General features: G+C 35.7%; 1 protein-coding gene across 2 annotated transcripts; it reads left to right on the top strand.

Annotated features, from left to right (window-relative positions):
• The first annotated feature begins 30,345 nt into the window (after window positions 1–30,345).
• GABRG2 (gamma-aminobutyric acid type A receptor subunit gamma2) lies at window positions 30,346–126,856 on the top strand. Of its 2 annotated transcripts, XM_033180374.1 has the most exons (10): window positions 30,346–30,985; window positions 56,774–56,925; window positions 58,439–58,506; window positions 60,588–60,808; window positions 64,315–64,397; window positions 66,989–67,126; window positions 113,462–113,614; window positions 120,434–120,639; window positions 123,071–123,094; window positions 124,432–126,856. In XM_033180374.1, the coding sequence occupies exons 1-10, from the start codon at window positions 30,879–30,881 to the stop codon at window positions 124,705–124,707; spliced, it is 1,428 nt and encodes a 475-aa protein (XP_033036265.1). In that variant the 5' UTR covers window positions 30,346–30,878; the 3' UTR covers window positions 124,708–126,856. The 2 variants fall into 2 exon arrangements, with proteins under 2 accessions (XP_033036265.1, XP_033036266.1); XM_033180375.1 differs by lacking the exon at window positions 123,071–123,094.
• Window positions 126,857–144,179: the final 17,323 nt, after the last annotated feature.

Here is a 144,179-nt window from a genome sequence, read left to right as displayed (position 1 = left end):
TAACTCCTGGAATATCAATTGGGAAAGATTGATAACTTCGTAGAACTGGAAAATTAACACTCAAAATTGCTCCTTGCCACTTATCCACCATCAGACCAAACATGTGCTGTAAAGTCTTTAGTAAATGAAGTTTGATGGTAATGTTAGGCACCTGTTAACCTCAGTTGGCATGGATATTTGATAATGTCTATTGCAATTTCTGCTTGAATTGTCTGTACAGAAGAGCACCAGATAATCAAATGCCAAGATGAGAAAAGTATAAAAAATATAAGGCACTGGTGTGTCTCCATTCCTTAGCTTGTTCAGAAACTGCTCTGCGGAGTGAAAACTGGAATTAAGTCTTTGGTTACAAAGTGCATTTCTTAAAAAGATTGGGTGGATTTTGCCAAAATAAAAATAGAGGATAATACATTTCAGTATTTTCATATGTTTATGTTTCTTAGACCTTTAAAACAGTTCTAAGCTATTATTCCCATTGTGTAGTACAGGAAGCCAAATCTGAGACAGGTTAAGTAACCTAGCCGAGATTTACAAACCAAAAATGGCATATCCAGAATTCTAATTCAAATATTTCTTACTACAAGACCCACTACCTTTTTAAAAAATTTTGTGTGGGTACATAGTAGGTATATATATTTATGGGATACATGAAACGTTTTGATGTGGACATTCACAGTGAAATAAGCACATCATGAAGAATGAGGTATCCATCCCCTCAAGCATTTATCCTTTGAGTTACAAACAATCCAATCACACTCTTTTAGTTATTTTTAAATGCACAAGTAAGTTATTATTGATTATAGTTACCATGTTGTGTGATTAAACAGTAGGTCTTATTCATTCTTTCTAGCTACTTCTTGTACCCATTAACTATACCTACCTCTCCCGCACCTCCTACTACCCTCCCTAGTAACCATCCTGTTACTCTCTATCTTCATGAGTTGAATTGTTTTGAATTTTCAATCCCACAAATAAATGAAAATATGTGATGTTTGTCTTTCTGTTCCTGGTTTATTTCACTTAACGTAAGCTCTCCAGTTCCATTCATGTTGTTGCAGATGACTGGATCTTATTCTTTTTTATGGCTGAATAGTACTCTATTGTGTATAAGTACTACGTTTTCTTTATTCATTTGTCTGCTGATGGATGTTGCTTTCAAATTTTGAGTATTGTGAACACTGCTGTAACCTCAGTGTCTTAAATGCTAAGGTTATTGCCACTAAATAAATAAGAAGCCTCACATAATGTAGAGGAGGACTTTTCTGAAACTCTGAAATTATGTTATTCTCATCTGTACTAAGTGAAAAGACAGTTGTGTGTCACTCCCATTTTATCTCACATACCTCACCATGCGGAGCAACTTATCAATATATAGATGTAAAATTCAGAATGTTTGATTCTTTTCTACCTGTGAGAACTGATCAAGTCACATACCCTTTTCAGAACTCAGTTTCTACCTTAATAAAATAAAAGGGTAGGAACTATGATCTTTAAGATCCCTTTTATATTAGGCACTGTTCAAAATTCCATCATCATTTTTCCTTTATGCTTAAGAATATGATTTTAGAACTCTTCTATTACATAATTCTTTGGTAAAATGGGATCAATGGGATCATACTATGAATAAATAAATAAATAAATTTGAATTGACATTAAAATAAGTCTTTCCAAGTTATATATTATAGATCTGTCTTATGTACTTTAAACATGTCATAGTGGTTCATATAATTTTATGGTATTCCACAGTGCCTCAAGTTTATTTATATATACTTCCATGTAGGGGTATTTATATTATTATTTCCAGTGTTTTATTTCTGTTTTGTTTTATTTTTGCTTTTACAAGTAAGGCTGATGTGTGCATGTGTTGTGTGAAATTAGATCATATATGCAATATATATACACACATATATATCAAATATATGACATAGATATATTCATCTATCTATTTATATGCACTATTTAATTTGGATAGATTCCTAAGATTCCTAGTATTAGTAGCTGGATCAAAAGAGATGAACACTTTAATTTGCTTACATTTATTTGTTGATAATTATCCAAAAATGTTGCAATAATTTACATTACCATCCAGTGTTTGAGGTATTGTATCAGGTTACTTTGGGTTGCAAATAAAAGCAAATGTCCATTTAAGTGTATTTAAATGAGAAAATTCACTTTGTCATATAACAGAAAGTTCAGAGGATGAAGAGGGCTGTGCTGTGGCCTACTTTTCCACCTGTTATTCTATTCTCATAGAGCTCTCCAAGGTGATTTCAAGAGGACAGCTGCAGCTCTTCCTGGTGTCCATGCTAGGTCTGACACCATTTAGAGGCAGAAATGGACTTCTTGACCTATTTTTTAAGAGTGTGCAAATCTTCTGCAGATTTTTTTTAGCAGATTTCTCCTCCCTCATTTCCCTGAATTATGTCAAAAATCCATGCTTAAACCAATTACTGGGAAAGAGAATGACTCATGAGGATTTAACCCAGATTCAGATCTATGGCCAGCATATTTTAAAGTGTGTGGGTATGCAAAGAGGAGAAAAAAACTGAACAAAATTGGTTGTTTTTGGAAACAATTGTGTAGTTGGTTGTGGTTAGGCAAACAACAATGTCTGCAACAGATTTTTTGGTCTTGAGGAGAGGATTTATAACTACATGATGGGCATAATGTTATGATGTTTTAATATGCATATCCCTCGTTACTAATGTAGTTAAGCCTTTTTTCATATATTTATTGACCTTTATCAATTTCTCTCAGTTAAAAGTCTTTTTGCATCCCTTTATCATTATATTAAAAAGAAACACTTGTCAATTAATAAGAGACCTTTGAAGAATAATATTTTAAACTTTTTGTGTCAAATATTTTACAAAAAATTCATCATCTGTAGTTAGACTTTGATTTCTTTTACATCTTTTTTTCGTGAAGAAGATTTCTATCTCATCACTTTCCTTTATGAATTTCGGACTTGCGTCTTGCTTAAGAAGCCATAAGTTATAAAAACATTTTCCTGTGATTGGGCAAGTAAAACCTAAGCTATCCATTATTTGATCTTCATTTCTTTTGACATAAAAGTATTATGATAAATTTGAGGGAAGTTGCATTAGGCAATTTTTTTTTTTTTTTTTTTTGAGACGGAGTCTCGCTCTGTCGCCCAGGCTGGAGTGCAGTGGCCGAATCTCAGCTCACTGCAAGCTCCGCCTCCCGGGTTTACGCCATTCTCCTGCCTCAGCCTCCCGAGTAACTGGGACTACAGGCGCCCACCACCTTGCCCGGCTAGTTTTTTGTATTTTTTTAGTAGAGACGGGGTTTCACCATGTTAGCCAGGATGGTCTCGATCTCCTGACCTCGTGATCCACCCTTCTCGGCCTCCCAAAGTGCTGGGATTACAGGCTTGAGCCACCGTGCCCGGCCGCATTAGGCAATTATTTATCAGGATATAGAAAGGATTAGAAAGTGGGATTTGTTCAGGATTTAATAAGGCCTTCCCTGAGCCCAACCTCCATGTAAACATGTGTCCTACCATGTTACTAGTTTTCACTACAACTTAGTTTATTTACAGTACTTATAATAATTCATTAGTTCATATTTATTTACTAGTGTATGTTTTTCTATTTAATATCTATCTCCCAAACTAGAAAATTAGCCCAAAGAAGAAAAGGACCACCTTGCTTTATTCATTGCTCAGTCTTCAGGATACCTAGGGATTGTTGCCTAGTGCATAGTAAATGTTCAATAGTGTGATGAAATGAATTAATTGAAACAAAATTAAGTAAGGAAAGGAAAGAAAGGACAGTGAACCCTGCATGTCAAGCAAATGCAAGAATGGAGATATTACTGTAAAGAGGCCTTTTCTAAGACATAGTTGCCAAGTTGTTGCAATTTGACAGTACAGTTTAAACACGGATAATTTTAAAAATGCTTTTGTCCTTTGACTCAATAATTTGGTAACAGTAAATTATCCTATGAAAATTAGTAGAGTGACAATCAATGGTTTGCACATAATAAAAAGTTTTAATTTTATTTTCCTTATGTTTGCCAAATATTCCATCTGGATCATGGGTTCCTTTTGTAATCAGTAAAAAGTAAATATTATAAAATATATGAGGACACATTTCTCAGAAATAACACTGGCATAGCCAGGTTTTTCTAAAGCAGGGAATTATGTGTAATTGTTTTCCACTCCTGCCCACACACTCAACTAAATCCAGTTTACTCGAATCTCCCTAATCCCCTACCAGTGAGTGACATTGTTTCTCACCTTCTGATTGATATTTAATATAGATTTCTTATCACCCTACTTTCAATAACTGTATTTAATAAAGGAAAGGGAGACAGAAAGAGACAGATGAAGACCTCTGTCTAAATGCAGGCAAAGGAAGCAAGTAGAATATTTCACTCAATTCATTTTCTTCAAGATATTCCACATAGTTCTGGGAAATTAAAATATGTATTATATTTGTGTCTCCATTTTTTCTCACCTTTGTTTGCATAAAATAAAGATAAGAAGCAATTAGTTAGATTTTAAAAGGTTTGTGAATATTAGACCAAACCCAAAGGAAGGCCCTCATAGGGGTAAGTCTCTAATCAGAACTGTACCAACTTCCTTTTATTTTCATTTCTGAAATGTATCTTTCTAGTACTTATTTCTATTCTCTAACAACGTAAAGCAGCAATGATATTTGCCACTTGTTAATCTTTATATAAAGATAAACGTTCTGAGACATTGTGAAGGTAGTTATACAAATATAGACCTTATGTTTTTAATTGAAAAGGACACAAAGTCAAAGAGTAATGATATATACAATTTTATGAAAACAAATGTAATTCAAAATGTAAAAGATCTTAAGTGTACCAGTCTTTCTGTTATATGGATTGGAGCGTTAAAATATAATACCCTATTAAAATGTGTGGTACCCCTTAAGTATCAAACTGTTTAAAAGCTTTTCTATGTATCTTTCTAAAGAGTGTTTATAGAATTTCTAGCTAAGTATCTAAAGTACTAAATATACTTAGCAGCAAAAAAATACCTTGGTAAGGTGGGGCACGGTGGCTCACGCCTGTACAGCACTTTGGGAGGCTGAGGCAGGTGGATCACGAGGTCAGGAGTTCAAGGCCAGCCTGGCCAAGATGGTGAAACCCTGTCTCTACTAAAAATACAAAAAATTTAGCTGGGCGTGGTGGTGGGCACCTGTAGTCCCATCTACTCAGAAGCCTGAGGCAGAGAATTTCTTGAATCCGGGAGGTGGAGGTTTCAGTGAGCCGAGATCGTGCCACTGCACTCCAGCCTGGGAGACAGAGTGAGACTCTGTCTCTAAATAAATAAATAAATAAATAATAAAATAAAACAAAAAACACCTTGATGATTTCACTTAATCTTACAACTTTTGTTTATTTAATGCATAGACAGTGTGAATAGATTAAATTAGAAATGCAGGAAGCTTTTTGACTAGCGTTTTTTCTTCAGGATCTTGCCCTAGAAACAACTCAAAGGGCAGAAGAGGGAGAGAGGGAAAGGAGTGAATAGCATGTGTGACAAAGGATCTGAAAGAATTTCTTCTAACAGTATGGAGTAGTGGTGAGGGACACAGTCTGACATGAAGATTTAGTTTCTCGACCAATCTCTACTACTGTCTCGGCAATATAATCTCTCTAAACCTCAGTTTTCTATTCACTATTAAATTAAGTATAACGCTATTCCCTACTTCAGTGAGTTGTGATGCTTAAATGAAATAGTGCGTGTGAATCAGCTAACCGAGTGATTGGCACAAAGCACTCTCCAATTCCTTCTCTGAGGCAGGTGATATTAAAAGTCTACGCCTGTGACTATTTCAGTGCCCTATGACCCAGTCATTTGGTCAAATGCCTTGATTTCACAAGGACATATATATTAGACATAGTGTCTTCTGTATTTCGCTTTTCAGAAATTTGATTTTTAGAATAGAAAAACAGCGACATGGAGTCACAGAAAGAATCACATTAAAGAGGGATCTAGCAAGCATTATGAGGTTTCCAGAACTGGTCTGTTTTCCTTTCTTTCTAGCTGTAAGTTACTCAAGTCTTTATATCTATAAGATGCATTAAGAGTCTTCTGCTGAGCATGGTGGCTCACTCTTGTAACCCCAGCACTTCTGCAGGCTGAGGTGGGAGGACTGCTTAAGGCAAGAGTTCAATAATAGCCTGGGGAAAATAACAAGATCCCCATCTCTACAAAAATAAAATATAAAAAGTAAAAATTATCAGCCAGGTGTGGTGGCGTGTACCTGTAGTGCCAGTTGTTCAGGAGGCTGAGGTGGGAGGATCACTTGAGCTCAGAAGTTTCAGGCTGTAGTGAGCTATTATCACATTATTGCACACCAGTCTGCGCAACAGATAGAGACCCCAACTCTTAAAAAAATAAAAGTCTTCTAATATTTTGTTTTAAGTAAGATAACAAGAGTTTGTAACTCAAAGAGGGTCAACTATTAATTGTATAAAACTGCTGTACATGCTAGTTACTGTAGCTTGTATCTAAAAGAACCTTAACTAGTAGTACAAGACTAAGAAAATGTTCCAGTACTCATGCGCATATTCAAATTTCTATTTTTGTCTAGAGTGGCAAACAAAATTAATATTTCAAAGAACATGATATTGAGAAGTGAGACACGAGAAAGAAAGGGGATGAAAGTAAAATTCAGGAAGAACAACATCTCAGAAGTTGGGGAATTGACTAAATGCATCCCCCAGCTAATTCCCTATTGCATGTTTTTCCTTCACTTTTCTTTCCTTTGTAAAGAATAAATAATAAATAACATACAAGATGGCTATTTGTTAACTTTTATTCCTTTCGCCTTAGAGGATTTATAACAAATTGGTAGCTACAGGAAAAAAAATGATTTTTTAAATAAGGGTTTAAATGTTCTTTAACTTTATAGCTTAGAAAAATTATTTGAGAATTACTGCACTATTATTAACCTACTAATTCCTCTTTTTAAATGTATTTTAATTTCTTTATTCCTTGTCTCTGATTATAGAAAAAAAATACCTTTTGGAAATATTGCAAATAACAACTACTTGCAATTTTTTTCTTTGCATATTTATGTGACAACACTCAAATATCCATGTTTTGGAGGTTTACTACAGTGAAAAGCAGAAAACAACCTAGGGGAAGAGGAGTTAAATAAATTATGATAAATCCATTCCTTGGGATATTAGTCTGCACTTACCTAGAATAAGATAAATCTATATTTTGTCATGAAGCAATAGTGCTTTTAAGGCAAAAAAATTAAAAAATTATAAAAAAGGTATAATATAATCTAAATTTTATATAAAAAAATTTAAAAAGCTTTCCACCTCCTAATACCATTACATTGGGTGTCAAACTTGTCATATGAATTTTGAGAGGACACATGCATTTGGTCTATCACATTTTCTAAGGCCCTTATAAACCCTCTCCTTCTCACATGCAAAATACCCTCATTTCATCTCAAGAATCCTAAAAGTCTGAACTCATTTTACCACTGGACCTTATAAACCCTCTCCTTCTCACATGCAAAATACCCTCATTTCATCTCAACAATCCCAAAAGTCTGAACTTATTTTGGCATCAACTCTAAAGTCTAAAGTCTCTTGTAAACAATATCTAAATCAGATATAGGTGAGACTCCGAGTATAATTCATACAATTCTTCCAGAGACAAAGATCCTCTCTACCTTTGAACCTGTGAAACCAGATTAGTTACATTTTTCCAAAACCCCAAGGGCATGCACAGCAATTTGCCTCAAATGGCCTGCCAAAAAAACAGCCTCCCTATCACCATTGACACTTGAAGCATTACTGGATTTGCTAGATCATAAGGTTGAAGCAGTAACACGTCTTTCACAGCAGCCTGAACCTCTTGCAAAGCCTTTTCTTGTTCTGGGTTCCACTCATAACTAGCACCTTTTGGATTACTTAGTAAATTGACCGGAATAACACACCCAAATATAGAATATGTTCAAAAATTCAAAGAGGTCCCTAGGCATTGTTCCTTTTTTTTTTTTTTTTTTAAATCTCAGCATGCCCTACATCATTGGACCCCTAGAAATTTTACTGATGTAGAAGACCCCTGCATTTTTTCTGATTTTCTACTCTTTACAGGCAGGTGTCTTGCCAATAAGTCCAGAATACTTGCTACTTCTTGCACTCTAGGTCCAATCAGCATAATGTTATCAATATAAGGCACCAGTGTGATATCTTGTGGAAGGAAAAGGTGACTCACATCTCTGTGAAATAATTGGGACATAGGGATGGAGGGTTAGTAGATTCTGAAGAGTTGTAACTGTGCCAGCCACAGTATGAGATGCTACATGCGATTTTCAGTCATCTCAGGCTTGAGGCTATAGAAGATGAGGATCTCCTCTAGAGCACTCAGAATTTTTCAGGTTAGTTACGTGGCACTCAAGCTGGGAAATTGAATCCCTGAGCTCATCTCTTTCTGTGATCATTTTGTCCAGCAGCACCAGGAGCAACCCATTTCATAATATTCATTTTTTTCCAAAAATATGTGGAAGTGTAGTATATAGTCATTCTGATTCTTGCTTTTTATAAGTAGTGGTTGACTAGGAGTATCATTATCTATATTTATTACTTTTATTTAATTACAATTTTTAGGTTTTTTTTGTTTTGCTTTGTTTTTTGCCTTAATATTCTTAAGTAAAAGGCAACAATTGCTTGCGAATAGTTGAGGTCACAAACAATGTATCATATTGAACTATTTGCTCATAACTGGCAATGTGGCCACCTCAGATAAAATATATTGAATACAGGAAGGAGAATTCTATTCTTATCACAATGAAAAATTGTTAAAAACTATAAGGTACAATCCCCATTTTTAATGAGCTTAAAGTTTCCTTAGTAAGATGAGAAACTATATTGATGCAGTATTATTTCTTAAAAAAAAATTTTAACAGTGTATTCAGGTTTCACACACATGCACATGTGTACACAGATGTACACACACACACAACTCTCTAGTTGCAGAAACACATTATTATTATTATTATTGTTGTTGTTGTTGCTGTTGTTATTTGAGACAAAGTTTCATTCTTGTTGCCCAGGCTGGAGTGCAATGGCACAATCTCAGCTCACTGAAACCTCCACCCTCTGGGTTCAAGTCATTCTTCTGCCCCAGCCTCCCAAGTAGCTGGAATTACAGGCATGTGCCATCACATCTGGCTAATTTTGTATTTTTAGTAGAGATAGGGTTTCACCATGTTGGTCAGGCTGGTCTTGAACTCCTAACCTCAGGTGATTTCCCCCACCTCGGCCTCTCAAAGTCCTGGGATGACAGGTGTGAACCACGGCGCCCAGCACATTATTTTTTAATATTACTAACATTTTAAGGTTATCTTCGATATTACTGCTTGAAGATTTACAGATTGAGGTATTTAAATATGCATAAAATATAATTTTCTGTAGGGTCCAGAGATATTTATTTTTCGCTTCCATGTATAGGTTAATATGAGAGAGACAGACAGACAAAGGAATTTGAATGATATCTGCCATGAGGCAGTATAGTCCCAGAAGAGGGAAAATTTAAAATTATGACAAGAAAGTAGGCATGACTTCAAAGAAGAGGTACTCAAAGCATGGTATTAGAGAAAAATCAGAAGGCAGTTGCTTGCTTCTATCACGCTTTTATTGTGTAGTCTTTGGCAAATCATTTAGCATTTTCAGAATTCAAGTTGTTTCTTAGTAAAATAAAAAAGATTGAATTGAATTATCTGTCACTAGGGTTCCTTCAACAAACAATCATATATGGCTGTATTTGAGAAAAAAGTAGACATTTTGCAATTCATTTCATTTAATTGTGGGGATAATAAGTTTTCAATTTTGCATGTAAGTTAAAATTTAAGAATGGTTAAAATAACCTTAAAAATACCAACATTGCCTATGAAATTTAAATATATATGCTGACATTAAACCAGGTAGAATGCTGACATTGTGAGCAGCATGTGGGAAATGAAGATAAATAAGGCAGGAAACAATTCACTTAATTCATTCTCTGCTTCCTCTTGGAATCAATGGCAGAGATTAAGTGAAACATCTCCTGGAATCTACCTTCTCTTCTTTGATCTTTCACTATCTAGCTCTTGAATTTGTACTCACCCTCTCTGGTTTGCACTTTTCATACACTGTAATTAAACTTGCCTTCCTCTGTAAATTTATAAGTGTCACAATACATGCAGATGTCTGTATCTCTCTCACAAACCTACACATAGTTGGGGATTAATAAATGTTTATTGAAGCAACCATCAAATTTAAAATTTTAAATTTTATGTTTACAATGAGACTCAATTAAATATGTAATACAAAATACATATATAAACCATATTAAATATAATGTCTATACAAGTATACATACAGATGGTAATAATAACACACAAGTGAACACTTACTGCTATGATATGGCTAGTTATGTACCTGCCAGTATGCTAAGCACTTGACTAGAATTACCTTATTTTTTCATAATGGCCTATGAACTAGTAATTGGTATTACTTACATTTTACAAATGGGAAAAATAAGGCTCAGAGAGACTTTATGTAATTATAATACACAATTAACCTAGAACTAGTAAATTTTCAGCCAATATTCAAACAATCAGTGTAATTCTAGCAGCTACAATTTATTCTAAGTATCAGTCTGTCTACCATCTATCCATCTATCCATCCACTCATCCATCCGTTCTCTATGTCTCCATCAGTCCATCTATCTATAATCTGTAACTTAATTAAAATCATATAAGGTATATCTTCTAAATCCTGCTTACTTATTTAGCAATATACCACCAACATATTTTTCATCATTAAGTATTTTAATATTGTCTTAATGATGCATATATTTCCCTCTGTTTTTAACACTATCTACCTCCTTCTTTAAAAGGGGATTTTTATTTCCTTGCTACTTAATCTATATCTTAACACAACTTAAGCTTTTAGCTTCCTAAAAATACCCTAGAAAAATGGCATTTTACTCAAGAATATTTCATAAAATAAGTCAAATGTGTCCCTGAATTTAATTATGTACTCATGAGTTAATTATTATTTTAAAAGTCTCTTCAATTAGCTACATACCACATTGGAGTTTGAATTCTCCAGCAATTTTTTATTCATTTAAAGTCTGAAGCCAAAAGTCTAAAATAAAATGCTAAATGACTAAATGGGTTCTCCCTAAGGCAGCTGGAGATGACAAGGCTAATATGGTCTAAATAAAAATGAAAAATGTTTGGAAAAATGAATTTTTATGTTAAAAGGGAATATTTTGTTTTTCCTTCTTTCTTTTTGTTGTTTTGCTCATACTAAATGCTTTATGCCAGCCTAGTTGAAACAAGCATATTTTTCTCAAAAGAGGATAAAATTTATAATCACCACTTATATTTTTATGCACTTCAGGTATATAAAGTACTGTTTAAAATGTGGCTAAAATAAAACGGTTGTCACTTGAGCAAGATTCCAAGAAATGCAACCAACATTCCAAGAAAGGAAAACAAAATGAAGAGTATCTTTCTGAAGAGATTAGTAAAAGAATGACACCAGCTCAATGGTTCAAACCAATTCCATCATTAAACTTAATTCTTAGCCAAGCAAAACTCCCTAACTGGAAGCCCCACCCTATGCATTGCACTAATAAGCAATCCTTTGTTCTTCATCCCCAATACTGTAAAATGATAAATGAAATATTATCTTGAATAATTAAATTTCATGACTTAACTAAAAGCAAATCATCCTTTAAAGACTGAATTAAATGAACAAAAAACAATTTTATGTATTTCAGAGTATTTAATAAGAAGAATTGAATCACAAATACTTTATGACCATAATATTCACCTTTGTCTTAAACTATAAATTGAAGTCATTTACATGGATGGGAAGATAAGATGAGGCGTGGTAGTGAATTTGCACTTCCTATCTTAATTCTGTTATTAGTCATCTGGGTAACTTTCATTCAGTCATTTAACCTCTCTGGGCCAAATTTATATATTTTTGATACACAGAGAAACTTTGGTCAGGCATTTTCCTAAGGTCACATTCAGGTCTGGAATTATATTTGATAACTTTCACACTGAGTAATCCATTTGATACTGATTAAGGAAAATGGGTGGAAAGTAAGAAAGTTGATAAACTATCAAATTCTGTAGAAATTACATCATTGGACTCCAGCAATTTTTTAAAAAAGTTCTAGTTGCAATTCTATTTAATAGCTAATATGCCAATCTGCCATGAATAATCTCTTAGAATGCCAACAAATATTTCATCTTCTTAAATCATTTTTTATAAAAGGCAGTACCTTAAAAAAGTTGTCACCACACTGCTTTTCTCATGTATTTATAAGGGACTAAAATTTGTCACCACACTGCTTTTCTCCTGTATTTATAAGGGACTTGAGGGCAAATATCATGACTTACTCACCTCTGCATTCTCCAGCACCTGGCAGTGTCTGACACCCTAATGACAATTAACAGTATTTGTTAAATGAATGAATGAATGATTTAATGAATGAAGGAATGATAACTTGACTTAAAAGCATACTAGTCTGCCCAGGTTTTTGGAGAACTAGGTTTGAAAAGTTTTTCTATTAGAAATTGAATATAAAAATAGTTTTTACTATTTTGTTACAAAACTTTTAATAACGCTATGATATATAATGTTCCTTGGTTTAAAATGTTTCATGTTTTAAGATTATTTTGTGTAACTACACATAGATCATATAATATTTTGTCATTATATTTTAAATGCAATCAACTCGAAACTTATTTAATGTGCAAATAAGAGCAGAAAATCAAGAAACTGGGGAAAACACAAGCAGTGGGACTTGGACAGGAGTCACCCAGTCATTTAACTATTAGGCCACCAGACAAACAGTCCTAGACCATCTTTTGCAGAATGTATCATTTAATTGGAGAGACAAGAATTAAATAATCATTTAATTAAGTACGGAATTACAATCATTTATATTTGAAATGATGATAAATCCAGGATGATATGAAACATGTTTAATGGAGACTTTACCTAATTTGTGAGTGAGGGAAGGCTTCACTGAAAAAAATATGTTAAGATGACATCTGCATAGTGTGTAGGAGATAACCAGGCAAATAGGAAGACATTATAATGCAGAGACAATAGCATGAGTCCAGGGGCTAGAAAAGCCTTTTGTACTGTAAAGTATCAGTGTGGAAAGCCAATACACAAGTGGTCTGAGAAAGCCATTACAAAAGAGTTCTAAAGATAGACAGATGGGTAGGGTTAGCTCATTCGGAACTTGGGCATGTTAAGAGCCCTTAATTTTATCTTACTATGGCAGAGGAGATGTATTAAATTAGTTTAGCAAAGAATGTGATTTCATACAATTTGTGTTTTTACAAGATCACACTAAGTATTCTAAGGGCAGCAATGGATATGTGGTCAATATATATGGGTATTGAACAATAATAGGTGAAAAAATGATGAGGATCCATAGTAGGGGATTTGCAGAGGGAAGGAGAGTAGTATGGATTAAAGTTAAATTTAAAATCAATAATTGAGAGGACTGTGGTTGAATGTGAAGGATGAGGGAAAGTGTTATCAAAGATGACTCCAGGTTTACGCCTTGATTTGCTAGTTAATATTATGTGAGCAATCATCTGCTTTGAAACTGGCTGAGGTCCCAAAGCTGATAAAATACCAAGAGTTTCAGACCTCCTATGCAGAATATACTGAAAAAAAAAGAAGTAAAACTAATATTATAATCCTCAGTGAGTATTTTCCAAAGGAGGAATTTTGGAAATGTGTGTGATGATTCTGGCTATTATAACCATTTGAATGCCTCTACATATGCTGCTGTGTGCTAAATGATACAACCTTATGAAGAGTCATTCTTCATCCCACAAAACTTTCCAACGTTCTATTAGACTAAAACTACTATAGATATTGATAAAAGAAAAACTTCAGCCGAATCAAGTTTAAAGGAGTTTAAAGGAGCAATGAATGATTCATGAATCCGGCAGCTCCCGGAATCACAGGAGATTCACAGAGACTCCAGGGGTGCCTTGTGGTCAGAACATATTTATAGACAAAAAAGGTAAAGGGACGTACAGGAATCAACGTGAGGTACAGAAACAGCGAGATAGGTTGCAGCTCGGCATTTGCCATATTTGAATGCAGGATGAACGCTCAGAAGACTGAGTGGTTGAAGCATGGCTGCTGGGATTGCCCAACACTCGGCTATTGTTATAGGTGCATACTATTAAGTTAGGTTTTCAATTTTATCTGACTATTAAACCAGCTTACACAGTTCATCCACAAGGACTCAAATATAGAAGTATGGAGTCCTTCTCAGGCCATGTTTACTTTGCTTCAACAATATAAATCATATTTCTTAATATTAATACCAGAATCTCATCTGGGCTTAGTGGCTCATGCTTGTGATCCTAGAACATTGGGAGGGCAAGATGAGAGGATTACTTGAGCCTAGAAGTTTGATAACAGCCTGGGAAACATAGGGAAACCTCCTCTCCAGAAAAAAACTTAAAAATTAGCACAGAGTGGTGACACAGGCCTGTAGTCCTAGCTACTTGGGAGGTCAGGAGGGAGGATTGCTTGAGCCCGGGATGTCAAGGCTGCAGTGAGTCATGATCGCACCACTGCATTCCAGCCACAGCCTGGGCAACAGTGTGAGACCTTGTATCTAAAAAAGGGAAAAACTACAATCTTTTAGGTTACGTGAAAAGCTAGCTATTAAACAAACAAACAACAAAAAAATTATTGAGATGGAAACAATGGAAAGAAGATATGATGTAGAAAATTTGTTCATGGGGCATATTCTTGATGCTGAAGACAATTTACAATATAACATTTCTAACTCCATATTTACTTGGCAATATTACAGCACAAGAGTACAATAACTGAAAAAGAAAACTAACTGCATCGTTGCAAATATGATATAGATCCCCTAAAAGAAAATTACATCAAATTATTAAATCAGTAGTGACAAATACAATATTTCAATCTTATTAGATTTCAGCAATATTTTTTGTCTCAAAATTGTTTTATACTTTCTCACACAGTTAATTCTTGTGGATCCCCCAAAAACAAGATACGTATCACTACAGTCACATGCTAAAATTCTATTTAAATATAATTTTGTTGTTGGTTTTTGCTTACTTTTAGTCTTACCTGCTCCTATCCCTGGTGCCACACAATTCTTATATAGCGTCTTAAGTTCTTTTCTTGTCAGTCTTGTCTTTTTTGTTCTTTTCCTTTCTCTTTTCCTTTCTTTTCAATCAGACTTAAAAAAATGGGCAAAAAATCTTAACAGACACCTTACCAGTGAAGGTGTACACATTCCAAGTAAGCATTTAAAAAGATGCTCATTACCATTAGGAATGTGCAAACTAAAAACACAACGAGATACTATCACTCCTATTAGAATGGTGAAAATCCAAATCCAAAATGCTGACAACACAAAGAAAGGCTGGTAAGGACATGGAGCTGCAAGAGTTCATGTTCTTTGCTGGTGGGAATGAAAACTGGCACAGACACTTTGGAAGAGAGTTTGACAGATTCTTACACAACAAAACATACTGTTAGTATAACATCCAGAAACTGTGCTCCTCAGCATTTACCCAAATGAGTTGAAATTTATGTCCACACAAACCTGCACACCATTTTAAAAATAACTTTATTCATAATTGCCAAAACTTGGATAAACCAAAATACTCTTCAGTAAGTGAACGGATGAGTAACCTGCAGTACATCCATATGATGAAATAGTATTCAGTGCTAAAAAGAAATGAGCTATCAAGCAGCAAAAAGGCATGGAGGAAACACATTTTACTAAGAAAAAGAAGCCCATCTGTAAGATTCCAACTATATGACATTCCGGAAAAGACAGAACTATGGAGACAGTGAAAGATCAGGGACTGCAGGAGTTTTGGGGGGAGAAAGGAATGAGTAAGTAGAGCACAAGGGATTTTTATGACAGTGAAACACCTCTTATGATACTGTAATAGTGACTATATGCCGTTATACATTTGTCAAAATCCATAGAACATACAACACAAAGAGTGAACCCCAATGTAAACTATGGACTTTGATTAATAATTAAATGGGCTGGGCACAGTGGCTCACACCTGTAATCCCAGCACTTTGGGAGGCCGAGGCAGGCAGATTACCTGAGGCCAAAAGTTCAAGACCAACCTGGACAACATGGTGAAACCCCATGTCTACTAAAAATATAAAAATTAGCCTGATGGCAGAGGTTGCAGTGAGCCGATTTCAGCCACTGCACTCCAGCCTAGACAACAGAGAGAGACTCAGTCTCAAATAATAATAATAACAATAATAATAATAATAATGTGTTGGCTAGGTGCGGTGGCTCACGCCTGTAATCCCAACACTTTGGAAGGCTGAGGGGGGCAAATCACTTGAGGTCAGGAGCTCGAGACCAGCCTGGACAACATGGTGAAACTCTGTCTCTCTAAAAATACAAAAATTTGTCAGATGTGGTGGCAGGCACCTGTAATCCTAGCTACTTGGGAGGCCGAGGCAGGAGAATTGCTCAAACCCAGGAAGTAGAGGTTGTAGTGAGCAGAAATTGCACCACTGCCCTCCAACCTGGGTGGCAGAAAGTGACTCTGTCTCCAAATAAATAAATAAATAAATAAATAAAGATATGTCAATGTTGGTTCCTCAGTTGTAACAAATGTATCACACAGGTGCAGACTCTTGATGGCAGAAGATGCTACCTGTGAAAGAGAAAGAAAGAAAAAGGGATATGTGGGAACTATGTACTTGCTGGTCAATTTCACAGTGAACAAAAGACTGCTGTAAAGCATAAACCTATTAATTTTAAAATATATTGACTTCTTTGTATATTTTATGATAGTCATGCCTTGGTGTTTACAGGTTGGAAATATATTTGTATTATATATTACTTTACTTTTGTTTTACATTATATTACTGTTAGGAAAGTATTTTTAAATTATTGGCTAGGTAGGGGTGGTTTTGAATTGTATTATCAGATAGTCCATGGATGAATAAAAAAAATTAGTTAACAAAAAAGGTGATTAGGTTTGATACAGTTGAGAACCATATTCATATTGATCACCTAACCCCAGGGCATGAAAATGAAAATGATAAATTCATTAACAAACATTAAACAGCAAGCAGAGAGAATTTCACTGGGGAATTTTCAGTGTGCGGTTAGGTCTGTTTAGAAAACTGTATCTATGGGAAGGAAGCCAGGAAGGGGACTGCTTCTCATTTTAAGCTGTGTTTGGAGTTCAGAGGAGTAATCTGTTCCTTGGAGAGTTTGCAGGACATATGATATGTGCATGATTCAGAATTGGAACAGTCCGAAGGCAAGAGACTAGGACTAGAGTTTTCTGGTAAGAGAGGAAGATACAGCGTATGGGAGATATCCTGGGCTTTCACAGATTGGCAACATAGTTATGTGTTTTCCAAGTTAGATGTGATTTCCAAAAAGGAAGTTGGCTGTGGGTCACTGTAAAGGACTTCTGATCAGTGCAGAGACTGAGATCTCAAACTGAGAGAGATCATCATCACCACCCAGATACACTCTTGGCAACAGAAATCTTTTAATGGTTCTTAGTGGGGATAGCCGATGAACTCTCACAAGTGTTTTATAAAAGAGACAGCAATTGTGTATCCCAGGTCCTGACACCAGATTATAATGTATTTATTGAGTGAAATCTTTTCTGCTCTCTTGTTAGAAAGCAACTTCAGGGCGTGCACGTGTGTGCTTGCACGTGTGGGGTGTGTGTACTTCTCAGGGATGGAATGGAGGAAGATATACCAAGACAAAGCAGAAGTGTTAATTAATTCTCCCTCCTCTGCTCAGCTTTCTTCTCCTGATGTAAACCTTTCCATTGCAGCAAGACATGTTTTCAACTGGGAAGCATTTGGAGTTTTGTGGTAAATTGAATTGCACTTCTTAATGCCTCCTAAATACCCATTCATTAATTAGCTGACAGGGCCAGAAAAACTGTGAGAGATATGGCCAGGATTTCTTGTGGACACAGGAAGAATTAGTTCACAGAGAACGTGGAAATGAAGTTTTTTCAGAAAGATTTTATAAGAAGCTAAGTTTTAGATGTACCAGTTTATTGCTCTGGGAGACTCCCAAGAGAATAGATCTATGAGGGAGAGGTTGTTTGTTTACAAAGCACAGAAGAAGAAAGTGCTTACTTAGTGTTCCAGTAGGAGTGAGAATGGTAGAAAATAATAATCACTAAACTATAATCTCCTTAAGGGCAAGAAATTTGTTTAATGCAACTTTGCTTAAATAATGACTAGATTAATGCCTGGTAATTAGTAGGTACTAATAAATTTTGACACATGTTGTAGAATAATAAGAAAAGTCATAATGATTTTAAAAGATAGTATTTATTGAATATATAATATAGGCCAAGAATTGTACAAATTGTTTACACGTGTTCATCTTTTAATGCATGCACTGCCATGACATTAGTATTATTATGGACTCCTATGCAGAAAAGACAAATGTAAAAATTCTTAATCAGTTGTAACCTAGAAAAGATACTAACATTTCTAATAAGACTTAAAATATATATTAATTCTCCTTGCTGAAACCTTTCATTTTTTGACAGTAGCATTTATATTTGGCTGTTAATATTTTAAGATATTTTCTCTAAGTTTAAAGGAGCCATGCTTTCGTTTAAATATTAATTTGAGGGGATAAAATTAGTTTCCTTAATAAAACAGTCTGATGTTCTTAAGCTGAAAGTCTCCCTACAATTTGGTATATTCATATTGTATTTTCTAAGTTTTCATGCTTGTTTTCTACTGATGCAAACTGTATCAAATAAACTGTGATAGTTGCAATAATGCTTTTATTTATAATCATGTTTTTACAAAAACTAGACGTTTTAAATTAAATCCATAATTTAAGAAATGATTCACGTTTCCAATGTAAATCATAACCACAATGAGATATAATTTCACCCCAGGAACAGCTATGATCAAAAAGACAAAAATAAGGTTATTTTCGCCTTTAGAATAAAGGTTATTGTAGCCATTCTATGTGAGGCTAGCCAATGACTAGATTGTAGCCATTCTCGTGAAGATGCCGAGAAAAGAGAACTCACACACTGTTAGTGGGAATGTAAATTAGTACAGCCACTATGAAAAACAGTATGGAGGTTTCTCAAAACACTAAAAATAGAACTACCATGTGATCCAGCAATTTCACTGCTGTATTTACCCAAAGGAAAGGGAATTAGTATATCAAAGCCATATTTGCACCCCCATTGTTTATTGCAGCACTATTCACAGTAGCCAAGAGTGGAATCAACCTAAATGTTCATCAACAGATGAATAGATAAAGAAAATGTGTTATATACATGCAAATGAAATACTACTTCAGCCGTTTAAAAAATGAAATCTTATCATTCATGGCAACAGGGATGAGCCTGGACAAAGTTATGTTAAGTGAAGTAAGTCAACCATAGAAACACACATAGTGCACGTTCTTAGTCACATGTGAAAGCTAAAAAAGTTGTACTCAGCAGTAAACGGTAGAATTATGGTTATTAGAGGCTGGGAAGGGTAGAGAAGAAAGGAAGACCGAGAGAGGTTGGTGAAGGAATGCAAACCCACAACTAGATAGGAGGGATACATTCTAGTGCTCAATAGCACAATATGGTGACTATAATTAGCAATAATTTATTGTATATTTTAAAATAACTAGAAGAGAAGATTTGAAATGTTCTCAAAACAAAAAGTAACAAGTGTCCAAGATGTTGGATATTGTAAATACTCTGCTTGATTATTACATGTTGTATGAATGTATCAAAATATCACACATGAGCCATAAACATACATAAAATGTTAGGTATTTTTTAAAAAAATTCACCTTTTGTCTGAAAAAAAGAAAGGAAATTAATTAAAGTATATTCCAAGAATGCCATAAATGATCACTATGATTGTGTACTGTCATTTCTACTTGCCCCTTATTTGTCCCTGCAGTTTAAAATCCTCTTGGAGGGATACCTGTGGAGATTGGGAAGCCATTAGAAAGGTAATTCACACTACAGTTGCAGGCCTGTCTGTCCCACAGGCACTCCTGTGACTCATGTCTACAAGGAACTCCTTGGGAGGAATATCATTAGCAATAAGATGATAGCCTGGGAAAAATTTGCTTAACTATGTCATGATTGTCCAAAATATCTTAGAATCATTACAGGGTAATTCACAGCATTGATCAAGTTTTACACTGTGTGCCATACCAAGTAAAATATTGAGAATGGCTAGGAGTTTTCAGACTATATTTTTGGCATTTAAAAAAATGATAAACCTACTGATTTCAAAAGAATGGTCAAATTGGACTTCACACATTTGTTTCTGGGCCTCCAAGGCCCAGACTTCAGAACTTACATATCTGTATATTCTCTTGAACAAAGCAAGTCATGAGGACAGCCCAAGTTCAAAGCATGGAAAAAATGAGTCAACCTCTTAATCTGACTCATCTAGTATTCTCCTGAACCACGGGGTAAGTACTTTGACTCTCCTGTGAAATTTAAGAACACTAAACTTAAGATGACTAAACAAAACATTTTTTCCAGTTTTTCTTTTAGTGAAGTAACGTGGACATCGACCCCATTAATGTCATGGGCTAATTAAAGGAGCTAATTTATCTGGAGGAGTTATAGATATTTTGTCTCATGGTCAGTGAATGCTATAACTTTAAGATTTGTGTCTATCTCCTATACCATCCCGTCATTGTATTGATGAGAAACTCATATATGAAAAATGCAGTAATTTTTTCAACGTCACAGAGTTAATGACAGAATCAAGATTCCTGACTCTGAATTACGTACTTTCTGTATCAGAGCATGTTGTCACTAAAGTTTTGTTACAGCTAATGATTAGATAAGTGAATTGATAAAAATACTGTTTATTACAATCATATTATTAAAACACTGTATACATTTATGCTTAAGTGTGCAAATTTTAAAACCAGTTTATCTGGGTTTAAAACTTGCTCTACCATGGACTATATGAACTCTATGGGCAAGCAATGTAACCTTCGTAAACTTTAATCTTCTCTATAGTAAACTTTAATAATAATAGTATCTGCTTTGTAGGAATTTTTAAATAAGGGTTAAATAAGGTCTGTCACCTAGCACTCAGCCTGGCATAGGAAAAATGCTTAATCATTAACATAATATTTATTCATCAAATTTTTATTTAAGACTAAATTGATACCTAGTGAAAATACTTAGATCTTAAGTGTATGATTCAATGAGTTTATAAGCATTTAAGCCTATTTATAACTTCCCATAAAAATGTGGAATATTACTTCACTCAAGAAATTTCGGCCGGGCGCCGTGGCTCAAGCCTGTAATCCCAGTACTTTGGGAGGCCGAGACCGGCGGATCACAAGGTCAGGAGATTGAGACCATCCTGGCTAATACGGTGAAACCCTGTCTCTACTTAAAAATACAAAAAACTAGCCGGGCGACGAGGCGGGCGCCTGTAGTCCCAGCTACTCGGGAGGCTGAGGCAACGCGGGAGGCGGAGCTAGCAGTGAGCTGAGATCCGGCCACTGCACTCCAGCCTGGGTTGCAGAGCAAGACTCCGTCTCAAAAAAAAAAAAGAAATTTCTCCTGTGTCTCAACCAGTGAGTTGCTACCTATTATAGGCAACTTCTGTACTGATTTTAATCACATAGACTTATTTTGCTACTCTTGAAGATTCTATAAATGGAATTAGGCAATATGTACTGTTTTTGTTCTTTGTTTAATATACTACTTTTGATATTGAACAATGTGATTGAATGTGTAATATTAATGAGTTTTTCATAAGATTGTTGCTGAATGGTATTCCATTGTATATGTATACTAAAATCTGATCATTTGGTTTCCTGTTGATGACATTTGGACTGTTTCCAGTTTGAATATATCTATACAATTCTTTATTAGAAGGGCTTTATTAGAGATATATATTTTGACTTAAAAAATAAATATCTTGAAGTAGAATCACTTAGTTTTATGATAAATGAGTGATTAACATTGCTAGAAGCTCCAAAATATTTTGCAAGTTGTTGAACCATTTTACATTTTCACCAGAAATGTTTCAGTTTTTGTTACTCTATACCCTCAAAATAAAATTAATAAAATTGGTATTACCAGTTTTGTTCATTGTGATTATTACAGTGAGTATAAAAAGCACAAATTGAAAGCATTTCCTTTGAAAACCGGCAAAAACAAGGATGCCTTCTCTCACCACTCCTATTCAACATAGTATCGGAAGTTCTGGCCAGGGCAATCAGGCAAGAGAAAGAAAGAAATCGTATTCAAATAGGAAGAGAGGAAGTCAAATTGTCTCTGTTTGCTGATGACATGATTGTATATTTGAAAAACCCCATCGTCTCAGCCCAAAATCTCCTTAAGCTGATAAGCAACTTCAGCAAAGTCTCAGGATACAAAATCAATGTGCAAAAATCACTAGCATTATTATATACCAATAACAGGCAAAAAGAGAGCCAAATCATGAGGCTTATTTTGTGAGAACTTGAAAAAAAATGCACATTTTATAGTTTATTCTGCAATTATTGGATGTAGTATTCTATACACGTCAAGTCAGAAAGCTTCTGTTAATATTTCCAAGTATGATTATGGGATTTGTCTATTACTCCTGCTCTCTCTGCTTTTACTACATTTACTGTGAAACTCTATGATCAGACATATAATTTCTTATAATTTGTATGTCTCCTTGGTGAGTTAATCTTTTTATCATTGTAATAAACCTCTCATTATCTTTTATAATACTCCTTGGATTCACATCTACTTTCAGCCACAGTTTTGCTATTTGGATTTTGTTTGTCCCATTATTTGCCTTTTCTGCTCTGTACTTTCTGCCTTCTTTTTCATATATTAAATTATTTTTTAGTTTTTTTATTTTAATTTCTATGTTTTTAAATATATCTTTTTTGTATTATTTTTGTTGATATTTCAGGATTGCCATTTTCATATTTAAAGTACAGAAGTCTATTTATAGTTACTATTATATCACTTCATGAGATAAGCAAGAAACTTATAACAGTAGAATTTTATTTATCTTCAACTCCAGAAAATGTTAAGCACAAATTATAGGAGGCTATTATTTTGGACTAAGCTCTTACACTAGGCCCTAAAAGACCAGACTAAAAATCAAATGGGAGTAATTTATGCTAAAGTTCCAGATTACCAAACCTAAACTAAGTTGTTATCTGACCTTCACAGAAATGAGAAAAGACAGATAACAGCCAACTTCTCAAAGAGGCCAGTTGAAATCTTCAGGTGACAGGATAATGAAATTTTCTCTACTTTAATCCTTACACACACAAAAAAGGCAACCAAGGCAGGGTGTACAGGCTCATGTCTGTAATTCCAACACTTTGGGAGGCTCAGGCGAAAGAATTACTTGAGGCCAGGAGTATGACACCAGCCTGAGCAGCATAGTGAGGCTGCATCTCCTCAAAAAAAAAAAAAAAAAAAAAATTAAAAATTAGCCAGGTGTGGTGGTGCATACCTGTAGTCCCAGCTACTTGGGAGGCTGAAGTGGGAGGATCACCTGAGCCAAGGAGTTCTAGGCTGCAGTGAGCTGATTATACCACCATACTGCAGCCTGGACAATAAAGTTAGAACTTGTCTCTAAAAAATAAAACAAAACAAAAGAGTTAGCTTCAAGTAACCTGATGTTAAATAATGTTATTTTTCTATTGTTTTTCCCCCGTCCCCACTTTGCAAGAAAAGTAAACTTTGAAAGGACTACTGACTAATTGTTCACTTCTGCTTCCTTCAGCCCCTCTCTATGAAATCAATCTCTTCTGCTCAGCTCATTGGAACAGATTCTACTTCAGGAAATGAAGCATTGCCTAATTCTAGAATCACAATAAAGCCAATTGAGGTCTTTAAATTCGTTGTAATTTCATCCCGTGAAACTACTTTGTGCTATTGTTAACATATATTTTATATGTGCTATAAACTAAAAAATGCACTGTTACGGTTTTTTCGTTAAAAAGTCAGGTGCCTTTTAAAGATATCAAGATAAAATATATCCTCTTTTTCTGTTTTCTCACATATTAACCATTTTCAGTGCTCCTCACTCCTTTTTCTAGATCTGGGTTTCCATCTGGTCTCACTTTCAGCATAAAGAATTTCTGTAGCATTATTTTTAGTTCAGTTTCACTGGTGACAAATTCTCTCAGCCTTCATTTATTTGAAAATGTCTTTATTTTGCTTTTATTTTTGAAGGATTTATTTACTAGATATAGAATTCTGTGTATACATTTTATTTCAGCACTTTAAAGATGTTGTCATCCAAAAAGCCAGCATGGTGGAGCTTGCCTGTCATCACTACTACTCGGGAAGCTGAGGCACGATCGCTTGAGCCCAGGAGTTCCAAGCTGTAGTGTGCAATGATTTTGAATAGCCACTGTGCTCCAGCCTGGAAAACATAGCAAGACAAAAAAAAAAGAAAGAGAAAGAAAGAAAAAAAAAAAGAAAGAAGAAAGAAAGGAAAGGAAAGGAAAGGAAAGGAAAAAAAGAAAGGAAAAGAAAAGAAAAGAAAAGGAAAAGAAGTTGTCATCCACTATTTCCTGGGCTCACTTGTTTTGGTAAGTCACTATATTATTGGCCTCTCTAGAGACTGTAATGGTTCATCTTTCTCTGGGTACTTTCCAAAATTTCAATGTATCTTTAGTTTCTGGATGTGTGACTATAAAGTCCCTACAAGTCGATTTTACAGTGTTTACTCTGCTTTGTCTACTAAGCTTCTTGGATCTATATGTTAATATTGTCCAGCAATTTTGGGAGAATTTTGCCCATTATTACTTTGAATATTTTTCTGCTTAATTCTTCCTTTCTTCTCCCTCTACACAACTTTATTAGGATGTTTGATGTTATCTCACAGTTAGCCAGTGCGTCTTTTATTTTTGTTTTTAATATATTTCATTTTTTAATATTGGATAATTTTTATTAATCTGTCTTCAAGTTTTGTTGATCATTTCTTCAACTGCTATTCTGTAATTGACAACCTGCTATGAAAACTTATGCAGTGACTTGTTCCTTTCAGGCCCTATACATTTCAGTTCTACAGTTTCTATTTTGCTTTTTAAGAAAATAAAATCATTCCAGCCAGTCACAGTGGCTCGCTCCTGTAATCCCAGCACTTTGGGAGGCTAAGGCCAGAAGATCACATGAGGTCAGGGGTTCGAGGCCAGCTTGGCCAAGATGATGAAATCCCGTCTCCACTAAAAATACAAAAATTAGTTGGACGTGGTGGCACGCACTAGTGGTCCCAGATACTCGGGAGGCAGAGACAGGAGAATCACTTGAACTTGGAAGAAGAAGGTTACAGTGAGCCAAGATCACTGCACTCCAGTTTGGGTGACACAGCAAGACTCTGTAATAGTAATAATAATAATAATAATAGTAATAATAATAATAATTTCCATTTATTTGCTGTGATTCACTACTGCTAACTTATTTGACCATAAATACTTTATTATCAAATTTTTCTTTAAGTTCTTTAACAACTTTATAGTGGTTGCTTGAATATCCTGATCTGCCAACTGCAGCATCTGGAGCATCTCAGGTTTTGCCTGTTTCTACTGACTGTATTAAAAAATGTATACATATCCACACATACAAATACATATATATGTATATATATTTATCCTATTGTCTATACTGTTTTGTGACCTTTTTTAAACAATGTACAAGACATTTTGTATATTAATGACATTCTGATTTGTTATATTCCTCTGATTGATTCCCGTTGATTGTTATTATCAATATTTTGAGTTAAATTACTGATAAATTAATCTTGTGGAGGATTCATTCTATACTTTTTGCAGTTTGATCAATCTCCGTTTCGTCCTTAGAGTAAATCCATTGTTTAAAAACAGAGGAAAGTTATGGTCCTTCTGGGGTTTTGAAGGAATGTCAGAGAGGTTTATGAAGACCCCCTCACTTACTGGAATTCAAACTTCAAACTCTGTGTCTCCTGCAGTTAGTGGCAGCTGAAATATTTGCTCAACTTTTTAAGTCTCTCAATTTTTGCTTTTTTCTGGGCTACTTGATGTCTTTTCTTCTTTTTCACACAAAAGCAAACAAAATTTAAGGCAAGTTTACATACAGATGTAGAGTCTTATATTTCTGTCTGTGATTTCCCCGCTCATGTGAGCTGCTCTGTTAGTCCCCAAGTTTCCTCTTAAACATCAAGTCAATAAGATTGCTGCTGTCTGCTGATTCTAACCTTCCTACATTTTTGGAATGGAAGGGCTTCCTGGATGTTGGACTTTCTGTGCTAAAAACCAGGAAGTTTCCACAGGGGAAAAGCCACAAAAATCTTAGATCTTATCCAATTCAATTTTTTTAAATTAATTAATTAATTAATTTATTTATTTATTTATTGAGATGGAGTTTTGCTATTGTCGCCCAGGCTGGAGTGCAGTGGTATAATCTCGGCTCACTGCAACCTCTCCCTCCCAGGTTCAAGCGATGCTCCTGCCTCAACCTCCCAAGTAGCTGGGACAACAGGCACGCACCACTATGCCCAGCTAATTTTTTGTATTTTTACGAGAGATGGGGTTTCACCATGTTGACCTGGCTTGTCTTGAACTTCAGGTAGTTCCCCCTCCTGGGCCTCCCAAAGTGCTGGGATTACAGATGTGAGCCACCTCCCCCGGCCTCAATTTCCTCTCTTATTGGCCATATCTTCACACTTTCTGCCTCCTTTCAGTAGCATCCCACTACTTCACATATTTGCTTATTTAATATTTTGTCTAATAGTAATAATTATTTCCTACAGAATAGTCTACTTTGTCACTATCAGAAGCAGAATAAAAATAATATATTTTACTTTTCCAAGTAATGAGAGATTTGATATCAACAACCAAACTTGTCCAACTTATAACCTCATAATTCACTTCTGGGTGTAGTAACTATCACAAGAATAGTAGTAATAATACAATGTCAAATTATAAGCAAAAATAAAAAAACTTTATTCATAGAGAATTAACTTGTAAAACAATTTTCCAACATATTGGCAAGGCTTGTTTGGATAAGTGGATTTGGGTGGTAGTTTTCTTCTTTTACTTTCCAATGTTTTTCAAACGTTAATATAATTAAATAAATACACACACATATACACATATATGCGGCAACTTGGTATACTGAGGATTTTAAACTGAAGGAAATTGAGAAGACCACAGAAGCAAGAAGGTCTTTCTGACCTTCTTCTGCACCCCTTCTCTCCTGAATCAGGCCGTAGAAACTATAGAGAATTTCCTTCGCTCCTTTTCCCCAGCAGTGGGCCATAAAACCTAGTTGACCTTCCCCTGAAAATAGGTCATAAGGCCCTCATCCAAGGGATGTCCTCCCCGTGCCTCAAGTAAGGCAAAGTCTTTATCTCTGAAGACGCAGAGACATGGAGAACAATCTGAACCAGCAAGTGTCTCTGAGTTCCCCCGTTTATGCCCTTTAGATAATATCTGTTTTCATCCAATAATGTTTCTGCACAACTATCCACTTCTTTATATGATTTAGCATAAAATATACAATTTTCCCTGTTTCTTTTGACCTTTCATTTCTAAAGGCTCCCATGTCACATAAAATTTGTATGAAATAAATATTTATGCCTTTCTATTATTAATCTGTCGTTTGTTGTAGGGGTCTCAGACATAAAATTTGTATCAGATAGGAAAATATATTATATATTTCCCCTAAAATATATACATATATACTATGTACAACTAGAAGATAACCATCGTGTTTATCAAATAATGATTACTTTATTGATTGTAAGTGTAATCTTAAAAATGGGCAAGAGTATACCTCAAAGTTGATAACAAGAGAAATTACTAGGTCTCTTATAAACACCATTGAATATAACACATATTGTAAAATCTTAGAAAATATATTAAAATACTTTTTTTAAAGACAGCAGTCAGCAGACAAGAAAGATCCACAGAGGCACACTGATGCCTACTAGCTATGAATGGCACAGTTAAATTTGTACTCAGATACTGTAAATATTAAAATTACTTCTATGGTTTCTCTTAATATGCTGGGCAAAATTCCATCATTCAATAGCTTCTCATTTACAGGGGCCATTCACATACTGATAAGGGATTAGTATATGAATGGCTGATCCCATCATATACTGATAAGGGATCAGTATATGAATCACTTCTTTGTGAATGTGGCAGCATTCATTTTCACAACTTCATTATGTTTGACAATAAATCAACTCGTTTGAGAAACTTACAGAAAAAATTGGAAATGTCATGCATGGTAGATTTTTATATAGTCCATAAAAATTACAACCTTGTGGCCTGGATGCCTACTTGGTTTGGCCTCCTTTGCCTTTTAAAAATTAGAACATTTTACTCTGCAATTCTTATTTCCATTTCTTCTGGCAATTTTGACTGGAACTGAACAGTGTGGTAGCTCCATTTGGATGGAGTATTGGCACTTGAGTGTGCATAGTTTTCACCACTTTACTGATTCATAACCTGCCAATGTCTTCCATTTATCTCACTTGCTTGGGTTCTGTAGGCACTTAAGTAAATACCCCCCCCACACACACACACACAAATCTTAGCCTACAAAAGTGTGATTCAATAATTTCACTAAGAAAATATATACAGCTATAAACAAACTAGGCTATTTGGAAGAAAAATTGTGAACACAAGAAGGGGCATGACATTAGCCAGGCATACTGATGTAGCCCTGTAGTCCCAGCTACTTAGGAGGTTGAAGTAGGAGGATTGCTTCAGCCCACGAGTTTGAGGCTGCAGTGAGCTGTGACGGTCCCACTGCACACCAGGCTGGGTGACAGAGCAAGACCTTGTCTCTAAATAAATAAATTAAATAATTAAAGAAAGGAAAAAGGCTTTCACAGTGTGGCAAAGAACAAGAGGATTATATAAAAAGGGGATTTATGTTTGCTCTGCCAATATTTTAGTCACAATGGAAAAAAGTCAAAATTGCATTTTAATATGGTTTTCATTGGATTTTTGTCTAAATGCCTTAAGAACGAGTTAATGGGTGCAGCACACCAACATGGCACAGGTATACATATGTAACAAACCTGCACATTGTGCACATGTACCCTAGAACTTAAAGTATAACAAAAAAATTTAAAAAAAGAATAACTCTGCCTAAGGCAGAGTTATAAAGCCTTGCAAGATTCCAGGTGGGTCTGTCAGGCCTTTTTTTGCTTCATTGTCAGAATGCATCTCCTCAACCCATGTGTTGGGCAACAGTTACTGGTAATTCTTTCTGCTTTCCTTGGGTACACTTTAGTGTTAGTGATGGAGTGTGGACCTGATTTTCTCATGTTCTATTCCTATGTCTCCTGGACTCCTTACTCAAATTCCATTCCTGGAAGACTTTTTTCTTGCAGAAAAGACACTTATTTTGAAACAACTTGTTTTCACTTTCCACAGAGGGCTAAGATTGGTCCTCATCACTAGTACTGCTTCCTGCATACCTTTGTGGTGGTATCTTGACTTCAAAGAACCATGAAACACTCCCGCACTTTATTTTTCATGATTAATGAAAGGGATTTCCTCTGTGGTGGATGAGCTAGTTTGGTATAAAGGGGGTATCTTCTATATATTAGTATCTATAGTAACATTCTAGGCAAGAAAGAAGCATGCTAATACCACTTATCCAACCTAAAAACTTTCAGGATTATTACCAAGAAGAACAAAAAAATCAACCCCCCAATTAACAAACAGAAAACCCTTTGCATTGTTAAATGACCTCGTGATTATACCCCTCTGCCCACCCTTCCTTCAAAAAACGGCCCACCTATTTTGTGGTGTGTAATCTTTACTCAAGCAGCTATCCCTGTGCAATTACATTTGTCAAACTTCAAGCAGTTTTGTGTCTGGCATTTTCGCTGGGGTTGGAGAACTGACAAGGGAGGAATGAATCCTGAGTAGCATAGAATTTCTCCATGTCCTTTAATTCTATCAATGTTTTCTTCTCTCATTCAAATTGAATTCACCAAATCTGTCTGCCTACAGGATGACTTACTGAGACACTCACACCTCCCCCACTGTCTGCTCCCCCAGCTCTAACAATGCAACCATGATTTCTAAGACTGTACGAGTTTAAAATAAGGATTCTTGGCAGATCTGACGACCACAAACCTTCTGTCATTGATGATGTAGTTTCTGGGCTTGCTAAAGCATCTCTTGTCCCCATGAATGCCAGTCCTTGCGTGCTTGTGTGTGCAGTAAAGGGTTAAAAAGCTTTGGAAAGACACCACGCATGTGTTAATTCGTGCTGCAGCAGCGTGCATCACTTCCACTTTGACCTCATAGTTAATCTGCGTGATAGTTAATCACGCAGAGTCGCTAGTGATTTTTTTCCTATTTATTTTAAATTCATATACACGCACAGGGCGCTGCCCCCTGTAAAAGAAAAAAAATCAAAACAAACAAATAAATAACCCCAAAGAGATGGACCCGGGGGAGAACGCGTAAGTGTGAGGGGCATGAGTATACACGAGTGTGCGCGTCTTTCCCTCTCCCTTATTTGTCTCCGTGTGAGTCTCTCCTTGTACCCTCCCCCTGCCTCGATGATATTACTCCCCCAGACTTGGAAGCCGCTGCCAGAGTGACGCTTTGATGGTATCTGCAAGCGTTTGTGCTGATCTTATCTCTGCCCCCTGAATATTAATTCCCAAATCTGGTAGCAATCCATCTCCCCAGTAACGGGACCTACTAGAGGCAGGTGGGGGGAGCCACCACCAGATCATAAGCATAAGAATAATACAAAGGGGAGGGATTCTTCTGCAACCAAGAGGCAAGAGGCGAGAGGAGGAAAAAAAAAAAAAAAGCGATGAGTTCGCCAAATATATGGAGCACAGGAAGCTCAGTCTACTCGACTCCTGTATTTCCACAGAAAATGACGGTGTGGATTCTGCTCCTGCTGTCGCTCTACCCTGGGTAAGATGTGCCCTTTTTGGCGTCGTTTTGTTCTGAAGAGGTGGGGAGAAGGTGTGGGGAAGGGGAACTCTGGAGACCACCCAGATTTAAAACACTCTCCTAGGATGGGAGGTTTTATAATTTAGGGGAGAGTGAATATGTGGGGCGGGGACTGGAAGAAGAAAAGTGGAAGGTCACTTTCATTAATGTATTCATTTATTGGATTTTATTTTATTTATTTTTTTGGTTTTAGAGTGGAAAAGGTAACCTCATAAAGACTAAATATTTGGGGAGTAGCATTTTGACATTACTGCAGTCTGATGTCGGAGTGGGCTGTGCTGATAGACGCCAGCATTTGAGGCCATGTTGCAAGCGTTTTGGGTGGGGGTCTGATGAAGAAATTTACAAATGGGTCCTGGCGCACACCGGAGAGATATGTGTGAGGGAGCTGGGGGGAGGGGCGGCGGGCGGCCCTGTTCCTGTGTACTAAGGCATCGCTTGCCTCTGCACCTGGCATTCTTAAGGTCAGTCAGCCAGGTTTTGCATCCAGTCCCATTGACCCAACAACCAACTCCCCGTGTGCAAACATGGTTCAGCACCAGGGACAGCAGTCCTGGTTAGGGCCAAAGGGATAGAGAGGCTTGTCTAACCGGATAGAACGTCTCTAAATATACTCAGGGCATCCATAAAATCAGACAGAAGGCCAATGAAGCCACGGGACACTAATGAAATATAGAGATCCTGATCTGATTACCTCTACTCCCTCCTTGATATAGGAAGAGGACTATTGGGCATAGGGTGGAGAATGTAGTTAAATTATTGCATAGGGGAATATGTGTCTGGAAAAAGAGTTGGCCTTGCTGCAGTGTTGGAAAATATGCTGAACCAGGTGATTGTGATGCCAAAATCGTGAAGTATGCATTAATGCTTTAAAACCTTGCTGCACTGAATAGAAACAAAAAGGACAGGCTGGAGACTGGACTCCTGAAAACCCTGAGAATGTATATGCTCTGAAGTGCCTGGCATTTAAATTTACTTGAACTTCCTTGAGCTAAGAGCATTAGAGGAGTAACCATCCATGCAGCTTAGCTGACTCCTCGTCTACCTACCTAAGTACCTCCCCGACTCTCCAAGCTTTCTAGCTAGGACCAAAGGCATGTTAGAGGTCCACTATTTACATTACTTGCATTCTTCTATACTTTCATTTTGAAATAAAGTTCTATAAATACACCTCTCATATCCTACCAATGTAAAGAAAGAAACAAATGAAAACTGGCTATAGAAAATATCAACACAGTGCCCTAACATTTTTTTTTGTGAGTTGACAATCTTACATGGTAGTTGTAACAAAAGCAGCTGAAAGGGATGGAGGTTAAACTCGCTTTTATTTTTAAAAAATATTGAAACCAGGCAACTTTTCTGGGCCCTTCTTATCTAAGATGGGTAATAAGACAGATAGATTTATGATGAAGTTCAGGCAAAATAAAGAGAGAAAAATCTCACTTTGGAGTTTCTAAACAGAGAGGGGGTCTCCTGAACTCTTCCAGCACTTTTTGTACTTTCCTTATTTACTATAAAAATAGAATGTATTTGCACTAGGATTATAAGATTTCAGTAGCTTTCTCAGAATAGGAGAGGGCCTTTTACTGGAAACAGTCTTGTATGTAAGATAATTTAGTGAAATCCTGAAAAAAAACAATTTTTTGATTCAAAATTTGAACTCATTTTTATACTTAAGGTTGTGGATAGCTGTTAATTTGTTTCAGAAATTAGAAAATAGATAGTTACTTACTAATAGAAAATATCTTTCCCCTATTTCTATCATTAATGAAACCTGTGGATTAAAATCTAGACAAGACACAGGGAATGTCTTTATTTTTGACTTGTCTCCATCCTAGTAAACAATTGTCTAACTTAATAGATAAGAATATTATGTATTTTATCTTCAGTAACCCTATTTTAACCTAAACATGTTTAACTTTACTGTAGTTCATAATAAAATAGTATTTAAGGTGTCTTCTTGTTACCACAGCCCCACTTTTTCCATTTTAATGTCATATAAAAAGTAAATTTGATGATACATTTTAATTTTCAATTTGTACCAGACTACCTTAGATGAGTTTTTTAAAAGAGCTCTAAAAACATGAGCTATCTGTAATGGAAACTCCCCAAAGTGGTAATTTTTGCATTCTCTCATAGTGACAGAGAATGGAGTCATTGCTGTTTGGTGCAGAGAATGTGATCAGAGTTTCAGTCTGCTGCAATCCCATAAAAAAAGTCATTTGAATCGTTTAGTAGGACTGGAGGTAAATAGAAGCTTTGATCTCTAAAGCTGATCCTAAGGAAGGACAATAAATAACTAGGAAATAGTTGAGACACGAGGAGCCCATAGGAAATGGTATTTATGAAATAATACTTCTGTGGTAAACAGGAGTAGCAAAACCACCTGGAAAGTTAAAGAGAAATCAAAATTAATAATTGGTTTTTTATTTATATAACTCAAAAGATTGTTTTTGCCCTCATTAAATGACAAAGTTTATTAGTCTGTGTCTTTACAAAAGTAAAACAAGGAGATAAATAAAGCATCGAAGTGAGAATATTAATAACTAATATCTCTTCTTATAAGTGAAATAGTTAATTTCTGAAACTCAAAATTTTTAAACATTCACATATCTTGTGCTGTCATAAAAAATAACCTGTGGAACTTACTAAAATGGAGATTCCTACACTATACACTGAATGCTTTTGAATCATTATGTCTGGGGTGGAGAACAGGATTATTCAACAGGAATATTTTCAACAAGTACCCTAGACCTTACTTTGAAGAAAAGTGGTCTATACTTTGCTGATTTCCAAAAGTTTATTTATTGTTATATTTAATATTTAAAAGTGTTTTGATAATTCATACTTTATTATTCAGCTGGGCAGGATGAATCAATTTAACATCAATGATCTTTTATTTGTATGTCAATCATTGAGAATATTATACATATAATAAAGTATGAGGAATAGTACAAAGAACACACCCACATTAGTTATGAGGAGATATTGGTTCCAAAAAAAATAAAACATATATACATATATAATGTGTATGTGATTATATTGAAAAACTATATATATACCACATATATGTGCATAGAGATTTTAAAACAAATCTTATACTTTCATAAACTTTTTTGGTGTAATTTTATTCCATCTCAGAGTAAAAATACACTAAAGGGAAGAAAAAATATAGAAAAACATAAAAAATAATTTAGAGTAAACAAGAATAAGTGAAACATAAAGTGTTTTCATTTTATTAGAATAAAATAAGATTTTATAATATGCTTAGAGTGACAAACAATTATTTTTCAAGGATAGACTGAGCAGAAATAAATTGGACTGAATTTTTGATGATATGTCCAAACTTTACTTTTAAGTGCTCATTCTGAATTTTTAAAAAGAAAATACAGTTAAAGGTTTATACATATTTTCTACTTTTAGCTGTTACCTAAACTAAGATGCTTTCCACGATGTTTCTTATGAGCTGCTAAAGTGTTTTTATTCTATAATTTTATTTTACATATTTCTTTAACAGACTAGGACAAAATTTTTTTTTTCAAGAAAAAAGTATTTTGATTCTTCAATATAACCTTATTTGTTTACAGAATTAATCTCTACAGACAAGCTTTTTATTCCTTATCTTTCTAAATGCTCCATCTGGTATCCTCCAGAAAAAAATTTATCTCCTCAGCATCCTAAATTGCTTTACTTGTAGACAAAACATTTCGAATAGTCTATCCTGAGGTAGACTGGGTAGACTATTTGAATGGTTGGGTTATTCTACTTTCCAAATTTGAAAGATTATCCTGAAGCCACCATTAACCTGAAAGAAAAAATAAAGAAGAACAGAAAGAAAGTAAATACTCATCACCCAGTATTTCCCAGAACCCAGTTGCCCACTACTATCTAAACAAAACACCTGAATTGCAGGCAGAAGTTGAAAATAATTTAAATAATGGGTTATATAAATGCCTGTTTCATGTCCTAGATTCATTTAGAGCAGCTAATTTCCTCAAAATAACTAATTTAAGGCATATATATTTTAATGATAGAGGTCTCTGTTCTATACTTTAAAAAATTGTTTCATGCCAAGGATTTCCACTCAAATTGGAAGGAAGTTAAGACTAATTTTAGATACTGTATTTCTTTGCTATAAATATTATGCTACTAGGGTCCTGGCTACCTCTCTACTACAATTTCCCAGCCATTTCAAGACAGACTTTTCAGTTTAAGTACAAGTAGGTTTTACTGGAATTATACACACTTGTTGTTCTCCAAATACTTCTGCCAAATTGACTGATTATAGAAGACTGAATTATAATTAAAAGTTATAATCAGAGTAGTTTGGAGATGGTTTGATCACTACGGGTGTCAGCACTATTCAAATGCTTAAAGATTCAGGATTTCAGTTGAGATGAATATTCCAGATGTGATACTTTATTCAGGTAGTCATGCAGAAGACAATGCATCTTTCTGCTGCCGGGGTATCAGACACCTGTGTGACCTCTTCAAAGTCAGAAATCAAATAGTCATAAGATAATATCAATTTTATGCCCCACTTGTGTCATGTTATACATACACACTGAATCAAATAAGACACACGCACACACACACACATACACACACACTTAATCCTCACTGTGACTCCACAAAGTATTTATCATCAACCATATTTGAAAGACTAGGAAACCAAGATTATAGGCAGATTAAATAATTTGCTTAAACACAATAGATAATTAGAAGCAACATAATATAATAAGTATGAATGTGGATATAAGTAAACATGTATACATATATAATGTTTATATATGTGTATACATATGAATCATAGTAACTTGGTTTTTTAGATCTGTCAATATTATGTTCTGTATTTTTTTAGTCAGTTTGGAGTCTCAATCCATCAATAGTGTTCCTAGAAGTGTAACAGGTGGACTGGATTATCTACAAGTTATTTACTAGTTTTAATATTCATGATTCTCACATTCTGTCTTCAGATGATAGAATACACAACATACTTTACATCCATTCAGTCCACTGAATAAATCAAAATGTCTAATCTATATAGAGACATGGTTTAAGATACTCAGTCTCCAACAATGACATCATTATTACATTTTCATTGTTTTGATTGAAATGTCTAGACAGAAATGCCTAGTAACAATCTAAAATTCAGTTTTTCTTAATTTAAGAGCATATTAAATGGAATTATTTAGAGCTGAACCAAAATTATGTTTAGAATATATATTTCCTCATTGGTTGTGTCTATGTAAGTAAAGCATAGTTTAATCTGCACTTAATTATTCATCCAGAACATCCAGAAACTTAACTGTAGCATGTCATTCCATTTTTAAAGTGGAGACCTTGCCTTCTATTGAGCAAATCTATAGGAAACTTGCTCAATGTTGTCCTCCAGTTTTCTTACACAAATTCTTAGAAAAGTGGAAAACAAAATTGAGTCAACTATACTCAATATTAAAGTAGAAATAGTATTACAACTTCATATATGGATATGTATAATTTTAATATGTAGATATTGAATGATGACATATTTTTAATCACCCCAATTATACTAGCAACCAGTTAATTAACATTACTATGTGGTAACAACATAAAAGCTCTTACATTTTAATTTCTAGAGTAATAAGAAGTTATAATTTCTAGAAAGTAATAGGGATTTTACATTTTTACAGGAATGTTTGCATTCACAGTTTTATTCTCTCAGTAGACTCATGAGTTAGATGAAAAAGATAATATTTTCTTCTGACAACTGTAGAAAATGAGATATTGAGAGATTAGGGGACTCCTTCAAGGATCCTTTACTATTAGCTGTAGAACAGAATTAAGATCCCCTCCTTGAATTCATAGTGCAATACATCACATTGAACAAGTATAGTCACCCCACCCCCCCGCTTTTTTTTTCTAAATGTAAGAAAATACTTTAGTTGTTTAGAGATGTAAAAGTCCTCTCTAACTTGCGTTACTGGGGAAGGTTATTTTCTATTCATTTGTTCCCCATACTAGAGAAAAAATATCCTTTTAAAAAGGAAATAAAAAGCTCCTTTAAAGTTACACATAAAATAAAACTTAACTTCAAATCATATTAATCCCTACAGTATTATGATATAAGAGCACAAACTATGGTAATAATTCTATATTATTATAAAAATCATTGTATAACTCTGCATAGATAAAATACCATGTAAATGCTAAATAAGTGGCACTGATACTACACTCTCTACCCATTCATAAAGAAAACTACATAAGTACCAAATAACATAATCGTGGAGAAAACAAGGGATGTTTTAAAGCAAAGATCCTTTGTTATAATTGAAACCCTGCCATGAACCCAAGTGTTGCTGTAAAGCCAAAGTCTACCTAGTAAGACAAATATACAGTGTGTATTTGCTTAAATACACCTAAAGAAATAGCAGAACTTACTGTATATTTGTATCAGTAAACTAACTAAAACAAACTGAATATAATATGTCATTAAAATCTTGATAGGAAAAAACAAATGACTGATGTTTTCACGTGTTCTTTTTTTGTTGGTTATCAATTCTTTTTATAAATTGCTTTTGAAAACACACTTGAGGTACATAATTGAGGAAAGCAACTCCAAACATAAAAAGAGAAATAAATGTATAATTTATTAATTAATTTATGAAATGAATTGTATTTGAGTCAATTCTGGGATTTTTGCATTATAGAGAATACAAGCCAAATTTCCCTAAAGAATTTTCTAACCACTTGTTTAGAGCATGCTGAGAGGTTGTAAGAGTTTTTATGTTTGCAGTAGAGATAACAATTGGCCTCTTAGTCTTTTTTTATGGTGGACATTTATGAGTGAATTACTTGATTTCCGTAGGCAGAAGTGGAGCTACTTCCCACTATGGTAGGAGATAAGAAATTGAACAGTTCCTTCTACTCCTAAGTGAATAACCTTCTTCCACAAGTACTCCTCTACCATTTAATCCTTAAACTTCTACACATAGATGCGAGGACGGGGAAAGAAAAGGCACCGAGGGCTGTTTTACTAATCTTTTATAGAAAACTCTGTTCTTTCTTAGCAGTGTACCGTCTACACTAAATGAGAATATGATGTTTGTCTTCTTCTTTACTCAGTATCAGAAAATTAGTCATGGTAACATAGGGAAAATTTTGTATAATATTGTGCTCCCTGTGCAATGTGTTTCTCTCACATATCCACTGATTAACTCACCTTTTTGAAGATTTTGCTCAAACCTCACCTTCTCAATAAAGCCTGCACCTACCACTCAAGGTAAAATTGCAAACTTCACTCCACCCTGTACTTCCAAGTCCTCTAATCCTCTCTACTTTACTTTGCCTTAGAACTCACTTATAGCCTTTAGTAATTAATCAGAAAAAATTACGTTATTTATTGGTTTACTACTTTTACTTTTTAATTTTCTATCTCTCTCAGCTAAAAGCTAGGACCCACAAAGGAAGAGATGCCATTGATACAACTCACCTTTCTTAGCACGCCTAGTCTCTAACAGATGTTCAATAATTGTATGCTTAATTAAGTAATACAAATTGCACTCATTTTCCCCCAAATTTTTATTCTTTTCAAAAAAGGAAATATTTTCAACTTGTTTTACGGTATCTCACTCTAGGTTAGCATATATGGCTACCAGGAAAAAAAAAAATAAAAGAAAATAAGCAAAAAAACAGTTTCCACAGCATAGTATACTTGTTAATAGCATAAGCTACGGAGACACACTTGATCAGGGTTCAGTTTGATAACCCTCAGTCAACCAGTTTCACTCTGTCTTTTCATATATACAAAAAAAATGAAGATTTGGAAAGCTGAGGCAGGAAGATCGCTTGTGCCCAGGAGTTCCAAACTGGCCTGGGCAACATGGTGAGACCCTATTTCAAGAAAAAAAAAAAAAAATTAGCTGGATATGGTAGTGCATGCCTGTGGTCCTAGCTTCTTGGGAGGCTAAGTCAGGAGGATCACTTCAGCACAGGATTTCAAGGCTGCATTGAGCCATGTTTGCACCACTGTACTCAAGTCTGCGTGACAGAGTGAGATCCCGTCTCAAATAAAAAGGAAGATAATAATTTTTCATAAGTTTATTTTGAGTAGGAATTGATACAATACATGTTAAGGGGCACATAGTAAGTGACCTTTACAGAGTGTTATTTTTGCCACTGTTATTGTTATTGTTGTTTTTGTTATTAATACAGGACATTATTTATCCCCTGATATATCCCTGGAGGCACAAGTAGTCTCCCCATCCCTGCTAAATTCTGAACTTTGTGGGAATGTAGAAGAGGGATTTTTTTAAAATACAACTTTTCTAATTCTTCAGTTTGTTGCTTTGACTTGTATGAAATAAGCAAATTAGGTAGAAGTCCCTAAATTTTGAGAATGCCTATTTAAACATTGAACTTAATAATACCTCTAACAGTGTGGAATAGCTTCTATTTAAATGAGAAAGGATATCCTGTCATACAAGACTCCTTCCTGAAGATAATTTTGTCACTATATGCAAAGAAGGATATTTTCCCAAAGATATTGTAAAACATTATCACTGAGTTGCTAGGCAAATTTATTCAACTCATTATTCAGAGCAAACTCAGGTTGCTACTCTTGATGGTCAAGTTTATATTGGACAGCATGAAGTGGAAGCAGTTGTTGCAGAATCTGGAAAGTAATGAGAAAAGAAATAATCTAAGCTGGTATTTTGCTATTCAGGGTCATGACTAACTTTTCAGTTTTCTTTGTGCCTCATACATCTGATCATATAACAAAATTAGACATCATCTGTCACTTGGGTTACTTCAACACTGCCCAAAATACTTTTCTGAATATGTTTTTGCTACCTTCCAATTCACTCACCACATAATAGACTTTTCCCCCACAACTATTTTTTTAAATAAAGACATAATATAGATTCAATAAATTATTCAGAATTTAATATACAGTTAGATGTAGTTTTTTTCCAAATGTATGCAGCATTATAACCACCACCCCTGTGTTTGTGTGTGTGTGAGAATGTGTGTGTGTGTATGATTTTTCTATCACATCACATGTTTTATTGTGCTTCTTTAATAGTCATCATTCTTCCTCTCTCTAATCCCTGCTTGCCCCTGGTAGCCTCTTTTCTGATTTCTTTAATCATAGATTATATTTTTCTGTTGCACAACTTCATAATAACGAAATTAACAATATGCTTACTTTTTTGTGCCCAGCTTCTTTTGCTCAACATAATATTTTTGAGATATAATACTTTTGCACATATCATGAGTTCTTTTTCATTATTATGAATTTCATGGTATGAATTACAATACATTTACACAGTATCCCCTTGATGCTTCTAGTTTGAAGTTAATTGAAAACAAACTGTCATGGATGTTATTGTACAAGTGATGGTGAAGGCATCTGTTATTACTCTTGATGAAATGTCTAGGATGTAGCATGGATGTATTTTATTGTAAGAAATTTAGCAAAACACTATTTCAGTGTATGACAGTTTAAGTTACTTTAAGTCATTACAACTTTAGATATCATCTGTCTTTGCATTAGTTATCTATCTCTACATCCCCAGTTATTCAAAAGTTAGCAGTTGAAAATTAGAAATACTTCTATTTTGCAGTGTTTGAGGAGCAGGAATCCAAGAATGGGTAGTTTGGTGATTGCAACTCAGGATCTCCCATAAGATGGCAGTCAAATTGTTGAACAGGGTCCTGGCCATCTTAAGGTGCTAGAAAATCAATTTTTAGGCTCACTCCAATGTGGCTATTAAAAGGAAGTTCCAGTTTCTTGTCTTATGAGCTCTACATGGTGTTGGAGAGTTGGAGAGAGGAGACAGAGTGGATTGGGGGAGGAAAGAAGGAGGGAGGAAGGGAGTGGGAGAGAGGGTTTTCAAGATGAAAGCCATGGTCTTTACAATAAAGTGTCAAAAATTATACACCATCTCTTCTGTCATATGCTGTTGAGGATACAGACCTATCCTGATGCCTAATGGGAGGGATCTACATGAAGTTGATTCCTTCGTCTTCTTCTGCTACTAAAACAAAACACCATAGATTACGTGGCCTATAAACAACAGATATGTGTTTCTCAGTTCTGGAGACTGGAAGTCTGAGATCAGGATGCCAACATGGCTGGATTCTGGTGAGGGCCTTCTTCTGGATTGCAAACTGCTCTTCTCATTGTATCCTCACAAATAGTGTTATGCCACATTAAACTTAATCAGATCCCTTTAAACACTGGGCTTATTTTCCTATCACCTTTCACAGGCTTTGCTTTCAGAGCAGCTTACCATGTGTGTGTGTGTGTGTGTGTGTGTGTGTATTTTTTATTTTATTTTATATTATTTTATTTTATTTATTTATTTATTTTGAGATGGAGTCTCGCTCTGTCGCCCAGGCTGGAGTGCAGCGGTGGAATCTCGGCTCATTGCAAGCTCCGCCTCCCGGGTTCACGCCATTCTCCTGCCTCAGCCTCCGGAGTAGCTGGGACTACAGATGCCTGTCACCACGCCCAGCTAACTTTTTGTATTTTTAGTAGAGAAGGGGTTTCGCCGTGTTGGCCAGGATGGTCTCGATCTGCTGACCTCGTGATCTGCCCGCCTCGGCCTCCCAAAATGCTGGGATTAGAGGTGTGAGCCACCGTGCCCGGCCACCTCTTATCTTTTTTTTTTAATCATGTCATCTTTCTTCAATACAGAATTTTCATCAAAGTGATGGCTCAGTGTTTGAGATGTAATTTTGTCATAGATATTTTCTATTTAAAGTTTAAAAAGTGAGATCATACATGGAACGATATTTAGCTAAGCGAATTATTGTATTTTAAAGCCTGAAATAATAAAAGTGACTTTGTCTAGATAAACAAAAATCTACAACCTTTCAGTCACATTGCATGTCACCTCATAAAAATCTTTTATATATTAATAATTAAATTTATTTGTTTCAATTAAATACATTAATATTATATAATTAATAATTTTTAAAATGCAAATAAAATGAACTCAGTGTCATAAAAACAAAAATATGTGAGTGCTCACATACTCCTCAAAACATCTATGACAGTTGATTGTAATTTTCCAGGTACTCTTGTGCTCAACAGGCCATTTACACAGTTTCCATGGTCCATGATGGAAGTCCTCTTGAGAGATCGACTTCCCTTTGCATGTGCAGCTTAATTTCTCTGATGACCAAGCATCACAGTAAATTCTAGAAAGTCATATTAGGATGGAGAGATTTCTTGACTCAATTTTAGTCTCCTTTACTTCAGATTGTAAGTGATTTACCAAGCAGATTCTTAACAGTTGTTTAAGTTTTAATAAAATATATCAGAAAAGTGCAAATGCACATAAAGCACAAAATTAGAGATTGTAGTTGTATACTCTGATTAGGTTACCCGTACTATACCCTCCTGGATTACTATTTATTTTGTTAATCACGTTTTATTAATTCCTATCCACGATGTTGCTATCACCATGCCAGCTGCTGAGATATAGTGCTGAACAAGGCAAACATAATCCTTGCTCTAGTAAAGTCTACATTCTAGAAGAAGGACATAGTTTTAAATATATATATTTTATATACAATGTAATAATATATAACACTGCTTTTATAAATTTACTTATAGACAATGTCATACCTATATATTGATTTACTTCACTTATTGATTCTGATACAAGGTAATTGTATACCCAGAGATACATCTTACACTCGAACATTATTTTTTATTTTTATTTTATTTACTTATTTTTATTGAGACAGGGTCTCACTCTGTCGCCCAGGTTGGAGTGCAGTGATGTGATAGCTCACTGCAGCCTCCGCCTCCCAGGTTCCAGCAATTCTCCCACCTCAGCCTCCTGAGTAGCTGAGATTACAGGGGTGCACCACCATGCCCGGCTAATTTTTGCAGTTTTTAACCTATAAATCCACATGATTCTGTTCATTTTTCCCCTGAAATAAGCTAACATAAGATACCTTTTGGCCCCTGTTGAGCTCTAAGGTAATGTGTTAAATACAGAATGAATATAAATGCAAGGTAGACAAATTCCTTCCTGCCTGTTTCCTACCTTCCTGTCTTCAATAAATGTTGATTGAGTTTCTAATACTTGCATGGCACTGTACTAGGAAATAGACCTTGCTGTCTGGGGGAAAGCAGACAGTTAACAAACAAATTAAATAAACTTCAAATTGTGATAGCGTTGAGGAAATAACAAGTGTGGTGTGATGAAGATAATCCAGGAAATTTTGCTTTGCATATACTGGCCAGGAAAGGCAATTATGAATAATGGATAAGAAGTTGAGACTATGAGAGGAGGAAAGGAACCCAGCAATGAAAAGATTGAAGGGAAGACCATTATCATCATAAGTAGCAGCAGGTACAAGAATCCCCAAAGAAATAAGCGCTTGGTATAATTTAAGTATGAAAAGAAGGTCCAGGTGGCTGGAAGATAGATTGAGAATGAAAAAGTCAGGGGGAAGAACTTGGGAGGCAGAAAACTATTTCCTAATGTATGGTCTCAAAATCATGGTAAGTAATTTGAATTATATTCTAGGGAAGGAGTTTGGATTGGGGTAAGACTTCATATACTAATACCAACAGTTTCATTCTTAGGGAAAAGTGTACCTATATAATCTGGGGAATGGTGAGGGTTGCATTTTACCTACCAGTTTTCAGTTGCTTGACAATTAACTCAAGTGCTGACTTTTAGCTTCATCAGAGTTATATAACGTGTTGTTCTACATCCTACTGCAAAATCTTAGCGAGACCAAGAGCCAGTTATTGATTTTACTATTATGTCAATGATTTAAAACATACTTATTTTATGGCATTGTAATGAAATTATCGCATTACATTTAACTAATGTGTGTAAATGTGTAAATAGGTTTGTTTTTATAGAGCTAAATACTTTACATCTAATAAATGGCAAAGACTATTGCTAAATTCCAAGTTAATTATTATGATTTGGACATTAATTGAATATTTAAAATTTTAAGGGATTCTCATAGAGACCACTGACAAAAGTATACTTATTTCCTATCCATGAAATTTGTTATTGAACTTAATCTGTGTATAAATCCAGGCAAATAGTAAAACAGAGATTAAAAATTCTATACAAAATTAATAAGAAACCAGAGTACTAGTTCATTAATGAAATTTTATTTCTCCCCACAAAATTTTTAAACCTCATACTTTATTATTAGAAAATTTCCACAAATATCTAATGGCAGAGAATATTTTTTAAAGTTTAATGATGATTACAGAATAATAGTTGTATTTTTAAGTTATCATACAGCATAATTGACTTCTTAGTGTATACTTACATACATTTTGACACATATATTAGTTCTCTCAAGTACCATAAGCACCATCCAAATCAGTATTCTTGGTTTGAGTGGTACTTATGGTACTCACAAGAACAAAACAAAAGCAAACAACAACAACAACAACAACAAATCCTTTACTCCTTGAAACTGATCTGTTATTCATCATTAAAGATTTTTCTTTCAAGAATATAATTAGAGACACATACAGTTCATTTAGCATAATACTTTTGAGATTCATCCAAGTTGTTGAGGTGTCAAATAAGCACAGGAAAAGAGGTTCAACATCATTAGCCTTTACCCATTAGACAAATGCAAATTAAAATCATAATATGATATCACTACACATCTATTAGAATGGGCAAAATAAAAACCACTCTGGCAAGACCAAGTGTGGTGAGGATGTCAAGCAACATGAACTACATAGCTAGTGTGAATGAAAATGGTATAGCTACTTAGGAAAACAGTTTAGAAATTTCTTATAAGGTTAAACACACACTTAACATATTACAGAGTAATTCCACTCCTAAATATTTACATGGGATAATTAAAAACTTATCTTACAGAATACCAGATTTTAAAATACAGTGATTGTCTAGTTAAGTTTTTTTTTTCCAGAAATGCTTACATAAAAATGATCACATTCAGTTTTCTAGACAAAATGGAATTTTTTTTCCCTTGAGAGTACATTCTTGATTGAATTAATTATGAACTTTTCAATGGTTATGTGTTCTGCTTTGATGCTACTGGTGATTATGTACCCGATGATATTAGAAAGACTAGAGAAAGTAATAGTAGGGAAGATGGGGGAAGAAGTATGGATTCTATAAAAGCCTAATATTACAAAATGCACATTAGTGTTGCAGCTGTTTGTAAGAGATGGTAATATACTGCCAGCAAAGACGGTAAGTTATCTTGTTATTTCATTAAGGCACTCTCATTTTCTAATATGAATTCATAATAATTTAAGGCTTTTAGCCTTATTGTGTGTTAAAAGATTCAAACTTGTAAATTTGTAAATTACACAAACAGCCCTCTTCTATTATATAAACCTTTCTGACTTAACACATGCTTAAAATTGGGGTGAAGTTAGGATGTTTTCAAATTTCATTGGGGTTTTTTTTTGTATTGTTCCAGAATTCCAGGAACAAATGTAATTTTGGACTTTCCAAAATGGGTTCATGAAGAACTAATTTGTTTTCTCTGAATATGGAACTTTTAAAAAAAGTAATAATTCCAAGTGCTAAGAATAGTGCTTAGCTCATAAGAGATGTCTGTGAATAAACACAAACGAGTGAATGAACACAAATTTCTATAATCTGGAGTATTCATAATTCCTAGTTATGTAAATTCATATTATATAGAGATAAAAATAAGCTATTTATATAACGAGAGTAGGAGGAAGGAGGAACAAGAACAGTACTAACAACAAGACTAAAAGATAAGGATAAGAAATGACTTGATTAACTTTTAAAGTGAACAATAAAACCTTGATTTTGAGAAAATATTTTATCTATAAAGAGTCAATGAAAACTTAGTAGTAGTCTTCTAGAATTGGCCCTGACCACGAGGACAGATTTGGCATTTGTTTACCTTGAATCTGAAAATAAAGTTTTAGCACAATTTTAGAAAAGAAAGAAACAAACAGAAAAGTATAAGAAAGACGAATAAGAAAAATTTCGAGAATTATGGTCATTCAGATGTATGTACATATGTTGTTAAAACTAGTGTATGAAAATGAAAATTCAATCAGTTATCTGAAAAATTTTGCTTCATAGTTTCCAACATCTAAACATGAAAATAAAATTGGAATATTTCATTTCCTGTCACCATAGAACAATATGAATTTTCAAATACATTTGATACATTTCAATATCTGCCTAAATATGGAACCAGCCTTCATTTTCATACACTTGTTCTCAGTGACCTTTAAATGATTCTAAATCTGAGACAGTTTAATCTTTTGTTCATGTATCACGTGAAAGTGCACAGAAAATCTCCTATCCGTCTGTGGACTCCTTGCAAATATTTAAAAAATTATTCATGTTTATATATATGAACATTTTTGCTAGAGGAAGAATCAAAAGTTTTATCAGTTCCTCAAAATATTTTGTATTCTAGAAGAAAATTTTCTTCTTACCCACATAAATTGAGATTTGAAAGTGAATGCAAAAAACATTGATAGAAATAACCTCAATATCAAGTTGGAGGTGCTGACAGACACAGCTAAGTCATGTTCTACAATGTGAGAAAGTTTTTGGTATTGTCTTGCATTGTTATTTAAGCGTTGCTGTTTTTCTAGCTGTTCAGGTGTTTGTCTCCTTAAATAGATGAGGAGTGTTTTGATATCAGCATTATACTTTGAACTTCTTTCCATCTACAACTGTTTTCAAAAAAGAGTCTCAAATATAAGCCATTTAATGAAGGATCAAGAAATCTAAATCTGTAAGTCACTGTTTCCCAAATTCAATGTTTTCTGCCACATCTAAGTAATACATGATCATTTATGACTGAACTTTTTTCATAAAACAAAGTAGTTTTTAGTAAGATTATTTTATTTAATGCATTTAATAAAACAATACAAACTGGAAATCGTGTCACTTTTCATATTAGAAGACAACAGCAAAGTAAATTCAATGATACCAGGACAATGTTATCAAATTTTAATTATGTATTTGGTCTCCAAGATATGCCAAGCTTGCTCTTGGTCTCTTTAGAAGGCAGATTAGCAAATTGAAAAGAGTGGCTAAAGATAAATTAGAAATAAACCGAGACTTTGCCCTCAATATAATTAGATATGCTGAAAGAAAATTTAAAAGGGAAAAATTTTCTAATTATATGTTTCAATATCTTTTAATACCATACCGATGTGACACTTAATTAAAATTGTCTGTGTACTAGAGCAGGTGTCCCAAGCTTTAGGAAATGTTAATACAGGGCTATCTTAATAGCCCAAAAATATTGAGGATGATGCTGTTTTGAATTTTCAGTTTACCATGAAACACTAAAGCAAGTGACATCTGACTTAACTAAAAGCAGCTACCAAAGTAATTATTTACTCTAAGAAAAGAAAGTCCAGGTTGTTCTGTCATACTATCTTGCAGTAGCTCTTAATTACGGCTGCACCTTAGAATTAGTTGAATACCAAAGTCTTGGTCTCATGGAGACCAATTAAATCATTATAAGAGGTAGGAGTTCAACACTGGCATTTCTTTAAACCCTCCACTTAATATTAACACACAGCCAGGGTTAAGATGACTAACCTATGTCCTATTTTGAAAATTCAGTATTTGCCACACCTTGCATATTTATGATATATTAGTCATCATATAAATGAAGAAATACAAAATATTTCCAGCTTGATATATTTCTTGAGGGTAAATAATTATGTCCTTCTCTTTTATGGTTTGCATATCTTCTCTGATTAAAACTGGTCTTGGATTTTCATAGAATATGGCAAGAAATGCAATCTATGTGTGTTTCTGAAGTGAAGTAGTGGAAGCCTTCTTTATTATATTGATTTTGTCACCATGTTGTCATCATAGACCAATAACAAGACAAGTATAGTGTGTAAGTTCTACCAACTGATAAAAAAAAATGCTGCATGATACCAACATATTTATGAACCCGCTTCAGGTTACTGCCTTTAAAATCTTCCATGTTAGTATGTAGTGTACAAGAAAAGCTGTACCAGTTTTTCCAAGGTCATGCAGGTTATGAGGCTGTCAATATTTTTGTATGTAGTGATATTTCACAAATTTGCATTGTTGTACAGTATTTCATTATATGGACAAGCCATATTTTATTTACCCATTTTACTGCTGATTTGAGTTTTATTTATTTCTGTATGTGACAAATAATGCAACCGTGAGCTTCCTTGTACATATATTAAGTAGAACAAAGTCATCGTAGCTTTTATTCTGTAGCAAGGTATACACAATTGAGAAAGTGAAAATACTATTTTTAACATGTTGTAAATAATTCTACTGAATGCTTTATAAAGAGATAAATGAGAAATATTCCAGTTTAATAAACATTTGTCAACATTCCTTTCTAACCACAATTTAGCATGTGCATTTTTCTTTCTGTCCTACACAGCAGCCATGGACAGTTGACGTGACTTTAGGATTTGTTCTTGTGTTAACTTTGACTTTGTTTCATTTTTTTTTTTAGTACTTTTTTCTTTTTCTTTTTTTTTAACTTTTTAAAAAACTTTTATTTTGAGTTCAGCGGTACAAGTGCAGGTTTCTTACGTAGGTAAACTTGTGGTATCAGAGTTTGTGGTACAGATTATTTCATCACGCAGGTAATAAGCCTAGTGCCCATCAGTTATTTTTCCTGATCCTCTCCCTCCTCCTAGCCTTTACACTCTGAGAGGCCCCAGTGCATGTTGCTCCTCTCTATTTGTTCATGTGTCCTCATTGTTCAGCTTCCACTTATAAGTAAGAATGTGCGGTATTTGCTTTTCTGCTACCGTGTTAGTTTGATAAGGATCATGGCCTCCAGCTCCATTCATGTCCCTGCGAAGGACATGATCTCATTGTTTTTTTATGGCTGCATACTATTCCATCGTGTAGATGTACCACATTTTTTTTTATCCAGTCTATCACTGATGGACATTTAGGTTGATTCCATGTCTTTGCCATTGTGAATAGTGCTGCAATAAACATACTCGTGCATGCTTTGTTTCATTACAGTTTTAAAAATGTTTTAAACATATGTCATTCAAGTTTTCCCATGCAGACAATCATCAGCACTTGATGAAGAGAGCAATGGCAACCATACAATAACGACTTATATTGGCAGCTCCTTTTAGTATTAACTCTAATTGTTACATGGGCACATATATAAAGAGAGTGAGCTACATACTAAGTTGATTTCCACAAATACTGAATCTTCTTTTAAAAAATTAATACTCATGTTTTGAAAACTATTCATTGGGTGCCTTGCCAAAAGCCAGACACTTAAAAAGTTTTAGAAAACAACACCTTTGAAGACAGAAGCAGTTCTTGTCCTTAGGTGCTTAATGCTCTGCTTTTAACCTCCATAGCTAAACTTGATTGGTTTGTTTTCTTAAGAAGTATTAATGTGCAAAAAGCATGGAAGATTAAAATATAACTCAATGCATTAACAAAAACTGAAATAAAAACCCATGTAATTACCAACTATGTCTGAAAATAAAATATTGCCAATGCCCCAGAAAACGTCTTCTTTGCTTCCTAATTTCTGTCCTATTTCTCTTACCTCAAATAACTGCTGTCCTGACTTTGAGCACTACAGGTAATTTTTCTTGTCATTAAATTTTATGTAACAGAAGTATTACATATTTGTCGGTGTATATAAATGTCCAGACATCCTTCTCTCAGATTTTCATTTTTCAAATTTACTTTGCTGCATGTAGCAATGTTTCACAAATTTGAACTGTTATACAATATTTCATTATGTGTATAAGCCATATTTTATTTATCAATTTTACTGTTGATTTGAGTTCTATTTTTTCCTGTATGTGACAAATAATGCAACTGTGTACTTTCTTGTACATGTCTTTAAATAGATGTGGTAATGCATTTCCTTTTGGAAATAATCAAGAGATTAAATTTCTGAGTTATAGAATCCACAAAATGTTCATTATTAGCGGATAATGCCAAAACATTTTCCCTCCAGCAGTATAGAGTCCTATTTACTCTACATCTTTTCCCTTTTATTTAAGAAGGGTTGAAGCAAAGAATAAAAACAGTAAACTATGATAGGGAGATGTAATCCATAGAAAACAAACTATAATGATAATTTCAGAATGTAACCTGACATTGATTATTTATTTTTGTTCTACTCCCCACAATGAGCATAGTAACTGCCTCTCCACATTTTCCCTCCTCACCTTCTGAACTACCACAGTTTTAATTCGGTATCTGTGAAACTCATGTGCTTTTGGGGAAGCTGTTTTCATATTTTATGCTAGTGGTAGGTTTATATAATGAAGGTTAAATATCTATCATTTTCTCGTTCTCTAGCCACTGATATCAGTGTAATGTGTCTGATCTCATTTAGGCTAGTGATATTAAAAAACAGGAGGCTTTTGGGGGGACTTTTAGAAAAGTGACTCTTTTCCTCTTTTAGAGAGAGCGTTTGGAAAGGTTTATCTCTCTGTTTTTGTGGATACATACAAAGAAGCATAGAGGTGAAAAGTTGTTGCCAGAATCCTGTGACCACATAGATACTTCTTCTGGTTGAAGTTGACACCATGGACGATAGAGGAGAGAGATAGAAAAAAAATTTAAGGTTTTGAATACATAGTTAAGGAACTGAGTCGAAACTCCCAGAAGCTCATCTTACCTCAGGATTTAAAATTATACCTGTTAGTGTCTCCCAATTTAGTTTGAATGTTGTGATACTTACAATCAAATTCATCTTAGCTAATAAAATCCCACAGACATGTATTTGATATGCATCATTTGTGGCTGTTAATAAAGTAAACAATTTGCATTTTATATATTGCAAACTAAGTGTCTCATAATTGATTCAGCCAAACACACCAACAGCTGTTAGCCTAATATCAAAAAAATTAAACAGGATATGAGGTGAGAAAGACATTTTAAGTAGGACAATTTGTTAGCCGAATGGTTTACTTTCCTGCCCTAATTCTACCCTCTTTGCATGTACACACTCACATGTACCCACTTATGCATAGAGCACCCTCTGAACAGGTTTTGTACAGGGAATTTGCATGTCCTCACTGGGAGGAATAAAATCCCACAGGCCATTGAAAGACCTGTATGAAGAAGCAACTAGCGCCCCAATAGCCCTGTCCATTGAACACTACTATGTCTCTAAAGAGCAGCCAGTCCTCCCGGATAGTACTGCGTGGAGTCCCCCTAACCATGATCATATACTGAGTTCCCTTTGCCTTCTGATGATGTACACTCACCTACTCTGCCTGTTCCTATACTGTTTTCCAAACTCCACCTTTTGCAGTGGCTGAAGGACATCCTTTAAACTGAACTAGTTTATATGTGTGTCTTGTCTCTGTTATATACATTGCTTTCCAAACAGAGGAAAGAGTTTAAATGAGGCAGATGATCACATCCATTATGTTAAATTGCAAACTTTGCTTTTATTCCTTAATGTGGTGAGATCAAATCAGTGGTATCTGCAGTGGCAAGTTTATGAAATCTGAACGTTATTAACTTTGTGCTAAAGGCATTATGTCTTTTATTGGACTCAGGCATCAACTAATGTATTGTCCTAAGGGAAAATGACCTGGAACAATCATTTATTTTGGATGATCTTATTGTTTAACGAATGCATAGCTGTAGATTATTTGGTCTTAATTTCTTTCTCAAAGTCATGAAGAATAATGGTTCAATGTTTAGTTTTGGCCAACTAAAGTGGCAATTGTGATTGTAACAGTGCTTCTTTATCTGTAAAACAGGAATAAATATCAGTGTTTTGAGGATTAAGTGAGAGAATGTATGTGAAATCTTTATTAAAGTTATACCTAGAACATAGTGAATATTTTTAATACTATTACTTCTCCAAGGAAAACTGGTAAGCAAAAAAATCATTTCCAAAAATCTTCATTGAGCATACACTCATGAAATTTATAGTTTAGTAATGAAGGCAGACAATAGACAAGTCAATAAATGCACATTGTGATAAATTCTATGAAACAATCTCCTGGTAGAACAGATGATGGGTGGGTGGGCAAGAAATGTAGATAAGATAGTCAGAAATGGTCTCTATGATTAGATGCTTTTATTGAAACATGCTAAGTAGTTGATTGAGGAGTGGAGCAAAGGAAAGGTTGAAGGCAGAAAAGACAGTTACATGCAAATATTCTGGAGTTTGGCCTGATTTTCAGAACTCAGTTAACTCTCAGGTAACATGATGATGTAGGGAACAAGAGATTCCTGTATTAATGACACTTTTGGGGCATGGGCTTCCCAGTGGAATCTACAGTCTCATGGGAATCGGGAGTAGCAGTGAGTCCCTGTGCATGTGGTAAAGGAAGGAATAGAGATTTATGAGATATAAGTAGTGGATATTCACAATTTAGAGGTGACAATGGAGCAGAAAATCCAATGCATGGGAATTTTTATTAGAAAAGGTCAAAGGTATCATTTTCCTGTGTATGTCTTGAGAGATTTATTTTGACCTATAAAATACTTTGCATATGAACTCATTGCACTTATAAAAAAGTAAACCAAAAATTGTACCAAGAAAATATTAGTGAAACCAACGTTATGAAAGAAGGAAACACTAAAAACATAAAATTTTTTTAAGAAAACAAATAATCAATTTTTAAAAATTCAACTACTTACCTGCATTAGAGAAGGATAAATATATATTCAGTCTTTATTATGTCAAACACTAATAGATTTAAAGGCATCTGAACAAGCAGACAAATGCCTTTATTTCTCATCCAAATATTTGTTGTTCTACTATCCTGGGCAATGACTAGATTTTCCTCCTCCACCCCTAAACTTAGACCTTTATTAAATATATAGAAATCTGAAATACCTAGGTAGAAATTTAAAATTCCAGAAACTGCATGACTAATCTTCACAATGGCAAACATCCAGAATATGTACCAAAATTAAAATGTCTAGAATCTTGTTGAAATTGTGAGCAACCTCTCATTGAACAATCTCTATGCAGTATTTGTTGTGTTTTATAAGCCACTTTTGTTCTTCTAAATAGGATTGATTTTTACTTCTAATTACAAGTATGAATTCATGTTTGTAATCATGGCTAAATTCAAATTATGCATAAAACTGCAATGATGAGAATAAAAATGAATAATCTAATATACAACATGGAGATTCAGATTTAGATCTAAAGCAGGAACCTGAGAATTTTTATTTGAAAAAATCCCACCCCAACACATACACGTACATGTACACATACAAGTACATATACACATATACATACACACAGAGCCAGGGATATGTGCCACTGATATAACCACTCTATAACTGAGATCCTCAAATATTAATATGCATATGAATCATTTGTGAAACTTGTTAAAATAGCAATTCTGATTTCAGGGTCTGAGTGGGTCCCAGAGCTCTGCATTTCTGGCAAGCTCCCAGGCGATGTTGCTGCTGTGGCCCCAAGCTCTCAATAAGGTGATTTTCTAACCATTTTTTTGAATGTTTTCAAAGATGAAAACTTCACATTCTTTTCTGACACTATCACTCAGAAACTATCACTCAGATGACAAAAATGTTTTTATTATGGTTAGCTAATTGAAGGATAAGTTTAATTTCAGTTATTTTACTATATAAGAATATATTTTTAATTATGTGGCACCTGGAGGAGTAATAACTTCTAAAGGCCGTTACATGTAGGTAAGTACCTTTAGCCAGAAGTTCAAATATGTTTGCTCTCTACCCACTCAACTGTTGAGTGAATTCCTCAAATCATTATCAATCTGTTTCTGCCCAGACATTCTTATGGAGCCTACAATTCCACAGAATGTCTCATCTGATGGTAGGACTTCATTATTCCTAGATAGCCTACCTGTGAATGCAGAGATTTTTATGTCCAAAGCACTCGAGAGAAAGAAAAAGCATAATTTTAATAAAAGAAATTCCTTTCTTAAAGACAAATCTGGAAACAATCCCAGATTATGCATCAGCTCCTTTAATTTAGACCTCAGCTGGAAAAACTGTGGAAAAGAATAACTTTATTTATTTATAATGTAGACACCATTATTTTTCTTCCTGACAAACATTTGTTTTTAGTTCTCCTCAGCCCATATTGTATTAAAAATCTTGAAGCAGCATATGTAGATGTAGGGTTTTGGTACATGTTTGGAACTAGTGTTATAAATCTATCAGTGCCCACTTTATAAAATGATTAGTATAATATTTATAATAATATTTGTTCCATTATTAATGAATTATGCTACTGATTCATTAATAATATAGTAATTGTCATGGACTTATTTTCAGTACTGTGTGTCAGGCACTGTGCTAAGCACTTAAGCATTGTCTTAACCTTACACAAGAATGTAATATGAGAACTAATATTAAACCTATTTTAAAGATGAAAACTTTGAGGCTTAGCAAGGTTGAATAACTTCCCCAAAGTCATTAACAGTAAGTGTCAGGCAAGACAAGAATCCAGAAAGCAGAACTAGCATTTCCTGATTCCCAAATACATACTCTTAAGTACTCTATTTTACCTCTCAATGGCTAAGTAGACATCCTGAAGTGTGAAAAAAACTAGGTGATGAATCTGAGGAAATTGTTGGAGCAATTCTGGAAATAGTCTTACTTCTAAAAAAGTATCCCTTATCTTTTCACTTTACGTGTTTTCCCTCCTGGTCTACCAGATAATAGTAATGATGGTAACACAGCACCATTATATTTGACTCATTTATTTGTTGGCATGGGAAGTGTCATAAACAAACAAATCAAACAATTTAGTACATATCCCCTTTTCTTGAAGAAAAATTAATAAGATGTATACGTCTTATAGACCTGAGAGAGAGACAGAGAGAGAGAGGAGAGAGAGAGAGAGACTGAGACAGATTTTTTGAAAAGGCAGTTTTGCATGAACAATTTAAACTGTAATAAATTCTATTATGGTATCTGACGAACCAACCATATTCTTTTTTCAAGAGTTATTGGAGGGATTTGAAAATTACTTTGCCAGAGAGCCTTTTTTTTCTTTCCCTAAACCAGTAAGATTTGGGTCAGAGGATTAAAGTTTTATTAGGCAGAGTTCAGCGGTGCTCTGGAGAAATGATGAATTGAGGCCCAAGAGGGATTTTTTTTTTTTTTTTCTAGCAGCACACTGGCCTCTGCTTGCATGGAGGCTTTTCTCTCTGAGAGCTGACGGAAGCATTGCCCAGCCCATTATACCCACTATGGGCACTGTGTGAAATTAATGCTCCTTTAAATTTCCTATGCTCACTAAAGTGCAAGATGTAAGACACAGTATGCTAGGCCTTTTGCAGATATATTTTCGTGATGTTTCCTAGTCATAAAACTTTAAAGGAATGAAAAAAAGAGGTTACTGTAATCACTAAGTTGACCCATGACAGTAATTACTCTTAAGACTTCATCCTCTATCCTTACTTTCAAACGAGATTAATCACATAATCATCTTCTGCAATATTTAGTCATCAAGATCTATATATATGAAGTACATAAAACATATATGTGCATTCATGTGTACACGCATACATACACACATAGGTATGTATATTTAACTACCTTGTGCATGTATATATACTTGATGACTGAGTACGATTGAAGAAAGGTGATAAATCTGGCTTGAGAATATATGAATGTATACATTTATTTATTCAAGGTAAATGTGGCAATTATGTCATAGCTGACAAAATTCATTCAATACTATATGCTTAGTAAAATAAGGTAAAGATGGGGGCAGGGGTGGGAAATGTATTTTAAGTTTGTATTTTTTTTTTAAATTTTACTCTAAACTACAAAAGTAACCAATATTCATTCGGTGCTGATAAAAATGAAAATGGCAGATTTTGCAAGGGTGTGCATTGCCCCTGGATCTGGAAAATATCATCATCTTGGCGGGGTTGCCCTGGGACTTGGGTTAGGGGGATTGGTAAGCTATAGGAATTCCAGTCCCCTTCCAGAATCATTCTCAGGTGGCTTCCAGCCCAGTTGCTGAAGGGGTTTCTGACAGGTTTGGGTATAGCGAATACAATCAAAGAACATTATGTAGCCTTTTGATCAGTTATAACAGGTCACTTCATTTCTATGACTGTAGTATATTAACCATTGGTATGAGTTTCCAGCTTAAAAATATTTGCCATCATAAAGGGTGTAACCACATTTTTCTTCATAGTACCCGGTTCTTGACAACCAAAGACAAAAGAACCGCCCTTGCCTTCAGTGCTAGTGAGGGGAAAAAATACACGTAAACACACCCTGGGGGAAGCAAAGGCAGAGAGACTGAGCTGTCTCCTTAGCGTTCAAGTTAGTGGGGAGCGGCATGTCTGGCAGTTTGTGGGAGGGAATCTAATTATCAGTCTCTTACTTTCATTAATAAGTTGAGGCAAGTGAACTCTTCAAAGGAGGAAAGAGGAGACATTATACCTGAATTCTTAGACTACATATGGTCATTTAACCATCACTTTCCCACAAATAGTTTCCTTATAATTCCTTCAGGAGACTGGGAAGTAGACAGAAAGAATATCAAATATGGGAAAAGTAAAAGAAACTGGCAAAACATGGTTTATTTGTACATGGGAGGGCAAAGAATTCTGAAAACCTGAAGTGTGAAGTAGTTGAATACATTTAGTCTCCATCTATGCAGTTTAATTAGAATAACCCTCAAGTGAGACTTTTCAGTTTAAACGTTGCTTTAATCCTGTTTTATTTCTTCTTTTCCACTGGTGGTCTGTGGATAAAAGTCAACTTGAGTATACTCTATATGTTTTTGACCAATATGTTTTTTTCTTAGCTTCACTAGCCAAAAATCTGATGATGACTATGAAGATTATGCTTCTAACAAAACGTGGGTCTTGACTCCAAAAGTTCCTGAGGGTGATGTCACTGTCATCTTAAACAATCTGCTGGAAGGATATGACAATAAACTTCGGCCTGATATAGGAGGTTTGTTAAAGTATTTTGTGTTGTGCTATAGATAGGAGCACATAAACATGTCTACTTTATTAGAAAAAAACCATCAGTGTAGTTCAAGAGCAAGGAAGATTTAAATTATACTTTGTTATATGTTGTAAAAGTAGTGATTAAATAGCATTCTGTCCTAGGAGTGAGAGGAGTGTCAATAAGTTCAAAATGAAGAAATATTATTTTCAAGTGAAGCTTGAGAGCTAGAGTTAGAAATTCAAATATTCCTAGATATCTCAGACAGAAGCTGTAGAAGAAAAAAGCAATGTCCCCTTTATGAAGCCACATAAACAAGTCAAACAAGACAATAATAGTAAAGAGTGGATATGTTGTTTACCTGTTGTTGTGTAACAAGCAACCAGAAAATCTCAATGACATATGACAACAAACATTTATGAAATACCCCCCTGAGAAATATACTAATCTAGGCTAAAGCAAGCTGGAACTGCTTATTTAGGTGAACTGTACTGTGCATGTTCCTCGTTCTACTCCTGGGACCAGCGCCTAGCTAGGATAACCCTTCTTATAGTAGTAGAAAACAGCCAGAGTAAGTAGAATCTCATGAGGCTGAATGTTTAGGCCTAGCACTGGTACACTCACTTTTGTATATATATTATTAGCCAAAGCCAATCAGATGATCCAGCCCAAAGTCGAGAGGTGGAGGAATAGCCTCACCCAGGAGAAGGCAAGAATGTGAATGCTGGTTATAGGCAATTCAGTCCACCACGGTGAGTTAGGACATGACACTTTCAAGGAAAAAAATAAAGAAGAGACTAACGCTCCTGTTTTTCATTAAATGTTAAATAAAAATGGGGACCATGCATTTAGTCATGGATATTATACTACAGATTTTTAATATCAGTCTTCTCTGACAAATAGGTGTGTAATGGGTTTCCATATGGTTTTCTCATATTATCTGTGGTATCACAGTGTACAATAAATCATCAAGGAAGATTAATTTTGTGTTGGTGAGAAGTGTGTGAGGATAATGTGGTAATTAAAGGAATCAACAGGGAACTGTGATCCAAAACCAATTTATATTACCAGTTTGCTCTTTATGTCCATTTCATGTTCTGAATGCATATTTTTTCTGAGTTATTAAGCAATTATTTTTCTATATGGGTCAAGTCAGGGACATGCTCAAGTCAGTTTCAGAGCTTGAAGGAAACATGGTAAAATTCACGATATCTGAGAGAAAGATGGAGAAAAGCCAAGAGAAGCATTTTCTAATTTATTCATTTTTATGTTAGTTTTAAAAGGATAATAGGTTTCAAAACTCTACTATGCGTGCTTATTGCATGTGCATGCTTAAAAAAGATATTTCTTTGAAAACAAAATAGTTATTCAAATGTGGTGAATTAGTAACTGGTACCAAATTAGTTGTGAATAAATTACTTCTAATGTAGCTAAATAAATCTATTCTAGAAAACAAAGATTAAAACATTAAAATCTTGCACCTGTCTACGTGCACACATTTCTATGTTTCTCTTTACAGTGAAACCAACATTAATTCACACAGACATGTATGTGAATAGCATTGGTCCAGTGAATGCTATCAATATGGTGAGTTTCCAAGTAAAATTCTTTGTCTATTTTATTATCGTGTTTGAGAGAAAATGTGATGTCATGGAAATAGCAAGAAACATGTCAGCAAGTTTAAGTTTAAAACTTTAGAAGTGAAAGACAGTCATCCAGATCCTTTTTTTCTTGTGATATGAAGATAATTAAATGTTAACTATTTTTGTTATGAGAATTAAGTAGGATTATATATATAATTAATTTGTGTAAATACGCTATGCTGTTGAAATTCATCAATCGGTGTTTACTTGCCAAGTGCTACTGACTACAAAATAGGATATAATACTCAAATACTTATTAGAATATTGATAGTTTGGTTCAAATCAGAAATGTTTCTCAGATAAAATAGTGTGTCAGATGTAATAATAAAAGTAATTCTGTTCTTATGTAACACTTTCTACCCAAATGTGAAATACAAAACTAGACTGGAGTCCAAAATATCATATAATAGAGAACATAAAATAGAGTAGAGCAGAATGAAGTACAACATAACATAATGTAATATAATATTCTATATTATACAATATTATATTTGATATAATATAGTGATACTATAACTTTAAAACCTTTTTTACCAAACTAGCAATAAAGATGCTCTGCTAAGTCAGAGAGATTGATATGCCACTTGAGGTGATATACCATCACCTGCATACTCCAAGCTAATAAGTTTGCTTGTTTAATCATTAAACAAATTCTAACTTCTTTATAGCCATAATTCTCAGAATATTCAGAGTTCTGAAATAAATTATAAATATCTAAGAAGTAGAAGCTATATAGATACAGTTTATTTAAATGCAGAACTTTCTTGTTTTAGGAATAACAGTCCCCAGAACTGTTCTAGGATCAAAGATTGTGAAATATTAGTTTTAAGACTCAAAGTTTTTTATTCATGGCTTTTCTTGCCAAAATGTAGAATCTAAATTAATTAATTATTCTTTCTACTACCACATGACTAATTGGTTGACAAAGGATTTCATAAAACAGGTTCTTTCCTCATTACTTGTAGACTGTAAAAAGGAAACTAAATGGTGAACAAGGGTAGAATGGCTTTCCGGGGTAGAAATGTAGCTAATCACAACGACACCCAGTGGGAGGTGGTGCAAGGAAAGAAAACAGAACAATGTGAATGAGACAAAAGACTCAGGACTAATGATCTGAATTTCACACCATATCTGCTTTGTTTTTTACTGAAGTAAAGCACTCTCCAGTTTAGTGATATGTATACTTGATGGAAATAATTACAGTAATTTGTCAGTATAGCATTTAAGAATGCATTTTGTAATAGAGATTAGCACAGTATTAGAAATTATTTTTAATTGCTAATTTCATCTTGTTTAGAGAAAAGAACATTACAAGTAAATAGTGAAAAAAAAAACCCTCTTCTTGGGTGTGTGCTCTCTGCTAGGCGTGATGCAAAGCACCTTTTGTTGATTCCCTTTTTCTATCCTAACACAGCCTACCCAGTTAGGTTCTTTATGATCCCCATTTTAATATAGGCCAACTGAGTTTCCAGATCTCCTGCTTAGGACTTTTTTGCATATTCTGTACTTTGTTTCACTCTATAGCCATGGTTCTGAATCTGGACTTTTTTTTTCCCCTTTCAGGGGATGTTTGACTGTGTGTGAAGGCAATTTTAGCTGTCATTACTTGGCAACATTGAGTGTGGGTTTGTGGTTTGCTACTGTCATCTAAGGAGTAGAGGCTAGGAATACTTCTAAACATCCTACAATGCACGAGACAGCTCTCACAGCAAGGAACTAGCTAGCTCAAAACAACACAACGCTCTGCTCTATAGACATGGAAAGTAAAGGATTGTATCAAAGCTATGCTCTTTTGCCAGAACTCACTTAGACAGGTCTACTTTTTCATAAAGGTATCGAACATATCTATAAAAGATGGGTGAAATGGTAATCTCCTCAGCAAAACTCTAGCTTTCTTTTGGATTATTCAAAGCCAAGATAGCTTTGCTTCGGATTGGCAAAGAGAACACGAATGAAATATACAAATATTCAACAACATAATCTTACTGTGTACAAATTTTCTGTTTTATCATTTTATTAACACAGGAATACACTATTGATATATTTTTTGCGCAAACATGGTATGATCGACGTTTGAAATTTAACAGCACCATTAAAGTCCTCCGATTGAACAGCAACATGGTGGGGAAAATCTGGATTCCAGACACTTTCTTCAGAAACTCCAAAAAGGCTGATGCACACTGGATCACCACCCCCAACAGGATGCTGAGAATTTGGAATGATGGTCGAGTGCTCTATACCCTAAGGTATTCTTTTGCAAAAGGAAAGGAGTAATTGTTAGGAAGAAAACAAACAAACAAACAAACACAAAATGCAGTCACAAGTCAAGAAAGAAAGAAAAAGAAAGAAAGAAAGAAGAAAGAAAGAAAGAAAGAAAGAAAGAAAGAAAGAAAGAAAGAAATGCCAAGACTATGTCTTGGTTGGCATGTTATCAAATAGTATATGACATCACAACATTAGTTTTTTTCTTTCTGCTATCAATGAGCTTTATCAAAGCACTAATTATAGGCAAAGCTTATTTTTCCACAGCTGTTGTGTAAACCTTTTTTTTTCTCACAACTGACCTGAAATTTCTTTTGTCTTGCAAGATCATCTGACCTTTGCACCTGTCTTGGCTTTTTGTGTGTTTGCGTGTTCTGGTACTTTAGAACACAAAAATTAAAACATAACTGGTCATCCCTGGAACTGCCACCTCTTATGCTTGGAAATATGTTCATTTCCAAAGAAATAGTTGCTAAAAGAGAATTTTCGATGTGTATGTCTCCACACATTCTTCTCTTTTTAGCTTCACAATAGCAAGCACCTAGAATCTATTATCTTTCATCTCCTGGCACCCCACTTCCCATTATGTTAATAGGCTGTTTAACTTAATTTATTGTCTATCTTGGGAATAGACATACTTGGGAGAAAGTTGAAGGAGCTATCTTTCAGCCTCTAAATTAAATTTTGAAATTAGAGTAAAATGCTACTTTAATAAAATAATCATTTTATGCCATTATCTTAGCACTTCATACTTTGCATTTAAAACATTTTTCACATTGAAGTTTCTCATTGGAGGGAGTACATTATTAGATAAAATAATAGGTGAGTACATAGTCTTAGGAATCAGACATCTGACTTTGGTTCTTAGCTCTCTGTCTTACTATCTGCAGGAACTAGGGCAACTCTCCAGCATTTCTATATAAAGGGACTTAGGGGAAGCTATCTGGTAGGAGGACTTTTGGTGTTAGGAGCTTTGTTTGCATAGTAAGCATGATGTTTTTACATGGTTACATTTTTATTTAGGAAAATTAAGTGAGAACTGATGGAAATTATTGGGAAAGAAAGCACAACCACACTGTCCCACCCTGTACCGCCTCTCCCCCACACTTGGCAGCACAACTGAGCACTCTTTTACCTTCATTTCTTTAATTTCTATAAAACAGAGATACTTATTCTGACCTTATGGAGTTGCTACAAGGACAAAATAGGGTGATAAGTAAAGTGATCAACATAGAGCCTGATACATAGTAAATATAGAAAAATTAAAATTATTTATACATTTTAATCAAAATAAGAATAATGCAATTCTAAATCTTCGTATCTGAGAACTTCTGGCTTCAAATGATTCATGTTAAATGTGCTTGCTCAACATACAAAATATAATACTTGAAAGTGGCTCCAAAATCTTTATCAATTATATCAGTTATTAGAAAGAGCCACAATTCCAAAATAAATTCATTCCAGGCATTTTATATTCACCATGGCTTTCGTAAACTTAGAGATATAGTAATAACTGAATTTTTATTTATTTAGAGACAGGGTCTCACTCTGTCACCCAGGCTGGAGTGCAGTGGCGTGATCTGGGTTCACTGCAACCTCTGCCTCCCAGAGGTTCAAGTGATCTTCCCACCTCGGCTTCCCGAGTGGCTATGACCACAGTCACGTGCCACTACACCCTGCTAAGAATTCTTTGTATTTTTTTGCAGAGATGGTCTCACTATGTTGCCCATGTAGTCTTGAACTCCTGGGTTCAAGCAGTCCGCAACTCAGTCTCCCAAAGTCTGGGGATTATAAGTGTCAGCCATGTCATCTGGCTAATGCCTGAATTTAGAATCTGGTGGGTACAAAATTACCCTGATACATCAGAGCTCAGTCCAGCTTTCGAAATATGAAGTCAATCATACTATCTTAAGTGTCTTTATTGTTCTTATAACATTGTAGTCATTTTTGGACTTAATTTGTGGAATCACTACATTAGCTAATTATGAAAGCCACCTCAAAAGTGTCACTAATGGAGATTCAATCAAAGCTTGAATGGTTACCAGTCTATATAGAGAGACAATTTTGTTCTGGCTATCTAAAAAGAGCTATGAGTGTGTTTGTGTTTTTGTGCATGCCCAAAGACATTTAGATCTGTATCTATGTTTGTATCTGCAATTATATCATTTTCAATTTTAATAATTCCAGTTTAATTTGGAGTAGTAACACTAATAAAATGTCAAATTTAATTGTAGCTTCCTTTATGACTAAAACTATTCTTCCCTTTGAAGAGCATATAAATATATAGTAACAATGATTAAAGCCTCCAGTTTTGAAGGTAGATGATCCTGGGCCCAAATTTCAACTGTGCCTCTAGTTATGTTACTTTGGACAAGTTCAGGTACAATAAATTCATGATAATACTTGTTAAATGAGGAAACAATTCACTCTACCCAGTGCTTCATAGTTAATTAAGGGCTCAATAATTATTAAATATATTTTAACATCAGTAATTGCTCCATTATATCATAGAATGATAGATTCTTAATTCTTTTCAATTAAAAGTTATACTAACTGGAAAATCTCTTAAAAACAAATTTTCCTAAAATAATACTTTTATTATATCAACAATAATATCTATACAATGTAAGAAATATAGCTAAAAATATGAAATTTAAAAACTCATCAACCCATCACCATTACAATTTGAGACTATATTCATACTTACCCAAAGGTGATAAAGACATCTGACTTTCAAATCTTCTCCCTCCTGGAGTTCCAGCCCAGGACTTGAGACTGAGAAAATCTCTGTGCTTTAACAAGCACTAACTAATAAGACTTAAACTAATTAAGATTTATTGGCAAACATTTTTCAAATATGTCTGTGTATGTGCATTTAACATTTATTGTATTCCATTAGATATTCTTCTACTCTATAATACCTATTTAATGACATCCTCTAGAATATCCTATTTAGTGACAGTGTAGTGTAGAATGAATGCCACACCATTGAGCAACACAGGTATTTTTAAACTCACCTTTAGCAATTTAAGCTAACAGCGAAAAAGTTCTTACAAACAGAAGGTCCTGCTTTAATTATCAGATAAGATCTTAGAATTATCAACATTCATTTACATGCAAACAGTAAATGAGCTTAAGTTCTTAAAACAGTTGGTTCTGTTAAATATATTCACTGAGCAGTTTCACGTGAGCAATTAATTTGCAAAGAGAAAAACCAAAACCAAAAACTTAAGTGATCATAAATTTTCAATAAATATAGTTGAGGTAAGTGAGGTGCCATTATTTGGTCTGTGAAAATGAACAGACTACATTAAGTCTTATGTAATATTTTCCTGGACTTGGTGGATATCTTCATTGGGGATTACTTTGTGTTTTCAATCAAAATGTGAGATATTCTCTACAAAAAAAAAAAAAAAATTTAAAATTGTGCAAATTTACAATTTAAAATTATGTCTAAAATCCATCTTATGTTTAATATCTTCCTACTTAGGTTGACAATTGATGCCGAGTGCCAATTGCAACTGCACAACTTCCCAATGGATGAACACTCCTGCCCCTTGGAGTTCTCCAGTTGTAAGTAATATTCCTTTTCCATTTGTATCCTCCCTCACTTACAGTCTTTCTGATTTCCATGTTAATTAATTGAAAGAAACATAACAAATTTCAAAGTTGTATTAAGTTATGTTACTGACTTCAATGATTTTGACCATCTCTTTCATCCTAATCTCAGCTTGCTCCGATTAGGGTGATTCCTGCAAAAGAAGGACTTATTTTATTAAGAATTACAAATAGGTTTCATTGAGTTGCATACTTTTAATATATTGGTTGCCTAGAGCTTTTGTGTGTGTGTGTGTGTGGTGTGTGTGTGTGTGTGTGTGTAATGGATTGTAAGGCCACCGCTGGACTCAATAGAAAGGGTGCAATCTTTAATTATATATCCTCTTCCTTTTTCTCCTATGGGCCTAGGAAAGGACTATAGCAGCACATTGCTAGTTAAGGTCTGCCCCACAGCAAAATTATTTCATTGATAAAATATATGTGAACTACTATTTGACACACAATAAGATCAAATATAAAACCATTATTTTTCTATTTATGATTTTTATCAGATAGATAATAGAATGTAGCAAGAGGATCCATGATGATCTAACGCAGATTATGCTTTAGTAACCTTTACAGATATTTTCTGCCTGAACCAAAGTCAAGCAAACTTAAATTTCCCAAAACATTTTCCTTACTATTTGTTCAGCATCCATGAAAGGTCAATCACTTCTTTTACAATTTTTGTCTGCCAGTTGTGCATATTGGACAGAATAAAAATCTGATTATAGATTTTAAAATTATGTTTGTAGAAAGGTAATTTCTCAACCAGGGGGGCCACTAAGTCATAGTAATCACAGTTTGAAAAAAGTTGATGATCAGAGAAGTAATCACGTGTTTATCACTTCATCAATACCAGAGAAAAACAGAGGAAAAAATCACTGTACATCATATTTATCTAGAAAAATTCTCATTATAAAACTTATTTCATGTTTTACTGAATCAAAGAATAAAATATATTTAATTATAAAGTTAAGGTTTCCCTGAGTTTTAGAGAGATTAGCTTTCCTTGCTTTTAATTTTCCAAGTGGGTCTACTTCTTTCTTGTGTCAGCTAAAACTCAAGAACTATTGATTTCTGTGCCATCAGGTGGCCAGTTGAAAATGGTCCTCTGAACCCAAACACAATTTAACATTACTTATTGCTATCTGAACAATTCAGTTACCGGCACATTCTCTGCACAAAGTTGCCTCATATCATCATTGTTTGTTGTTTTGTTTTGTTGTTTTTGACAGGATCTCATTCTGTTGCCCAGGCTGGAGTGTGCAGTGGTATGATTTTGTCTCGCTGCAGCCTTTGCTTCTGGGGCTCGAGTGATCCTTCCACCTCGGCCTCCAGAGTAGCTGGGATTTTAGGAATGCACCACCATACCCAGCTAATGTTTTTATTTTTTGTAGAGATGGGGCTTCGCCATGTTGCCCAGGCTGGATATTACCACTGTTTTCCTCTATTTTCATCACATCCTATCATACCCCTCTCCATCCCCTGCAATAGTTCTCTACAGACTCTTTTTTTCTCCCTCTTTAATTAATATAAACATATAATAGATAAGACTGCATCAAAGGGAACAGACAGGAGGAACTATGTGGGATTTTATTCCAAGTACTCAATCAGTGTTCATAATCAAAGTAATCTTTATATGCCGTTATTATTTATTATCACATAATAATTAGCATTATTAGTACACAAACTGTTAAAATGGTTTCTGGTTTTCATTTATGTTCTTGAAAAAGTTAATTCTGCAGTTGACTTCATAATAATATTTGTCCATTCAACAAATATACATTGGCCATCAATTCCATGAGATAAGTACTATTATCCTCCCTATAAGGGAACAAACAATTTAAGAGGAAAAATATACACTTATCCAAGGTAGAATGGCTGGGAAATGGTACTCATAACCACTACTTTATCTCACCTGCCAGTGTGATGTTTTCAACGAATACTTTCTGTTCTATTAGTACAAGCTCATTGATATCGTCCTCTTAGCATTTATACTTACTACTACTTTTAATTGTGTATTTCTGTGTATATTAAAATTGAGTCCTGACAAATTGAGAAAGAAAGATAATAAATAGTTTAGTTTATTTTTTCCAACTATCATCCACCTCAAATGCATTCTTTGGAGAAGTTTTGAGTCTGTTCTGTCTTACTATTTTCTGTTTCTATGTGACTCAAAATCTTACTCTGTTAACTGTCTTTCGCTGTGATACAAGACTTTGTATTTCTACCATTTATTATGGACTGGTCCGTTGGTATGCACTATTCCAGATGATGGAAAGCATGCATATGGCATATATAAAACCACATGTAGTATACCTTCTATGTCATTTAAATTATTTTCAAGAGTAAATTTGACCTTTGGAGTTTTGAATCTTACTTCCCATTAGGATGCAATGTCATTGTAATTTATGTCCTCACTTTGGTCCAAGATCCTCATCTAGCTTGTAACTATCTTTCTCAGTCTTTACCTCAGTGTCATGTTCGTAGAAGATTGTTGCTATATATTGCTACATATGCTAATTATAATCATTTTTAATGTGAGCTTTCCTATCTCATGGCAGATGGCTATCCACGTGAAGAAATTGTTTATCAATGGAAGCGAAGTTCTGTTGAAGTGGGTGACACAAGATCCTGGAGGCTTTATCAATTCTCATTTGTTGGTCTAAGAAATACCACTGAAGTAGTGAAGACAACTTCTGGTAAGATGCATTTGCAAAGAATTCCAAGTGACCTTTCCAGAGTTGAAATTTTGGTATATATGATTTAGAAGGTTTTCCAGTACCTCTCTATGAATGATAATCAGAAAATTAAATGAAGTGTTTTAATTTTCTAGAGAAAATTATAATGGAAATTCAAGTAGAATAGATAAATATAAATATATTCTACCAATTTGGGCAAATTGGATTCAAATTGGATTAGTAAATTATTCCCTAATTTATTTAAGGAAAAATGAATACCAATTATGAAAAAAGAAAATATTTATTAGGAGTACTGTTTTTAGAAAGTATGTTTCATAATGTACTGAAATCGCCACATTTCACACAGGAATAGTGAATTTTTTACAACTGCAGAAAAGTGAGCATAGTGGATATGGACCCATTCTCCATTCAGTACTTTAATATTTTAAACTTATCCATCAGTGGATAACAGAATAATTCTTGAGTATCAGAGAGGATTGGGTTCAAATCCCAGTTGCATCAGTTATAAGCTATAGACATCGGGCAAATGTATTGAATCTCTGAGATCAGCTTTTCCAGATGCCTAATGTGCATTTAAAAAATTGCATCACAGGGAGACAGTGTTTATGCAAAATATAAATAAAATGAAATGCTTAGAATGATAGCTGGCACTTAGTGAACGCTTGGTCAATAGTAGGTCTTACTAATATTAATTATGATTATCAGATGTGCATGATAATATGGTCAGGAATTGAGACTTATTTTAAGACAAGCTAAAAGTAACTATTTTTATATTAAATCTCATGACTTCTAATAGTATCAATTATTAATTTAAAACTCTATGTCGGGCAACTTAGATACATTTCCAGACCAGATCTATCTCATGAGTGGCCAGTTTCAACTCTCAACAATGCTGCTTACATCCTCTATGTAGATTAATCCAACTACTCCTTTTAAAATTATGTTAATTTATATATGTTTAAATTTCAAATACAAACATTGTGTTCTCAGCTTACCATCTATTAAGATGTTATTTGAAACATATTTCCAAGAGTTGAGCTGTTTTATGTCGATTTAGTCACAAACACCTGATCATTTTCTAGAATTCATAGGAAATATTTTTTGCATGTGGAATAATTTGGAATCAGGTCTTCATCTACTTTACAGAGAGAAGCAAATAAAGGACCTCCACAAAGATGGAAATTTATGATTCTACTTTCAAAAGTACCATCCTCCAAATCAAAGAATTATCTGATTGTAACATTGTTTTGAGCATTTGCAAATGTCTCATAAAGGCTCTTTTATTTGGAAAAAAGAATCTGAAAGAAGGTCATAGTAATGCTTGAGTATACTATTTTAAAATGGCCTTCTGTTCCCTTATGCACAAGAAACCTGACCATCAAGTATTAGAACAATTTTTTTTTTTTTTTTTTTTTTTTAGAAGGAGCCTCGGTCTGTCTCCAAGGCTGGAGTGCAGTGGCGCGATCTCGGCTCACTGCAAGCTCCGCCTCCCAGGTTCACGCAATTCTCCTGCCTCAGCTTCCCCAGTAGCTGGGACTTTAGGCGCCCGGTACCACGCCCGGCTAATTTTTTGTATTTTTTAGTAGAGAGGGTGTTTCACCGTGTTAGCCAGGATGGTCTCGATCTCCCGACCTCTTGATCCGCCCGCCTCGGCCTCCAAAAGTGCTGGAATTACAGGCTTGAGCCATCGCGCTCGGCCTAAAACAATCTTTCATTTGATTCAAAAAGGAAAAGTTAAGGATTGCCTTAGAACTGAAGTCTTCCATCTACGAAAGAAAACACACACACACACACACACACACACACACACACACCACGTAAAATTAATCTCCAGTTCTTCATGCTTCCAGAATGAGAAATTGGCCATTAAGTTCTGTTGTATATTCATATTTCTATAATTATTCCAGCACTCTAAAACAGAACCCACAAACTCATGACTAGAAGGTTTCTTGTTTAGTTGTTTTGAGCCCAAGAGTGGTATGAAGGCCTAATGGTGGGGACAGAAGGGTTGATTTTACATCACAGAGCCTGACATTACCAACTCCCCAATGTCTCATGTGGAGAATGATCTAGGGAATTTACTATCTGTTAAGAGACACTTGTGGGAGAAAATTATCTACTTGCTTTAAGCATAGCAAAAAGAATTAACAAGGTCCCACAAGGCTATTAATCTTCCTAAGGAAATCACAGCAAAACAATATTGAAAGATACTATGTTTCACACTGAGTACCATCATGTAACTGATCTCATTAACTTCTTTGTGTGTCCTAATATTGTGGATAGCCTCCATAGTTGGCCTTCTCTCCCACTCCTCACCTGGCTGGTTTGTATTTTGTGTGTAGTACTATTTCAATGGGCTCCGTGAAGAGAAAGGGCTAAATTGAACATTAATGTTGATAATGAAAGGCAGCCTGATTTCTGTGACAGTTGATTTTTTAATGATTGGAAGTTTTTGCTCAATATTTGCTTGATTTTTGATGCTATTCTTATCTTCAAAGCATAGCTCTGTAACTAATGAATGTCTACAAGGAAGTTATGTTTACAACTTTCTTGAGATATTATCAGGAGCTCAATCTTAGCCAATTATAACGTGACTTTCTTTTACACTTGTGATAAATGTATCTCCCTTTAAAATGCCTCTTTTTAATTTGGCAAGAATATTGCCAAATTGTGACATAGCTTAGTGAAGGATTTTCCAACCCTTATTCATTCAAGCTTTGTTATATCCAAGTAGTGACTGTGCTTCTGATTCCTATTTTTTTCTTTAATTGATTTGTGTGTGTGTGTGTGTGTGTGTGTGTGTTTTGAATGCACAATGAATTTTATTATTTGTTTTAACTTTTAGGTTCAGGGGTACATGTACAAGTTTTTATATAGGCAAACTTGTGTCATGAGGGTTTGTTGTATGGATTACTTCATCACCCAGGTATTAAGCCTAGTACCTATTAGTTATTTTTCCTGATCCTCTCCCTTCTCCCAACCTCTACCTTCCCAAAGGCCCCAGTGTCTGTTGTTCCCTTCTATGTGTCCATGTGTTATCATCATTTAGCCCCCACTTACAAGTGAGAACATGCTGTATTTGGTTTTCTTTTCCTGTGTTAGCTTGATAAGGATAGTGGCTTCCAACTCCATCTATGTTCTTGCAAAGAACATGTTCTCATTTTGTATGACTGCATAGTATTCCTTGATACATGGTTTTTTAATGAAATTAATTTTTCAAAGGACAGTTAGTACAAGGACCGTAATTGGAAAACCAGAACATTTAACAAAAATATAAGTGATATAAAAATATGATTTAAAAACAAGCGAATACTCTTACACTTTAGGTGCACATATTTGTGTTCCCTAGACTTTGAATATGTTGAAAATGAGAGAAAGACAGAGAAAAGGATATTAGAGCTTGAGTAAACAGCAATTAGCACCAAATCAAAACATTCTCTTTGATATAAACAGAATAATAGAAGAAGAATTTCACAGGAGAGAATTTACTCACCAGGAAATTTAATGCTATGTGAGAGTCCTTGCATCCACCACCTGAATCATCTCTTTTAATACTAGTTTTATCTGTACTACAGTTGAGAAAAATATTTCCCCTGAGGTAGGTCGATAAGATTTGAATAATATTTTTTTTTTTTTTTTTTTTGAGACGGAGTCTCACTCTGTCACCGGGGCTGGAGTGCAGTGGCCGGATCTCAGCTCACTGCAAGCTCCGCCTCCCGGGTTCACGCCATTCTCCTGCCTCAGCCTCCCGAGTAGCTGGGACTACAGGCGCCCGCCACCTCGCCCGGCTAGTTTTTTTGTATTTTTTTAGTAGAGACGGGGTTTCACAGTGTTCGCCAGGATGGTCTCGATCTCCTGACCTCGTGATCCGCCCGTCTCGGCCTCCCAAAGTGCTGGGATTACAGGCTTGAGCCACCGCGCCCGGCCAATATTTTTAATTCATTGTCAATATGCTAGAACAGATTCTGGATCCATGATTTCTTCTTCAAACTATAATTCCTTCCTGGTTGTTCTATATCTGGGAGAGAACAACCATTGCCCCAGTGAGCCAAGCGTGAACACTCAGAGTCATGTCTCTGCCTCCCACATCTAATGAATCATGAAGGCACTTATGCTTCTGAAATATCTTGTGTAACTGTCCTCTTTTCAGTTGCCATTGCCACTGTCCTAGTTCATGATTTTGTCTGCTCTCATCTGGAATGTGTCAGTAGCTTATTAAGTTATGTGCCTGCTGTCAATTTCTCTCTCATCTCCAGTGTATGCTTTTCACCTTAATTGCAAAAGCTAGCACTTACTAAGCACTAACTACATGCACCACAGCAAGCACCATGTGTAAATGATCTGCTTTCTCATAACCATAGTTACATTGACTGTTAACACTGACGGTATCACAGCAGATGAGAAAATTGAGACTTTGAGGGTTTCATTTACCTGCAGGGATCAAGTTCAAGTACTGGGACAGAAACTCAAAGTCGTCTGCTCTGAGATTCATGCTCTTAATCACAACACTATTTGACTCCCATCATGGCCCAGTGAGCCCCTGATATATCCCTTCCTCATGTCTCAATAATTCGGTAGGTTCAGTTGAGCGCAAGCTATTGTTTCTAGTATGTAAGAATCTGGTCGCAGGAACTTTCCAGCCTTGTTTTCTATAATTTCCCGACTTGTGAAAGAACCAATCTGTGAATATTTTTCTGTGTTTAACCAGTCTTACACTCACATTGAATCTCAATCTCTTTCTGTTTCGAATGGCTTCTTAATGCATCACTACCATCTCATCTCTATGACTTTAAGGCTTAAATCAATGGCATCTCTTCAACAGTGCCTTCACTGATCTTAATACCAAAACAACTTGAAGCAGTTTTTAAGAATGTTCACCACTGGAATCAGACAGCTCAGGTTTCAACACCAGCTTTGCCACTTACTAGTGGTGTGACTTTATATAAATCATTTAATACATCCGAGCCCAATATCACCAGTATCCACAGGGTTGCTCCAAGGATTAAGAAACATACTGCATTAAAAATGTGCCCGACAAATGGGAAGAGCTTGGCAAATGGAAGGCAACAATATTACTATTATCACTATCATTATTATTCCATTAACTCCTCCAAGAGCATTGTCACCCACCTTAAGAAAACATGATTTCTGCCTTGTGTTGCTTGGGCACTTGTTTTACTCCTCAGTCTCTGACCCCTTCCTCCACTACATAAGCTTCACAAGAGAAACCTTTTTTTAATCATCTCTAAGCCAGTCACCGGAGTGGTAGTCACCATGGACTATTAACCTGGTGGCTGACTTAGAGGTGATTATAGATAATGGTTGTATTAATCACTTGTGACAATTACATTGATACAACAGTATATCATTCATCAATGAAATACATAATGCAGAATGCTATTATCTATGTTTTCCATTGCTCATTGTGTACTCTGAACTAGAAGAGCTTACTCTTTTTGTCATGTTGCCACGGCCAGCTCATCAAATTCTATCCATAATTTTTGACTCTTTTTTCTTCACTGTTGTCATCCTGAGATGTGGGCTAGAAAAGTGGACAAATGGGTTTCTTACAGGAAACCTACATTGGTGGGATCCTTGTGCCATCATAATGAATTACAAAGAAATATACCACATTTCTCCCAAGTCAGAATACCACTAAATCATATTGTCTTTAGCAGTGCATCCGAAACATCAGGGTTTCATGAAACATGTTCATAACTATTTTTGGCATAACCATGTAAATTATTTTCTGTTTTTGTTGTTTTTAATCCCACTTTCTTCTTAGATTCCATGTTCTAGTTATATTTTCCTGATTTTTATCACAAGGAATATATAACTGGGAAAATGAAAAATCTGTATACCACTGAATTTATCTTCCTTTCTGCCAGTGACATGCAGATCACAATCTCGAAACACCAGCTCCATGGATGAAGTTCATGCTTGTTGCCTGATTTCTAAAATATCCATATTCTGTATCTTTAAATGCTATGCATCATTCTCCCATCATACTGTTCCCTTCCCTGAGGTTTTCTTGCTGTGTTACACCTATCCCAAAGTCTCTGTTCCTATTTATTTTATTATTTAATACCAAGCTCAAGTCCAACCTTCTCTGCCTACATCAATATTTATATATGAATAAAATGCTTCCTCAAATCAAGAACAATAGCTTCCACCTTTTAGGCTGTTTTAATTTAAATGTCCTTAGTAAACTAAGGAGACATGCGTAAAACTTGACTCATCATTTAGATGATCTAGTTTGGCAGAAAAAAAGGTAGGTAAAAAAAAAATACAAGTTAATGGTACTTTTTAAATTGAAGAGGTTGGAAGGGAAAAGCAACAACAACAACAAAAACTAAATGAAAAAACAAACTAAATGAAAAAAGAGAAATAAACAACTACAGCACCAATCCCACAATCTCTTGTTACTCTTGAGTCTCAGTGAGTTGTGAGCCTATTTTAGTCAATACTAAATTTTTCAAGCTACTTGAAGCAGCGTAATGTCTTAAAATAAACCAGTGGATGATTGCACAGTAATAGATTTTAATTTTATTTTTAAGCTTCAATTTAGAAAGTTAGCTTTGGTCTCAGGAGAGAAAAGCATATGAATTATATAAACAGAGCTGGGCCTAGAGCAGCCATGGGGAAGTCACTTTCCCTCCCTGGGATGAAAGTTACTTATCTATAAAAGGAATGCATTTGATTAGATGCTTCTTTAAAGTCCTTGTCCTCAGCATTTATTCATAATCCCTGATATAACCAAGGTTACACTGTCAATGTCCTAATGTAAGAGCCACGTTCTTTATAAATGAATATTTTTCTAGAACGTTTTTCCTTGATCAAGTTTTCAATAAAATTTCAAAACAAATAAAGAAGCAAACTCCTTGGGATTTTTAATTTAGAGGAAGCAGTTCTCCCCCTCTATTTTGTTCTTAGTGATATGTTATTACACACATTAAACAAAAATGTTAAGCAAAAATGATAGCCTATTTTCTTTCCATTGTGATCCTGGAATATTCGTATGTTATGTTAAAAATCACACATTTGGATTTTAAATTCCATGGTTGTGTTCACACTATCTAGCAAGGAGATAGTTTTTAAGGGGTGGAGGCAGATGGCACAGAGAAGTTCTGTGAAATCAAAGGAAAATTGTCTGGTTTCAAGGTGACACATGTCATTTCTGCTTATGTTCTATTGGCAAGAACTAGTTGCATATTTCTATAGAGATAAAATGGGGGTGGAAAATGTAGCTCAGTTTTAAGTTAGGAAGGGACAATGGATTTTATGACTTTCTAGTATCTATGCAGTACACACAATGGTATTTTATTTCTCACAAAAGCTTCTGAGAAAGATATTATTTTTCCATTTGATAGATGAGGAGACTAAAGTTTAGATGGGCTAAGTTATTTGTTCAAGGATATTCAATGGATAGAGTTATTTATTCAGATCCAGAATTTTTACTCCATAAAGAGATGAATTAAAATAAAAACTATTCCTAAGCTTGATAACAGCTACTTTTACAGAGACATGCAACAATGAAGTATTAGCACTTAATATGGTAGCCATGTATATGAATCAACAGTATGTTAACCTGTAGGAATAGCAATTATGTTTAGATATAACAAAAGTATCAAGTGAGAAACTTAATTTAGCAATTATATCCTTTCATTTTTCATTAAAGTTATTTACTGCTTAGACGATAGTATTATTTACTAGTTAAGTGGTCAGTACTAGTCACTAGTTAATTGGATCTGCACATGACCATTCAAATCTGGCTTTAACTAAAAAATTATTGAATCCAGTGTATTTGTGAAAACTTGTTCTTTGAAAAAAAATCCATTTGAGAGAATATATAATAAATGGTTTACATGACTACTATTTATAATAAATTTAAAAATTAATATTTTGTCAGTCTATCAGAAGCAACCAGATCAAAAAATCAATTTTTTAATCCAAGTTGTTGGTATTTTGTAACTCAACTGAAAATCCTATTTTGCTACATTTAAGAGAAATTTACATCAGTGTGACTGATATAACTAACACATCTCTCCTAAACAGCTACTGCCCCAAAATAAATTTGAAAGAAATTTTTTTGAAAATGCAAAAATGTGAGAGAATGAAGACTGAGCCTTTAGAGATGATACTCTACATGTAAACTAATTGAAGATTGCTTTTACCCTATTTGACGTAAGCGAATGATTTCTTCATCTTAGTCTTGCAGTTTCAGAAAATAATGCTATTCAGCATTGCAGATATGCACTTTTAAGCATATCACAGACTGGAAATGGGCAGCAAATAGCAATGAGGAAAATAATGTATTCTTTTTAAAATATTTAGCCTTCTTTTCTTTAAAAGGAAATTTTTATGAAGGCCACAACATTGTGTTGCACAACATTCTAGAAAAGAATTTGCTGGGCATACAGACTAGGGGCTGACCAGAGTTTATTTGCCATTTTCATCTGCCACTCATGTAATATATTTCATTTAAGAGATCAAGAACATCTAATTTTAGTAGTACATCCAGCAAAACAGAAACAGATAGTGAAACCCAAGGAAAAAGGATTGACCGTTATGTTAAACATGGTTTACAATGTCACTTTTTTGTTTGCTTTTATTTTATTTTAATAATTTTTTTTTTTTTTTGAGACAGAGTCTCTCTGTCACCCAGCCTGGAGTGCAGTGGTGAGACCATGGCTTATGCAACCTCCACCTCCCAGGTTCGCGCCTCAGCCTCCCAAGTAGCTGGGATTACAGGTGCACGCCACTACACCTGGCTAATTTTTGTATTTTTAGCAGAGACGGGGTTTTGCCATGTTGGCCAAGTTGCTCTCGAGCTCCCAGTTGCAAGCGATTTACCTGCCTAGGCCTCCCAAAGTGCTGGGATTACAGGCGTGAGCCACCTTGCCCAGCCTGGTTTGTTTTTATATATGGATATCTCTGCTGTTCAAGAAATTGACAGTGCTTTACAGTTAACATAGAAAAAACATCATAGATGTCTAATTTTTCACATTTCTCTGTTTTCCAATTTATCCACTCCAAAATTAACTACTCTTTGCAGTACACCATGTTCCACAATGATGACAAGAAGATATACTAAAAAGTTCTATTCTCTTAAAATTAGTTCTTCTTTCATGCCCACTATAAACCTAATTGTTTTGCCCATAAGCACTTCACTAGCAGCTTTATAAGATTTCTTTCTTTAGAAACACTGGAGTACAATAAATAAGTTATATTGCTGACAAGACTCAAAGATGAAAGCTTCAGTTTAGACAAGTGAGTTTACTGGATTAGTTTCCAAACATAATTTGTAATCTGCCTATACTCACATGACTAATAGCACCATGTACCAATGATGTACTTTCATCATTACATCTACTGTTCATTGCTAAGTGGTGAAGAGCTATGTACTATAAAAGACAATGTGCAATTCAGGAACTGTGTAATGGTTCCTTGTTAAAGAGGTAATGCAATCATGGACACCAATTGTAATCGCCTCATGATCACTTTTCCTTATGGGTGGTTTCCTGTTACCAGTATTAGTGACTAAGAGTGAAGTAGGATTGGTACAAAAATAAAATTTTAGGGCTGAATCTTAAAGACCAAGCCCAGGTGTAATTTCACTTACAGGGAAATCACTCCAAAGAGGTAAAGTCAGAGCTTCCGAATTGGCAGCCAATTATTTGACTCCTGCCTGTGGCATGGGGCTTTAGGATGGGCAGAGTTAAATTTTGTTTTATTTCTCAGCTAATATTAAACAACTGAGAATTTTCATGGGAAATTTAAAGATTTTTATATCTTAAACATCTGCGAAAGCCCTCATTCCCATGTAAAAACATTTATGTAGAGCTGAATTGTCACCTGTCTCAACATGTGGGTGATACAATCTCCAGTTTACCAAAGTCTCTACTACTCCCTGTCCTATTTCCTATTTTTGGAGTTATGTTTTCTTCTTGAGTTACTGTTTTCATATTCTGTAAAGCAATGTGTATGTGTATCACTATGAAAATGAGGAAAGTTAAAGATAATTAATCTCAAAATGAGATCACATATGTATCTGTAGAGATGAAGAATATCATTTTATCTTTTAAAATAAAAGATAACAGGAGGCTGAGGTGGGAGAATCCCTTGAACCCAGGAGGCAGAGGTTGTGGTGAGCTGAGATTGGGTCATTTGCACCCCAGCCTAGGCAACAAGAGCATAATTCAGTCTCAAAAATAAATAAATAAATAAATAAGATAAATAAAGGGCAAAGAGGATTTTTCTATCACAAAATGACACTCTAAAAAATGAATGCTAAAAGCATGACTCAACCAAAGTTTGCCTGAATATAAATATTAGGTGAATTGCAAAGAAGTACCAGAATCTTGTCAATCTAGGTCTCACCTCCTTTTGACATTCTGCAACTGGGCTTATGTATCATAAATATCTAACATAAGCAATTTTAAGTTCATTCAGTTTATCTCTACTTCCACTTTCATGGAAGATGGATTCTGAATAAAAATAAAATTGGGAGGTTCTATATATGGACATCTGTGCCTGTAGTCTTTACTGTCATTTAGTTTCTTTTTCAACTCACATGTAAGTAGCTAAAAGCTTTGTTGCCGTTTTTTGCTTTGTTGCCATTTTCTTGCACATTAGCAGTCTTGCATTGTCAATCAAATTGATACTGTGTCCTTTTGTAGTTTTCTGAAGATCTAAGTAGTTAATGTTCTGCAATAAAATCCTATTCTTTACTTACTTGATAAAATGAGGCAGCTGCGTATAGAACTTTACATACCCTAAGATTCCTATTTAAAGGTTTCCATTGTTGTTGTGGTATCCGTAGCTGAATGACCTTAAGGAAGTCATTTTCTCTTTGAACCTGCAATTTCTTCACCTCAAAACAAATAAAAATCAGACTAGACTGATTTTGAAGGTCTGCTTCACTCATAAAACACTGACATATTTCCTGGTATTTAGCATCTCTGTTATGAAGCAAACATCTGGTGGGTATTTGCGTTCTCTCTGTCCCCCAGAATTCCTAACAAAACTTTTGTCATGTTTTCTTATTATGTCCCATTCAGAAATTAACAGATCTACTTTGTCTGTCACATGTGGAGATCTTAGGTGAGGGAAGGGGACCAGGGTGTTGCCATAGAGATGGTTGATAAGTTAGCTAAGGTCTGATAAAGTGAATTCAGCATGAAAACATAGACCTGCTGTGAGTGGGAGGAGCAAGGGTGGATGCTAACTGAATTTATGTGAATGAGAAATTGGGGATGGGGTGAAGGTAGGACAGTGGCTGTGACATGGCTTTCAGAGAGGAAGGAATGGACACTCAGGTCTTCAAACAGGAAGAAGACTTGCAATCAAGAGTGCATAAAAGGACCTTAATTTATTAGCTTATTATTTTGTTTTTAATATCTTAATTGTATAAATTGGCTGAACTTGTATAGTCCTGTGAATCAGCACTCAAAATAATAATGATACTTCTACAATAATAGTAATAATGATAATAATAATAATATGTGCCAACATTGTGAAGCACTTCGTATACATCAGCTCATTCATTTTTCACAGCCATTCTATAATGTGATGTTCATTTTCCAGAAGAAATTACCAGGTACAACCAATCTTGTAGAAAAATTGACAGAGAGGGTGAGAGCTTTGTGCAACATCATGGTGTAAGTTACTGAACAGGCACTCATCTTTCCTGACAGTCTGATTCCAATTATGAATTAAACACCAAGTTGTGTGTGTGTGTGTGTGTGTGTTTCCAGAAAGACTTACTTTTGGCCCTATTTATTTATCTAGTGTGTAATTTATGATTTATGTTCCTGTTATTGTTTTGGCATCTATCCATGTATCTATCTATCTAAACTATCCTTCATCTATTTATCTTAAGCTGATTGCATGTAAGTACGGTAGAATCAGTCTGTATTGGTCAGTTTAATCTAGACAATGCTATGGTAGCAAATAACCCTCAAAATCTCAGTGGTTTAAAGTAAGAACAATCTCAATTGTTCTCCCTCCTGTGTTTCTTTATTCTGTGGTATATCATTCTCATAAGCCAAAGGGGAAATAATAGAAGAGTAAAATGATCCTTAAAGCCTCTGCTTTGCGAGTCTTAAGTAATTTTGACTCATAATCTACTGACCAAAGCAAATCCCATGAAAAAGTCTGATGTCCATGGAATATGATGCACAATGCTTTCACACACAGGGACACCAGGGAAGGCCTCTATAGGGATGCACTTTGTAGAAAGAGGAAGCAAATATCTGGACTACAAAACTATCACCAACAATTAACAATAGTATAATCCTTTATACTACACATGACTCGCCTACCTGGCCATGTCAGAGGGGCCCAGTCACCAGCTCTAATGAAGTCTTCTCTAGAAGCAGTGGGGCAGGCAATACTCTGTGACATTTAATTCTGCAGTATGAGACCATAACTTTGACAAAGATCCCATCTTCTTAAAGAGGTTGAAAGGAATTCCTAATCATGTGAATGGGGAACAGAGTCCCAGGCTTGTGATTTGCCAGTTTTGGTTTCTGTTGGTTTTCCGATTTCAAGATCATGTGTCAGGATAAGTTACTTTTAATAAGAGAAAGGGATACCATGCTCACAGAGAAAATATAGCCCAAGCATGAAAATATCTGTCTGAGAATTATCCTCTCAAAAAGAGACTGTTTTGGGTCAAGCCTGTCTCACTCTGTCAGTGACCTATAGCATGATTTCTAATTTATGTAAAATTGGTTTCAGAAGAGCAGGTGAGAACACAGGATATTAACACGAAAATGATTGTAGGGTGATGGGAACTGTCACATTTTATAAACATAAGCAAAATTTTCTTTGTTGTACTGCTGGAACAGCTTTATTAATTACAAGTCCAAAATATTGGTCCTGTACTAAATTCAATGTTACAGTTATTAGTCAGTGGTAACTTCTAAGAAACAATAAACCAGAATCATCCCCTTGTCAGTAGGAGGAAGTAATTGAACATGATTTAATAAAGAATGGCCACAAAATAATGTAAAGGTCAGATTGTCTTGATTGTTATTATTTTTTGCATGGAAAAATATCCTTAATGTCCCTAACAGTCCTGTGTAAGAGGAAGATATTGTCAAAAAGAGCAGTTTCCAGCAACTTTTAAAATGTTTTCCTGTATTTAATCTTAACAATTGAGCTATGATTTAACCTTTTCTTTTATGAAGCATTCTTAAATTAATTATGTTCCTCTACTTTATAGATAAAGTACATGAAGCATAGTGCTAACAATAATTTAAAACATTGCCATATTTCTGGTTATTAGTAGAACTAAAGCTAATTAACAAGCATAGAGAACCCCAAGCAACTGTTCTCTCCTCTACCCAAGACTGAATTAGTACAAAACAGAATTGCCATTTCATTGGTTGACATTGAATAATTGAGTACTAAGAGATATTTTGGTCCTAAAAATCTGCCACTGTTAATATATGCACAGATAAGTAGTGCTGGTAATGATATGATGATGATAATGATGATGATCATGATGCAGATGCTAAAGCCAACTTTTGCTGGGCATTTCACATATGAAAGACACCATGCTAAGCATTTCACTAAAACTGTAAACCTGCGACAAATTTTTGCAGGTTTTTGAATTATAGATTCAAATCCTGAGCCAGTAGTTGATTTGAGAAGTCAGCCCCAGAATTGTTGTCAAGTCTTATTTGTAGATAGTGGTGATTTGGTATAGCAGTTTTGTGTATTTTTTTCTCCTCAAATCTTTTTCTGCTATCCATAGTAGTTTTATCAAGGAAAAAAAAGAAAAACAACTATTGATATTCACAGAGGTTCCAATGCTGTGTGTGTGTGTGTGTGTGTGTGTGTGTGTGTGCATGTGTATCTGTAATAAATATGATAAAAACATGTATTTTCAAGGTACTCATGCCAATTATATACCGTAACAGCCTGATAAGTTTTATTGACTGCAATTAATAGCCATAGAGTTTTGGTAATTAACTCTAACCTAATATACCTAATTTTCTTTTTATAAAAACAAGAATGAGGCAGTAACAGGTGTAACTTGATCAAGGACATTTAAAATGCTTCCCATAACTGGACATATTATCTATGTCTCAAAGGAAAACTCTGGATATAATTACATAGGTGCTATAATAGCAAAACTAGGCTAGAGGTGAGAAGATCTGGCTTTAAGTCACAGGTAAACTTATGAACATGTGAATATATTTGAGCAAAACTCTTTCTCTTTCTCTCTCTCTCTCTATATATATATGCATGCATGTATGTATATACATGCATATATGTGCGTATATATATGCGTGTGTGTGTGTGTGTGTGTGTGTATATATATATGCCAGTAAGCAAATTGACACATGAAATAAATGAATCTTTTCTCCCAAATCCACAAGAAGCAAGACTGAGATTGTGAGTCAAGTTCCTGCTTCTCACTCCTGGGTTCCTGTGATCAGATTTTGTCATCGGCACTTAAGAAGGATGACAAGCTGATAACAATCAACGGTGTTATTAAAGCAACACAAAAGGCAAAATTCTGACTTTTCTGTCACTTTGGTGGAAAATTGCTATTAAAAGATGAAGCTTAAATGTGGAAATAAAAGGATAAAGAATGCCTCACTCAGAGGAAACCAGAGGAAGATGGTATTGGGATGGTCCCTAGGATTAATGCACTTTAACCTAAAGTGAAAAAGGGACCTGTAGCATTGGACCGTTTTGAAGTCCCCAGGGGCATTTGAGAATGCTGGACCCAGTTAAATACAGTCCTTTAACTCGTTTGAGAATTGAAAATTAATCTTTCAGATAAGAAATATAGGATGAAAAACAATTTGAAATTAGACTCCACAGAGAGATGCAGAGAAATATTTAAGAGACTTATCCTTTCATATTAAAACATTCAATGCGTTCTCTTGCCTGTATGTAGGGACGCAAGGAGAATTACAAAACTCTGCATTAGCGCTAGTCTCTGTTCTGTCTGGGCCTGAAAGAAACAAATGCTTATTTCCTCCTGAAAACTGAGAACCTATTTTCAACTTTCCAAATTTCTCTCCAGATAATTGCTGTTTACTTCAAGATTCCATAGTTACCCAATGTTGTAATAAGTTGGGAGCATATTTTATTTGTTGAAAAGTACTGTGTGCAGCAAACTGCCCATAGCACTTTATTTATAGTATATCATAATTCTCTTTAGAACTTTGAAGTAGATATACGACCACTACCTCCTTTTAGAGGTAAGTTTCTTGATTATTTATTCTGGGCCTCCCATGTTCCCAAATAGGGTTCAAGAAGGTAAATTTTCCTTGAGCAGTCCACAGTCCAATGAAATGACAATGAGCCAGATGTAACTGAATATTAAATAATTTTTATATGAATCTCTCTATGCTAAGACTGATGAAGCACCTACCCTTACACTGAAATCTGTGCTTTTTACTACAACCGAGCACATCAATGCCTACATGCTTCAATAGCATGTCATTCTCATTTTTATTTTTTCTGAATGAAGAAATCATTATCCCAAATATACCTTAACTTCTTAAAATACCTTAGGATGTGTTTGGAATATAATTTGAAGGTATTGGTACAGTCATAATGCTGTTTAAGAGCTATTGTAGTTCTTAATTGTGATGACTCCAGGGGCTTATTTTAGCAAGTTGCCTACTTCCACCCACTCCTCTTCCTGGCATTTGGAATGATCGCCCCCATGCTTGCCATGCCTAGTGCCTCTCAGACAGAGGCTGGTGGGAGAAATGTATCTGCAGCGTCCATCTGCCAGCCCTGCGCTGAAATAACTGGGGTTTACTTGAGGAGCCTTTGCTGAAACCTCAAAAAGTGGCAAAAGTGGTGTTTCCATAGCTGTGCCAAGTTAACATTAATTCAGATGCTATATGGTTTATACTTGCCTTTTCCTGTCTTCTACATTCAATTTTTGGCCATGGAAGTACCAGGCACAACCTTTGCACCCGTACATATGTCATCTGTCTGTAATTCTAGATATGATAGTCATTTGATGTTGTGTCCAATGCTTCCATCTTACCTCATTCCCTCAGGGGTTCTTTCTGAGGCCTAGGAAAATATAATATAATAGATCACATTCAAAGGGAATATTAAACTCTTTTTGCAATTATTACTCTAGCACTGAAGTTTCATGCCTGAACCTGAGGTTATGCCTACTTGAATTCTCTGTACAGTGGAGATATTAGAGAGTTGCAGTTACGACTCAAGAACTATAACTTTTGCTTGACTATTCATCCTTCAACATAAGATATAGACTTGGGAGGATTTGGGATGAAGTATCAGATAATAGAGATGGCATGTGAGCTCTCATGACACATCTGCAAGCTACATGAACTTAGGCGGTTTCTAATCTACCTTAGCCACAGTTTACGTGCCTATAAATAGAAAATAAATATTCAATTTATCTGACCATATAGGATCCTTGCAATTATTCAATGAGATTAAAGTATATGAAAATGACTCTGCAATTGCAAAGCACTATATAACTTTACAGGACCATTTAAACTGCATTATACAAGAAGAGAACTAGTCAGTTTAGATTAAGAATTCTCTTTAAAACCTGGTAGTAAAAGCCAGCATTGCTCTCTTTAACCAAGATATTACTCAATTAGAAATATTGTTCATTATTTGTTTCGTATTTGCTGAGCACGTATTGTATATAAAACACTGTATCGAGGGATATCAGGTTCAAAGTTAAACAAGGCAAGGATTCCCTTGTTAATAAGTGTAAAGTCTTACCTATTCATGTGAATCATTATAAAACTGTAGAAGCACTATGTTTTTTACTGAAACCTCCCTCTGTCAAAAGTATGGATGAATGACTGTGGCAATTTGAACACTAAATGCTCATGAGTCATTCCATTGCATGTCCACATACTTCTGCTGAGTTTAATATTTATCCAGTCAGTTGTGTTTCTGCCCAAACCTGTTAATGAATGTTAAACTATTATTGCAATGATACAATTTAAATATTACATAACGCCATATAATTAGGTGTTAGCTAATTATTTGCAAATGCTTATAAAACAGTGCATATTAGAAAGAATTTTTACACTTGATCTTTTTAAAATTGATGAATTTGAATTTGATTTGTATATGAATGATGACACCTTGATAACCAGTTGGCAGACTCTAGCTCAAAGCAAAAGAGCTTTGGATCTATTTTTTTTTAATGGTGGACAAAGTGTACATTTTATAGATTTTTATTTAAAATGCATTTTGAAATATTCTATAAATTATATTCATTAATAACTTATAAAAGATTCCTTTTCACCAACTGATCTAGTACAAGCTCTTTTTGTATTTGATAAGAGGGCTTCTCCTTTATAAGAACGACTCTAGATACAATGCCACGAATATCCCATTTTATTGTTATCTCCTTAGCAACTAGCTTAGTGCCTGGCACACAGTAGGTGCTTTTTAAAGACACGCTGGAATTGAAGGAGGTAACTAGAAGAAAGATCATGAAATGGAAGCATTTGAAATGAATCTTTCAAATAGGGAGAAATTGGGTTTGATAGTGAAGTGGACAGAACAGAAAGAGCATCAATGTGTCCTCTTAAGATCACAGGATTATCGTTTAATGTAACTTAAGGCATTTGAATTTCTATATCTATAAACTGTAGAATAGCTAGTAGTCACAGGGTCATATAGAAAGTGTGCATGCATAAATAAATTAGTGCTATCATTAACTTTCCAATGTCTTAGTGTCACTGAAGGCAGAAGTCAGGTTTAAAAACAACCTTAACTTTAAATTATGTAAGAAGCATAAGAAAATTTGTGAAATTGGAAGAGTTTCAGATATATATTTCTTAATTCCTCTAGAATACACACAAACACATAAAAATAAATGCTTACTTTAAAATTTGACAAGATATATATTTATGTAACTTGAACTAATTTTAAATTATTTAGAACCAAAACAAGAGTTGAGTTGGCTAAACTTAGGGAGGAAGTTGACTACTTAAATGCAATTCATAGAACCTATATCCTAATAACTATGAGTTAGGCCTCTGCTGCAGTGTTGCACCTATTAAAAGCAAATCAAAACAAACCAAAAATAAACAAACTAGACAAATGAAAACACACATACACAAATTTTAAAACAGACAAAAATAAGTGAAGCCATTTAAAAAATTAAATGATTATAGAATTTACTTCCACTGAGTATATTAAAAGAGAGAACAGATAATCTATATAATCCGTTTGCCACATGTATTATTGAAGGCTTTCATCACTAGTGTAGAGACATTCAGGGATAGTCTGTTTTATACTTCAGATTATTTAATGCTTGTTTACGTTCATGACAGACAATCCAGTATATTTCGGTTGTCTTGAACTGTCATTTTAAAAAGAGAGAAAAAATAAAAGATCAATGAAAGCCAAAAAGAAAGACTTTCACAAAGACATCTCTAGATAAATGGCTTCATCAGTAAATATATTTAAACATTAAAATAAAATATTATTCTTGTACAAACTATTTGAGAATGGAAAAGATAGAGCACGAATTTTGAGCCCATTAAAACCTGACATAATAGTAAAAGACTTTGCCAGGCAAATAAGAAAATAAAAAAGGAAGGAAGGAAAGGAAAGAAAAGAAAACATTAAAATTACCTTATTTTGTTGATTTTAAAGTTTACGTTTATTTTTCATTTTAATACCTCTAAAATTTAGACATTTAAAAATCAATGCTATAATATCTTGCAGCATATACTGGGAAGTAACTTCTGGCACAGTCAAGAAAGTACCAGAGTGAAAATACCTTAGAACATATTCAACATGAAAATTATTGTGTACTTGAAAACAAAGTGCTTAATCACAATTAAAAGATGACTAATTAAATGTTTTAATATTCTACAAAGAGTTAACTAATCATATTTGAGAAAAAAGAAGAAATAGAAGAAATAAATACTATTTGTTTTCTATCAATAAAATCTGAAAATCATCCTCCTGATATTATTTTTTTTCTAATTTCTGTTTCTTCACACTTCTAACATTAAAAGTCAAAGATGCATTCATTTGGAATTAGTCATGGGTAAGATATAATCATCTTCATTGGACTCTAATAATGTTCTACGCATATGAAACTTTTCTTTATCTAATGATTATTATTTATCTAATTATTTTTGTATGATGATGGTATTGTCATACCACACATCTATAATTTAAACAAATTTTCCTGTGGAACTTGATGGGCATTAACCAAAAAAAATAATTATGCATTCTCAAAACAAAAAAGTTTAGTTGAGCTCAACCTGTCTTGGGAGTTATAGCAAAAAGAAAAAGTAACATACTTATGTAAGTGTGTGTCTGTTTACATATAAACACATGTATATTTATAAAGACTGATGGTAGCTTCTTTTCACTGCGTATTTGCTATGTGTCAGGAGCTGAGCAAAGTGTTTTATGGCATTACTCAATTGATCATTGTAATAGCTATGAGGACTTGTATTATTGTTATTCTACAGGAGAGAAACAGATTTAGAGAAGTTAAGAAATTTACCAGTGGGTCACGTAGTGTGTAGCAAAGTCAAGATTTGTAAATGGGCCTGTCTAGCTCCAAAGGATATATCCGTAACCACTGTGTTAATGCTTTTGTATGTGTGTGAAACATTGAAAATAATTATAACTATAGATGCAATATCTTCAAATGATTGGTCATCAGGAAATCTGGGAGAAAAAGTGATTCTCTTTTATCCATATAAGCAAAATGCAGCAACGAATGATGAATCAAGGTGAGGAATAACTAGGGTTAAAGCAATGATCAGGAGAGGGCCTGAGAGGCAATGAATGATGAATCAAGGTGAGGAAACAAAGAACTTTCCTCAAAGACAAAGTGGTTGAGCTGTGTCTTATTGTGAAATTTCAATTAGCTAAAGAGAAAAAGGGGGAATTTAGGCCAATATAATAGTATAAATAAAGGCTAATATGGCAGAATGACCAAGGATTTTCAAGTGATTGTGAATGTTTTTGTTTAAGAGTTCAACTGACAACACCATCTTCTTGCCTCCCATGTTCTAAAACAATAGAAAAATACACCAATAAAGTGAGTAGAAAGTGACCAAAGCATCATCTTTGTTATTGATATTCTCAATACTGAAACATTTTGTATATACCTATGAGAGAAATTGATTTATAATATTAAATCCCAGAATTAGAATTACCTATCTAGCAGAATCGGTGTTACTCACCCCTGGAAAAACAGCATAGAATAGGTATGCCCTTTAGAGAGCCCTCCCAAGAAAAAGGAACAGGAAGCAATGGGGCGATGCACATCCAGTTTTTTTTTTTCCCCCTCCAGGGTAGAGTTAAAGGACAGACAGAGAGAGGCTGGTAGTGTTATTCTAATGGAATTCCTTCAAGGGAAGGAAACATGAGGAGTGAAGAAAAAGCATCCCTCCACCTAGGCAAGACTTGAAAATCTGCATTTCTCAAAAAAGTGCTATTTCTTAATCTGCTGCATGACACACAGTGCTAGACATCTGGTCTGTTATTCCTAGCCCTTTCTAAATATTCCTAATAGCTAATAAATGGAATAATTGAAATATGCTTCTGCAAAATGATGCAAGGAATCTCATAAGTCACCATCAAAGGGCATTACCTACACATCAGAGCAGTCTCAAAATAAATAAGAAAATAAAACCCTGGGACAAATATGCCATATTCCAAGAAAACAGAAACTTTCACTTTCTGGTAGAGAAGCAACTAGAGAAATCTATTGCCTATTTTTTTCTCTTAATTTCCAACATTTATATTTATTTATTCCCAGTTGAATCATTGAACAAACTCTCTTTGGTGCAAGCATTCTTTTTAATCTTCTGGATATTCATTTTTACTCTGTTGTTTGCTCATCTATCCTTTCTGTTGTTAGTGTCTGATTTTAAAATATGTTTTCATGAAATATAATCAAAGAGTGTCTGGCTTCTAGCGACTAAGTTACTTCCCACCAAGATTTTGGGTGATATAATCATTGAGGTCTCAAGGCAAATGTAGATAGCAGCTTCACTTTAAGGCATGATGCATAAGGTTTGAGGTCCTGTGCCATTTTTGATAGTTAGGATTCCCAGTTTTTAAACACTGCTTGTTAACTACTAAAAAGTTATTAAGGCAAGAATACACGTCAATTGTCCAGAGAACAGCAAGAAGTTCAGGTTGGTTGAGAGTAGGAATCAAGCAGAAGAAAACTTTTGTTTAATCAAAGTGATGGTTTTGCCAGATGAACATAATGCAAAACAAGAGAATTGAGGGAGTGGTTATAATGATCAACCAAAGAATTCACGCAGGATAAGGAAGGAGTGACCACTGAGGGGATCAGGGAGGGTTGCAAGGTCATAGAATCAAGAGACTAAAGGTCTCCATAAAGTAAAAGGATTTGGAATGCTAGAGTATAAGAGCATAAGAGAGATTTAATCAGAAACAAATAAGAGATGTTGTTCCACAGTAAGATTCACGAAATAGACATTATGGAAAGGTTATAGTTATGAATTTAAAAATAGTAATTTCTTGAGTATCCCATTGAAGAGGGTGAATGAAATAGTATCGAGGTCAATCTCATACACTATCGATCTAGAGAAATGTAAGAAACTTAGAAGACAGAGATTTGTGGGTCATATTTTTGAAACCTCAAGAATTAATACAAAAGATGTGTAGTATGTGATAGTGCCAATAGTTAAAATCTTCAAGAAATGAGGGGGTAATGACATTTCATACTAAGATTAGACATAATAGATACAAGTCAGCTAGTGTTGGTGCAGCTATTGAGAGTATGACTGAAGAAGTCATACTTGTGGTTTCATCTTCACCCCTACAGATAAGGAAAGACATTCCAGAGGATTGGATGTTTATCACAGTGTGCAATCCAGTGCTCCACCCACAAGTGGGTCTCTGATAAATGGAAAAGCCTATGGAAATCATTGTCCTAGAACAGTGTGTGAACTCACTTTTGACCTCTATTATGGGGGGATGGAATTATATGAAGTGTGAGACTCCACTTGACATCTTCAGATAGAGTTAAAACTTTGGGAAAGGCAGATGTTATCCTAGCGTGAGGTTTCCCTCTGCACACCAATGGTGGTAGATGGCCTAAGAAATGCTTCACATTGTCCCCAGGAGTAATTTCAAATACCTTAGCATGACATATATGAAACTTCATACTCAATTCTTCGATCCCATCTTTCTCCACCTTCCCCTTCACCTAATTCTAGCAGTCAACGTTATAGCCACAAGAACTGTTTGTAGTTTTTCAAATAAGTCCAGTTTCCACATGCCCGAGGGATTTTTCACTTGTTTCCTCTGCCTGAAATGTTCTTCACTTGAAAACTCCTGTTTGTCCTTTATCATTACGTTGTGATGTGGCAATTTCTGAAAATATGCTTATTGTCCTTGTTCATGGCAGTTATAGCCATGCTTTGAATTGCTTGTTTACCTGAAGTCTCTCATTGTACACACAAGGCACTTTTCAGTCTGGAACTCTCTTGTTTATCCTGTATCTACATTTCCTACCACTGGGAGTGGCTTATAGCAGTCAATATAAGCCAACAGTCAACAAACTCTGATTGTTATAAGTTCATTTAATTTCCCATAGTAATTAATCATCCTGAACATTTTAAAATTTACAGTTAGAAAATTCCAGAGGTAATTTCCAGGCACCATTACCTCTGCAAACCTACCATCATTAGAATTCAACCGTAGCACTCTTAAGGATGAAAAGAAAGATAAAAAAAAGTCTTAAGTATAGACACATAAGTAATGGAGATGAAGATAGCAGGATTGCCAGAAGCTCATAACTCTTGTTAAGAATTTTTAAAGCAAAGTTATTAAATCTCTGCACACTGGAAAACCTTTGTGTTTTGAATATAAATGTAGCTTTTTTCATGAAAATAATCTTGTCACTAGTGCCTGTACTTTAGATATTTGTGGCTGATGGCTTTTCCCCAAAATTAAAAGTATGCTAGAAAAAAAAACCTAAGATCATTATAAGTTTATTTGTTCTAGTTTGTTTTCTTCATCTAATCACCTATATGATATGCTCTAGTATATGACTAAATCTAAGATTTTTGTAAGATTATAAAATTTGGGGTATCTTTACTTATAACATAGTTCAAACATCACTGGAAGCTCATATCTCCATATGTGAGCATCATTGAGATTGGGTCTTTAGGGCAGATTAGAGATTCTGTTTTTTCAATGAATGAATGAATGACAATGAATTTGAGGGCTATGGATATGATCCCATCCTCCTATGCACCATGATACCAAAACCCCATTATTAAATATGTTGTCTCCTGAATTCACAGCATTCTATCTTCAGGAATCCCCTAAAAATGCAAATGCCCAAGAAAGGCAATCATTAGACACCTAGTATATTATGCTTTCTATCAGATCAGTCAAAGGGAGGGAATGCAACACAAAAAGGTTTGAGCATAGACATGAAGAAACTGACGATCCAAGGGTTTCAGTAACTTAAAGTCATACACTTAGTAAGAACCAGAATCAGAGTGTGAATCCAGATTTGTTCTGAAAGTCACACGGATGCAGTGAGAGCACAGAGTGCTGCTCAGGGTAAATGGTCTGGCAAGTGCCCTGTGTGAAGTTATGCAGGAAGTGGAAAGCAGATCTTTAGTCACATGGGACAGAGAGTATCAAGAGACCATTTCCCAGAGAAATGCGAAGTATGCGTGATATATAAATTCAGTATTGATCATGCTTTTACTTCAAATTATTCAGAAGAAGGGAAACTCCTCTTTTCTTTTACCTGCTGACCCAGTTTCCTGAATACCCTCCCTTTCCTGGAGATCACAGAAGGTGGCTACATGCCAAGCTGAATGTCTCTTCTGCTTAAGTTTTCCCCAGTTCTCTTTTCTGGCTGAGATACAGTGAGGAGGTGTATTGATTTCAGCTCAGATTCTCATCTGGGTCATTCAACCCACATTCCGCAAGTGGCATTCTTTCACTGCTGGAGGCAGAAAGACACTGTCAGTCTTTCCCTGGAGGACAGTTGAACAAGTGTGGTAAGATTGTTTGCTGGCATCCCTTCCATTGTCTGGGTTTGTTTTATGTAACAGCATGCCACAGCTCTTCAAAGAACAATGTTGGAAATGGCCCTGGCTTCCCTTCTCCTGACATATAGGAGGGAAACATAAGCATTTGCAAAATGCTGTTGCTCCAAACTCAGCTTTCAGCAGGCAGATAATAAGTATTCCTCTGTGCTGAGCTCCTTCCTCTCCTCTCCTCTCCTTCTTCTATCACATGGTTTTCTATGACAGTGAAGCTCTGATACTGTACTTCGACTTCTTGAGGAGGCAGGATGAAAAGCAAGGGGCTTCAGTTTCATCATTTCTAAGATGGAAGGATTGAAGGAGTTGATGTCTAAATGTGCATAATTCTCTGGTCATGGTTATCCTGTTATTATTTCAGTAGCATGGACTGAAATCTCTGTGCATGTTTTAATGGAATGCCATTGTGAGAAATTTTTAAATTAAGAATCAAACAACTAAAATTCTACATCTAGATCTGGTACTAATTATGTGACCCTGGGTATATAATTTCAACTCTCTGAGTCGCAGTTATAGCTGGATTAGGTGATCCTGGATATTCTTTCTAATTGCAAATAATCTATTATATACTTTCTTTTTTCCAGTTGGTTTCTCTTTTACTTACTTTAAAGTGATAATATTTTAAAGAAATAATTTTAGAACTAAAAACACAGGAAGCCTGTTCATATTTTATTAGTTGTTGATCAGCATATTTTCTTAATGATAACAATAGCCAAACTGGCATAGGAAAGCAAGAAAGTTTGTGAGCAATGTCTATGTCACCAGAATTTTCTTTGCCTTTCTACAGAAGATAAGCTGCATGAAATCTTGGTGAATTTGACATAAGGTTACAGATTTTACACAAAAGTTGATACATGGAAAACAAGAAAAGGACGTGTTTGTTTTTCTCCTTGTTCAGAACACAAGTCTTAAAACATCACTAAGGGTATCTTTCCTAACATGAAAAAGACTAAAAACAGTTACGTTTAACTCAAAGCAATTATTTTCCATTCTATAATTCCTATAGTTAGCAAACCAGTTTTCACAAATTATTCCTGTTACCTTTTTACCAACAAATTCTGTATGTTGTTAAGGAACTGGTTGGAGTGAAAGAGCTATATGGTAATGTGAATAAATTCTACAAATTGTACATCCTATGGAAACTGCATAAAAAGAAAGAGTTTTTGTTTTTGTTTTCTTTTCCCTCACTGCAGGCAAGGCTACAGAGGGCAAGAAAGTGACTATTATTTAAACACCAGAGGCCGGGCGCGGTGGCTCAAGCCTGTAATCCCAGCACTTTGGGAGGCCGAGATGGGCGGATCACGAGGTCAGAAGATGGAGACCAGTCTGGCTAACACGGTGAAACCCCGTCTCTACTAAAAAATACAAAAAACTAGCTGGGCGAGTTGGCGGGCGCCTGTAGTCCCAGCTACTCGGGAGGCTGAGGCAGGAGAATGGCGTAAACCCGGGAGGCGGAGCTTGCAGTGAGCTGAGATCCGGCCACTGCACTCCAGCTCGGGCGACCGAGCAAGACTCCGTCTCAAAAAAATAAAAATAAAAAATAAAACCAGATTCAAAGTAGGCTACAAATTCATTAATGCCATCATCAAATCCTCCTTGAAAATCTCTCTATATCATTTGGGCTGAGAAGTTGTTTCCTCAATGCTGAGAGAACAGTAGAGCCTTAGCAATAATATAGCTCTTTAAAATTAAGGACTATATTTTTCTCTTATTATTATTTGCAAATTATTAAAGCAGTTACTCCACAAGGCTAGGTTAACTCTGCAGTTTATTCAGGAACTCAAGCATGAAAAAGGAGACGGACAAATATATTAAATATTTTATGCTTAAACTATAGTTCAGATTTACAACTTACACTTTAGTTGTTAAAATGACAGTATTGATTAAAATATTAAAAGCAGCTAGTGTAAACTGAGGGACCTGGCTTCACGTGCAGGTTCTAGATGTGAGCAGTGACCTATGACATGCTCCTGTACCTTTCAGGGCTCCTCTTGCTCACTTGAAGAAACTGGTCTAATCTATAAATTCTCTTTCAGCTCTGACACTGCATGATCAAATGCAGAGTCTTTTTTTTTTTTTTTTTGAGACAAGAGTCTCGCTCTGCTGCCCAGGCTGGAGTGCAGTGGCCGGATCTCAGCTCATTGCAAGCTCCACCTCCCTGTTTCACGCCATTCTCCTGCCTCAGCCTCCGGAGTAGCTGGGACTACACGTGCCCACCACCACGCCCGGCTAATTTTTGTATTTTTTTTAGTAGAGACGGGGTTTCACCATGTTAGTCAGGATGGTCTCGATCTCCTGACCTCGTGATCTGCCCTCCTCGGCCTCCCAAAGTGCTGGGATTACAGGAGTGAGCCACCGCGCCCGGCCATTAAATGCAAACACTAAATCAGCAATGAAAGCACTGTCACTGAAAACTGTCCATAATGAGGCCAGAGAAAGTTTGAGTTTTGGTGAGCAGAGCGACGTAGTATAGTTTTTGATGCTGATTAGTCATGGGATACTACTTGTGAAAATAAAGCAAGTATCAACTCAAAGGAATGAAATTGGAGAGCCTTTGGTAATCCCCTATATTAATCCTGTGGTAGCAGAAGCCAGATATAGGGCAGATGCCTACATACTTTGATTCACAGGATTCTTCTCTCAGAGCAGTGGCTCCTAGAAGTCTATTCTGCTCAAGAGTACAACCAAAATCTTCCCTGTGGACAGAAAATGCTTGACACTAACCTCCCCCCAACCCCTAGTTTGTCTTTTATAAAATGAAAGAGACATAATGCCTTATATGGCAAACAGATTGAGGCCAGAGTTCATTGTTTGAATACAAAATTAGCTGGGTGTGGTGGCAGGCACCTGTAATTCCAGCTACTAGGGAGGCTGGCGCAAGAGAATAACTGAAACCCGGGAGGCAGAGGCTGCAGTGAGCCAAGAACACGCCACTGCACTCCAACCTGGGCGAGACTCCATCTCAAAAATAAGTAAATAAATAAATAAATAGGATTCATCCTTTGGCATGTAAACTGAAAACCAAGACAAACTTGGCTCTGAATTCCAAATATAATCTGAAAATGCATACGGTTATCTGCTTTTTCCAAAGTCGTCATGTTCTTTTACTTAGTGACACGATCAAGTCACAACAAAGGATTTTGATATACAGAGGTGATTATGCATAACAGTGGAGTAGAGGTAAGATGGCCCTGAAGGGAACCCTTTAATCCGCAGAGTTTCATGTAGAGTACAAGGCCTGCTACCCTCTACTAGGAGTATTCTTATATCATGGCTAGGCTGTTGCCTTCTCATATTTCTATGGCTGTAGTAGAGTCTTGCCAGGGAAAGAAGAAGGGTGGATTGTCCTTCTTTCTTGACTTTGACTCCAAGTAGGCATTACAATGCATGATAAAAGATCTTGTTAGAGGTACAGGTATAGGATTTTTAGATTTAAAACAGGAAGAAGAAAGAATGAGACTAAGCATGTGATTTCCTGACAGGTACAGAAAAACATAAAGGCATTTTTTTTTTTTTTGTAAATGTAAACCCAAACAACAACTGTGATATACAACTAGTTTCTCAAGATTATAAGACCCTATGAGTTATGTGAAAACATTTAAAAAGTGAAAAAAAAAATAGTAGTAACATTCAACAACATTCGTTAAGCACCTGATCTGAGTCCTTGTGCTAAAACACCACAGGAATCATTTATTTAATCCATTCAACAAATCTATGAGGTATAGATGATAATTTTTTCCTTTTCCATCTGCGAAAAAAACAGACCAGACAAGCAAGGTAACATTTCTTGCTCAACATTATAAAGCAAATAAAGGTCAAACTAAGAAATAACAGGGTTTTTAAAATTTTTTCATCAAATGTTGTATTCCTTAATTTTTCAAAAATAAATTTTAGAACTTTCATTGTTAGAATTTGACATATATGTTATGTATGTAAATTTAAATAACACTATGACTTTTTAAATATTAAAATTAAATTTAACGTTTACATAGAGTTTTCACTGATCTATTATTTAATTGAATTTGTTATAATTTATAGGGAAGAGAAAGAAAATTAGAGAAGAGATGGGATTCACCCAAGATCACACAAGGTCACATGTAGGCAGGAATTAGAAGCCAGGTCTACCAACTTTGAATCCAGAGCTTTGCCCACCAACACAGAAAGTTTCCTTATTCAGAGAAGTTGAGCTTTTTCGAACCAACTCTATGTAGTATGGTAAAATGTACAGAGGTTTTAAAATATATATTGGCAATGATTTTTAACAGATATCTTAAAATATCCTTGAATTTCACAAAATGAAAAACTTCCTGGGTGAAAGAATTCCATGGGGGCAGGGGTGTGGTAGTTTAAAGTCGAGTGCTTAGAAATAAAGAGCAAGTAAGGTCAAGTTTTTAAACCTGTAATTTTGCAGAGTATCCCCAGGAGTGATTCGACATCTTGGGGAACATTTTGTGATTTGACCTTTTGCAACCACTGCCTGCAGTTGCCTGAATTTGAACATTTTTTTTTTTTTTTTTTTTCTTTTCTAGCTGCTTTCAAAGCCATTTTAGAAAGCTCGGTATTCTGATAACATTAGGTTTCTCTACCTCTGTGAAGCCTTTTCTTTAAGAAAATGTCAGTGCCTGGGTTACGTTAATCAGGTCTGGCTTCAAATGCAAAGTTACCCAGGCTCATCAAAAAGGTGAAAATGACAAGAAAAATAAAGCGTTACTACTAATAAGCTTATTTCTCCAAAAGAGGTTTCTGGGTTTGGGGTTATATTTGTTAATAACATTTCTCTCTGTATCTCTTGATTTTGACCCATTTGTGAGATAGAGTTGTAAATTGAAGAGATAGGATTCAAATATCATCTCGATTGCAGGTAGCCTTGGTTTGTATGATTCATTTTTATTTACAGCTGGGATTCTTACTTTTTCTCCTCCAAGACTAATATTTGGTATTAACCAACTCAAGAGAGATGTGGGTGTGGGAGATCATACACTTGCTTGGAATAGCTGGCTGACACTCACTGAGTCTCCATAGTAGGCGTGGAGAGAGACCACGAGGTCATCATCTAAACAGTAATCCATGCCTTGATTCAAGAGAGATTATCAAATGAAGGACAAAAGCAAGGAATTGTGAGATCCGTTGAGTAAGAAAACACCTAAGTGGTGAAGTATCTTAATTTCACCAATTAGAAACCAAAATGAATAAAGTGAGAGGAGAAACAGTGGAATCTTTTCTTTCCAATACTTCTAAAAGGGCCTGTATTTCTTTTCACAGGTCAGGAAAAAATGAAGGAAGACAAAGGACATTATGACTCCTAAAGAGCAGTGTCCCCCACAGCAAGTCCAGCTGAATATGTGTACTGTAGGCTATAGTAAATGTTTCCTAAAAACCTAGTTTTGTGATAATATAGCTTTAGAAAATGCTAAGTTAAAGGCAAACATCTTCTAGTGCAGAAGCACCCATGTGCTAATGTGCATGGTGAACCGCCAGTGGTATCACATGCTGTTCCACAAAAATCAAATGTTCCTGATTGAAGAAGTCATTATTTTTAGCACATTATGAAACCAATGTTCAATAAAAAATATTATTTGGAAACATCACTTTAAGAGTATTCCCGACTATTCTCTTCTTCTTTCTCCTCCACTGTATTCTCTTCCTACTTCCTTCTTTTTTTTTAAATATATTAAATTCTAGTAGTTCTCAATCTTTGGTAGGAATATTAAGCAATGAAATAAACTATAAGCTGAAAGAAAGAATAAAAATTTGTAATATTTATAATTATTAAAGAATATAAATTATTGATAGATTAAATTTATATAGAATAAATATTTACAAAGACTTTTAGCATGCATACTTTCAAATCCACAAGATAGCATCCATTTAAATATAATCTGAATTCATATGCCATGATTCAAATGTCCCCCAATGTTCATACTGCCCTTCTAAACTTTGCAGCTGTTACCTTATTAGAATTATTGAAAAATAATTGGTAAGCCTTGGATTTAGGGTCAAAACTTGGTGAGATACTTACTCCAATATTAGTAGCTATAAGGAAGTTACCACAAATTTGAAATCTGTGTATATTAGTCAGTGAAATATTTCTAATAGTAAAGCATATGTTTTGGGTGGCATTCAGAGTTCTACTAGAGCCTTCGGCACCAAGGGGAGGATCAAAAATGGTGGTAATTATACCAACTATTGATTAATTACAACCAGTTATTGCAACAGATATTGCAAGAACTCTGTGAGGTTGCTATGGAGAAATTTGTCATCTCTATTTTACAAAATAGGAAACTGAGTCTCAGATTAGTTAGTTAACATAACCTCCTAATATCACAAATTAGTTTTTGACCAATTTGGGACAAAAACTTGGTTCTTACCAAAGATACTGTCCTGTTTTTATAAATTTATGGATACCAAGTAATTTTTCAGGAGAACAAGATTCTATCTGCAGAGTAGATGGAAAAAGTCATTCCCCATGGATAAGGCATCTGTTTTACAGGATAGACCTGCGGACCAGGCATTTTTCTGTTGAGAATTCTTTGTTCTTCTCACACATCACAAATAGAATTTCTAATCATTTTCTCTGTGAAATGCAGTCTCATCACTTCTATGTCAGAAGGGCAAAATGTAACATATCAACTCCACCTCTGTGGCTCTGGGATTACAACTCTGACAAATCAATTATAATCTCTCACTCAAAGGAACATATCTAGCACTTACCTAACTATGTATGGTTGAGTAGAAGTAAATGACTGCAACATTACTCAGAATTTATCAGATCTTCACTGATGCCTCTGTAGATCCCACTTTCTCTATTAAAGCTAATTTTATCATCAAAGTTAATAGATGCAACTAGACTATTGTATCTGCTTCTTATTGGCATCTCTCTTCTGAAGTGCTGAAACTATTTCCATTGAACCATGAGAGCTAACAATAGAATATGAATTCACATTTTAAAATTTCTCCTGAAATGGGACTTCTGCAGAAGGTAAATTAGATCTGTTAGTGTCACAATCATACTCTATACAAACATTAACTACATATAAAAGAATATTTTGTTACCTTCTGACAAAACCTGTTGGTATGTAATTAGTCTGTTTCTCGAAATCTGAGTTGAACAGAAGAGCATAATTTTACTAATGCAAATATGTGAGCACTAATAATGTATTACTGATTCTAATAGTGTATGACTCTAATAGTATATTACTGGCTTTCATGGATGCATTAATATTAGTAGAAACAAGATTAAGATTCGCTGCTTTACTACTACTCCTGAAGGCTGAAGGCAGCCTTTTAACAAAGGCTAAAAAAAAAATTACTCAACAGGAAAATTATCTACCAATGTCACAGAAGTTATTTTGCAAATCAACTGTCCTCAAAAAGCTCTATGTACCACTTTATCTATACTCTGTGTTCGAAAGATGACAAAACACTTTCCCTACCATTAGCAAATGTGTTTCTCCCAATAGCCTTAGCAATAAGTTTGTTTATTCCTACTTTAGTGGGAGAATTTAAACAACTTACCCGCATTTCTGTACCTTATTATCATGATCGCATGTACTTGAATCCTGGGACTAGATCTGCTACTGTGAATTGCCCTGCGTTTATGTAAAACATGTTGTAATATCTAGTTAGATGTTTGCGGGAGTTACAGTTAATTATACTGGGATATTGCTGTCTCTTTTGATGGATCAAAGTAGCAAATGTATTCATTTGTAGCTGTAGTTTTAGATTTCTGAGCTGGAGTTGTTTTATTTATGTGTATCCCAAGGTGAACATATTTGCTGCATTTTTTGGAATTTGATTTTGGACTCAGACAAATGAATTGCATTACAAAATTCCACATTGGGCTAGGCATCTGTGGCAGCTTTTTTGGGGGTTGAGAAAGAGAACCTCTTGCATAAAGAGAATTTTCTAGTAAAGGATGGCAAAAAACTGGGATATTAGCAAAGACCTCGCTCTGTGAACCTAGAGAAAACCACTACATTTGGAGGCTTTGCAAATACTGAGCTTTCTTTCATGTAAAGCTATCTGCCAAGAGAAAATTTCTGCTATTGTTGAGTCAGGCGCAGGCTGGTATTCCAGACAAAAGAGTTTTCAACTTCCTAAAGCTAATATGTGCATTATATAAGATTCAAGAGTAAATGAAGGCTCTGTTTGAGTTTGAGGGCCCCAGTTACCCAAACCAGCTTTCTATATTAACCACGTTCTTGACATTCAACAATTAGTCAGCGTTCCACATTGTTTTTGTTTGTTTTTTGGATTTATCGTCGTCATAGTCCAAACCACTGATTTAGAATGCAGAGGCTGTTTTCTACAGAAGGAGTATGGGTTTATAAGGCAGGAGTCTTCGGCCTGCCACTTGGTAGCTCTGTCTCTTTGGATAAAGCATCCTTCTTTGATGAATGTCAACTGCTTAATCTTTAAGAGGATAGAATTGGTTGGTATAGATTTATTCTAAGACCCTTTCTAACTCTAACTCTCTTTTAAATATTTGTTAAGTTTCTCCTATGTTTATTACAGGTCAGAACAGTGTTCAATCATATTTCATAGATACTCTGCCTTGTCATAACTGACATTATCATACCATAATGTGCCAGGAATTGTACCAAGAATGGCATGTATATTCATTCTTTTTATGTTCACAATATTACTGTGAAGTGGATTCCATTATTATTCTTACTTTACAGATAAAGAAGTTGAGACTCAGAGACATAGGAAAGTTGCCTGAAATCGCATAACCAGTTAGTAACACGATTCGAATTTTGAACCCAGTTAATCTCATATTTGCCCTTGCAGTGGACACTGTTGATGCCCCTGCCACCCTATCACCTTCCTTGAACTCACACACCCATCTCTCAGATGTTCAGGAGTTGGCTGCTGACAGCTCACTACTTGCCACTTTTTCTAGAGAAACACCATTGGCCAAAATAAAGCCATCTCAGCTACGAGACTGAGACCATCCCTCCTCGGCAGCCTGGAGGGAACAAATTACTGCTCTCCTTCTAGGAAAATGATTCAAAGCAGTTCCCTTTCTTCACTATAGTTCTCCACCCCTGTCCTCGGTGGATATTCAGATGGAGTTTTTAAAGGATAAATTTAAACCAGAAAAGTTATGTTAATGCACTTTTTAAAATTATATTTTCCTCAATTGCTATTTTGTTCTTCATGAACTTAATAGATGAAATGAGAACGGCAAAGTTTTTAAACGAAAACACACCTAGTAGACTTGGCAGACTGTGACGCTTGTGTTTTAGCAGCCAAACCCCTTTGTTCTCTTCTTTCACTAATTGGATCTGGCTGAGAAGCTCAAATCACTGAATAATACTTTACTAAACATAATGCAGCCACTCTGATAAAGCTGATTTCCCTTCTCTCTTTTTTCTTTTCTTGGCAAGCAGTTAGGATCGCTAACAGCTCACTGTGACCTTATATCCATTGACATTAAGTTCAGCAAAAATTTTTCCAGATGCAATAATTTGTAATGAGAAAGTTTAATATCTTAAAAACCCATGTTAATCTCCACCTTGGTCTTAAAGACTTTTGATGTATAGCTCATCTAGAATTTTCTTCTTGTCATTCTGAGCTAAAGCATTTATTTATGTAACAAATAATTGTGGAATTCCCTCTATGTCCTAGACACTGTGATAAATGCTCAAAATAAAATAGTGAGCAAAATAGCTAGAGCTGCATGCCTTATAGAGTTCATAAAATATTAATAATCTAGAATATAATTCAGTATTCACCATCATATATTTTTATTGTGATCTTACTGAGCTCTTACTATGATGTCTTACTGAGGACATTTGATGTAATAATAACTTCTTTCATGATGAGGTACATTAATTGACATTTGAAAAATAAATGGAGTTAATTGAGTAAAGAAAGATGGGATATTAGAGTTGAGGCCAGAGGAGGCAGCAGGTGAAAGAACCCTGTGGGAAGAGGAAGCAGGGTGAGGAAGGCATGTAAAGAACTACAGGAACCCCAGTCAATGAAGAATCACTATTTAATATGAGACTGAGAATATAGTGAAGGAAAAACAAAACAAAACAAAACAAAACAACATATGAAGCCCTAGAGAACAAGTTAAAGAATTGTATTGTGTCCTGATATCAATGGGCAATTATTGAAGAGTCTGGAGGTATTTATATGTATATGGCATGATCAGAGGGGTAGAGAACATTTCGGAAGTTGAGAGCAACATATTGCAAACAAGGTCAAAATAATGAGAAGTTTCCCCTTGGAAAAGCAGAAAATAAATCATATGGCTGAGCTCAAAGTGGGGAGATTATAAAGCTGGAGCGGTTCAGGATGGATCGAAGCAAACTGGGCCAGAATCACATGCTAAACAGTGTAAATTTCATACTGAGATGCTCAAGGGGAATGACCTGAACAAATATGTATTCTAGAAAAAAAAAAAACTTGGTTTAGCACTGTCCAGCTGAACGTTCCATGATGAAGGAACTGCTCTGTAATCTGGACTGTCCAATATGCTAGTCACTAGCTACAGGTAGCTCTCACACACTTGAAATGTGGCTTGTGCAACTAAGACAGTAAATTTAATTTTTTAAAGTATGTTTAATATGTCTACCATTTTAGATAGCACAGGTATAGTTGCATTGTGGAATATGTGTGGGGTGGTGGTGCTAGTGGCATAAGTGGTCAGAAAGTTGGAATGAAGAAAAGGAGTAAAGAGATTATTTAGCAATCTAGGAGAGAGATGATGGCAGGAAGAATAAAGACAGAAAAATCATAGAGGCATGAAATAAAAATATTTAATTTATTTGTCTAGGGCTCAGAGGACACAAATAGAATAATAAGAAAGAAAGACCTAGGTTAAATTTAGATTACAGACAGCCTCAATACCAGGTTTAGAAGCCTGGACTTTCTCTGAAGAGGAGCATAGACCTATTTAAGTTTGGTGAAAATAGATTTATTTACTCAGAATTTTCAAAAATGTGCCTGTCAGAAAGTTTAATTGTGGTGTGTAAGATAAATTAGCATGTATCTGTTATATTAGAGCTCTTGTGCCATTATGAAGTGATAATATATTGATATGACTTTCTTGGCCTGACAACTCCTTGATGGCAAAAGCTAGAGCTTAGCTATGTATTTTTTCCCTCTCTTGACCTCACAGGACCTGGTTGGCAGGAGATATTGAAAGTACTCCAGAAGAGTTATTGAGAGAATAAACAATCCCGAGAATGGAGGGCAAGTGAGGAATGCAGAAACTGCTTGGGAGTAGCATTTATAGAAGTTAGCAACTGATTAATTTGGAAATATTTATACACAACAATGTCCTGGATTGCGTAAGCTCAGGGATTGGGCTTCTGCCCAAAGATTGGGTATTCTACCTAGACTTCTAAGCACGTAACAAACCATGAGAACATTTTGGTGCCAATTGAGTGGCAATATTTGAAAACTTTTTGTTTCTGTCATGTTTATCTAAGAAATTTAAGAATAAAATGTTTTTATATACTTCCAGGCTATCTTCCTAAAAGTTCACTTCATTGTATATCCCCACCAAGAGTGTGTACCTCTGATCCCTGTCCACATCTTTTCAGGACCAAACATTACCAAGGAATTTATTTTTTCCTCAATCTGCCAGGCTGAAAATGAAATACTATTATTAGATGTTGGATTTCACTGATCCCCTCTGAAGTTGAGGTTTCAAATATTTTGTATTTATAAGTTCTTCATTCATTTTTTAGCTTAGTTAAAAATTTAGGTTTTTTTTTTTCTCCTCAATGACAAATGGGAATTCTTTATGTATTGGTGATATTAGCCTTTTGAATTCTTATTTATTTTGGAAATATGTCACCACACGCAAATGTGATGTTTTGCCTTTTTTTTTTTAATCACATAGAAATGTATTTTATTCTGTTTTTATGAATCCTAGCACAACTTACAAAAACCATCTACAACATGCTTATACTTTCTATTTTGTTGTAAATATCCATCTGCCTTAAATAACTAGTCATTTAAGTTAGGACAAAAATTTATTATACAAAATTATTCTGTTTTTAAGGTTTCTTGTCAAAAATACCTCTTCATAGCTGTAGTTTCTTCACATCTTTCTTTCTTACTTACTGGTTTCTTTTGCATTTGTTTCATAAATGACATGGAAATGAACTTTGAATTAGATAAAAATTATTTTTCTTTTAAAAGGAGCACATTTTCATGTCTGATAATTTTTTTATTATTATAATTATACTTTAAGTTATAGGGTACATGTGCATAACGTGCAGGTTTGTTATATATGTATACTTGTGCCATGTTGGTGTGCTGCACCCATCAACTCGTCAGCACCCATCAACTCGTCATTTACATCAGGTATAACTCCCAGTGCAATCCCTCCCTCCTCTCCGCTCCCCATGATAGGCCCCGGTGTGTGATGTTCCCCTTCCCGAGTCCAAGTGATCTCATTGTTCAGTTCCAACCTATGAGTGAGAACATGCGGTGTTTGGTTTTCTCTTCTTGTGATAGTTTGCTAAGAATGATGGTTTCCAGCTGCATCCATGTCCCTACAAAGGACACGAGCTCATCCTTTTTTAATGGCTGCATAGTATTCCATGGTGTATATGTGCCACATTTTCTTAATCCAGTCTGTTACTGATGGACATTTGGGTTGATTCCAAGTCTTTGCTATTGTGAATAGTGCCGCAATAAACATACGTGTGCATGTGTCTTTATAGCAGCATGATTTATGATCCTTTGGGTATATACCCAGTAATGGGATGGCTGGGTCATATGGTACATCTAGTTCTAGATCCTTGAGGGTTTGCCATACTGTTTTCCATAATGGTTGAACTAGTTTACAATCCCACCAACAGTGTAAAAGTGTTCCTATTTCTCCACATCCTCTCCAGCACCTCTTGTTTCCTGACTTTTTAATGATTGCCATTCTAACTGGTGTGAGATGGTATCTCATTGTGGTTTTGATTTGCATTTCTCTGATGACCAGTGACGATGAGCATTTTTTCATGTGTCTGTTGGCTGTATGAATGTCTTCTTTTGAGAAATGTCTGTTCATATCCTTTCCCCACTTTTTGATGGGGTTGTTTGTTTTTTTCTTGTAAATTTGCTTGAGTTATTTGTAGGTTCTGGATATTAGCCCTTTGTCAGATGAGTAGATTGCAAAAATTTTCTCCCTTTCTGTAGGTTGCCTGTTCACTCTGATGGTAGTTTCTTTTGCTGTGCAGAAGCTCTTTAGTTTAATTAGATCCCATTTGTCAGTTTTGGCTTTTGCTGTCGTTGTTTTTGGTGTTTTAGACCTGAAGTCCTTGCCTATGTCCTGAATGGTATTACCTAGGTTTTCTTCTAGGGTTTTTATGGTATTAGGTCTAACATTTAAGTCTCTAATCCATCTTGAATTAATTTTCGTATAAGGAATAAGGAAAGGATCCAGTTTCAGCTTTCTACTTATGGCTAGCCAATTTTCCCAGCACCATTTATTAAATAGGGAATCCTTTCCCCATTTCTTGTTTCTCGCAGGTTTGGCAAAGATCAGATGGCTGTAGATGTCTGGTATTATTTCTGAGGTCTCTGTTCTGTTCCATTGGTCTATATCTCTGTTTTGGTACCAGTACCATGCTGTTTTGGTTACTGTAGCCTTGTAGTATAGTTTGAAGTCAGGTAGCGTGACGCCTCCAGCTTTGTCCTTTTGACTTAGGATTGTCTTGGCAATGTGGGCTCTTTTTTGGTTCCATATGAACTTTAAAGCAGTTTTTTCCAATTCTGTGAAGAAACTCATTGGTAGCTTGATGGGGATGGCATTGAATCTATATATAACCTTGGGCAGTATGGCCATTTTCATGATATTGATTCTTCCTATCCATGAGCATGGAATATTCTTCCATTTGTTTGTGTCCTCTTTTATTTCACTGAGCAGTGGTTTGTAGTTCTCCTTGAAGAGGTCCTTTACATCCCTTGTAAGTTGGATTCCTAGGTATTTTATTCTCTTTGAAGCAATTGTGAGTGGAAGTTCATTCCTGATTTGGCTCTCTGTTTGTCTGTTATTGGTGTATAAGAATGCTGGTGTTTTTTGTACATTAATTTTGTATCCTGAGACTTTGCTGAAGTTGCTTATCAGCTTAAGGAGATTTTGGGCTGAGACGATGGGGTTTTCTAAATATACAATCATGTCATCTGCAAACAGGGACAATTTGACTTCTTCTTTTCCTAACTGGATACCCTTGATTTCTTTCTCTTGCCTGATTGCCCTACCAGAACTTCCAACACTATGTTGAATAGGAGTGGTGAGAGAGGGCATCCCTGTCTTGTGCCAGATTTCAAAGGGAATTTTTCCAGTTTTTGCCCATTCAGTATGATATTGGCTGTGGGTTTGTCATAAATAGCTCTTATTATTTTGAGGTACGTTCCATAAATACCAAATTTATTGAGCGTTTTTAGCATGAAGGGCTGTTGAATTTTGTCAAAGGCCTTTTCTGCATCTATTGAGATAATCATGTGGTTCTTGTCTTTGGTTCTGTTTATATGCTGGATTACATTTATTGATTTGCAAATGTTGAACCAGCCTTGCATCCCAGGGATGAAGCCCACTTGATCATGGTGGATAAGCTTTTTGATGTGCTGCTGAATCCAGTTTGCCAGTATTTTATTGAGGATTTTTGCATCGATGTTCATCAGGGATATTGGTCTAAAATTCTCTCTTTTTGTTGTGTCTCTGCCAGGCTTTGGTATCAGGATGATGTTGGCCTCATAAAATGAGTTAGGGAGGATTCCCTCTTTTTCTATTGATTGGAATAGTTTCAGAAGGAATGGTACCAGCTCCTCCTTGTACCTCTGGTAGATTCAGCTGTGAATCCATCTGGTCCTGGACTTTTTTTGGTTGGTGGGCTATTAATTATTGCCTCAATTTCAGAGCCTGCTATTGGTCTATTCAGGGATTCAACTTCTTCCTGGTTTAGTCTTGGAAGAGTGTAAGTGTCCAGGAAATTATCCATTTCTTCTAGATTTTCTAGTTTATTTGTGTAGAGGTGTTTATAGTATTCTCTGATGGTAGTTTGTATTTCTGTGGGGTCGGTGGTGATATCCCCTTTATCATTTTTTATTGCATCTGTTTGATTCTTCTCTCTTTTCTTCTTTATTAGTCTTGCTAGCGGTCTGTCAATTTTGTTGATCTTTTCAAAAAGCCAACTCCTGGATTCATTGATTTTTTTGGAGGGTTTTTTGTGTCTCTTATCTCCTTCAGTTCAGCTCTGATCTTAGTTATTTCTTGCCTTCTGCTAGCTTTTGAATGTGTTTGCTCTTGTTTCTCTAGTTCTTTTTGTTGTGATATTAGAGTGTCGATTTTAGATCTTTCCAGTTTCTCTTCTGGGCATTTAGTGCTATAAATTTCCCTCTACACACTGCTTTAAAAGTGTCCCAGAGATTCTGGTATGTTGTATCTTTGTTCTCATTGGTTTCAAAGAACATCTTTATTTCTGCCTTCATTTCGTTATGTACCCAGTAGTCATTCAGGAGCAGGTTGTTCAGTTTCCATGTAGTTGAGCGGTTTTGATTGAGTTTCTTAGTCCTGAGTTCTAGTTTGATTGCACTGTGGTCTGAGAGACAGTTTGTTATAATTTCTGTTCTTGTACATTTGCTGAGGAGTGCTTTACTTCCAATTATGTGGTCAATTTTGGAATAAGTGCGATGTGGTGCTGAGAAGAATGTATATTCTGTTGATTTGGGGTGGAGAGTTCTATAGATGTCTATTCGGTCTGCTTGCTGCAGAGATGAGTTCAATTCCTGGATATCTTTCTGTTAACTTTCTGTCTCGTTGATCTGTCTAATGTTGACAGTGGAGTGTTGAAGTCTCCCATTATTATTGTATGGGAGTCTAAGTCTCTTTGTAAGTCTCTAAGGACTTGCTTTATGAATCTGGGTGCTCCTGTATTGGGTGCATATATATTTAGGAGAGTTAGCTCTTCCTGTTGAATTGATCCCTTTACCATTATGTAATGGCCTTCTTTGTCTCTTTTGATCTTTGATGGTTTAAAGTCTGTTTTATCAGAGACTAGGATTGCAACCCCTGCTTTTTCGTTGTTCTCCATTTGCTTGGTACATCTTTCTCCATCCCTTTATTTTGATGCTATGTATGTCTCTGCATGTGAGATGGGTCTCCTGAATACAGCAGACTGATGGGTCTTGACTCTTTATGCAGTTTGCCAGTCTGTGTCTTTTAATTGGAGCATTTAGTCCATTAACATTTAAGGTTAATATTGTTATGTGTGAACTTGATCCTGCCATTATGATATTAATTGGTTATTTTGCTCGTTAGTTGATGCAGTTTCTTCCTAGCCTCGATGATCTTTACATTTTGGCATGTTTTTGCAATGGCTGGTACCGGTTGTTCCTTTCCATGTTTAGGGCTTCCTTCAGGGTCTCTTGTAAGGCAGGCCTGGTGGTGACAAAATCTCTAAGCATTTGCTTATCTGTAAAGGATTTTATTTCTCCCTCACTGATGAAACTTAGTTTGGCTGGATATGAAATTCCAGGTTTAAAATTCTTTTCTTTAAGAATGTTGAATATTGGCCCCCACTCTCTTCTGGCTTGTAGAGTTTCTGCCAAGGGATCTGCTGTTAGTCTGATGGGCTTCCCTTTGTGGGTAACCCGACCTTTCTCTCTGGCTGCCCTTAAGATTTTTTCCTTCATTTCAACTTTGGTGAATCTGGCAATTATGTGTCTTGGAGTTGCTCTTCTCAAGGAGTATCTTTGTGGCATTCTCTGTATTTCCTGAATTTGAATGTTGGCCTGCCCTACTAGGTTGGGGAAGTTCTCCTGGATGATATCCTGAAGATTGTTTTCCAACTTGGTTCCATTTTCCCCCTCACTTTCAGGCACCCCAATCAGATGTAGATTTGATCTTTTTACATAATCTCATACTTCTTGCAGGCTTTGTTCATTTCTTTTTCTTCTTTTTTCTTTTGATTTCTCTTCTCGCTTCATTTCATTCATTTGATCCTCAATCGCTGATACTCTTTCTTCCTGTTGATCGAGTCGGTTACTGAAGCTTGTGCATTTGTCACATATTTCTTGTGTCATGGTTTTCATCTCTGTCATTTCGTTTATGACCTTCTCTGCATTAATTAGTCTAGCTATCAATTCTTCCACTCTTTTTTCAAGATTTTTAGTTTCTTTGCACTGGGTACATAATTCCTCCTTTAGCTCTGAGAAGTTTGATGGACTGAAGCCTTCTTCTCTTATCTCGTCAACGTCATTCTCCGTCCAGCTTTGATCTGTTGCTGGCGAGAGCTGCGCTCCTTTGCAGGGGGAGATGCGCTCTTATTTTTTGAATTTCCAGGTTTTCTGCCCTGCTTTTTCCCCATCTTTGTGGTTTTATCTGTCTCTGGTCTTTGATGACAGTGACGTACTGATGGGGTTTTGGTGTAGGTGTCCTTCCTGTTTGATAGTTTTCCTTCTAACCCTCAGGACCCTCAGCTGTAGGTCTGTTGGAGATTGCTTGAGGTCCACTCCAGACCCAGTATTGGGGTGGGAGTCACCCGATTTTCCAGGTGTTGTGTGTCTCAGTTCCCCTGGCTAGGAAAAGGGATTCCCTACCCCCTTGTGCTTCCCAGGTGAGGCGATGCCTCACCCTGCTTCCGCTCTCGCTGGTCGGGCTGCAGCGGCTTACCAGAACTGATTGTCCAGCACTCCCTAGTGAGATGACCCCAGTACCTCAGTTGAAAATGCAGAAATCACCGGTCTTCTGTGTCGCTCGCACTGGGAGTTGGAGACTGGAGCTGTTCCTATTCGGCCATCTTGCTCCGCCCCCTCTGATGTTTTGCCTTTTAAAACTGGTTATTGCAGTCATTCTTTTTCTTTTCTTTTCTTCTTTCTTTTCTTTTCTTTTCTTTTTTTTTTTTTTTTTTAACAAAGTCTCACTCTGTCACCCATGCTGGAGTGCAGGAGTCTGAGGTGTGGTAGAAGGATGTCCTTCCACTCACTGCAACCTGCAACCTCCACCTCCCAGGCTCAAGGGATCCTCCTACCTCGGTCCCTGGAGTAGCTGGGACTACAGGTGCATGTCGCCACGCCTGGCTAATTTTTGGTATTTTTTTTTTTTTTTGTAGTGATGGGTTTTCACTATGTTGCCCAGGCTGGTATTGAACTCCTGGACTCAAGCAATCCATGTGCCTTGTGCTCCCCAAGTGAGGGGATTACAGGTATGAGCCACCATGCCCAGATAGCAGTCTTGATAACACAGAAGTCTTACATTTTACACAGTAAACTCATAACTTTTTTCCTTTATGCCTTTTAAATTTTATGTTATACTTGACAAAGCTTTTTTCACACTAAGATTATATAGATATTCTATAGTTTTCATTCTGTAGTATTTATATCGCTCATAAATTTAGATCTTTGTTCCATCTTAAATTTATTTTGTGTGTTAGAGTGAGGTACAGATCTAATTTCAGAAAACAATTTTCCCAAATGAAAACTCAATCAGCTCTCCTGCATGCCTTTGGTCAAAATCAGCCTCATGGATTTATGCCCCCAATTCAAGTGTTTAATGAGGGATGCTAAAGCTAGATCGAATGCATTGTCTCAGAACAATGGGTTGTAGAAAAAGAATAATCTTATGTCCTTTTAACACACTTAATTTAGAATCAGTTATGAGGTCCCCTATGTCCTAATCTCCACATTACCTAATACACTGCTCTATGCATAGCAGTGATTAAACATATCTGTGGGCTTTAAAAAGGAGCTAGAGAAAGGAATGTAAAGAAGAGTACAACACTATTTATGCCCTCAAAGTTAACCTAGTAGAATAAGATATATTTTATTCAACTATGTTTTAGTTGAGTAAGAATGATGAGAGAGGAATAAAGTGAAGATACATTTGATACTTCGTTTTTTTACCATCCTGACAAAGCATTTAGGATATTTACAGATAATATATGCAAACCATTCAGCCCAGTGTCTACACATAGTAGGCTTTCATGACTGGCAACTTGAAAATTATTTTCTATTATGTCAGGGGTTCAATAGAGGCAAAGACTTCTTTACCATGGAATCTTCAAGTTTTTAAGATAAGATAGTTTCATGTAGAAAATAAGAACCTAAACACTCCACTAAATATTACATTTTAAAACTATCGTATGGTTATTTACCACTACAACTTAAAAAAAAACCCTGCATTGATACTCTCTTCCTAAAACTAGACATAAGAATTCCACACAAAAAAAGATAAACATTAATGAGTGTTGTTTGAAATTATATGTCTCGGCTCTTCAATCATAGCCTTCATCCATAAACTCTAAACTAAGACCAAAGCAGGAATGAAACTAATACATAAAATACTATAACTTTAATGTCATATGTTAGGATAAATCAATAGGAGGAATAAATCTGAAGTGGCAGAAATAACCACCTTTGACTTGCTTGGCATTTAAACCTTTCGGGCTTGGGGAATCACTGATGCGGTACTTTAAGGGGATTTGATTTTATAGGCTCTTTAGCCCAAGAGGTTTTAGGCATCCAGAAAACGACGTGGCCTTGGAGATATGACAGGCATCAGGCTGTCACCGTGAAGCTGCCTGGCTTTTAAATGGCTTGTTCCCAAGTTTGAATCCATAATCCACTGGTAGAAAAGCTGCAGAGTTGCTGGCAAAGGTGAGAGATGCTCAGAAGCCATTACCTTATAATAGAAATTGATAGATAAGTGGACCATGGAAGTTTAGACTCTGACCTAAAGGGAAGTGGAGAATTGAATTGAGGTAATTATCTTGTTAACTTTGGACAAAATTAAAGTTCACCTTTAAATATGCCAGATCATTAATACCAAAGTACAGATCCTCATTCACTTACATGATAGGGTGAAAAGAAGTTACTACAATTGTCTAGTTTTATTTAAAACATTATAATTCATAATTTTTTATTTAAACACATTTAAAATATGTGGAAAGCTCAAGGACTGGGAAAATAGGAGAAAAGATACCCCTGAATATTATTATTTAAATGGGAAACCTTCTTTTATTACTTTGCTTTTCCTATCTGGAATAAGAGAGGATGTATTTGCCTTTAGTATTCTGATCAAAGAAATGAGAAAGAAAAAGATGGATGTTAATAGAGGTCATCTCAAATTAAATCTTTTTACTCTTCAATCATAGCCTGTGTCTATTATATTCTAAATTAGGACAAAAGCAGAGACCAAACTAATTTATGAAATTCTATGGCTTTAAATAGCTTATGTTCAATAAATTAACATAGAGAAGCATATGCTGTGGGAATTAGCTAAAATCTATTATCACTGATAAAAAATTTCTACCTTCGAGTCTTTAGGCACAGTTGCTAAATAATTGCTACTTATTGATCTCTGGGAGGAAACTGGTGTCCCATTGGAAGCCGAATTCCCTGATCAGTGCTAGCTCATGATCACTACATCAACCAGGTCTGACTTAAACAAGTAACTGTATGCCAGTCTACCAAAAGGCAGTGTTAAGAGGCATTCAAAACCCCACTTAGGAAGCAATGCAACGTTAGGCGACAGTCTACTCCCTCAGAGAGCATCCAGTAAAGGTCTTTCTATTTCAGCAGCTTTGCAGGGTATGGGGTAAAGCTTGAGAGTGGGAAAGAAAAACTAGACTGAGTAGTAATAACTCACCCCTCTAAGTCAATCTTCTCTGCATGAGGCTTCTAGGGCATCTTATTTTCAAATCAGATTAAATCAGGCATGTAAGTAGGGAAACGTAGGCACAAAGCCAACTAATCAAGCTGAAAGATATGATTTGAATTTAATTATCTATGCATTTTAGAGCAAAATATAATTTAGCAAAGAAAAAAGAAGCAACATTTGAAAAGCTATCTCATTTATTCATCCCACATTGTGAGTGCAGATACAATATTTGAAACTGATATTCTCTAAGAGTATTTTAAAAAGGTGTAGTAACTGGGATGTGTTTCTGTAGTATATTCTCTGATTTTAAAAATTAAAATGCTTTAAAATTTTACTTGGGATAATTCAAAATGAACGACGTGGAATTTTAACAGCAATTTAGGCATCATGACTTTAAAAAGTCAGAGACTTCAAACTGTGTCACAATAAATTGTTCTCATGCACGGCTACATGGTTATTCCTTTATTCTTTTAAGAGTTTTTCTAAATATATTCTCTGGATTATTTACATAAATTTTGCTTTTTTTTTTTTTTTTTTTGAGGAGGAGTCTTGCTCTGTTGCCCAGGCTGGAGTGCAGTGGCACAGTCTCGGCTCACTGCAATCACCACCTCCCGGGTTCACGCCATTCTCCTGCCTCAGCCTCCCAAGTAGCTGGGACTACAGGCACCCACCACCACATCTGGCTCATTTTTGTATTTTTAGTAGAGATGGAGTTTCACCTTTTTAGCCAGGATTGTCTCAATCTCCTGACCTTGTGATCCGCCCACCTCAGCTTCCCAAAGTGCTGGGATTACAGGCGTGAGCCACCGTGCCAGGCCAAATTTTGCTTTTTAATTCAAATGTTCCATAATGTATCTTCTTGATTTTTAGAGAATTTTATCTGTAGAATTTATAAAGGCATGAATTCATTTGCACAATTACTTGACAAATGTTACTGAATGCCTGTTTGGAGTCATGCAGAATGCTAAGTACTAGCATTTGCAATGGTGGGCTTACATGGGCACTGTTTGTGGACTCATGCAGTTAAAGTCCAGTAGGGGGAAAGATACTGCAAAAATCACTGCACAAATGAATGAAGATTTAAAATTTAAAGTAACTGCTATGAAGGAAACCCATATGATTCAATTAACATGTGAAAAAATGTCTCATCATGGGAATTTAGTTATAAATTCTGAGTAAAATGTTCATTTATTAGTGTCAAGCACCACGATATTCCTGTCTGGTTTTTATAGATAAAGATTTTGTCCTAAGAAATAAGAGGAAATTGTTACAAAACCTAGAATGAATTGCAGACAAGATATGCACAATGTAGAAATACTGTTCCCTGCCCTCCTCACCAAACAAACATTTTTATAATGTTTGTGAAGTAGGAAGAGAGGACGTCAGAAAGCACAGAAAGAAGAAAATATATCAGTATGCTAAAAATATTTCCTTCCATCTAGTAGACAAATTGCTTCTAAAAGAGTCAGGATTCAGTTCAGGTTGTGTTTCGTTTTTGTTTTTTAATCCAAGTGGGCAAAAATAGTTTTCAACATAGCACTTGTAGAAAACGCTTAATTTAAACGTGTGTGCATGACCATTGAATATATGCTTATTTTAAAATGCTTTCCAGTGATTGATAACGGGTTGTATGGTGCTATCTTTGTTCTGTTCCAGGAGATTATGTGGTTATGTCTGTCTACTTTGATCTGAGCAGAAGAATGGGATACTTTACCATCCAGACCTATATCCCCTGCACACTCATTGTCGTCCTATCCTGGGTGTCTTTCTGGATCAATAAGGATGCTGTTCCAGCCAGAACATCTTTAGGTGAGACACCTTTGTTTAGGTTGCAGTTTCTCAAGACAAGTGGCAAATACAAGTAATTTTTACTTCCATTTCTATGTTGATCTGCTTTAAATTTAGCCTGCAATTGCATAGAAATACCATTAGTTTCATGTTCAAGAGAATTGGCGTTTTTAAAAATAGTGTTTAAGGTTTTCTACTTCTGCAGTTTGGTTCTCCTTAGTTACCTGGATAGGTTTTCTTGAGTAACTTTTCTTAAGAAATTTTAGTTAACTAGCTTTTAAAAACTGTTTTAATATTAACAGATGGGTTTGTTTAGGTCTCTGGGTCATATGCTGAAGCTGCTTGCACCAGCTCGTGAAAGCTGATTGTGTTTCTCTCTTCCCAACTTGGTATTCGATGATGTCACACTGATAATGTGAAATCAGCCAAGGAGGACATATTAAGAACATGGAAAAAATAAAAATCAGGGCCTTCTATTTTCTAGAGTTAATTGTTACACATTTATCAGCACGCCATTGACTTTTGGCTATTTGCCACATGAGTAATTATTGGGATAACATTTGAAGTAATTGGCTCTTTACAGAAGAGCCATGGAAAAAAATATTTTTGAGAAAACATATTTACCTGTGAAATTTTTGGGGGGAAAGCGACTCTTAAGATTATTTGCAATTTGCTCAATCTAATATATATGGCAATCTTTGTCTTGAATTTTCACATCTTTTTCTTCACATGGGGAAGAAGGCTCACACAGACCTAAACAAAGCCCAACACGTGAAACTTTTTAAAACCTGAACTAAAACTAAAGCTTGTGAGAGGTGAATAAAATTCAACACCCTTTCATCAGCTATGTAAAACCTAGAACCACATCTCTTGCTGACTGTCTAAAGAGTCAGTAGGGTGTAATACCTAGGAAATTGGGTTTTGAAGTCCCACAAATATGGGTTTGACATCCCACATTTAGTATAACATTAGAATGTCATTTAATCTCTAATTCACAGTTTCCTCATATATAAAACATGTATAATTTCCTGCACCTAACTTATTGGGTTCTACTAGGGTTAAATAAAGTATTTGATGCAAATTGCACATAACAAAGTAAAGCCTCAGAAATGTTGGCTACTATAATCATTTTCTGACAAAATGGTCTGTACTAAGTTATTAAGCTGAGGGCAGAAGTGATTAGTGGGGGAAAAAGACATCATTTGCATATCTGTCCTCTTCCAAACCTAATTTAGTTTCCCATCTGTTTCAAAAGAAAGTTATTTTGATTTTTCCTGTTATATGTGGTACTTTGTGTTACAAGTACTTCTCAAAAATTAAAATATCTTGTCTAATGCTACATGCTGAAACAAACCCCAAATATGTTGAGCCTATTACTTTAGGACTCTTACTCGTCACTGTGAATGGATATATACTGCATTACATGCTTCTATGTCTCTTGTCAGAATGTCAGTCAGTCTTGTACATCTCTAGTACAGTGCCTGAAACATGACTGGTACCTTAAATAATTGTTCAATTAATGTATACACTTATGAATGGATGGAGCAAATACATTGACGTATTCCAATGCACCCACTTCCCAAAAACATTTTAAGGATGAGATTTCCAATCAGTCTCTCCTCTTGAACCCTGGATTCTTGCTGGCCAAAATCTCTCTCATGACTCTTTGGTAGCTCATTTAACCCACTCAGTAAATGAGTATTCACTGGCAAAGGGTTATGGTGGAAGAAAGGATCAAAGTGAGTGAGTTTTGGAATGAGTGAGAGGCCCTTTAGCAAACAGCAGACAAGTGCTTCTATTTGTTTATAATTTGTAAGTCAGGAATGCTCAATATTGTCTCTATGTCTTTTCTATTCTTCACAACACCTGCACATAGAAGTTGCTGTAGTGATCATTATTATCACAATTTTTAGAGCTGAGCTAAGGAAGCAGAGTTGTTGCAAGGTTTGATGACATACACAAAGTCACAACATAAGGAAACAGTAGATCTGCACCTCAGCTGATGAGACACAGGTTTGCTCTGGGTAGGAGGTCTTGTTGAAGGCCAATTGTAGGTACAGATGAGAAGCAGAGCTGAGCCAGTTTCTCTATTTTAACTTTGCTGTCTCACTTTTCTAAATCAGTGCTCCTTAAATTTAATTGCACATTTAAGTCACTAGAGGACTTTTTGAAGTGCAGATGGCTTAGTTCAATCCCAAGAAATGCTTATCTAATGTGTTTAGAACATGACTTAGGTGTTAGGATTGAAAACCAAGCAAACAAAACATCCCCAGGTGATTCAAATGTGCAGTCACCTTTTACAACCCTGCTCTAGATTTCATTGAGTCCCATTACTTTTTCCAATGTTTACAATCCAGAGTTAAATGAGATGACCTTAAGCACATGCAGACCTTAAGCTTCTTGCCACAGAACAGTTAGGCCATGTTGTTTGATGAGCAAGATAAATTTATCCACGTGGCTCAGAGATAGTGGCTGTTTTCTGAGCACAGAGTCCTAGAATATGGGTAGCCATCATCTTGGAGCATATAAAAGTGAATGTAGTTTGGTTCCCAGGTGGTAGTTGGTGAGGTGTATTTCTGGTGTAGTGACAATCAATGAAATGAAAATACCATTTGGTATTTTTCACCCAACTGATTTGAGGTGAGGTAACATCCCTGAAGAGCTTACTTCATGGCAAGACTGGAGGAACTGGTAAAAGCTGTGGATATATTTCATCTACCCCAGGTAAGAGAAGTCTAATTTATTTACTTATCAAAATGGAAGCTGTCTTATTGTTGGTTGAGGAGCCAATATAAACCATCCCTGCTCTGCCTCTCACTATTGATGTCACTGTAGTCTCTTTCCTGTGGCTCCAGGCAGAGCCCTGAAAATATCCTAAGGAATTTGTTCAAGAGTCTACTTCTACATGGCTGTGATGAATGTCTATGTAGCCTAAATAACATTTTCCCAATTTGCTGGATCAGTATTTAACTTGCATGTCAGAATTTGTTTCTTCCAAATTTTCAGATGCCACATTTAAAAAAAATTAGCTCATCTATAGTACCTACCATAAATACTGACATTTTCACTGGTCAAGGGTCAAGTATGGCCTCAGGCCTGATTGTAAAATGAAGGCCACAGTGCCAATATAGTTTTTCAGTCCTCTGCAAAAATATCAGTTGTGATTAGGTACAACGAGGAATTTACATGAATTAATGCATAGCCAACATAATTAAATGTTTTGTAGTTTAAGAAATAGAACTTTCTTTTCTAAAATAAATACTATCAATACCTAATATTTATTGGGATTTTACTAGGTATTGGTACTTTACACACATTTTTAAATATAATCTTCACAAGAGACTTATAAGGTTCCCCATCATTATCACCACCACTTCCAGTTTGTAGATGAGGATCTCAAACCTCCCTAAGGTTCTACCATGACAACATGGAAGATGCCAGACCCATATTACCTCCCTAGTCAGGAATCTACAATAGGTCCCATCTGTCTGGCATTTCATTCTACATATTTTTCATGTATTTATGGAGCTAAAATACTGTGGTTCAGAGTACAGCATTTGAAGTCAGGCTGCCTAGGTTTGTATCTCATCTCTACCACTTTCTATCTTGAACAAATTTTTATTCTTCCAATGCTCAGTGTTTGTTACCTGTAATAATAATAATAATAATAATAATAATACTTACATTATAGAATCATTATGAGAATCTTGTGAGATAATAGAGAGAAAGTGCTTGACACAGTACCTGGCCAAAGGAAAAGATCATTAAATCTTAACTACTATTCTTTGCAATAAAAAATATCTCCCAAAAGTCATAATTATGGATTCCTATTATCAAATGTAGATTGAGCATCTTTGATCTTTCATGTGTATACTATGCATTGATTCATTGTTTCACACATTCATTGAACAAACATTTATTGAGTCCCAGCATGATACTCCACTGCATTAAGACAGATTCTGTTGTTGTAGAGTATACAGACTAGAAAGGGAGAATGGTTATTACATAATCAGTAATAGTATAGAAAAGAGCCGATGGTATTTATAAACGTAGTTCACTTGATCACCTCTTTCCTCTATTAAAGGCTACCCTTCCTCTATCGTTATTTCAGCCAACACTAGTCTTTCCACTCTCTGGAATTTCATAACACAGTATGTATTTAGTAAACTTTCATATTAAGTTACACTTAAATGACCTAAGAGAACCACATGGTTCTTGGAAATGTAGCTAAACCCTTCAAAAATGGCTCAGACAAAGACTTGAACAACTAGGAAGATAACAGCAATTTTATTTACTCTTACTTATCCTTTCTTCAAGAATGTTTTTGCTTTTCTCAGTTTTCTTCTAAGCATATTCTACCAGTTACCTACTTACTAGAGAGTAAAAGCTTTACCTCTTTTCCTGTATGACACTGGTGTTTTCTTAGTATCTTCCTCTTCTCTTGCCCTCCAAGTCTCTCTACCTCTTACTTTCTTCTCTTTCTTTCTTTTTCTTTCTTTCTTTCTTTCTTTCTTTTTTTCCTTCTTTCTTTCTTTCTCTTTCTCTCTTTCTATCTTTTCATCTTTCTCCTTCCTTCCTTCCTTTCTTTCTTTCTTTCTTTCTTTCGCCTTCCTTCCTTCCTCTTTCTTTCTTCTTTCTTTCTTTCTTTCTTTCTTTCTTTCTTTCTTTCTTTCTTTTTTCTTTCTTTCTTTCTTTCTTTCTTTTTTTCTTTCTTTCTTTTTCTTTCTTCTTTCTCTCTCTCTCTCTCTCTCTCTCTCTCTCTCTCTTTCTCTCTTTCTTTCTTTCCACAGAATTTTCGCTCTTATCACCCAGGCTGGAGTGTAATGCCACAATTTCAGCTTACTGCAAACCCCACCTCCCAGGTTCAAGTGATTCTCCTGTCTCAGCCTCCCGAGTAGCTGGGATTCAGGCACCCGCTACCACGCCCAGACAATTTTTTGTATTTTTAGTAAAGACGAGGTTTCACTGTGTTGGCCAGGCTGGTCTCGAACTCTTGACCTCATGATCCGCCCACCTCGACCTCTCAAAGTACTGGAATTTCAGGTGTGAGCCATCATGCCTGGCCCGACCTGTTTCTTTTGAAGTTTCCCTAGCACTTCGGTTTGACACAGGAGAATCTGACCGTGCCCTAGAAGTCTCTTGGTTAGCAGTAATAGTCATGATTGTACATCATTAAATGATGCAAATGTTATTTTCCTTTCTGTCCCCCATAAGAAATATAAATAACAAAACCTGGTAAAGGTGTGAGATTATTACTTTTATAGTGCAAAAAGATGCTTCCACTCAGGATTAGAAATGCCGAACTAGAATCGTAGAATGGTAAGCTAGGTGAAACTTCAAAGAGTTAGTACCACAGATGAGAAAACTGAGGCCTAGAGTGTTAAGATGACTCAAGTTGCTATAGCAAGAGCTAGAACCTATTTGAATATTGAATCCATGTTGCCTTTAGTATAAATAACACAACTTTTACATAGGAGATCTCCTCATCCTTCTCTGGTTGATAAATATAGGTTGTCTTGACATTGTTCCCTGTCACTAAACAATCACTGGAGAGGACAGGTTTGGATAGGTGCTGTTGTATAATTAGTAAAGTAAGAGTTTTGAAATCAGACGTGTAATGTCTGTGTTCAATTCTGTCTGCTACTTACCAACTATTGGATGAGGTACTGGTCCTTTAGCCTTGTTCTTCTGATCTACACATTCCGAATGAAAATACCTGCTGTGAAGATTCAAAGGAACAATGTATATGAAGTGCTTATCATTGCGCTTGTCAGAAGGAAGTTTTCAGTAAATATTACTTATTATGTTACTTCTGAGATACTTATTTTAATCCTATAATAATATAAAAAGAATCCGTCAATCAGAGCATGCCACTTACACATAACCCGCCTCCTCTATTTAACATCTTTGAATAATTTCTCCTTGCACTTGGAACAAAGTGTAAACTGTCTGCATGTGCCACATTTTATAACTTCCTTCTTACCAAAATAATCTTAAGCCCCTTGTCCCTCCCAAGGTGCCAGGTCTTCCAAAACTTTAAAAAGCGGACAAGATTTCTCTTTCTCAGAACCCTCCCTTAATCTAATAATAATCAAAAGGTTAGTTTCTTCTTACGTTTTAAGCTTTACTTTAAACATCAACTCCTCAAAAAGGTCTTCTCTGAGCCTTCCATCTAACTAGATTCTCACCATCCCTGTATTCTCCATGGCACATACCACAATGTGACATTATACTTTTCTTTGCTGACATGATTCACAGTATATCTCTCTCACTAAAATATAAGTTACATAAAGGTCAGACCAAATCTATTCATCAGTGTTTGTCATTTCAACTGATACATAGTAGACAGGCAATAAATATTTGTAAACAGAGTGAATTAATTCCACTTATACCTCCTTTCCCATTGTTGAAACTGCCTATCAGAAGTCATGAAACAAGGGCCGGGCGCGGTGGCTCAAGTCTGTAATCCCAGCACTTTGGGAGGCCGAGACGGGCGGATCACAAGGTCAGGAGATTGAAACCACCCAGGCTAACACGGTGAAACCCCGTCTCTACTAAAAAAAACATACAAAAAACTAGCCGGGTGAGGTGGCGGGCGCCTGCAGTCCCAGCTACTCGGGAGGCTGAGGCAGGAGAATGGCGTAAACTCGGGAGGCGGAGCTTGTAGTGAGCTGGGATCCGGCCACTGCACTCCAGCCTGGGCGACAGAGCGAGACTCCATCTCAAAAAAAAAAAAAAAAAAAAAAAAGAAGTCATGAAACAAGTGTAGTTTCACTAGTGACTCAGTTACCCAGTTTGCTTATGCAATCATATGACCTGATTTATTGCACCTCTCTTCAGGTATCACCACTGTCCTGACAATGACCACCCTCAGCACCATTGCCCGGAAATCGCTCCCCAAGGTCTCCTATGTCACAGCGATGGATCTCTTTGTATCTGTTTGTTTCATCTTTGTCTTCTCCGCTTTGGTGGAGTATGGCACCTTGCATTATTTTGTCAGCAACCGGAAACCAAGCAAGGACAAAGATAAAAAGAAGAAAAACCCTGTATGTATCATTTCCCATTGGGACCATTGAAATTTTTATGATTTTGGTTTAGTTTGTTTTCATTAGCCTATCTGCAGGCTAAGGCTCAGCAGTTGGGGCTCCAAGATGAAAACAGAATGTATGAGTTTGGCAAGGCCATAACGATTTATTTATGGTCATTAGTTACTTGAGAGAGACTCAAGTCTGTTTCTATTTTTCTCTCTCTGTCAGAATTTTAATGCAAATATAGTTACCTGCTCTCTTTATTTTGTGGAGACTAAAGCCATTATTGAGAAATGCAACCTTCTTCTAGTTGCTATTATTCCAGGTTTCACTGATTTTTTGAGATGGGGTGTCGCTCTGTTGCCCAGGCTGGAATGCAGTGGCAGGATCTCGGCTTACTGCAACCTCCGCCTCCTGGGTTCAAGCAATTCTCCTGCCTCAGCTTCCCGAGTATCTGGAACTATAGGCGCACGCCACCACGCCTAGCTAAATTTTGTATTTTTAGTAGAGACGGGATTTCACCATATTGATCAGACTGGTCTGTAACTCCTGACCTCAGGTGATCCACCTGCCTCGGCCTCCCAAAGTGCTGGGATTAGAGGCGTGAGCCACTGTGCCTGGCCACGATAATATTATGAAATTACTGCTGTTTTAAATTAAAACTTCCATCTAAGCCATTCCACTAGGAAGCTATAAGGTCCTTGAAGTTTCAAGGGTGACTATATTTTTGCAAATGGTTTAGTATGTGTGCGGAGGTGGAGTTTGTGTATTGTCACTAGAGAATTTCTATTTGTTTCATTCTCGAAAGGTATCTTTTTGTTTTTAAAGCATGTGATTTACTATTATATGGGCGAGTTAGTTAGCCTCTTGTGTTTTATATACATATATATATATATATATATATATATATATTATTTAAGAACACTTTTCTTGTGGGACTGCTATGAGAAATAAATGTGACAATGAAGGGCAGAAAAATTAAACCCAAAATATTACATAGTACTCGACACATGAATGTACTTAACATTAGTAGTTGGTGATAATAGTTGATTTTGATGATTTATACACTTAACAGCCTGGATTGATTTCAGTGTCATGATTTGAAAACAGGGAAGATGACTTCTACTTGCCACCAAACTTTAAATAGTGAGGATGAGGTACAAACACAAATGCCTAAAGCAACTGTTTTTTATTGTGAGTGTTGAGGAGAGCACATAGCTACCCATTTACACAACTGAACAAAGTGGCTGGCTCATAGAACTCCCCATGAAAGTTAAGGTCCATTCCCTTCCAAGATATGGGCAAAGAGAATCACCTGACTGTCCTGGATCCTAGTCTTCTGCTTTGAAAGCCATAACAGTCTCTAGCTATCCAACCCAGAGACTTTGGAGGTTGAATTGTAAGGAGGGAATTTAGCTGATTCTAGGTTGTATTCCGATGCAGCTCCAGAAACCCAAGTGAAATACTGCAAGAGTAATGTGTTTATTTGAATGTAAGATTTTGAAACATGTAAAGAAACATCATTATTCTTGATTAAAAAAAAAATGCTTGGCTTTAATTGCTCAAATATTTACAATGCTTTATGCAGTCCTTCCCTTCCCTGTCTGTTTTGCCTCTCTCTGACTTTCCATTTTCTCTATCCTTGTTTTATTTTCCTTGTTGTGTTGTTTTTGTTTGTTCCCTCTTGTTCACTTTCCATTTCACTCTCCCTCAAGAAGGTGGTTCTGTTGAGAGTTGGCATATTACCTGCCAGCTATAACAAGGACGTGAGGACTGACTTTCAAACAAGTTCTGATGAGTCCTTTGGAAAAAGCCCCTTGGCACTCTGTCAGCTAGGCCATTGCAGAGTGGATTTTGTTGCAAAGATAGAGGCAGATTCCTTTATTCAGGGTCATGGAAATGGCAGAAGAAGACAAGGCAGAGAACAGTATAAAAAAAATTGAGAAAATGAAATTATCTGAGAATTTCATGCACTTCTTTTTAGGCAATTAGATGATTTATCAGAGCTAGCAAGAAAATAAACTGGGAATGAGAAGCTCAAAGTTTATTTTCCTGTTTAATATGCCTTTTGGATAATTGTGTCAGGACTCACCTATTAAATTATCCTTGATGATAATTAGAAAATAGAATCATGGTATTTTTAAACAGGGGAACCAGGCAATAGAAAACTTCCTCACAGTTGAACAACTCTGGCTTCTTCAGTCAAATAATTGTAGATTAATTTATTAAAAATTTCACTAGTAATTGCAAAATGACACTTAACTTTAAGCAAATACTTTATCCCAAGCTCAGAACTCTCCTTCTGTGTTTATAATTTCAGTTCATTTCACTTACTATGTTTTCAAAATGTATTTTTAATTTATCTTGTCTCTCTCTTGTTTTCCTTTTCTTTTTGTCTCCTTTTTATTAAAAACAAATGCAATTCTCTTTTCTGTCTACACACCCAAAGCTTCTTCGGATGTTTTCCTTCAAGGTATAATGTTTTTGGAATGGAAATTCACTGCATGCAACTGCTGAATTTAACTATTAATGCTTACATGGTGTTTTATTTTGTTTTATGAGTAGACATTTAAGCATTCTACTAGAGATAATATGTTGGAGAAAGTTCTATAGACTTCTAGAGTTGATTCAGCAACTATACACTAATTCACATAGGTTTTAATCTTACACCAAGCTGAAAAGCTATAATCCTTATGAGCTGTCATAGGTAAAGAAGGCTGCTTTATCCATCAAAGCCAAAATGAGCTTCCTCTTTTCAGATGAAAATGGGATTGAGTCTTACTGGTTACACCTACTAAGTTTGTACTCTTTTAAAACTGAAATTTAACTCTGTAAATCTTAATTCAAAATGGATTGGTTCATTATTATTTTGCAAACTTAATGATTTCTGTTTTTCTGAACTCTACCTGTAAGTTCTATAAGAACAATATTCTTTTTGACAGGCTTTGAAATATCCATTCCTTATTTCCAAAGTGATCTCTGGGCCTGTTGGCTCTACCATAATATGTTGCAATGAGATTTCTATTCAAATATAATAGCTGATTCCATGATGTTAGAATTTCTGTTTACATTATCCTAAAACTAAATCATCCAAATTAACATTAAATGTATCATATAGTTGTACAGAAATTTACTAACTGGTCTAGCAGGAAATTTGCCAAGTAGTAACATTCTTTTCCCAACTTCCGTTCACATGTAGTTAAACATTGTTGGCATTCTTAAGCTTATAGATGGTGAATGTTAGGAAAAGTATCATAGTGCTTTAAAACATCAGCCATACCTTTGTGGATAAAATCAGGATAATTCTATATTTATATAGATTTTAACATTTTCTATTAACAACATTTAATACATTTGCTCAGTGTAACGGGTTTTCTATTTGCCTATAACTAAGCATGACACAATATTTGATTTCAGAATTGATGCATTTTTATTTATCTGTTCTACTCACATGCAGCACCATTAAATGCATTCATGTAACCAACTTCACATCTAATAGTTACTAGAATAAGACTCCATGTAGTTTTATTTAAATCTTTAACTTTGAGTTCTTTTGGTGTTCAATCTCCTTGCTATAGCTATTAGCTTGATGATATTATTTTCAGCTGCACTGCTTAAGCTCAAAATTTGAAATCTGCAAATGTGCTATCTTTCTAAGTTCAATTTTACCATTGTAGATCATGATGTCATAGCAATTTCCTGAGTACCCATTTTCAGATTCATCATCACATTGGTGACATTGTGGAAAAACAGACTAGGATCTCTCAAGAACAACTAACTGATCCCTCTCCTTCCCTACCCTCATCCCAGGCCCCTACCATTGATATCCGCCCAAGATCAGCAACCATTCAAATGAATAATGCTACACACCTTCAAGAGAGAGATGAAGAGTATGGCTATGAGTGTCTGGACGGCAAGGACTGTGCCAGTTTTTTCTGCTGTTTTGAAGATTGTCGAACAGGAGCTTGGAGACATGGGAGGATACATATCCGCATTGCCAAAATGGACTCCTATGCTCGGATCTTCTTCCCAACTGCCTTCTGCCTGTTTAATCTGGTTTATTGGGTCTCCTACCTCTACCTGTGAAGAGGTATGGGTTTTATTGATATGGGTCTTATTCACTGAGTCTCTTGGAGAGATGTCTGTTCTAAGTCCACTTAAATAATCCTCTATGTGGTTGATAATGATCTGAATTTGTTTCTATGTCCAAACCTGGTAAATTTTATAATGTCATATTGTTTGTGCCCAGCCCTCCTTTGGTTAGTGTACTTTGAACTTCGATGTTTGCTGTGTTTCAAACCTGCAAGGCAAAGTAAAATTAGAGCAAGAACATTCAAACCAAATAATATATTTTTCAGCTACAGCAAATGAAATAGTGAAAGCCCTGACTATTTACAGTGGTGGTATCCTTACTAGATTCATAATGCAATTAGATAGAAAAGGTCCAAAACTGTACCCTATGTTCACTCTGGGTCAAGTTGTGATAAATTTGATCCCAATAGAATACCTCTCTCATTTAAGAAAAATCACAATTCACTTTAAATATGAAAGCCTAGTCCAGAAATCTATTACGCCTTTATCTCAAAATAGGAAGAAAATTTCCTCCACATTCATGTACAATGATGTAAATATTTCAATAATTTAGAATGCTTCAAGTTTAGTGCATGCATCTCTTTAGATCCAAAATAAATGGATTGAAGTTATCATCCTATTGTCTTTTATTTTGTGTCCTTGGGCTATAAAAGAATCCTGGATGTAATTATAAGGATTTGGGTTTGGAAATGGAGGGAGTAATTTTCATTGCCTTCTCCCTCATGCATGAAGATTCGAACAGCTTATTTTTTCCTTGTATTACATATTACAACACTTTAAGTAAAATATAGACTGAATAATCAACATTTGCCACCTCTAAATATGCCCAATTTCATAACTAGAGTATAAAGTAATTGTTTGTGCTTGCCGCTATTTTTTTCTTCCTTTTAGGATGATAGATCATAACAGAACTTATTCTCCATCTCAAGATCTGCTTCTAGTGATTGTGAGTGCCTTGTGGGCAGAATCCTTGTCATTTCTTCTTTGGGTCTGTAGCACCTTGCATAGTGCCTGGCACATAGTTGGTGCTCAATAAATATGGTTTGAAGTGAATTGCCCTCACATGCTTCTGGCAAATCTCTGTGCTGGCCTGAAACCAGTGATTCATCTTCTCACATAGGTGTTGTCAAGTGATATTTGATTTTGTAAAAATAACCAGTAGGATCCAAAGAACTTTAGCTATTTATGTTCATCTTCAAAAATTCATTTTAGGCAAAGTCCATACTCCTTTTAAAATAATATTTATGTCCTATGTTTGTGTATAGAGATGACTCTACTAGGGCATAATTAGAGTTTGTGTATTATTTTTCCAGGTTTGGGGATGAGTCAGTCCTTACCCATCCACAATTTTGTTTGTGAACTTCTAACAGGAATAAGCAAAATTCATACCTGACTAGTGTTTGGAATGTAGTATTCTGCGCAAAAAAGTACTGAAGATTAGATTTTAAAAACAGAAAAAAAAAAATGAATGACTTACATAGAGGTTGAGCCAATGACTGTGGTCTCCTTAGATTATATTGTAATTAAACAAAGCAATTTCTCCAGACTTAAAACATGATGAGTTGAGCTCTATCTTCATGTACTCATCCTGAATCCTTATTTTTCTAAAATAGCACCCTTTGTTAATTATTTTTATGGAAATTATTACTGTTATAATTAAGTCATAGCTAGTATAACTTTACAGATAACCTAAAAAAAATAGAAGAGAGAGCAGCTTTGTCAGTATAAAACCATGTAAAGTCATCATCAAGTCATCTGGATGAATCTTGAAACACATTTAGCTGCCAGTTTTACAAACCTTTAATATATCAGTGCTCCAGTATATAACCTCAAACAAATGTAAATAGAATGAATTATTTTCTTGTTTTGAATTGTCAATATATTAAATGTTGACTCTTTGGGAGAGTTATTGGCAAGTTTCATTAGTGAGAAACATGTTATTGTCAACATGAAATGTGTTCTGTAATGGGGACACTACAAAAAGCTAGCTTTCCAATGTGTGCATAGTATTGGCAATATGAATATATATTATATATAATCTAATACTTATTATAAGCTGCTCCCTGTCTATGTATTTGGAAACCTTTTCACAAAGGGAATTGCCTAACATGTGGACTTTTACAATAAAAATGCTGCATTCTAATCCATGGTGGCATCTCAGTAGTCTGGTAGGACTGTTTGTCTTAGAGATTGTGACCTCTCTTTCCTGTCTCATTTCCCCAAATCCCCTGTCAGTGAGTTTTATTTGTGAGCTGTGTGACTGTGTTTTGCATGGCAGTACTCTTCACCTCAAAAAAATTAAGAGAGGCATATGGGTTGTAGAGTGAAGAAGAAAGGCAGACATATAATAAAGTAAGTAAAAATTCAAGCCTTCTCTACCTCAAGAATTTTGGTGTGGTTAACATTAATTCCAGTGCCAGACAAAGTTGGAATCCCAGCTTTACTATTGACAGTTGTTAGACAATTGTCGATTCAGCCTTTAGAATCCTCCATTAAAAATAATTTATGTATTTGTTTATTTGTTTAGAGATGGGGTCTCCCTCTGTCACTCAGTCTGAAGTGCAGTGGCACAATAATAGCTCACTGAAGCTTCAAACTTCTGGGCTAAAGCATTCCTCTTGATGCAGCTTCCTGAATAGCTGGAACTACAGACACATGCCATCATGCCCAGCTAGAAGTCTCCATTTTAACAGCTATAAATTAGATATACTAATGCAGTAGTATATCTAATTTATAGTGACACTCAACAAATGGTCAAAAGCTCTCTCCCTCACTTCCAACGCCTTCCATGCACTGCTGTCATGCTCCCTTCACCCTATCAAACTAGCTTCCCTAATATAATCTAGCATTATGCATATAAGCCTTTAAGTGACTCTACATCACTCTATTTTATTTTTAGGAAATATTTGCATTGCAAGTCTTTTAAACTATATGCTGGAAATTCCAGTCTCATTGGAAAAAACTTACACATTACATTAGTTATTTTTAAGGCCAAAGAACTGTTATTCATACCCCCCAAATCTACAAACATACAAAGTCGATTAGCCCTACTCCAGAGACAATGTCATGTTTTCTTGAAGTCTTTTGAAATTCTCCCAGGAATATAGTATGATCTTCACAACACAGTTGCCCTAACCATCCTCGGCCCCATTCTCTTGACCCTGTATGTCTTCCTGCATCTAATTTAAACATCTATTTCTCACCTTTCAAACTTATAAAAATGTAGTTTTCACTTAGATGCTGTCTGCTGTCTAACTCAATGCTCTTAACTTTAGCTGAGTGCATATCTTTATATGGCCTTCATTCCTTGTATTAAGTCTCAATATTATTCTGACTAGTAGCAACAATTTTTGTCTGCAACGAAGGTCAAATTAAGTTAACCAAATGATGTGGTCTTCAGGGATTATATCAAAAATTGCTATCTCTATGCTTTGTCACTATGAATCTTTGTCAAAGGTGTAGAATATGGGGGAATGACATAGACCAAGAGCTCAGCTATGTTTTTCAGTGCTCAGTGAACTGCCAAAAGTCACACAGCTAGTTAGTGACAGATCAAGGGGTCATCTGAGCATTGCTCTTTCCACTGTGTCTCACAGTATTTCAGAATTTAGAAGTAAAATTCTGGAATATTTTATCTTTCTGTTAATATTTTAGGATCTGCCAAACTGCAGGATGCTTTCTTTCTTTGATCTAAACCTCACTTTGACTCATTTTATTGCAATGAGACAGGAATTTTAGAATACCTCGTAACAGAAGGAAGTCAATGGGTTTTGTATTTATTTTATTCCTTCTCATGTAAAATGACCAATTGATATTTAATATTACCCATACTACTTTCAGAATGCTGTTTCAAAGAAACATCTAAACAACTCCAGACCTAGGGGGGTATGGGGCAGTACACAACCAAAAAGTTTCCATGGCTAGGATCTGCAGGTTCATTCTTTCTACTATTTAAGCAAAGTGGTGGCAAGTGACCTAACTATTATGATTCTTTCTAAGGTTACAGATTATAGGGAAATTGCAAAATCCAGTTGTAACTTTCTTTTGCCACATTTTGGATAATAAAGAAATAGTTTCCTCTAATTATGGTTTGTATAACTAATTGGAAAAGCAGAGGCTCTTGCTCTAGATTAACTAGGTTCAAATATCAGCTCTGTCAACTTTTGTCTGCCTCGGTTTTCTCACCTGAAAAATGGAGATAATATTGGTGTACATCTCAGAGTTTATTATAAGGAGAAACTGAGTTACTACCAAAGAATTACTGGATGCTAGTAATTTTCCTCAGTAAGGATATGAAGTTTCAGAAAATACAGGGTACAAAGACCATATCTACTTTGCTTAAAAATATTGATCACCATTTGTGAGGACTCTCTTTTCTCATTAAAAAAAAAACAAAAAGTCACTGGGCGAGGGATAGAAATTTCAGTTAATGTCTGGGGATTTCCGAATATTCCTATCTTGACGATATTCTGTTTCTTATGTAAATGAGGGAATTTGGCCCCTTTTTCTCCAGCAGGCTTTTATTCAATCACTTCTCTGCTATTTGCTATGGCCTGATGTTATTGATTACCATCTAACACTCTGACTCTATTAAACTATGTCTTATCTCCACACAGGTATCTTGGCTCCTCCTTGAGACTTCTATAAAAAAGCACAATAGTCCTAGAATGTCTTTCTCTGCTCAACAGATTCAACAGTCTCTAATTAAAGACTCTCTGGCCGGGCGCGGTGGCTCAAGCCTGTAATCCCAGCACTTTGGGAGGCCGAGACGGGCGGATCACGAGGTCAGGAGATCGAGACCATCCTGGCTAACACGGTGAAACCCCCGTCTCTACTAAAAAATACAAAAAACTAGCCGGGTGAGGTGGCGGGCGCCTGTAGTCCCAGCTACTTGGGAGACTGAGGCAGGAGAATGGCGTAAACCCGGGAGGCGGAGCTTGTAGTGAGCTGAGATCCGGCCACTGCACTCCAGCCTGGGCAACAGAGCAAGACTCCGTCTCAAAAAAAAAAAAAAAAGACTCTACCTGGTCTGTAAGGTCTTCCCAGTTTCACTAAAGTTCAATATGTTATTTTCTTTTATCTCTTCCAGTTCTTGATGTGACTTTCAAATGGCCTAATCCTAATGTTTATCTGAGTTAAATACTTACATTCATCCAATCCTCTTAGTAAACAAACATTAAATGAACAATGCTGTGACAAGAGTATATTATAAATAATTCACTATCAATTTGCATCTTAAATCATGATGGTCATCTTCTATCTCCATGCCTCTAATGGAACTGCACACAAGTAGTTGTAGATAGAATAAATCATTATTCTAACTGTGCGTGAAGTCAGAAAAGGGTTTCTCTGTATAAAAAGCATTCCTCTACACGTGAGGAGGTCCCTTCATGCTTAAAAGCCCCCTTTCTATAATTACTAATAAAAATCCTATGGACTATTTGAAAACTATGTACATGTACATAACAATAGTGTTCTTAATCCATTAGCAAGAGTTAATCACTAAAATAGTATTTACCTTTTTATTTTTGTTTTCCTTCATATATCTTTATAGCTGAAGGTTATATATATATAACTATATATAAATATATGTATAACATATATAAATATATATAACTATATATATAACAATGTATACATATATATATCTTCCTGTATTTTCATAGAATAAATCCCTAAACATAAGCTTTGCTGAACTAAAATGTGTAAGCATTTAACAATTAGAGTCCTGGCAGGAAACAAATGGCATACTCTAAAGAGAAACTGAAGAAAAATTAATGAAGGGTTACTTAGAAAGATGTAGGCAAGGTTAAAGTCTACCAATTAAAGAATGTTTTAGTACAACGGGTCTAGCAGCTATCAACTGAACTAGTTACCTATATCCATTGTACAAATTACCATGAACTCAATGACTTAGAACAATATAAATTCATTATCATAATGAATTTCAGAAGGTCAGAAATTTCAATGGCTGAAGTCAAGATACGAACAAAGCTGCATTCCTTCTGAAGGATTTAGGGGAGAATTAATTTCTTGACTTTTCCATGTTCTAGAGACCTCTTGAATTCCCTGGCTTGTGGTTCATGTTCACCTTTAAAGCCAGCAACTACATCACTCAGTCCATTTCCTTCATCTTTCCTCTGGCTGTGACCTCAAGCCTCCTACTTACAAAGACCCTTGAGATTACATTGGATCCACCCAGGTAATCCAAGATAATCTCGTCTCCAGATCCTTAACCAGGCCTGCAAACTCCCTTTTACCACATAAGATATCATATGTCCAGTTTGCAGGGATTCAAATAAGGACCTTTTTTGGGGACCTATTATTTTGCCTACCAGACCACTCCAGTCATTAAAGCACAAAAGGAAGGGACAGTTACAGGACCCAGAAAAGCTGTAGAATAGGAGCTGTGACTTTAAACTAATACAGCCACTGCCCAACAGTGGCCAGTCAAGGAGAGAGTGTAGGAATAAGTAATCAGAATTCTCTCTTCTCCTAACTAAAGTATATCTAATTGGTCAAACCAAATGGAAACTAGTGGACAGGGAAATGCAGGTAGGGTGCTCCAGAGGTCAGCCTCATGGGGCACAACATATGATGAAGAACTTTGAAAAATGGATCCAGAGAAATGACTAGAAATGATCTAGAAAACCTCTCCAAAAATTAGCATGAGTGCTACAAAAGAAATCTTCTTTACTTGTACCCTACTTATCATAACTTTCTGAAATAAAGAAGAAGTTTGGAGTTTTCAAATAGATTTCTATGCCATGGAAAAAGTAGTCTTTAAAAGTTATTATGCTGGAATATTACAGACCCATATATTTTATATTGGGTAATCTGTTCAACCTGAACAACTTTTCAACAGGCTTTAAAACGATAAAGCAAAAGCCTTTATACAACTACTTTCTGGAAGTTAATGTGGGTTAATAGACATGCCCTTCTGGTGAGTCCTGTGGCAAGGGTGCCAATTCAGTCAGTGGTTTGCAGGCCACAGCACCCTTGAGCTATTTTCACAAAGGGTGGACCTTCTGAGCCAATATTCCTTATCTGTTATGGCAGACCTTAAAAAGGGACAGGGCTTCTGAGTCACTGAGAGCCCAAGGGTACAATTCTACACTGGGTTCAAGGCTGAAAACAGCAAAACCACAGACCTATTTCTGTAAACACAATGACTGTAAGGACAATTAAAACTTAATTTGGACAACTTAACCTAAAGTGAAAACAGTAAACCGTTTGGAAAACAGACTAGCTTAGTACTGATACTCTGAACATAGCCTCTTGCAGTGTACAAGACTATTACTTTCTCATTGACAGCCTTCCCATCCTCTTGAAGTCATGGCGGAAACTGAGTCCTCATTAGGGCTAGATTGTGGACCCTGTTGAACAAAAAAGAAGGACAATTTTACATGGCACTTAAATTTAGCTCTTCTCTTCTAAACCTCTATTGATTCTGTTTCTCCCCTTTCATTCTTTCAACCTCTTTTTTTTCTTCAAAAAGACTTGATGTTATTGTGAGGCAATGAAGATGTGATTCAATTCAATAAGTATGTTGAGTGCCTACCATATGCCAAGAACAGCACTATGTGTTGGAGATATCTTGGTAAAAATTATTGACTTAGGCCCTATCCTTACAGAATTTATAATATAATGCAAAAAGAGGTAAGAAATGTGAAATTAAGTGGGTGGTTAGTATTATTAATGCAGAGGTAAATATCTGATCATAAATGCCTCACACCTCTCCAAATTCTATATATATAAATGTATGGGGTAGGTTTAAGCTGATATTCTTCAATTAATATTAATAGATTTATTTCTTAGATATAGAAGATAAGTCTATGAAGTAGTGGATCATGGGGTTTCCTTAGGATAATACATTTTTCATGTTTAAAAATTGCTTGTATCTGCTAGAGGATTGAATCAGGTTTTTTTCATTATAAACATTTTCAGGCATGTATATGAAATGACACAGGCAACATGTATTTCTTTGGAAAACACATTGCTTTTCAGTGATCTTTTACCAAGGGACTAAATGACAGAGAATCGTAAAGTGCTCTCAGTGGTGTTTTACATTAAATAGTTGACCTCCCTAGTTTGGCACTGGGGAATTAGTACCAATTATTAAAGTAACAAATTCCTCCTGCTACCATGAAAATTGGGACTTTAAAACTTACATTGATCTATGATAAGCAATAATTGTACATTTTAAGCTAATATACATGCACCATGCCTATCCATGCATTTGCAATATATATGCTTGACGCAATATTTCTTGTAAAGCTATAGCTTGTCAAAGTGAGGGCCAAAGTTTACACTTCTAAATCTTTATTGCCTAACACAGTACCTGACCCATAGTAGCCACTTGAGAGATGAAGTTTTTAAAATACAGTTTGTCAAATGGATGCTATTTGATTATTATTTGTGAGGTTTTTATTTAAAATACCCATTCTATTTTTTTTTATTTTAAGGAGGACTATATATATAAAATATATATATGTGTGTGTATGTGTGTATGTTTATGTGTGTGTGTGTGTGTAGTCACCACAACATTCTAAAGCATCCTCTCACAAATCTTCCCCCAGAAGAGTACCACTAACTTGATGAACATAACCAAACGTAATCCTCAGATGTTAATATGAGAGTATCATCAAAGATGGTATCTACTGAAAATCCCCATGAAATTTAAGACAACTTATTGAGATTTGTTATTTAGCAATTAACTATCAATGGCAATCAAGCGACTCAATTAGTTTTGAGGAGAAACAAGAAACACATTTCCTGAAATGAGATTTTCCCAGGTAAATTCTAACAAGGGTCAAGACTAAAATTACTTTCTTTCTTGATAAATAATATGGTTTGGATATTTGTTCTCTACAAATCTCATGTGGAAATGTGAATCCCAATGTTGGAGATGGGGCCTGGTAAGAGATTACTGAATCATAAGGCAAATGTCTCACGAATGCTTTAGGACCAACCTCCTAATGATAAATGAGTTCTCACTCAACTACTTCACAAAATATCTGGTTGTTGTAAAAATTCTGGGACTTCCTCCTTCTGTATCTTGCTCCCTTTCTCACCATGTGGCGTGCTGCTCCTGCTTCACCTTCTTCTGTGAGTAAAAGCTCCCTGAGGTCTCACCAGAAGCCTAGCAGACCTCAGCACCACGCTTACTGTATAGCCTGCAAAACCATGAGCCAATTAAACTTTTTTTCTTCATATATTACCCAGCCTCAGGTATTCCTTTATAGCAACACAAAATGGACTAATACAACAAGTTAGCAATTATTTATAATTGTCTTAATTTCTTTAAGCCCTCAGTGAACACAATTTGGAGAGTTTATTGTATTTTTTTGCATAATGTTTTAATACTTAATCCAAGGTAGAAAAATAAAAGGATGAGAATTTTCTGGTTATTCTGTTTAATGTCTACATCCTTCAAAAACTTATTTTGATGGTTTTATATACATTACACAAAATGTAAGAAATAGGTCATCTTTATGTGTTTATAGTGGGTGAGAGTAAGAGCAAGATCCAGGCCAAGAGCAAGACGAGATAATGAGGAATAAATAATACAATGGGGAAAGGATAAAGGAATTTATACTTCTCTGACCATTAATTCATTACTTTAGAAATAATTTAATCAGAATTCCAAATGTAATAATTTCTTCATATTGGGATATGATATTCTTATTTGCAAAAGTTATATTAGTCTTCATATTATCACTAGTAACACTTTGAGCACTTATATTTGTATTTGTATATTGAGTAGAAAATACTATTTATAATTTTCCAAATGTTCTGTTGTTTATGACAAAGTTTAATCACAACATGCTGCTCATCACTAGTACTCAATAAATCTCTGCTTTAATTACAATAATGACAAAATTATATGCTAAGAAAGATGTGATGGGGGAGGGACAAAGATGACTGGTTAGAAGCAGCTACAGTGCATAGTACTCATGGAGGGGAATGAAAGGGCCAAGAAAATACAGCACCTACAACTGAAATATCCAGGTACTCTTATTGGGACTGATAGGGTAAACAATTCAACCCATGGAGAATGAAGAAAAGCAGGGCAGGATAATGGCCTACCTGGGAGCAACACAGAGTCAAGTGAACCCCTACCTCCTGCCAAGGGAAGCGGTGAGTCAATGTGCAATCCTGGAAAACCACACATCTCCCATGGATCTTTGCAACCCTCAGATCAGGAGATCATCTCATGTGCCACTCCACTAGGGCCTTGGGTCCAACACACAGAGCTGTGAGGAGTCTCAGCAGAGTAGCTGCTCAGGCATGCACATACTCTGACCCTAGGATTCCAACAAAGGTGACTGCAACTCAGGCAAGGCAGGAGGTATGTGAAGCAGAGTCATTTGTTTGGGGTAATACTCGAGGTTCCTTCCCTCATGCCAAGGAAATGAAGGACAACATGGAAAAACACAAGGAGTGAGTATAAAAGCAGAAGTTTCATAGGCGAAAGAAACAGAAAAGAGAAAAGCTGTCTCTCTTGCAGAGAGAGAGAAGTTCCCCAGTGGGTCTTCTGGTTCTGTGGTGAAGTGCACAGGATTTTATAGTCGAGCTTGAGGAGGCAGTGTCTGATTTACGTAGGGCACAAGGAATTGGTCAGGCCATTTGCATAGCACATGAAGAAGCTGTCCATCTCACCCCAATCTTTTATTATGCAGAGGGGGTCTCTACCTGGCTGGTGTCATGTTGCCTGCTTTTTTACTGCACATGAAGCAAAAAGGAAAAGGGAAGAGAAAACCTCCATGTTGAATACATCTGGCTTCCAGGTATCCCTTTTCTATTGCACAGCTGCTAGCATTTACCTATGCAAGATTTTGGCTTGCTTATCCATGCTTGCAGCCTGATTTTTCAGGCTGGGCTTCTTGTTAGAAAAGAAATGATTTGGGGTCTGCTTTTTATTAAAAAGAAATCTTTCTGAGGACTCCCTTACCCTTGCTATCTGCCTAAATCATTTCTAGGTCTTGTATCATCTGTCCATATTGCTAGAAGGGGGCTAAATCCAGGGGCTGGGCAGGATTGGTCTGCAGGCCCCATTTCCATGGCACCACACAAGATAAGACTTATTATCTTGAAATTCCAGCCAGCCGCCGGGCGCGGTGGCTCAAGCCTATAATTCCAGCACTTTGGGAGGCTGAGACGGGCAGATCACGAGGTCAGGAGATCGAGACCATCCTGGCTAACACTGTGAAACCCCGTCTCTACTAAAAAATAGAAAAAACTAGCCGGGCGAGGTGGCGGGCGCCTGTAGTCCCAGCTACTGGGGAGGCTGAGGCAGGAGAATGGCGTGAACCCGGGAGGCGAAGCTTGCAGTGAGCTGAGATCCGGCCACTGCACTCCGGCCTGGGTGACAGAGTGAGACTCCGTCTCAAAAAAAAAAAAAAACAAAACAAAACGAAATTCCAGCCAGCCACTGGCAACAGGGTAGAACTTGCCTGAGACCTGAGATGGGACAGAGCCCCCAAGAAGAGGGGTGGGCCACCATCTTTGCTGTTTGCATGACTCAGCCGTTCCAGTCTGCAGGCTTTGGAGAGTCCAAACGATCCTGACAAGGAAGGAACTCCCCAGTGTAGCACAGCCTCTTTACCAAAATGTTGATGGACTGCTCCTTTAAGCAGGACCCTGATCCATTCCGCACTGTGATACACCTCCTAACAAGGGCCTCCAGCCAACCCTGCCTGCCTGTATTCTACAGACAGAGCTCTGAACTCTCCCTGGGATGGAGAGCCAGGGGAGGGGCAGGCCACCAGCTTTGTTGTTTGGATGACTCAATCATTCCAGTCTCTGGGCTTTGGTGAGTCCAAACAGTTTAGACAAGGAAGGGACCCCCCCACCACCTCTACACAGCACAGCTGCTTTACCAAAACATGGCTAAACTGCTACTTTAAGTGAGATCCCAATTCATGCCTCCTCTGGGTGCGACCTCCCTGCTGGGGCCTCCAGTCATCCCCCCATATGCTATGGACAGAGCTCTGATATTTTGTTGGGATAGAGTGCCCAGGGAAAGGGGCAGGCTGTGACTTTGCTGTTTGGATGACTCTGCCATTCCAGCCTGCAGGCTTTGGAGAATCCAAGCTGACTTGGTCAGAGGCAGTTCCCCAGCATGGCCTGGCTGCTTTGTCGAGACATGGCCAGACTACGTTTTTAAATGAGACCCTGATCCATTCATTCTCACTGGGCAGGTCCTCCTAGCTGGGGCCTCTGGCAACCCCTTCCTGTGTTCTATGGCAAACAGAGTTCTACTTTCTCTCTGGGACACAGGGCCTGGGGGATAAAGTGGGCCACCACCTTTGCTGTTTGGGCATATCAGCCAGTCCAGCCTTTGGGCCTTGGAGAGCCCAGACTGATCAGGGGCTGAAGAAATTCCCTACACAGCCCAGCTGCTCTACCAAAATGCAGCCAGACTACTTCTTTAAGGAGGTTCCTGATTCTGTTCCTCCTGACTGAGGAGACCTCCAACCTGGGGTCTCCAGCCACCTTCTATAGGTGTGTTCAAGCCAACAACAGGTCAGTCCCTTCCTGGGGTGAAGTTCCAAGAGGAAGGGGCAGGTTGCCATGTTTGCTGTTTCACAGCCTTCACTGGTGATACCTCCAGATGCTGGAAGAACCAAGACAACTCGGGTCTGGAGCGAACCCCCAGCAAATCATAGCAGCCTTACAGAAGAGTGGCCAGACTCTTAAGAGAAAAACAAATAAAACAACAACAATTACCACCACAACAACAACAACAACAAAAACACACACAAAACCCCATCTAAAGGTCAGCAACCTCAAAGATAGAAGGTAGATAAGCCCACAAAGTTGAGAAACAATTATTACAAAAACTCTAAAAATTCAAAGAACCAGAGTGCCCCCTTTCCTTCAAATGAGCACAACACATCTCCAGCAAAGGTTCATGACTGAGCTGTGACTGAGATGGCTGAAATGGCAGAAGTGGGCTTTAGAATGTGTCTAAAAGCAAACATCACTAAGCTAAAGGAGCACTTTGTAACCAAATGCAAGGAAGCCAAGAATCATGATAAAACAATGCAGGAGCTGACAGCCAAAATATCCAGTGTAGAGAGGAACATAACTGATCTGATAGAGCTAAAAACACAATACAAGAACTTCACAATGCATTCATAAGTATTAATAGCAGAATAGACAAAGTGGAGGAAAGATTTTCTGTGCTTGAAGACTGTCTTTCTGAAGTAAGACAGGCAGACAGGAATGGGGCGGGGGGAGGAAAGAATGAAAAGGAATGAATCAAACCACCAAAAACTATAGGATTAAGTAAAGAGACCAAATCTATGACTGGGGTACCTGAAAGAGGCAGGGAGAATGGAACCAATTTGGAAAACTTTTCAGGATTTCAGCCAGGAGAACTTCCCCAGCCTAGCTAGACAAGCCAATATTCAAACTCAGGAAGTGCAGAAAACCCCAGTAAGATACTCTACACGAAGATCATCCCCAAGGCACATAATCATCAGATTCTCTAAGGTTGAAATGAAAGACAAAATGTTAATGGGAGCTAGAGAGGAAGGCCAGGTCACCTACAAAGAAAAGCCTATCAAACTAACAGTGAATCTGTCAGCATAAACCCTACCAGCCAGAAAAGATTGGATGTCAATATTCAATATTCTTAAATAAAATAAATTGCAAGCCAGAATTTTATATCCAGCCAAATTAAGCTTCATAAGCAAAAGAGAAATAAGATCCTTTTCAGACAAGCAAATGCTAAGGGAATTTGTTACCACCACCAGACCTGCCTTACAAGAGCTTCTGAAAGAAGCACTATGTATTTTCTGGAAAGCAAAAATCATTACCAGCCACTACAAAATCCCACTGAAGTACATAGACCAGTGACACTATGAAGCAGCCACATAAACATGGCTGCAAAATAACCAGCTAGCATCATGACGACAGGATCAAATCCACACACAACAATAGCAACCTTAAATGTAAATGGGCTAAATGCCCCAATTAATGGGCATAAAGTGGCAAGCTGGATAGAGAACCAAGACCTATTGGTATGCTGTCTTCAAGAGACCCATCTCACATGCAAAGACATACATAGGCTCAAAATAAAGGGATGGGGAAAATTTGCCAAGCAAATGGAAAACAGAAAATAGCAGGGGTTGCAATCCGAGTTTCTGACAAAACAAACTTTCAACCAACAAAGATCAATAAAGACAAAGAAGGGTATTACATAATGGTAAAGTGTACAATCAACAAGAGGAGATAATTATCCTAAATATATATGCACCCAATACAGGACCACCCAGATTCAGAAAGCAAGTTCTTAAAGACCTTCAAAGAGACTTAGACTCCCACACAGTAATAATGGGAGACTTTACCACCACACTGACAATATTAGACAGATCATCAAGACAGAAAATTAGCAAAGATATTCAGAATCTGAACCCAGCTCTGAATCAAACAGAGCAGATAGATATGTAGAGAACTCTCCCCTGCAAAACAACAGAATATACATTCTTCTCATCACCACATGGCACATACTCTAAAATTTATCACATAGTTGAAAGTAAAGCAATCTTCAGCAAATGCAAAAAAACTGAAATCATAACAAACAGTCTCTCAGACTACAGCAAAATCAAATTAAATTCAAGATTAAGAAACTCACTCAAAACCTACAACTACATAGAAATTGAACAACCTGCTCCTGAATGACTTTTAGGTAAATAATAAAATTAAGGAAGATATCAAGAAGTTCTTTGAAACTAATGAGAACAAAAAGATAATGTACCAGAATCTCTGCGATGCAGTTAGATCAGTGTTAGGAGGGAAATGTAGACCAGGAGCAGTGGCTCATGCCTGTAATCCCAGCACTTTGGGAGGCGGAGGTAGACATCTTATGAGGTCAAGAGATCAAGACCATCCTTGCTAACATGGTGAAACCTGTCTCTACTAAAAATACAAAAATTAGCTGGGTGTGCTGACACATACCTGTTGTCCTGGCTACTTGGGAGGCTGAGACAGGAGAATCACTTGAACCCGGGAGGTGGAGGTGGAGGTCACCATGAGCCAAGATCACACCGCTGCACTCCAGTCTGGCAACAAAGCAAGAGTCCATCTCAAAAAAAAAAAAAAAAAAGAAAGAAAAAAAGAGAGGGATATTTATAACACTAAGTTTCCATATTGAAAAGCTAAATAATTCTCAAGTTAACAACCTAATATCACAACTAAAAGAACCAGAGAAACAAGAGCAAACAATCCCCCAAATTAGCAGAAGACCAGAAATAACCAAGATCATGGTTGAACCGAAGGAGATAGAGACACAAAACAACCCTTCAAAAGATCAATAACTCACAGAACTGATTTTTTGAAGAAATTAATAAAATAGACTGCTAACTAGGCTAATAAAAAAAGAGAGAAAATTCAAATAAATGCAATCAGAAATGATAAGGGCAATATTACTACTGACCTCACAGAAATAGAAACAACCATCAAAGAACATTATAAATACTTCTATGGACATAAACTAGAAAAAAATCTAGAAGAAATGGACAAATTCCTGGATACATGCACCCTACTGAGACTGAACCAGAAAAATATTGAATCTCTGAATAGACCAATAACAAGTTTGGAATTTGAGGCAGGAACAAATTGCCTTCAAACTGAAAAAAAAAAAAGAAAGAAAAAGCACAGGATCAGATAAATTCACTGGTAAATTCTACCACAGTTACAAAGAAGAGCTGGTACCATTCCTACTGAAACTATTCCAAACAATTGAAAAGGAGGGACTCCTCCCTAACTCATTAGATGAGGGAAGCATCATCCTGACACCAAAACCTGGCAGAGTTACAACAATAAAAGAAATCTTCAGGTCAATATTCTTGATGAACATCAATGCAAAACCCTCAACAAAATATTGGCAAATCAAATCCAGCAAAAAGTCAAAAAGCTCATCCACCACAATCAAGTAGGCATTATCCCCAGGATGGAAGGTTTGTTCAACATACGTGAATCAACAAATGTGATTCATCACATAAAGAAAACAAATGACAAAAAGCACATTATTATCTCAATAGATTCAAAAAAGCCTTTGATAAAATTCAACATCCCTTCATGTTAAAAGCTCTCAATAAACTAGATATTGAAGGAACATAACTCAAAATAAGAGTCATATATGACAAACCCACAGCCAAGATCATACTGAATGGCCAAAAGCTGTAAGCATTTCCCTTGAGAACCAGCACAAGACAAGGATGCCCTGCCTCATCACTCCTATTCAGTATACTACTGGAAGTTCTGGCAAAGGCAATGAGGCAAGACAAAAATAATAATAACAATAAAAAAGAAGGGTATTCAAATAGGAAGAGAGGAAGTCAAACTATCTTTGTTTGAAGATGACATAATCCTGTATCTAGAAAACCCTATTAACTCAACCTAAAAGCTTCTTAAGCTGATAAGCAACTCCAGCAGTCTCAGGATACAAAATCAATATGCAAAAATCACTAGCATATATCGAACAAAAGGCAAGCCAAGAACCAAATCAGGAATGAACTTCCATTTACAGTAGCCACAAAAAGTATAAAATACCTAGGAAGACAGCTAAGAAGGGAAGTTAAAGATTTCTGCAAGAACTACAAACCATGGCTGAAAGAAATTCAGAGATGACACAAACAAATAGAAAAACATTCCATGATCACAGAGAGGAAGAATCGATATCATGAAAAATGGCCATACTACCCCAAATCAACTTAAAGATTCAGTGCTATTCCCATTAAACTATCATTGACATTCTTCACAGAATTAGAAAAAGTTAAAATTCATATGGAATCAAAAAAGAGCCCAAATAGCCAATACAATCCTAAGCAAAAAGAACAAAGCTGGAGACATCACACTACCTTACTTTAAACTGTACTATAGGGCTACAGTAACCCAATCACCACTACATTGGTACAAGAATCAACAAAGAACCAAAGAGCCAAGGTAATCCTAAGCAAAAAGAACAAAGCTGGAGGCATCATGCTACCTGAGTTCAAACTGTACTACAGGGCTATAGTAACCAAAACACCACTGTACTCTTACTAAAACAGACACATATAAGAGTCCAGAAATAAAGCCACACAACTACAACCATCTGATTTTCAATAAAGGTAACAAAAACAAGCAATAGGGAAAGGATTTCCTTTTTAATAATTGGTTCTGGGAGAACTGGCTAGCCATATTCCAAAAATTAAAACTGGACCCCTTCCTCATATGATATACAAAAATTGACTCAAGATGGATTAAAGACATAAATATAAAACCCAATACTATAAAAACCATAGAAGAAAACTTAGGTAATACCATTCAGGACACAGGTATGGGCAAAGATTTCATGATGAAGATGCCAAAAGCAATTGTAACAAAAGCAACAATTGACAAATGAGATCTAATTAAACTAAAGAGCTTTTGCACAACAAAAGAAACTATCAACAGAGTAAATAGACAACCTACAGAATGGAAGAAAATTTTTGCAAACTATGCATCTGACAAAGGTCTAATATCCAGCATCTGTAAGAAACTTAAACAAATTTACAAGAAAAAAACCTTATTAAAAAGTGAGCAAAGTACATGAACAGTCACTTCTCAAAAGAAGACATACATGAGGTCAACAAACATGAAAAAAGGCTCAACATCGCTGATCATTAGAGAAACGCAAAACCACAATTAGATACCGTCTCATACCAGTCATAATATATTACTAAAAAGTAAAAAAATAACAGATGCTGGTGAGGTTGTGCAGAAAAAGGAACACTTTTACACTGTTGGTTGAAGTGTAAATTGGTTCAACCATTGTGTAATACAGTGTGATGATTCCTCAAAGACCTAGAGGCAAACATATCATGTAACCCAGCAATCCCATTACTGGGTATATACCCAAAGGAACAGAAATCATTGTATGACACATATGCACATATGCACACATATGTTCATTGCAGCACTTTTCACAATAGCCATAACATGGAATCAACCTAAATGCCCATCAATGATGGACTGGATAAAGAAATTGTGGTACATATACACCATGGAATACTATGTAGCCATAAAAAGGAATGAGATTGTGTTCTTTGCAGGGGCATGAATAGAGCTGGAGGCCATTATCCTTAGCAAACTAACTCAGAAACAGAAAACCAAACACCATATGTTCTTGCTTATAAGTGGGAGTTCAACAATGAGAACACATGGACTCAGGGAGAGGAACAACACACACTGAGGCCTATCAAAGGGTGGAGTTGGGAGGAGGGAGAGGATGAGGAAGAACAGCTAGTGGATTCTGGGCTTAACATCTGCGTGTTGGGTTGACCTGTGCAGCAAACAACCATAGCACACATTTACCTATGTAACAAACTTGCACATCCTGCACATGTACCCCTAAACTTAAAATAAAAGTTGAAAATATAGAAGAAAAGGTATTTCTCTGTAGGTTTATACACATTTTTCAATAAATTTTATTTCGTGGACATAGATATTTTAGATATTTGCCATATTTCAAGATTATTCCATTTTTCTCCTAGCACTTCACTTTTTTTCTTTCAAAGCTATATTGTTATATAACTTATAAAAACTTAAAAAATGTAAGAAGTACTTGAAGGAGGAAAGACTTCTTACTCAAGACACACCAAAATAAAATGCTAAATATAATGTTAACAAGTGATACATTGGATTATTTATTTTCTTCAAAAGACACATTAAAGAAGGCAACACACAGAGGATCTAGGAGTTATTTTTGATACATATGTAGGAAAAGTTCTTGCTAAAATTGTATGATTAACTCCTACAAATCAATAATAATAAGAAAACCCAATAAAAAATTGTCAAATATTAAGCGAGTTCTTTACATATAGATACCAACAACTAATCTATTTAACTCTCATGAGTGCATATTAAAACCGTAATGCCAAATCAATATACAACTACTGAAACTAGTTTGAAAAAGAAAAAATTTCAAGTGTTGCAAACATGTGAAGTAATATAAACCCTCAAACTGTACTTATGGAAGTGTAAATTGCACAATATTTTTGAACAGTGTTGGAAAAATTGATTAAACTATTCATATACAATGACCTAGAAATTCCCCTAATGAAAGTATAAACATATTCAGCAAAAATATAGTTACAAAAATATTCATCAGAACACAATTTTTACCAGCTTGTACATTCAAGACATAGAATACTACTTTTTTAATAACTCAAATAGCAAAAACACTAAAATGCCTATCAAATGCAGAATGAATAAAAACGCTGTGGTATAGTCTCATAATAACATAGTCTGTACTATAGAAATATAGTAAATATAGAATAACATATTCTGTACAGCAAGCAGATAAAATATGTATGAATCTCACATCTGTAATGTAGAGCAAAATGAACATCATATTTGCACTACACTAAATATTTGTGTGCCCCCAAAATTCGTAAGTTGAAACCTTAATCCCAATGTGATAACAGATGGGA

This window comes from Trachypithecus francoisi, unplaced genomic scaffold (genome assembly GCF_009764315.1).
Source record: "Trachypithecus francoisi isolate TF-2019V2 unplaced genomic scaffold, Tfra_2.0 Lachesis_group2, whole genome shotgun sequence".
NCBI classification, from domain to species: domain Eukaryota; kingdom Metazoa; phylum Chordata; class Mammalia; order Primates; family Cercopithecidae; genus Trachypithecus; species Trachypithecus francoisi.
Note: the sequence above shows the minus strand (reverse complement) of the source record. Positions and strands in the feature narration are given on the sequence as shown.

Bases quoted from the DNA above. Each gene is read 5' to 3' on its own strand.
- GABRG2 (XM_033180374.1), top strand. From the start codon at position 30,879: ATGAGTTCGCCAAATATATGGAGCACAGGAAGCTCAGTCTACTCGACT. The intron at 58,507-60,587 runs GTGAGTTTCCAA...TTATTAACACAG, and splicing joins CAGTGAATGCTATCAATATG to GAATACACTATTGATATATT. The intron at 123,095-124,431 runs GTATAATGTTTT...CCCTCATCCCAG, and splicing joins TTCGGATGTTTTCCTTCAAG to GCCCCTACCATTGATATCCG.